At 44.4% G+C, this 144,179-nt stretch overlaps 2 protein-coding genes across 3 annotated transcripts; one reads left to right on the top strand and one right to left on the bottom strand.

The window, feature by feature from the left end:
* Nucleotides 1–3,292: 3,292 nt before the first annotated feature.
* PRRT1B (proline rich transmembrane protein 1B) lies at nt 3,293–75,471 on the bottom strand. The gene is made up of 4 exons (XM_082264566.1): nt 75,221–75,471; nt 35,745–36,073; nt 15,192–15,326; nt 3,293–3,684 (listed from the first exon to the last, which is right to left on the bottom strand). Exons 1-4 carry the CDS (start codon nt 75,228–75,230, stop codon nt 3,538–3,540), a joined length of 621 nt encoding a protein of 206 aa, XP_082120692.1. The 5' UTR covers nt 75,231–75,471; the 3' UTR covers nt 3,293–3,537.
* Nucleotides 75,472–96,758: 21,287 nt separating this feature from the next.
* UCK1 (uridine-cytidine kinase 1) lies at nt 96,759–134,161 on the top strand. 2 transcript variants are annotated; one of them, XM_082264654.1, is made up of 7 exons: nt 96,759–96,959; nt 112,836–112,995; nt 115,572–115,668; nt 125,071–125,213; nt 128,333–128,427; nt 130,838–130,886; nt 133,805–134,161. In XM_082264654.1, the coding sequence occupies exons 1-7, from the start codon at nt 96,870–96,872 to the stop codon at nt 133,984–133,986; spliced, it is 816 nt and encodes a 271-aa protein (XP_082120780.1). In that variant the 5' UTR covers nt 96,759–96,869; the 3' UTR covers nt 133,987–134,161. The 2 variants fall into 2 exon arrangements, with proteins under 2 accessions (XP_082120780.1, XP_082120781.1); XM_082264655.1 differs by having other exon boundaries at nt 96,759–96,932.
* Nucleotides 134,162–144,179: the final 10,018 nt, after the last annotated feature.

Genomic DNA, 144,179 nt, shown 5'->3' on the forward strand with positions numbered 1-144,179 from the left:
ATTTCCAATGTGTAGTATGGATAAAGGAATCTGTGCAATTTTTTCCCCCGTTCAGCCTGGTTATAGGTGTATGACCAGCTTTGGTATCACATCAGGCAGGCTCTTGTACTACATAATTGATGGTAGATCTGAAGGGATAGTGTACACCTAGCTTATGGGGTCAGCCCTAAATATGACTAGAGCAGGTGTCCCCATTGGAAGCTTACTTCTCACCTCTTGTTCCAGTGACAACTGTGAAATGGTGTATTTCCAATCACGTTTTTCCTGCTTACAGTGGTCACTAAGACAAAAAAACTAAATCTCCCTAGTAGGGATGCAGGCAGCAATTTAAAACGGAGTTCCACCCCCCCTCCAAAAATTAAAAGTCAGCAGCTACACATACTGTAGCTGCTGACTTTTAATATTAGAACACTAAGGGCTCTTTCACACGGTCCGTGCGGATCCGTGCTGCTCAGCCGGCGGATGACAGCTCCGTCTCCGCTTGCAGTGCGGAGAGGGAGGTGTCACAGCCCCCGCTGCTCTCTATGGGGGATCGGATGAGAGCGGACCGCCTGTCCGCTCTCATCCGATCCGATACCTGAACGGATGGAAAAATAGGGTTTCCATCCCTCCAGATTTCACGGAAAGGGTCGGATACGGGTGTCAGCGGAGGTGTCTCCGCTGACATCTGCTGCCCCATAGAGCTGCATGGAGGATCTGATCAGATCCGCCTAAAAAACTGACAGGCGGATCTGATCGCCCGTGTGAAAGAGGCCTTACTTGTCCTGGAGTCCAGTGATGTCAGCACCACAGCTGATATTTCCATTCGGATTGGCTCGGCGGCGGAGGGTAGGAGAAGGGGTCCTCACTTCGCCGCGGCGCCGTTCCCGGAAGTGAGGAAGGGTACCTATCAAAAACAGGTACCCTTTCCCCCCTCCCCCCTGAAAGGTGCCAAATATGGCACCGGAGGGGGTGAGGAAGCAAATGAGTGGAAGTTCCACATTTGTGTGGAACTCCGCTTTAAGCCATGAATGGCGTTCTAACGATTTCCCTATCCAAAACTAAAAGAAAATAATTTTTGATTAGGGAAATCCTTTAGTATGGGTCTCAATCATATGATAAAAAAAAACACATTGCTGCCATCTAGTGTTACATTTATGGAATGCACAATATTTTATTTTGCCGATAAATGTAATCTCGGGCATAAGATTATATCAGAACACCGCTCAGAACTTTCTGGAATGGAAAAGTATATTTTTATAACCAAAAACTTTAAAAAAAATTAGACATATTGACCTCTAAATAGTGTTTACAGAAATACTACTGACTCCAACCTGATCTGGTGCATAGAACAAGCTGTACACTGAGCGCTGGTGGGCCACATGTGAACATCCATTAAAAATGAATAACCCTATATCATATTTCGAAATGTCCTAAATTGATGAGAAGAGTTAATGATTCTGTAATTCCTTTATCTAGTCCACAGATAATTACAGGTTATGTTTAAAGGAGCTGCCTCATATCTCTGCAAAGCAAGTGTGCAGTGAAAAGACAATACTGCAATAGTATGTGGGCTGAATATGCTGAAGGACTTGAAAGTTCATGAACATAATTGGGGATTTTAAAGTCGTAGTTCTGTAATTTGTTTGATCTATACCTACAGATAAGCCTATATTAAGTTTCTCCTTAATGTGCACTGTATAGGAGATATTTACTTTAGTAGCAGACAGTGACGTCACCAGGGCATGCGCACCGCACTCTGAATGGATGGTGCCGTGACTCCCGTGCGCATACGTGAGAATGACATCATCGGGCTATTTTGTTAAACTGCCGAAGCCCGCAAAACTGGAAGGAAGACTAGGTTGAAATGGAATCCTCTACAATGGTGACAGTTTCTTTTTAAGGGAAGTCTGTTATAATGTGCTAGTATGCTCCACACACATACTAGCACATTATAACAGACTTAATTTAAAAAGAAGCTGTCACTGTTGTCGGGGATTCCATCTCAACCTGGTCTTCCTTCCAGGTTTGCCGGCTTCGGCAGTTTAAAAAAATGGCCAGCTGCGATGACGTCATTTTCACGTATGCGCACGGGAGTCATGGCACCATCCATTCAGAGTGCGGTGCGCATGCCCTGGTGACATCACTGTCTGCTACTAAAGTAAATATCTTCTATACAGTGCATGTTTAGGAGATATTTATTGTACCTACAGGTAGGCCTTATTATGGATCAAACAAATTACTTTACTCCTACTTTAAAATCCCTGATTCTTAAGAATGTGCATGAGCTTTCAATTCCTTCAGCATATTCAGTCTCCATACTGACATCCTGCAGAAGCCTAATTTTTTTTATTTTTTTGCAGTTTACAACTACTTTAAATGAGAATTCTCAGTCATGTTTGGAACCATAGGAGACCCTTTCTGGACACATTTTGCCAATTCTATCTGCCTACGGTTGCCAACTTTCCTGGGGAAAATATACAGACCTTTCCTATTAATAACATTGCTACCAAGACCTATTTTGTTACCGGCAAGGAGATCAAAGGGCCATCTGCGTAGACCATTATTCTCCATGAGAGATGTCTGTGTAGGAGAGCGAGGATAAAGTGTAGTCACAGTCATGGCTTTCAGCTGGCTGCGGCTGTCAACTGTTCACCATTATGTCTGCATCTTAACAAATACTTTGCGGAACTAAAGGCAGGAATCCTTAATCTCTTTGCTCCAACAGTCTGACACCTGCATGGTCCCGTGCTGGTGCCAATATATTCTCCCAGTTCTGGTCTTCGGCCGCCTTGATTGGCCGGAACAGGATGGTGTCACTGGTGCACATGCATAGAAGTCATTTGGCACCGTGCCCAAATTGTAGACCTAGCTCAGTGTACATTCTGCAGAACATTGTGAACAGACAGGTAAGTACCGGTATTTTTTTGCAGAAGAAATATTGCGAGTCTACCTCTGCAAGAAACTACTGTATGCTGGCAGGAGACCACGCTAAACTTACCTGAATATAAAAGATAAAATCTGTTAGTTATGGACAGCAGACAACTTCCAGACTAAAGGGCCATACACACTATAAGATTTTCTGAAGACTTTTTCCTTCAGATTTACCTTTTCTATGTAGTGCAAGGGCCTGCCGGATTGCATACAAATTGAAAGTGTTTAGGTTTGACCTCATATTATATGGTTTTGGTAAATCTAAAGGAAAAAGTCTTCAGAAAATCTTATAGTGTGTATGGCCCATTACTTTTCATGGGACTGACAACTGGTTGGTGTATCATAAAATACATCAAATGGGGAAAAAAAGAGAAAGAAATAAAAAAGAAAATGTATATTTTTATTTAAATGTTTTCTGTACATATACACATTTCTGTATTGCCCACTCAGCATAATCAAGTCCAGGCAATGTCTTATATAGTGCTGAGAGATCCCATACATATGATGGGGTTTAGATGGGTATTAGTTCATCTGGTAAGTCCAGTATTAAAAAGTTTGTGATGGGAATAAGGTAGAAACCACAGTTATGTGCTTCATGGACTTACACGCGACTCCATTCCCCTTTCATAGGAATATAGCGACCACAACATATATAATCCAGCTGACTGAAACAAAGACTCCAAAGAGAAGACTGAAGAGGACAAGGGATCTGGCCTTCCGGGAGGCTTCCTGGGCCTGCAGGACGTCTCCTCTGCTCAGAGCAGTTCGGGTCTGATAGAAAACAAAAGAAGAAATAAGAACCTCCAAGCTTCTAAGATTCATTGTGCTTCCTAGAAAGGGAAAGTGTTTACAGTGACCATTTAAATTCCAGCTTTTGCGTGTTTTGCACCCAGGATTAGCAGCACAAATGCCTTTTGTAACAAAAAAAAAAAAAAACTGATTATATTTTTATAATTTAAGAAAATATTAGTTTGAGGGGTTTAACTTTGATGATCAGAGGGAGCACAGATTGTTGCTAAGATTTTATTGCTTGTTGAAAGCTCATATGCGCCTCACACAAACTGTTTATTGTTATATAATAAATATTCTGCCTTCCTTTGTAGATTAAGGGTCCTTTCACACGGGCGGTCCGTATGTCTGTTTATCATCCCATCCGATTGCGGATGAAAAACTGACATAATGTATGTCCATGGGATTGCAGATGTCAGCGAAGGACCATCTGTAGACATCCGATTTGTGTCCTTTCCGATCGCTTCCGTTTTTTGGAACGGGAGAGAATCCTATTTTTCTTCCGTTTAAAAAAACGGAACGGACGCAAAAACGGATGTCAGCGGTGTCATCCGCTGACATCCGCAATCCCATTGACATACATTATGTCAGTTTATCATCCGCAAACGGATGGGATGATAAACGGACATACGGACCGGATGACACAAGTGTCATCCGTGTCTGTAAAAAAAAAAAAGTGAAGGAGTGGATCAAAAAACGGTCCACCCCGTGTGAAACGACCCTAAAGCTCCATTTATTGTTCAGGAAGGTATTCAACATACACTTAAGTTTTAACTTATTTGTAACAGGGGTTACAAAGAACTGTCATTTTTCTTCTTTGCTGAGGGTATAAAAGCATAAAAAAAAAAAGTCACACCAATAGTTTTAAATCCAGAAGTACCTACAGTGCCTTGAAAAAGTATTCGTACCTCTTGAAATTTTCCACATTTTGTAATTTTACAACCAAAAACGTAAATGTATTTTTTTGGTATTTTATGTGATAGACCAACACAAAGTGGCACATAATTGTGAACTAGAAGGAAAATGATAAATAGTTTTCCAAATTTTTTACAAATAAATGTAAAAAGTGTGGCTACATTTGTGTTCAGCCCTCCTGAGTCAATACTTTGTAGAACCACCTTTTGCAGCAATTACTCTTTGGGTATGTCTCTACCAGCTTTGCACATCTAGAGAGCATAGGCGTGTGCACGGGGTGTACCGGGTGTGCCTGGGCACACCCTAATCACCCTGTGTCTGTTAGTGTAGGGCCAGATCTCCATCTTTGGCACTGAGGGTAGTGAAATACTTGGTGGAGAGGCGGCTGTGCTGTTGGCTCCAGCAGACAGTGAGGCTTGCCAGAGCCGCTCAGTGTGTGTGTGACACTGTTAGGTAATGTTTCTGCTTGCAGGAGGAAAGACGAGCTGTCAAAACTCAGGGGTGATGTCGGGGGTGGGAGGGACCGAACAGCTATCAAACACCAGCCAATGGGATGGGGTCTGGGCGGCCGCTTTGTTAATGTGGCTCCGCCCCTTTCTTAAGCAGCCCAATTATTGGCTGGTGTTTGACAGCTGCTCATCCCGCCCACCCCTAACATCACCTGCTGAGTTTTGACAGCTGGTCTTTCTCCCTGAAAGCAGCACATACATGAAAGTGTCACACACACAGTGGGGTACCAATGGGGGGGGGGGGGGCAAGCCCTGGGTGGTGTCAGCCGGCGTGCTCTGAGATCCCGCATCGCAGCGTGAAGGCAGCTGCAGTGGCAGCTCCTTCAGTCCGTGCTGCTAGCGGGGGGCGGAGCCGCGATGGGAAGAAGGGGGCGGAGCCTCAGCGGGAAGAAGGGGCGGAGCCTCGGCGGGAAGAAGGTGAGTGCGTGCCCATTGCCCAAGTGTGTGTGCTGGATAGGAGGGGGATGGGGAAGCTGCATATAGAGGAATTCATCTTTCCCTATTCTTTCTGCAGGCAGACTGAGCACTTCTTGCAAGTCTCACTGTCTGCTGAATGTGAAACTCCCTCTCTCCCCTGTTAGTGTCCATAAGTGGTGCCCAGTAGTGCCACCTATCAGTGCCCAGTAGTGCCACCTCATCAGTGCCCACCAGTGCCACCTATCAGTGCCGCCTCATCAGTGCCCATCAGTGTCACCTAATAGTGCCTATCAGTGCCCAGCATTGCCGCCTCATCAGTGCCCAGCAGTGCCACCTATCAGTGCCGCCTCATCAGTGCCCATCAGTGTCACCTAATAGTGCCTATCAGTGCCCAGCAGTGCCGCCTCATCAGTGCCCACCAGTGCCACCTATCAGTGCCCACCAGTGCTGCCTCATCAGTGCCCATCAGTGTCACCTAATACTGCCTATCAGTGCCCAGCAGTGCTGCCTCATCAGTGCCACCTATCAGTGCCCAGCAGTGCCGCCTCATCAGTGCCACCTATCAGTGCCCACCAGTGCCGCCTCATCAGTGCCCATCAGTGTCACCTAATAGTGCCTATCAGTGCCCAGCAGTGCCGCCTCATCAGTGCCACCTATCAGTGCCCACCAGTGCCACCTCATCAGTGCCCATCAGTGTCACCTAATACTGCCTATCAGTGCCCAGCAGTGCTGCCTCATCAGTGCCACCTATCAGTGCCCAGCAGTGCCGCCTCATCAGTGCCCATCAGTGTCACCTAATAGTGCCTATCAGTGCCCAGCAGTGCCGCCTCATCAGTGCCACCTATCAGTGCCGCCTCATCAGTGCCCACCAGTGCCACCTATCAGTGCCCACCAGTGCCGCCTCATCAGTGCCCATCAGTGTCACCTAATACTGCCTATCAGTGCCCAGCAGTGCTGCCTCATCAGTGCCTATCAGTGCCCAGCAGTGCCGCCTCATCAGTGCCCATCAGTGACATCTAACAGTGCCTATCAGTGCTTCCTATCAGTGCCACCAATCAGTGCCCACCAAAGCCGCCTATCAGTAGCCATCAGTGATGCCTATTAGTGCCCAGAAGTGCTGCCTATCAGTGCCACCTATCAGTACTCATCAGTGCTGACAATCAGTGCAGCCTCGTCAGTGCTGAGAACAAGTGCCTATTAGTGCTGCCTATCAGTCCATATCAGTGCCTCACATGTAATTTCACCTGTAATACACATCAAAAGGAAAATAAGGCATGCATCTTTTTCAAAACTTAGCAGGGATGGTGGAACCCCTCTACAGATATTTGCCATACAATTTAACTTAAGTGTAAAAACTTTTTAGTTGGAAGGTTCACACCAGTAGAAAACTTTGGAATTTTTATTTTTTAGATTGTTACACTTCATTTTATATGTTTTAGTTACTATTATAATGTAAATGATTGCACTTGAAGTTAATTTTCCACCACCCATGCTAAGTCCATGTCTTTATGGACCTTGCTTTGTGCACTGGTGCGCAGTCACGCTAGAACAGGGAGGGGCCATCCCCAAACTGTTCCCACAAATTTGGGAGCATGAAATTGGCTGACTCCCTAAGAGTCTAAGGGGCCAAGCCCAACCCCTGAAAAACACCCCACACTATAATCCCCCGCAACCAAATGATGTGGACCAGTGCACAAAGCAAGGTCCATAAAGACATGGATGAGCGAGTTTGAGGTGGAGGAACTTGACTGGCCTGCACAGAGTCCTGACCTCCACCCGATAGAAAACCTTTGGGATGAATTAGAGCAAAGACTGCGAGCCAGACCTTCTCGTCCAACATCTGTGCCTGACGTCACTAATTTGCTTCTGGAAGAATGGTCAAAAGTTCCCATAAACACACTCCTAAACCTTGTGGACAGCCTTCCCAGAAGAATTGATGCTGGCATAATTGCAAAGGGTGGGTCAACTCAATATTGAACCCTACGGACTAAGACTGGGATGCCATTAAAGTTCATGTGTGTGTAAAGGCAGGTGTCCCAATACTTTTGACAAGTGTGTGTATATATATATATATATATATATATATATATACATATATATATATATATATATATATATATATATATATATATACACGCATGCGTGTTTGAGCTTTGGGGTGCACACCCTAATGCAATAGGCTGCGCATGCCTATGCTAGAGAGTGAAATTTTTTCCCATTCTTTGCAAAATAGCTCAAGCTCGGTCAGATTGGATGGAGAGCGTCTGTAAACAGCAATTTTCAAGTCTAGCCACAGACTCGCTATTGGATTTAGGTCTGGACTTTGACTTGGCCATTTTAGCATATGACTATACTTTGATCTAAATGATGGTCTAAAATGATCTAAATCATTGTAGCTCTGGCTGTAATTAGGGTTGTTGTCCTGCTGGAAGGTGAACCTCCACCCCAGTCTCAAGTCTTTTGCAGACTCTAACAGGTTTTCTTATAAGATTGCCCTGTATTTGGCTCCATCTATATTCCCATCAACTCTGACCACCTTCTCTATCCCTGCTGAAGAAAAGCATCCCCACAACATTAAGCTGCTACCACCATGTGCCACAGTGAGGATGGTGTGCAGTTCCTCCAAAGTTACCATGGGCCTCTTGGCTGCCTAGAGATTAATGCTCTCCTTGCCCAGCCTGTCAGTTTAGGTGGACGGCCATGTCTTGGTAGATTTGAAGTTGTGTCTTTCCATTTTTGGATGATGGATTGAACAGTACTCCGTGAGATGTTCAAAGCTTGGGATATGTTTTTTTTTTTTAATACCCTAACCCTGCTTTAAAATTCTCCACAACTTTATCCCTGACCTGTCTGGATTTTTTCCTTGGCCTTCATGTTGCTGTTTGTTCACTCGGGTTCTCTAATAAACCTCTAAGGGCTTCACAGAACCCCTGTATTTATACTGAGATTAAATTACACACAGATGGACTCTATTTACTAATTTGGTGACTTCTGAAGGCAATTAGCTCCACTAGATTTTAGTTAGGGGTATCGGAGTTAAGAGGGCTGAATACAAATGCACGTCGCACTTTTCAGATATTGCTTTGTAAAAAAAAATTGAAAACCATTTATCATTTTCCTTCCACTTCACAATTATGTGCCTCTTTGTGTTGGTCTATCACATAAAAACACATTTACGTTTTTGTTTGTAACATGACAAAATGTGGAAAATTTCAAGATTTATGAATACTTTTCAAGGCACTGTATTTTATCATAGAAGTCAGATTAGGCAAACTCCGGTATTTCATGGGCTCTAGAGTGCCTTCTTTGTGAGCATTGTAATATTTTTTACCTTTCTAGTCGTTTCTTAGGAGCGGGTTTATACATGGAACTTTTTTTAGGCAGTGTCTATTGTTTAGAATAGTTTTCAATGTGCATTTAGGAGACAGTTGCGACATTGCGGCGGACAGATCGGACCCTTGACTGACATTTTTGACACTTTTGGTGGTACCAGTGACATTACTGCAGTAATCAGTGCTATAAATATGCACTGTTACTGTAAAAATGACACTGGCAGGGAAGGGGTTAATTTTATTGGAGAGGGAGGGGTTAATGTATGCCTGGTGCTTACTAACGTGTGTGGGGGGGAGGTGACTGAGTGAGCCACTCCGATCTGTCACTCCCTGTCACTTAGGAGATCCGCCCGCTCTGTTTACACAGGCGGGCGGATCTCCAAACTGGATTCCCCGACGATCGGGGCAGAGCAGTGGCGATCGCCGCCGCTCCTCCCCTGGCCCTGTGAATGAAAACAGCGTGAGCGCCGCCTACAGGGGGAGGAGTCTAGCGACGTAGGTCTACGTCGCTAGACGATAACGAGCCACTGTGCCGCAGTAGCAGCACAGTGGCTAGTGTTAAAGTGGTTAAACCCCTTAATATTACATAGAAGGGGAAAACTAGGTATGATTTTTTTTTTAAGCTAGTAAGCATCAATTTTTTTTTTTTTTTATATTTTTATGTTATGCTATGTGAATGTAAAAATATAGAAGTCATTGTCCTTATTTGGCTGCAAAACTGGAAATACACTTAAGGAGAAATGAAATATTGGATTGCTGTAATAACCAGTTGCTGAAATGTGCTTTACATCAAATACAATTTACTCCTATTTCCATTCAATCTTTATTCCCTTATCTCAAACAGCACTTTAACCATTTGCCGACCAGCCGCTGAAGATACCGCAAAACACTGTACCCATACGTTGCTTCGCGGTAGTGATCGTGGAAGAGCATAAGCAAAGTATTCATAGACCCTGTGTCCTAAGGTGATGGACATTTCTCCTTCACAAAGAGATAACTCTTAGCGTAACTACCTTATTTTTATTTTTATATATTTTTTTTATCTTCAAATTCTTCAACTTCTCACTACCTCCTAATGTTACAAGTAGAATCAGTTCATCTGGATTGGTGCAACCTCAATAAATCTTGGGAGCTGTACCTGGACCCCACACTGGGAGGCCTGTAATGTTGCTTTCGGGACTTGATTTCTACATGGGTGCTCACCTCGGCACCCCACTCTTTTGTTACAAGGATTTACTACAGAACGGTCTACACCTGGATCACTGCATTCTCCTTCTGGATGTGCTTACCCTATATTCTGCACCCTGCTCTGTGAGTTTCCCACAGGGGAATGCCCTCGCATGTAGCTTTGGCAGAGACCAGGCAAAAGGGAGCCATTGCAAAGCCACAGGCGAACATCCACTCTGCTGAAAGTTGGCATAATTTTCAATCTGTAGTGAAGATGCACCCCTTGTACCAGAACAGGAGCCAGCTCTAACCCTGGCTGCTGCATCTGATTCTAGAGCTATGTCAGGCATGCAACAAGTGGCCTATTTGACAAAAGCTTAATTTTCTGCATCTATGTCATAATTCCTCAGACGACCTAAATACAGCCATCTTTGCCCAGGGCTCAAAATGCCATTTCTCTGCCAGAGTCTAATCCTAATATGCCTGCCCCAGACGAGGCAGACACCGATAGGGAGGAAGAGGACAAGGAGGCAGTGTTCATCTAAGCTGTGGAAGATATTTTTTTCCCAAGTTGCCACTATATTGATACGGATCTTTATGCATGCTTGCTAACAATGAAAAACTCACTGCTGCTGTTCACAAAAGCCTTGCATTGTACATACAGCTTGATTCTTTGTTTTGCCATGCCCCTTTGGATACAAAGAGACCTGCAAAAGCTTTCAAAACATTAACTGTACATGAACAGATAGATTGTGGAAGACGATTAGGTCACTCCAGAAAGTATATTTACTCCTAATATCTTTGCCAAACTATCCAGTGGGAAAAAAAAAAATCACAAACAAGTGTTTTTTCTCTGTGGTTGATCCTGCCATCTCAGTCTTAAATCTCACTGTACCGATTGAAGATGTTCCTTCTTCCAATGATTCTGAAGATAAAAAGTCTGAGATGCTTTTAAAGGTTCTCTTCTCTCTTGCCTCAACCCTGCAATCGGCTTTCGCTGCAATTTCAGTATGTCAAACTGCAGCTAAATTGACTAAGGCAGTGAACAACCAACATGACCAGGTTTTCCAGGATCATGCTTTAACAGAGCAAGTACAGCAAATACATTCAGCTCTTCTCCTTTGCATGGATGCCCTAGAACTTGTCATGACTTGATTTTCAAGAATTGCTTTTATCTCCATTCATATGCACAGAATCTGATGGCTAAAAGCTTGGACAGCTTAAGTTCCCTGTGAAAAGTGCCTCACTCATATGCAGATCAAGTGTGGTATCTGTTCTTATCAGTGTTCAGTAGGGGTGCGCTGCCATAATTCTGGCCTTATGGCTGGGCTGGCTGTATAGTGCCCCTGCTGGTATGATATGGGAAAATAACCCAATGTGCTCACTGTGCCAGGCGGGGCAACAGAGAAATTCCCTAGTGGAGTGTCAGCCCAGTACCCCCGGTTTGACTGTGCTACCTTGTCTGGTCAGGGGCTCCCCCAGGGAGTGGAGTCCCGGGGGTGCTCCGAGTATTACTTGGGTGTGGGGCCCCATGGTGAGAGAAGCACTTGGCCACAACACCACAGCTTTTTTTTTTCTGTGCAACGCCGCTTTGCCTAGACCTTTGGGCCTAGACGGGAGAAACTTTCTTAGCAGACCGCAAGGCCTAGCAGTTGTCCTGCACATTGACACTTTTTATTTATTTCTCTCCACAAGTCTGTCACCTTAACTTTTTTGTATGTCACCTTTTTATTTAGGGTGTGGGTCTTCAGGCCTACCCTGAAGTCTAGGGGAGGATGAGTAACCATCAGGTTTCTTCCTCCCCTGCCTTGGGGGGGTGCCTCTACTCAGGAGAGGCTGCCACCCACTACTAATTAGTTGGCTTCGGCTGACCATGAGGAGCGGGGTCTGTCAAACTTTCTGGCTAGATGAACCTGAGTGTGCCCTACCCCCCATCAGGAGTCTTGCGACCCTTCCTCTTCAGGAGTGAACCACCTAACACACCCTAGTGCACTTTAGTGTGTGTTCGCATGCAATTTTGGTTCTTGGTAGGGATGCACCGAAATGAAATTCTTGGCCGAAGCCGAAGCCGAATAATAATGAAATGTTTGGCCGAAGGCCGAATACCGAACGCGGTGTTTTGCATTTTTTCCATTTATTTTGCCAATTTTTTGTCCTCTCTCTTGTCCTCTCGTATCTCTCTCTCTCTCTCTCTCTCTCTCTTGTCCCCTCACTCTCTCTCTCTTGTCCTCTCGTGTCTCTTTCTCTCTCTCTCTCTCTCTCTCTCTCTTATGTCTCTCTTTCTCCCTAAATGTTACTGTAGGGAATGGGATTCAGTGCACACTGCAGCCTTGTACCATAGGGTTAATGTTAGTGACACTGTAGGGATTGGGAAGGATGCTGGGAATGGAAATCAGGAAGCATGCAGGCAGCCTTGTAAATTTTAATTGCAGATACAGGGCACTGGGCAGGTCAGGGTTAATGTGGTAACATCAATTACTCAGTGACAGTCAGTCAGTGTCAGTGTGGACTCGATCAGATTATACAGTGACAGACAGTCTCTCATAGTGGTGGTAGTAGGAGGCTGGAGGTGGACTAGTAGGAGCCTGGAAAGGAGCACAGCCGCATACATACATTACTCACTCGTGCACTGCAGCCGCCCCACACATTCAGTGAGTCTTACTCTCCTCCCTAGTTTTTTCAATGGCACATTCAGGAAGCCAATCACGCCGTGAGTAGCGGCACAGCGGAACCAATCAGGTGTGCAGGCAGTGCACGAGTGAGTAATGTATGTATGCTCACCGCAGAAGTGTCCCGGCTTCACGGAAGTCTGTGAGTCCTCCTCCGAGTCCCTTCCCCCTGCCTATGTAAATATCGTGACCTCGGCGATATGAATATCGCCTACGGCCACAGAACGATAGTCGATATCATATCGACTATCGTTCAGCCCTATTGTTCGGCACAAAATTATTCGGCCTTTTGACTTATTCGGCCGAACACCGAAAGTGCTATTTTTTCTATTTTCGGCCGAATAATGTTCGGCCGCCGATTATTCGGTGCATCCCTAGTTCTTGGTGTTTGTTTTTTGAGCACTGAACTGCAGGGTCAGAAAAAAAAGCAGTCTTCTACCTCAATGATGACATAGTCCTAAACATTCTAAGGAAATCTTTCATTGCCTGGATGTAGTCAGAGCCATTGGAATCTCCCTCAAAGCTATAGCTTTGATCAGACCGACGGATTTCCTATTTGTCCTACTCTCAAGACCTCACAAGGGACATCCTGCTTCCAAGTCCACCATCACGAGGTTGATTTGAGAAATGATGATCAAAAAGCGCTTACACTCTTAAAGCGGAGTTCTGCCCCCCCCCCCCCTCCAAAAATTAAAAGTCAGCAGCTACACACACTGTAGCTGCTGAATTTTAATATTAGGACACTTACCTGTGCTGGAGTCCAGCGATGTCGGCACTGCAGTCGATGTCTACATCGGCTTTTGGGTGGAACTCGCTTTAAAGACAAATCCCCTCCTGCACTTTTACACCTCCATTCCACCAAATCGGTGGAGTTTCCAGGGCATTTCGGCACCATGCCTCAGTAGCCCAGCTGTGTAAGACTACCACCTGGGCCTCTGTTCATATCTTAGTTTTACCAGGTGAATGTCCAATTTTCTGCAAAATAAGCTTTCTTATTATTAAATAAAACAAGGTTCTTTCAGCGGCACTCTGAAGTTTGGTCTTTTATGACCCTTGTCATTGGGCCTGTTAGCACAGTTCTGTATGCCTACGTTTTGCTCACTCTTCTCATTCATTGCTTGGGAGCAGCCCAGGATCTATGAATACTTTGCCTGTGTCCTGTACTGTACAAGTAGGATAAGAGTAATTTGACTTACCAGTAAAAATGTCATATCTTGGAGTACAGTACAGGACCCAGGCTACCCTCTCCTCCATTTCTTGGTACTCTACATTGCTTACTATAAAGCTGAGGACTCATAGTATGGTGTAATGTTAGAGGGGAGGCGTCCAGGGGATGTGTCCTTGAAAACTTTACCAGTGTCCAATCACCTGAAGGTTTGAACCTATAATCCAGGGTTTATGGAAACTCTGCCAGTGTCTCCATGATATGGAACTTACAGGTAAGTCAAGATTGTAACTTGGATAGAGTGGAGAAGAATTAGAATACCTATCAGGTTTTCATTGCTGTCTGTGCCCCCATTAGGGGCACGTTCGTTCTCTATTTCCCCTGTTTACCATTATCACTGAGACAGTGCTTGGAGGGATTTCCTCTTACATCCTGTTTTGACTGTGGGACAGGAAACCAAGGAACTGGAATTGAATTTACAACACAGGTTGACCTGTTTACTTGGAATTTTACGATGAAATAAAAGTAAAAAATGTTTACCCCCTTCTGCTGCCAAGTGCTCAGAGGGGAAAAAACATTTTATGGTTTTATTCAGCACCGGATAAACTTTCTCCTCTCTGTCCTAAATTAGAATAAAAATTTGAAAAACTGTATCTACTTCATTCACCCCCCCCCCCCCCCAAAACATTCTTCTTAAACTGAGTCATATGTTTTGCATTCCCAATATACTGTTGCCATAATATGATGCATTTTGGAGATTAAAGTGCACCAACCACATCATGACCCTTGTATCATTTACTAATGTCACAACCTGGGAAGTTGATCGTCCATATTGCTAGCAACCCCTGAGGTACCCCACAGGATATAAACATCCCAGGATGAGAACCCCTCAGTTCCAGCCCTTCTTTATTCAGAGCAAAAGCAAAATGTTATGGCTGGAGTTCTACTCCACTGGCTGAAGTCCTACACCCAGACAGCCCAGGTTCAACGTGTACAGCCTGTCATTGACATAGATGGTTGCGTGCTGCTGTGGTCATGTATTTTGTGCGGTGCTATAGTAAAAATGAGTACAGCGAGCGTTTGGGCGTATGCATGAAATAGAACATTTTCTGTACAGCAGCACGCAGCCGTTCATATCAAGGGCAGTTTGTACACTGCTCCTGGGCTGCCACCTTGGAGGAAATATGACGGGCATTAAATTGAATGGGTCCAGTTGTGTGCAAGAGCTCTAAATGACACAGAGCCAGCCAGCATGCTGATTTTTAATGAGCTCTTTCTAACTGTTGCCTTCACTTGCCCCCGTCCTATGTCTCACCTCATGAGAGTAGACCACGGCAATGATGCCTGTTAGGAAGCAGCAGAAGAACATGACCAGCACAGACTCCACCATGTAATCTTTGGTCCTCACTTCTGGCTGGGGAGGCTGCGGCATGCCCATCGATCCATCGTTCTGCAAAAGATCAGAGTATCAGTCAACGGGGTATAATTACACAATGACCCTGGCATAGAGTACAGCCTTGTGGAATTATAGAACTATAATAATGGTCCATACTACATTGTATTCTGATGACTATATGGTGTTAATATTTGAAACTAATTTATTTTGTACACACTTACAAGCAGACTAGCAACAAACAATGTAAGAGGAATTGGGGGGGGGGGGGGGTTAAAACAAGTCACCTTTTGTACACATATTTTTCACACTCTTTTGTAATTTTGTATACTGTAAGAAACAGATAAAACTCCCTGCCATGTTTTTTAATTGTTGCCTGTGTCCCCGCTTGGGAGATTCACTCTCTCTGCCTGTCTTGGTGGTCACCATCACAGAGTGTAATTGCAAATGCAAAATGTTAAGAAGGATTTTTCTTCACTTTGAACAGATTTCCTCTTCCTGTTGTATTTCTAGGACAGGAAGTGAAGAGAGATCTCCACAATAGGACACAGACAGCAAAAAAGAAAAAAGAAACGTGCTTCAGCTCTTTCCTACTCATTCAAAACTTTACATATACTTTAATTCCATACAATTAATAGAATTGAACATTCTTTGTGACTTCTTAAACATAGTTTTTTTAAAACAAAGTTTTAATATACTATGCGTGTGTGATTGTTATGTTTATTTAAATTTGAGTTTTTTTTGTCTTTTTTTAACCACTTAAGCCCCGGAAGATTTTACCCCCTTCCTGACCAGGGCCTATTTTGCGATTCGCCACTGTGTGATTTTAACGGACAATTGCGCGGTCGTGCGATGCTGTACCCAAATGAAATTGACGTCCTTTTTTCCCACAAACAGAGCTTTCTTTTTGTGGTATTTGATCACCTGTGCGATTTTTTTTGATCATGAGCTATAAACAAAAATAGAGCGACAATTTGCAAAAATAAAAATATTTTTCACATGAAATTCCCAATAAAAATGTAAAAATCTATTTTTTTAACATTTTAGGCCAATTTGTTTTCTGCTACATATGTTTGGTAAAAAAAAATCGCAATAAGCATATTTTTTTGATTGGTTTGCGCAAAAGTTATTGCGTTTACTAACAAAGGGAAAGATTTTTGTCATTTTTATTTTTTTTTTTTTTTTAGTAATGGAGGCGATCTGCGATTTTTTTTTTTGCGGGACTGCGACATTGCAGCGGACAGATCAGACCCTTGACTGACATTTTTGACACTTTTGGGGTTACCAGTGACATTACTACAGTAATCAGTGCTATACATATGCACTGTTACTGTAAAAATGACACTGGCAGGGAAGGGGTTAACTTTATTGGAGTTAAGTGTGTCCCTAGGGGCGTGCTTGTAATTGTAAAGGGGCGTGGCTTTTCATGTAACAGCAGAGATCTACGGTCCTACATAGCAGGACCGTATGATCTTTGCTGTTACACAAGGGAGAATGACAGGCGGCTTTGTTTGCATTAGCCGCCTGCCTTTCTCCCTCTGTAACTGACGATCGCGAGTGACTGGCGGACATCGGGTCTGCCAGTCACACGCGCGGGGATCCCAGTGAGCGAGCGGGGGCGGGAGCGCGCCTCCGGCGGCGCGCGCTTGCCCCCTATTGGCTCGCAGGCGAGTGACGTACCGGTACATCACTTTGCCTGCACGGAGCTGACCGCCGCAGTATATGTACTTGCGGCGGTCGGCAAGCGGTTAATTCAACTGAAAAGTTGAACTCCCCCCTCCGATTCTTTTATATATTGGTGAGGGAATCAGCAATATCTCCGCAGTCCCCACCATAGTTAATACAGACACCATGGATAATGCAGCAGACACTGCTGAGCTCAGCATGGTTCACCAGCCTGCAGCCTCTCAGAGACCCTCCAATACTGCTTCATTTAGACATGAATAATTCACTGACTTTCTGGAAGAAAGTGCTGCAACAACAGTCTTCCAAATATCTAATTTCCTTGTCATTCCTCACAGGACAAGTAGAGGACAAACTTCATCATGACACATCATGATGAAGAAATTATGAGCAAAGAACTTGGATGGCTATCTGAAATTAGTTGATTTTAGATTCTAATAGTAAGTGTCACATCACAAAGCTGTAGTTAAAAAAAGTAATTTTTTTCAAACATGAATATTTATATTTTATCGTGATAATTTTCGTGTCAAAATGTCCAATTTATAAATCTAGATCAACCAGTGGCACCACAAAGATAATCATTCCCTTGTTATCGCATGACTGTTGCAATTCGCTGGCCTACCTCTACACAGGCTTTCATGAAGACTGCTACCAGACTTATCCACCTTACCAACCACTCAGGTTTCAATGCCCCTCTCTGCCAATCCCTCCACTGGTTACTTCTCAGCAGCCGATAGCAATAATCCCATGTAAAATTCGGCAGGCTAATTGTAAACAAGTTGATCCTTTGGCAGGTAAAACAGATACTGTATGTGCCATCGTTTATCTGTGTATGCAGCGGTTTCCTTGAAATCCATCTTTTGGGTCCATGCACACTGGGCTTAAAAAATGCCAGTGCTTTTGGTGTTTTTTACAGGGGTTACGAGTGTTTAGCCTTTTTTTTTTCCTGCCAGAAAACTGCTCTCAACCATGCAAACCAAATGTAAACACAGCTAAAAATATGCTTCTAACATCCTAATGGACACATAGGATAACATTAAGTGGCTTTTACAGGCAAAACGTAAAACTCCTGTAGAAGTAGCGTTTTTTTAAGCCCAGCGTGCATGGGCCCTTAACAATTGTAAGCTTCTCTCATTATTACGTATTCCATCTAATGAGTCATTAGATTTATCCTGTTCTCTGTAATAAAAACGTCATAGAAACTCTTTAGCCAGAAGGCAGTAACATTTTTATGGGTAAAACCCACGTGACCATTTTTGTGAATTGGCTTTTATATGCAAAATGCCAAAGTCCATAATATAACACGTATACAGTAACTTCAGCAGATCCGGGCAATCAAATATTAAATGGATACAATAAGATTAAGGGCTCTTTCACACGGGCGATCCGATCAGATCCGCCTGTCAGTTTTTTAGGCGGATCTGATCGGATCCTCCATGCAGCTCTATGGGGCAGCGGATGTCAGCGGAGACCCCTCCGCTGACACCCGCTGCCATCCGTATCCGATCCTGTCCGTGAAATCCGGACGGATGGAAACCCTATTTTTCCATCCGTCCAGGGATCAGATCGGATGAGAGCGGACAGGCGGTCCGCTCTCATCCGATCCCCCGTAGAGAGCAGATCGGATCGATCCCTGCTGAGCAGCACGGATCCGCCTACAGAGGCGGACCGTGTGAAAGAGCCCTAAGGCCCCTTTCACACATACGGTCCATTCAGTTCATCACTTCAGTCACGTCAAAATGGATCAGTTTTTCATCCGTTTTTCGTCAGTTGTCATCTGTTTTTCATCCGTTGTCATCCGTTTTTCTGGTGGATCCGTTTTTTGACGGATGAAAAATAGGGCATTCATCCGTTCAAAAAAACGGACATTGACGGAAGCGGATGAAAACGGATGTTAACTGAAAATCATCCGTTGTCATCCCTTTTTACATAGAGATACATTGATGTCCGTTTTTCATCCGTCAACGGCTGGATAAAAAACGGACAAGCTGACAACATGTGTGAAAGGGGCCTAAAGATAAATGAGCAACAACACACAGACACGGAAAAAGCCCATGCATTAGGCCCCTTTCACACATACGGTCCGTTCAGTTCATCAGTTCAATCACGTCAAATGTATCAGTTTTTCCTCCGTTTTTCCTCCGTTTTTCATCCATTTTTCATCAGTTTTTCATCCGTTTTTTACATACCAATGCAAAAACGGATGAAAAACTGACCGTTTGTCCGTTTACATCTGTTTTTCGTCCAAACCATTTTTTTGGCGGATGAAAAATAGGGCATTCATCCGTTCCTTAAAAACGGACATTGGCGGCATTCATCCGTTCCTTAAAAACGGACATTGGCGGAAGTGGATGAAAACGGATGTTAACGGATGATCATGCGTTGTCATCCGTTTTTACATAGAGATGCACTGATGTCCGTTTTTCATCCATCAACGGATGGATGAAAAATGGACCGTATGTGTGAAAGGGGCCTTAGGCTTTTGGGACAATGTAGGAGAACTCATGGACAGGGTTGGGGGGGGGGGGCAGTCGAGCAGGTGGCTCAGCAGGTAGTCAACTACAGAAGTTTATATTACAAAGTACTGTACAGTACCTATCATGTTGTTGGTAAGTGGCGGTCACTTGGGCAGCACACTATTGTCATCCATTCTCTCTCCAGCATCCCCCCATTTAAAATGATGAGAGCAGTCAGTAGAGCTTAGTAAGTGTTCTTACTAAGCTTCAGGAAAATGCTATAAGCATTTAGTAAGTGTTTGTGCAAACCATCTGGTTGTGCTTAGTTTATTGTGGGCCATACATGTATTGATTCCAATCCAGATTCTATCATCTTTCATCACTTTTTCCATTCCGTTAAACAATTTTTTCTACCAGATAAAGACATAAATAACTAGATGGGCTGGAAACGATTTCCCAAGAGATTGCGTAACATTATATCAAGTCGAAATGCTGTTCAAACATCTTCAATGAACGACTACAGCCATCTTCCCTGGTTGTAAAGAATAGGAGGGTTTATTTGCTTTTTTAAGGATCAGTATCTTCCAACACATACTACTTCCTGCCTAGAAATCCTATTAAACATACTGATAAGGTGACGCTTTATGTCTCTTATCTCATATCCTCAAACAAGGATGTCTGCAACACTGCCATTATCTTGCTCAAATTAATTGGTTCAAAGTGTTTTAAACCCAACTTTAAAAAAAAAAGCTTCAATCATTGACACTACTGTATGCACATTGTTTTTGCTGGCAGTGTTGTCTGTACGTCCCCCAATTCTGTCTGAATTGACTTCAGCCTTTGCAGTGACTTCACAAATGTATAGATGCCTTGAAAAAGTTTTCATACCCCTTGAAATTTTCCACATTTTGTCACGTTACAACAAAAATGTAAATGTACTTTTTTGGGATTTTATGTGATAGACCAACACAAAGTGGCCCATAATTTTGAAGTAGAAGGAAAATGATAAATGGTTTTTAAAATGTTATACAAAAAAATATGTGAAAAGTATTGCGTGCATATGTATTCAACCCCCCGAGTCAATACTTTCTAGAACCACATATCAGTGCAATTACAGCTGCAAGTCTTTTTAGATATGTCTCTATCAGCTTTGCACATCGGGAGAGTGAACATTTTTTGCCCATTCTTCTGTGCAAAATGGCTTAAACTCTGTCAGATTGGATGATGAGCATCTGTGAACAGCAATTTTCAAGTCTTACCACGGATTCACAATTGGATTTTGGTCTGGACTTTGACTGGGCCATCCTAACACATTAATATGCTGTGATCTAAACCATTTCAGTGTAGATATGGCTGTATGTTTAGGACCCTTACCTCCGCTCCAGTCTCAAGTCTTTTGAAGACTCTAACAGGTTTTCTTCTAAGATTGCCCTGTATTTGGCTCCATCCATCTTCCCATCAACTCTGATCAGCTTCCCTGTCCTTGCTGAAGAAAAGCATCCCCACAACATGATGCTGCCTCCAGCATGTTTCACGGTGGGGATGGTGTGTTCAGGTTGATGTGCAGAGTTCGTTTTCCGCCACACATAGCGTTTTGCTTTTAGGCCAAAAAGTTCAATTTTGGTCTTCTCTGACCAGAGCACCTTCTTCCACATGTTTGTTGTGTCCCCCACATGGCTTCTTGCAAACTGCAAATGGGACTTCTTGTGTCTTTCTTTCATCAATGGCTTTCTTCTTGCCACTCTTCCATAAAGGCCAGATTTGTAGAGTGCGTGGCTAATCCTGTTGACAGATTCTCCCACCTGAGCTGTGGATCTCTGCAGCTCCCCCGGAGTTATCATGGACCTCTTGGCTGCTCCTCTCATTAATGCTCCCCTTGCCCGGCCTGTCAGTTTGGATGGACCACCATGTCTTGGTAGGTTTGCAGTTGTACCATACTCTCTCCATGTTCAGATGATGGATTGAACAGTGCTCTATGAGATGTTCAAAGCTTGAGTTATTTTTTGATAACCTAACCCTGCTTTAAACTTCTCCACAACTTTATCCCTGACCTTTCTAGTGTGTTCCTTGGCCTTTGTGATACTGTTTGTTCACTAAGGTTCTCTAACAAACCTCTGAGGTCTTCACAGAACAGTTGCATTTATAGTGAGATTAAATTACACACAGGTGGATCCTATTTACTAATTAGGTGACTTCTGAAGGCAATTGGTTCCATTAGATTTTAGTTAGGGGTTTTAGATTAAAGGGGGCTGAATACAAATGCACGCCACACTTTTCGGATATTTATTTGTAAAAAAACATTGTGAAAACCATTTATCATTTTCCTTCCACTTCAAAATCGTGTGCAACTTTGTGTTGGTCTATCACATAAAATCCCAATAAATACATTTACGTTTTTGGTTGTAACATAACAAAATGTGGAAAATATCAAGGGGTATGAATAGTTTTTCAAGGCACTGTAGCAGAGTCACAATGGAGCCCCACTGTAGCTACTGCAATGCTCCTCCTGGGACTACAGATCAGTGTGAAGCATTAACAAGGCGCATGCGAGGCAGCATCACACATGCCCATTAACAAAAGCATCATGGGACATGTAGTCCAGGCAGCGAATGGCGAGGATGGAGGCTGTGTGCTCTAACTCAGTAGAAGCTTGAGGGAGCACTTCATCTGGTAGAAGGAACCCATAAAATAAACAAAGGTTTAAAATACCTTTACAAAAATATGAATTGCAATTGATAAAATCATAGATGCATTCGTATTCATTCAAATAGTAAGCATACTTTTACTAAGAGGCTTTAAGAACACCTTCATAAACAAAAACCATTCAGGGAACACCAGTTGTCTTGAATGGTTCCCTCCACTCCAAGAAGTACAGAATGGGAATCGGGAAACTTTGACAAGAGGAGTACAGGGATCATTGTATGTCTGTATGACAGTAGCATGATAGGGGCCTTAAAGTGATTGTAAACGTTTGTTTTTTTAAATAACAAACCTGTTATACTTACCTGCTCTGTGCAATGGTTTTGCACAGAGCAGCCCTTATCCTCCTCTTCTGGGGTACCCTGCTGAGTGCTCTCATAGCAAGCCACCTGCTATGAGGGCACTTGTGCATGTTCCCTTTGAGCCAGGTCTGTGTATATACACATAAGACACACAGAGCTTGGCTCTGCTCCACCCTCTGCTCCCTCCTCACTACCTGTGATTGACAGCCAATGGCTCCCACTGCTGTGTCTGGACCAATGAGAAGAGAGAGCTGAGAGAGTCACTGCTCTCGTGTACATTGCTGGATTGAGTTAGGACTCAGGAAAGTATTTAGGGGGGCTGGAGGGGAGAAGCTGTATACTTAAGGATTTTTTTTTTTTATCCTCCTTAAAGCCTAACTCAAGGCCAAAGTTTTTCTTCTATGCAGTGGGGCTGCGCCCGCACTGCGTGCGTTAAATGGTCTATTTGTCTATATCCTTCAATCCTCTGGAAAACAGTGCTTCCTCACGTCCAGAGCCGGTCTGTGGGTGTAATGACATCAGGAACATTCCACCACCTAAGACCACTACACCACAGTGGGGCAGGTGCTGGGAGGATCAGAGGATTAGGTGAATTTATCTTCACTCTTCTAACCCCTAGACAAAAACAAGCAGTTAACCCATGCAGTGCGGGCACAGCCCCAAGGCATGGAAAAAAAAAACTTTTCCTGGAGTTGAGCTTCAATGCAAAGAATGCAATAAGGTAAAAAACCTTCAGGCTCGGTTCACACTAGTGCGGGGGCCGTACATCCCGCAATTGCTCGGGCATTGCAGCCCATTCATTTGAATGAGCTGCTGTGCCGCAGGAACCGCATAAAAAAATTGCAAGCAGAAAAATCGGTGCTACTACACATATAACATGCTGATGATAGAGCTCCCAGGTGTTCGATCCACAGTCGTTTGGCTGAATAGATCACGTAGAAAGATGATCTGCACACTGGTTGTTGCTCTTAGGAAATCTTTATTTTTTTCAGAAACCACAGTGTACAAACGTAAATAAAATCACTTGACGGGTTTCAACCTTATGACTAAGGGCTGATAGGCTAAAACGCATCAACTGTCAGGCCTTAGGCTTAAGGCTATGGCTAAGGCTTGATAGGCTGAAACGCATCAACTGATTTTATCTGCGTTTGCACACTGTGGTTTCTGAATAAAATGAAGATTTCTTAAGAGCAACAACATCCTTCTGCATAAAAAAGGTGCATGCACCTTTTTCAAAACGCAGCCACAAGGAAATTGCATGGTCTTTTTAACTACTTCAGCACCGGAAGGTTTTACCCCCTTAACCACTTAAGCCCCGGAAGATTTTACCCCCTTCCTGACCAGGGCCTATTTTGCGATTCGGCACTGCGTGACTTTAACGGACAATTGCGCAGTCGTGCGACGCTGTACCCAAATGAATTTGATGTCCTTTTTTTTCCCCACAAACAGAGCTTTCTTTTGGTGATATTTGATCACCTGTGCAATTTTTACTTTTTGCGCTATAAACAAAAAAAGAGCGTAAATTTAGAAAAAATAACAATATTTTTCACATTTTTTTTATATGAAATTCCAAAAAAAAATGTAAAAATCATAATTTTTTAACATTTTTGGCCAATTTGTTTTCTGCTACATCTGTTTGGTAAAAAAAATTGCAATAAGCGTATTTTGATTGGTTTGCGCAAAAGTTATTGCGTTTACTAACTAAGGGAAAGATTTCTGTCATTTTTGGTGTTTTTTTTTTTTTTAACGAGTAATGGCGGCGATCTGCGATTTTTTTTTTTTGCGGGACTGCGACATTGCGGCGGACAGATTGGACCCCTGACTGACATTTTTGACACTTTTGGGGGTACCAGTGACATTACTGCAGTAATCAGTGCTATACGTATGCACTGTTACTTTAAAAATTACACTGGCAGGGAAGGGGTTAACTTTATTGGTCATGCAGTGGTTAAGTGTGTCCCTAGGGGCGTGCTTCTAACTGTAAAGGGGTGTGGCTAGTGATGTAGAGGCTCACAGGCTAGCGATGTAGTCCTACGTCACTTTGCCTGTACGGGGCTGACCGCCGCAGTAAATAGTCGTGCGGCGGTCGGCAAGCGGTTAATGACCAGGCCATTTGTTGTGATTCGGCACTGCGTCATTTTAACTAAGAATTGCGCGGTCGTGCGACGCTGTACCCGAATACAATTGATGTCCATTTTTTCCCAAAAATTTAGCTTTCTTTTGGTGGTATTTGATCACCTCTGCAGTTTTTAGATTTTGCGCTATAAACAAAAAAAAAAGCGTCATTTTTGAAAAAAAAATTATTTTTTTACTTTCTGCTATAAAACATTCCCAATAAAAAAAATGTAAAAAAATAATTTTTTTTTATCAGTTTAGGCCAGTTTTTATTCTGCTACGTATTTTTGGTAAAAAAAAATCTCATAAAGCGTATATTAATTGGTTTGCGCAAAAGTTATAGCGTTTACAAACTACGGGATAGATTTTTGGACTTTTTATCTGTTATTTTTTATTAGTAATGGCGGCGATCAGCGATTTTTAACGGGACTGCGACATTGCGGCGGACAGATCAGACTCCTGACGTTTTTGACACTTTTTGGAGACCAGTGACATTAATACAGTAATCAGTGCTAAATAATATGCACTGTTACTGTATAAATGACAATGGCAGGGAAGGCGTTAACTACAGGGGGTGATCAAGGGGTTAAATGTAAGCCTAAAGTGCTTGCTAACTATGGGGGGGGGGGGGGGGGGCTCTGTGTAAAGCACACAGAGTTCGATGTTTCAGTTTAGCTGAAACACACGATCTCTGTGTGCCTGTCTGACAGAAGAGCCGGCTGCTTTGTTTACATAGGCAGGCGGCTCTTCTGTCAGTCTCCCCCAAGATTGTGGGAGGCCGACGGCGATTGTGCCCGTTCTTCCCGCGGTCTGGCTCCCACTGTGTCTAATCACAGCGAGAGCGCGGCTCCGGCGGCACGCACTAGCCGTTGAGACCTCATGTAGATCTACATGATTATGCGTAGCCGAGCCGCCCTGCCGCAGTAAATCTGCATGGGGCGGTCGGCAAGTGCTTAAAGATGCGGTTCCTGCCCCTGCGATTGCACCGCGGGCTGAGATGCGTGGGGATGCCATTCAGAATGAATGGCAGCCCCGAGTGTCTCGCAAGAACAGTGCGATTCGGCGGCGGCTGTGTGAATTGATGCAATTCTAGAGTGAACCAAGCCTTACAACCACTTTAGGCTGTAAGAAAGCTATACTATACAGATAGAGTTCCCATACACTATAGTGTAATTACTAGTTCTACCACTAGATGGCAGTGTGAAGAGGTGGTTCTCTCTTGTGTAGTTCATATTTATGAGGTCATTTCCTGTCTCAGTGTTCTGTTTCCTATAAAAGCAGGAAGGATTCCCAGCAACATGTTCAGCGGCTTCTGACTGGTAAGAAGGCATAATAAGCAGCAGATATACAACCTTTCTGTGCTCTTAACCCCTTAAGCCTCGGAAGATTTTACCCCCTTCCTGACCAGGGTTTTTTTTGCGATTTTTTACTGTGTGACTTTAATGGACAATTGCGCGGTCGTGCGACACTGCACCTAAACGAATTTCACGTCCTTTTTTTCCCACAAACAGAGCTTTCTTTTGGTGGTATTTGATCACCTGTGCGACTTTTTGATCATGCGCTATAAACAAAAAAAGAGTGTAAATTTTGCAAAAATAACAATATTTTTCAAATTTTTTTATATGAAATTCCCCAAAAAAATGTAAAAATCAAACTTTTTTTAACATTTTCGGCCAATTTGTTTTATGCTACATATGTTTGGTAAAAAAAAAAAGCAAAAAGCGTATTTTGATTGGTTTGTGCAAAAGTTATCGCGTTTACTAACAAAGGGAAAGATTTTTGTCATTTTTGGTGTTTTTGTTTTTTTTTTAAACGAGTAATGGCGGCGATCTGCGATTTTTTTTTTTGCGGGACTGCGACATTGCGGCGAACAGATCGGACCCTTGACTGACATTTTTGACACTTTTGGGGTTACCAGTGACATTACTGCAGTAATCAGTGCTATACATATGCACTGTTACTGTAAAAATGACACTGGCAGGGAAGGGGTTAACTGTATTGGAGAGGGAGGGGTTAAGTGTGTCCTAGGGGCGTGCTTCTAACTGTGATGGGACATGTCTACTATTGTAAAAACAGAGATCAACAGTTCTACATAGTAGAACCATCTGATCTCCATTTTTACACAGGGGAGAATGACAGGCGGCTTGTTTACATAAGCCGCCCGCCTTTCTCCCGCTCTAACGACTATCGTAGTGTGACCGCCGGTCACACGTGCGGACTCTTCAGTGAACGAGCCGGGGAGGGCGCGCGCTTGCCCGCTATTGGCTCACAAACCGGTCACAGGCTAGTGACGTATATATATATATATATATACGTCACTTTGCCTGGCCGGGGCTGACCGCCGCAGTATATCTACTTGCGGTCGGCAAGCGGTTAAAGTGTAACTTTGGGAAAAATGTAAAATCAAACAATTTATTAGTTATTTCTTGCCTGCTCCTATTAATCTGAATAATCTGTAGGTTTGTAAACTTACTTTATGAAGATCCCTACACATTTACTTTCTTGAATTCTGTGAGATGTATTCACCATGTCCTATGGGGAGGCACTGCTGTGTCACATATTTCACAAAGATTGCCTTTTCAACTACAGAGGTGCTGAGAGGGGGAGTTTCAGGAGGCGGAGTTGGTGCAGGAATCAGAGCTTGTAGGCAGGGAGCAAGGTACCATGGGATATGTAGTCCTTTGAAATGGAATGTAAACAGCAGAGGAGAAGCTGCTCAGCATGCATGAATCCAGGAAGTTGTGGAAAGAGATAACAGCAGACAGGCAGATCCTACAACCAAAAGGAGATTTCTCTTTCGTTCATTCATGGAAACAGCTCCTGGTATTCATAACTATTGGGTTATACTGCCCCCTACAGGAGTAGGACACTAGGCAGAAAAAAATTCTGGCTACACCCATGGGCAGTCCCAGGAGGTTTACTCCCTCTCTTTGCTATAACCACTCAGTTTTTTCTGCCTAGTCAGGAGTAAGGACCTAGCTCCTTGCTGGGAATCCTTGGTCCTGGTAATTTTTCCTTTTTGGATAGAAATTTTTTTCTCCTGGATTTTTCCTGTGAGATCTACAATCAACTGCCGAACTGGGTGACTGGCTGGATAATCTAGATCCAGTGGTCACCCATGTTTGGCCAGTGAGCACGCGCAGACCTAAGCTCCGCGCTAGTTTGGCCGCAACATAGCCCCATTGGATGGGGGCTGTCATGCAAATTAAATGCCTCGTGAGGTCGCATACAACCGGGTCTCGGCCCGAGTCGTAGCGTTCCTCCTGGCTGACAGTCCCCCATTTCGATAGAGAGGGGTTCTGTCTGCAGTGGTGCCCGTCTGGTTCCTGGTATGGTGAGTAGCTGACTCCCCTCTCCCCCTGGAGAGTTTTGGGGTGGACGTGGGCCCCTCCTTGGGACGGTTGAACCCTTGGGTTCCCCTTCTTCCCCCAGACACCCCCCTTGTTGAGTCCCTCATCCTACCCCACTTTTGCATATGCTGGGGCTGTTCGGGTGGTCTGGCCACTTTCCTGGGGTGGGGGCAGGGCACTGACTGGTGATGGGGGCCGAGGGGGTGCGCTGCCGACACCTGGGCTATCAATTGTGTGGGAGGGTTGTACCTGTTGGGGGCTCCTTTCAGGGCCCCCCGGCCTGCCTGGATTTGTCCTTGAGACTTGGTCTCCCAATCCTGGGTATGCCTCGTGGTGCTGCCATTTTGTTGTAGCCTGTCTGTTCTATACACAGTGGCCTTGTTTGTGTAGTCTTGTGGCCATTTTGCTGTGGTTTCCCATTTGAAAATAGTGACGGCCATGACAGTGGAGCCCTGTGGGTGGCGATTTTGGCGGTGCGAGCCCCTCCTCATCCCCTGATGCTGACTTCTGGACCACGGTGGTTCTTTGCCCCTGTCTGTCATTCCTTCCTAAGATTGTCTCTGACTTTCATTTGAATGAAGACATTGTGTTGCCTTCCCTGTCTCCCAGGTCTAAACACCTGAAGGAAACTGCCTTGCATGCCTTGGATGTGGTCTGGGCAATTATGGTGTACCTGGCAGCTGCAGGAAGTCACAGTCTCTATTTGTGCTCACCGATGGACCTCAAAAAGGGTTGTCTGCTTCCTCTGCGATCATTTCCTGATGGATCAGACCGACGATGGTTCAGGTCTATTCCATCATGGCTCAGGTTCTACTAGGGTGCTTAGTCCCTCCTGGGCCTTCCGTCATCAGACGTCAGTGAAGCAGGTTTGCAAGGCAAGGACCTGATCCTCTTTGAGGGTGTATTGTTTTTTTCAGGTGGGCTCCGGTTGTTTGGTTGAGCCCCTGTTGCCTGGTTGTCTAATGTTTAGCTTTGGAAATTTTTTGGTTGTTCCCACACCTCATGTTTAACACTGCTTTGGGATGTCCCAATGTTTATGAATACCAGGAGCTGTGTCCGTCAATGAACAAAAGAGAAAATGGGATTTTTGATTTACCGTAAAATCAATTTCTCTTATGTTCATTGACGGACACAGCACCCACCCCTCTGTGGAGTTATTATTGTCCTGGCAATGCTTGTATCAAAACTGAGTACATATAGCAGAGAAAGGGAGTATACCCGCAGGGACTGCCCATGGCCGTAGCCAGACTTTTTTTCTCCCTAGTGTCCTACTCCTGTAGGGGGCAGTATAACCCAATGGTTAAGAAGATCAGGAGCCGTGTCCGTCAAAGAACAAAAGAGAAATTTAATTTTTTACATTTTTAGATTGGGTACGTTTTATAGCAGAAAGTAAATACTATTGTTTTTTTTTTTTTTCCAAAATTGTCGGTCTTTCTCTGTTTATAGCGCAAAAAAACAAACAAACCATGCACAGGTGATCAAATACCACTAAAAGAAAGCTCTATTTGTGGGAAAAAAAGGACACCAATTTTATTTGGTTACAGTGTCGCACGACTGCATAATTGTCAGTTAAAATAACGCATAGTGCCGTATCGCAGAAAATGGCCTGGTCATGAAGGGAGGTAAACCTTTCGGGGCTTAAGATAAGTTTATTGATAAGAAATTGCAAGCTTGCTTCAACCCCCCTCACGATCCTAATTCAGCATTTCCACAATTCATGTAACAAGTGCAGAGCCGTTCCCTGCTCACAGCTGTCAAAAAAGAAAGCAGCCAGGAGAGTTTATCAGCAACATGCCATGAAAGAGAGATAAAAAGAAACATTGTATCTTCTGTTCTTTTAGAGATCAGTTTAACCACTTAAAGCGGAACTTCCACTTTAAATACTGCTGACCCCCTGACATGCCACATATAGCATGTCATTTTTTTTTGGGGGGGGGGGGGGGGGTGCGGGTACCTAGATTTGACAGGTAACCTCTCCCAATTCTTCTCTGGCCGCCTAGGTGGCTCGAGTGGAAGTTCTCCTCTCCCTCTTCCCTCCCTGCAATCTTCTGGGACACGTCACAGGTCCCAGAAGATTGCCCGGCCATTCACAACGCGCAGTGCGACTCGCACCCAGCTGTGAAGCCGCAAGCTGTCACAGCCGGGTGCCCACACTAGAAATGCCGGCCCTGCTGAGAGGAGTGAGAGGTCGCTGCTTGTGCAGTGCAGATTCTCCTGGTGGCTGCGGTGCCTGGTTCCTGAGTGGTGGTGAGTCTGGTGGGGTCCTCTCCCTCTCTGCTGAGGTTCGATTGGTGCTCTGTGACTGGCACAGCTGCCAGAGCGAAGGGGCTAGTTCCTTTAGCAGTGTTTTACACTTTTTTGTGGGGTCCCCCTGGTGACTCATGGAGTCTCCCCACCTGATCCCCTCTCTGGGGCTGCGGGCCCTCCGGGTCCCATCCATCCATGCATGGGTGGAGTTGGCTTTTGGGCAACGGGCTGGCATAAAGCGCCCCCCACCTTCCCCTGACTCATCTGTCTCCTCAGATCCTGAACCTGATTCGGCCGCCGCTGACGCGGGTCACCCTGCTGGTAGGGATGCACCAATCTGACTTTTTTGGACCCGATACCAATACCGATATCTGGCGTTGTGAAATCACCGATACCGGAACCGATCCGGAGCTACACACAAAGCAAGCGGCTGCAGTACAGAGCAAAGCCGCTGCTTCATGTGTACGGCTCCTCCATTCACAGGCGGAGTGCATCTGATATCACTCCGCCTGTGAGCCGAACCTATACAGGAAGTAGCGGCTCCCATCCCATACTACTACTGAACCTAGCCGTTACCAAGCAAAAACCGGATCGGCCAATGGATCGGTCAATGTTACAGATCCCCCGATCCATCTAAAATGGCCATATCGGCACCGATATCCGATCCGAATATCGGATCGGTGCATCCCTACCTGCTGCATCTGCGACCATGCCCCCTGAATCTTCAGATAGTGAGGATCATTCCTCTGCTTCTGCAACCGCGCACGCAAAGGCGCTGGTGGATGCACTGAATGTATCTGTGCTTGAGACTAAGTTGGAGGTTGCAGCTGTGACGAAGGAACAGGTTCCTTTTGGCACTCACAAGCCATCCAGAGTGGCAAAGATTTTCCCTTTCCCCTCCTATTTTGACAGAATTGTCACTAAGAGTGGGGACGACCAAAGCGTCCTCTTGGGGGTCCCTAAGAGAGTTCCTAGGCTATACCCCTATGAGGAGTCCCTTCTTAAGAAGTGGACTGTTCCACCGGCGGTAGACCCTCCGGTTTCCAGATTAAATAAGGAAGCCATGATTCCGGTTGAAGAGTCCCTGGCCTTTAACGACCCAGTTGGCAGGAAGGCAGAGGCTGTGACCTGCAATATGTACACCTTTGCTGGTTCGGCACTGAGGCCGATATTCACCATTGCCCTGGTGTCGCAGACTCTGACCGAATGGGCTAAGCTTTTGCGCCGTGACCTGGAGAGGAAAGTAGCTCCCCCCTGCCTTTGCTGAGCTGGCAGACCAGCTGGTCCAGGGGCTGCAGTTTATCTGTGATGCCTCTTTGGAAGCGGCTCGGCTCTCTGTATCAGCAGTGGTCCTTCAGCGTGTCTTATGACTCAAATGCTGATCTGCTGACCAGATTTCTAAAGAGGTCTGACTGATCTTCCCTTTCAAGGAGATTGCCTGTTTAGTGGTACCCTGGATGACATCATTAAGGGTCTCACAGGGAGGAAGAGTACCTTTCTTCCACAGGCTACTAAGGGCAACAACCCTCGTTGTAGACCTGGGCCCTCCGCCTCGGCTCATAAAAAGTTTTTTTATCCCTCAGGGTCGACTGACAAGGGCTCGAAGCCCTTTGGGGCCTCCTTTGGAGGATCCAAGCGAACTTGGTCTGGCAAGTCAAGAGCGGGCTTCTATAGACCTGCGGACAAGGCCCCTTCAGCATGAAGGTGCGCCCTCAACCGTATCTGGGGTGGGGACCTCCCTGGTATAAGACAAGTGGGTTCACGAGGTCATGTGGTCCAACTACAAGATCGGGTTTCATTCTTATCCTTCTGTTAGGTTCTTCCTTCCAACTGTCCCGGTCCAATTACAGGCTCTTTTTGGGGCAGTGCAAGACCTTTTACTTCAATGGTGATTGTCCCGGTTCCCACATCGGAACGTTTTCAGGGGTTTTTACTCAAACCTTTTTACAGTCCCCAGGAAGGAAGGCAAGGTGCGTACAATTCTGGACCTCAAGGCACTGAACGGCTTTGTGCAGGTGCAGAAGTTCAGAATGGAGTCCATTTGCATGGTGGTGTCTTCCCTGCATCAGGGGGATTTTCTCGCCTCCATCGACATCGAGGACGCTTACCCTCACATTCCATTATGTGTCGGTCACCAGCGCTTCCTCCTCTTTGCCATGGGAGAGGAGCATGATCATTTGTGGCGTTACCCTTTGGTCTCACCTCTGCTCCTTGGATCTTCACGAAAGTGTTGGCCCTGGTGCTAGCATTATGCCAATGGGGGATCGCGGTCCTAGGATACTTGGATGACCTCCTTTTGCGAGCGGAGTCTCTACGACCTTTGAGGGAGTTTGGCTGGATTCTGAATCGTCAGAAGTCTGCTCTCGGTCCGTCCACAAAGCTGGAATATCTGTGTCTGACTCTAGACTCAGGCTTAGCAAGAGTGTTCCTTCTTCTGGACAAATTCCTGAAACTGCAGGCTGCAATTTATCTTCTGCTGTCCAGCAGATGGTCATCACTCCAGACTTGCATGCGGGTGCTGGGCGTGACGGTGTCCACCTTCGAGGCGGTGCCATTTGCACAGTTCCATACGAGGTTCCTGCAAGGGAGATTCAGGCTAAATGCCGACAAATATCCGCAGTCTCTGGACAATTAGATCCGGCTAAACCGGGGAACGACAGAGTCCCTGATATGGTGGCTTCATTCTCTGGTGCTTCGGCTGGGCAAAATCTTTCCTCCTCTTGTATTGGACAGTGGTCACCACTGATGCCAGCCTGTCTGGCTGGGGAGGCGTCTTCGGCAAGAATTCTGCTTGGGATCTGGACAGTGGAAGAGTCCAGACTACCAATCAATGTCCTGGAAGTCCGAGCGATCAGACTGTGCATGGAACATTGGACAGATCATCTTTAAGGATGTCCTGTGCGCATTCAATCAGACAATGCCATGGCTTATGTCAATCACCAGGGGGGCACAAGAAGTTTCTTGGCGGCTCTGGAGGTAGCCGGCATTCTAAGGTGGGCAGAACAGTTCTTTCCAGACCTCTCCGCCGTACACATTCCCGGGGTGAAAAACTGAGGTAATCTGCCTGCCAGTCGGCATGCGTTGGACCAAGGGGAGTGGTCCCTTCATCCAGAGGTGTTTCATCAGTTGTGTCTCTGGTGGGGCATCCCCGAGGTGGATCTGTTGGCGTCACAGCTCAACAGAAAGGTGCAGAGGTTTGTAGCCCGGTCACGGATCCTCTGGCGGATGCCACAGATGGGCTGGTGGCCCCGTGGGGTCAGTATCGTCTGATTTACACCTTCCCTCCTCTCAAGCTTCTGCCAAGGCTTCTACGCAGGATCAAGGCAGAAGGGATTCTTGTCATCGTAGTGTCCCTGTACTGGCCTCGCCGGGCTTGGTACGCCAATCTGGTGCGGCTGGTCGCCGATGTTCCTTAGAAGCTTCCTCTCAGGGAGGATCTGCTGTCCCAAGGGCCAATCTTCCATCCTGCTTTACAGTCTCTGGCTTTGACGGCTTGGCTGTTGAATGCCAGGTGCTGATGGATAGAGGGTTTGTCGGAGTCAGTGATTCCAGCCCTGTTGAAAACTAGGAAATCTACTTCTAGGGAGAGCTACCATCGTACGTGGAAGACGTACATTGCATGGTGTGAGTCTCTTGGGGTTCATCCTCGCTCTTGTTCGGTGGCTTGGATCTTGGCCTTACTTGTTTAACCCTGCTTTGGGACATCCCAATGGTTAAGAAGCTGTGTCCGTCAATGAACAAAAGAGAAAATGGAATTTTTGATTTAATGTAAAATCCATTTCTCTGATGTTCATTGATTGACACTGCACCGACCCCTCTGTGGAGTTGTAATTCTTCTGGCACTGCTTGTAAGAAAACTGAGTGACTATAGAAGAGAGAGGGAGTACACCCCTTGGAACTGCCCATAGGCGTAGCCAGACTTTTTTTCTGCCTAGTGTCCTACTCATGTAGGGGGCGGTATAACCCAATGATTAAGAAGATCAGAAGCTGTGTCCGTCAATAAACATCAGAGAAATGGATTTTACAGTAAGTCAAAAATCCCATTGTGTTCATCAATCTTGGCCAATATGTGTTCTGCTACATGTTGTTGGTAAAAATAAAAGCGTACATTGATTGGTTTGCGAAAAATATAGATCGTCTACAAACTATGCAATATTTTTATTTATTTATTTATGTATTACTAGTAATGGCGGTGATCAGTGATTTTTATCGGGACTGTGACATTGCAGCACACAAATTGGACACTAACTGACACTTTTTGAGGACAAGTGACACTAAACTAATACAGTGATCAGTGATAAAAAAAATGCACTGTCACTTTACTAATGACACTGGTGGGGAAGGGGTTAACATACGTGGCAATCAAAGATTAAATGTGCTCCTAGGGAGTGCTTTCTAACTGTGGGGGAAGGCAGAGATCCATGTTCCTGTTTAGCAGAAACAAAAGATCTCCATCTTCCCCTCTCACAGAACAGCGGTCTGCCTTGTTTACATAGGCAGACCGCGGTTCTACCTCTCCTGAGAATAATCGCAGGCTGCCTACGAACATCGGGTCCACTGGACCCGCTTAGTCCAATCACAGCAGAAGTGGGTCGACGGCAGCACGTGTGCGCCCCAAAGTACACAAAATCACGTACAGGAGGGCCACCCTGCTGCAGTATTTGTGCGTGGGGCGCACATTATCATCGAGAGTGAAAGAAAATCCCAAATTTTGTGTTGCCACCAAAACAGAAATAGAGGGGAAATCTAAGTGACACTAGTTCTGATGAAGCTGGTGACAACCAGGGATTTGCTTAAAGCGGAGTTCCGCCCCCTATGAAAAAATTTAACAGTCAGCAGCTACAAATACTGAAGCTTCTGACTTTTTTTTTTTTTTGCTTCTGACTTTTAAATATTAGAGCTTACCTGTCCAGGGAGCCCGCAATGTCAGCACACGAAGCCGATTTTCCTATCGGCTCTCGTCTTGCTGACGCTGCCATCTAGGGTAAGGGAACCCGGCAATGAAGCCTTTTCGGCTTCACTGCTGGTTCCCTACTGAGTATGCACAAAGCGCGCTGCGCTTTGTAATTGGCCTGGCAGCGGAGGAAAAAGGAGGGGGCCGAACTTCCGAGAGACAGCGCCTGCCGTGCTGTCTCCTGAAAGTCCCCCCCCCCCCCTGAAAGGTGCCAAATGTGGGGGGGGGGGAGGGAGCATATAAGCGAAGTTCCACTTTTGAGATTTACTATCACTTCCTATTGTGGCTATGGGACAGGAAGTGAGGGGAAATCCCTCTAATAACACCCAGATGGCAAATTAAAAGCCTATTAGTGGGTTATAACCCTCCCTTACTTTATCCAAAATGAAAGGAAAGAGTAATTGCACTAAACTGCATGTGACCATTTGCATTAGTCTGCAGGTTCTGTGAAGCAAAATGAACATGTTTCGTGAAACTTAGAGGACTATATATAATGCGCTGAATTATTGTGTTATATAATTCTATTATGCTAAGTTCATACAGATATATACAGTGCTTGTGATATCTGCTCAGGAATAGTGTTAATGTGATGCTATTGGTATTTAACAGGTCCACTTTAAACACAGCTTTATCATCAAGTAGTTTGGCATGTAGAGAGCTTTTCTTACTATGATATAGGGATATGATCCTGGCGGTAGGTTCTGATGTGTGTAGACATTCTGCAACGTCGGGCCAGACTGGTACATGACAGCCATCGAGCCAGAGAAGTTATTTTGATAATTGGGGTACAACAGATGTGCAATCTTAGGGTCCGGGGGAGAATATGGCGGGGGGTCCCCAACAAATGCAGTGTTCTCTATGCCTTTAGGCTCCTCTGAGGTAGGTTTGGGCTGCTGTGGTGGTTGGACGAGGTCTGTACTTGGAGTGTTAGCTCTTTGACCCATTTCCACAGCTGCATCGTTCCTTTCTTCTTCTTGCTGGATCCCAACTTCCATTTCTGTCAAAAGAACATAAAATGTGTTAGCCTAATGTGTACACCACTCCCTGATTTATCGAAGCATAAGCTCTGATGTATGTGTGTGGCAACCAGATTTAATTCATTCTCCAGCTGTCCTTTTTCAGTTCAGGTTTGAATCCTGCTTGCTCTGAGACAGACAGTTATTATTCCCAAAAACTTGATGAGTGACACCTACAGGCTTATTTTTTAGAAAATGGAAAGGTCACACTGATATGCAAGTGTAAAAATACAACCAACGGCATTTCAGGTTTTCTATTAGTTTTCTATGCCTTGCTGCACATCCTGCTAGCAGGCCTTCTCAGGTACCCCTAATTGCCCCAAATCCATCCAAGAGTTTAAATAGAATCCCAGGGTCTTGGAGTCCAGGACATGTTCTGCAAAAGTGTCAAGCCAGTCAAGCTGTTTGTGTGCGGGGAATGTTGTCTTGCAGTTTCCCTACTTGTAGTCCCACAGACCACTAATGGTTGGGTTTCCTCCTCCCACTCACCACCAACATTGGTGCAAATTTTTCTCTCATCAATAGGGGCATTCTTTCCCCCGATGACCACTGTCGATGGATCATTCTTGGCCCCAGTTTAAAGTAGCTACATATCTTCTCTCTGTTTAAGTGACTCTATTTCTAGACTATGCAAAATAGGGTATTTATGTATTCTGAACAAGCAGTAAAAGTACTTTAAAACAAGCCTCAATTCACCTCTGTAGCTTTAAGCATTGTGAACAAATTCATCTTTAAACCCACCACAGAGGTACAGTTTTTTTTCCTTACCTGCTGTGAAAGCAGAATATTGCCAGTCTAGCAGTCTTCTAATAAAAAGAAACCACAGCCTGTGCTGTAGGCTGCCAAAAAAACCTACAAAAATCTGACTTTAAAGTAACTTTTTTTTAAACCTTTGGGAATGAATTACTTTACAGTACACCCAGCTTGAAAAGGTAATATAGGCTTGATTTAAATCACTTTTACTGCTTGTTATGAATATGGTAAAATTGAAAAGTTTCTGGTCTGGGCACAGGTGTACTTTTAAAAGTCCTCTTTCTAAAGTGAGGGGAATGTTATACTGCACGTGTCCAACACAAGGCCCGCCAGCTCATTTCATGTGGTCCTTACACCTCTCCTGCAGATGTGGCACCCCCCTCATCTCTGCCCCCTCTTGTCTCAGCAGGTAGCAGCAGAGAGAATGACAGAATTCCTCCACCAGATCCTTTGCTTCCCCATACAGCCATGGAGAGGCTTGTCTTTGCTTCCCACCTCTTCCTTTCTCAGCAGTAGCAGCAAGGGGGACAGAACTCCTCCTATAGGTCCTGCACCTCTCTGTGCAGCCACAGCACCCTCTTGTCTCCACCTCCCCTGGTCTCAACATTCAGCAGACTCTGGCACCTGACTCCAGTCCTCCTCCAGACCTTGCACTTTCTCTTTCCAAGCTCTGGGGTGGGGGTGCACTGTGATGTAAAGGAGGGTCGGGGACTTCCGACACATGATGTAAGAGGGGGTGGGGTGCTCTGGACATCCAGTCTTACAGATACAACCGTCCCTTTGAGGGCAACCGTTTATTGGCATTCTTTTCCTCACGCTTACAGTGAAAGGGACATCTACACTAATCAGGGCACTAATTATCAGTGTTCTTGTTATCAATGCAGTCCCAACAGTGCCCACCAGTGCTCATCAGTAGCAAAAAAACAATTCTGTGAAAGCACAGAAAGAAAAGAAGGCTATAATATTGGCAACAAAAGTGGCAGATAGATATAATATATAAAAATTGTCTTTAATGTTGCAAAAATTCATAGTGAATTACGTACAAGTATCAAATAAATGCATCAAAGATGAATGGCGATCCTTGCACCTTGCATTTATGTGAGTTTGGATTACAGTACAGTAATCCCCCGCTACATCGCGGTTCAGTTTTTGCGGTCCCGGTAATTCGCGTTTTTTTTTGTAATGTTATTTTACTATATAAATCATTAAAAATGAAAGATTTTTGTGTTTTTTATAGCTCTTGCTCTGTCTCTTAGTATCTTTTATGTGTTTAAATGAGTTTCTATTGTTTTAAAAGTGTGTTTAAAGACCTTAAAATGCTTCTACACGTACAGTGACAGTAAAAATAGGGTTTTTCTATTTCGCGGAATTTCACTTTTCGCGGCTGGGTCCGGAATGTAACCCCCGCAATGGAGGGGGGTTTACTGTACTCTATTTGGGTTTATCTTTGATGCATTTATTTGATACTTGTATGTAATTCACTATGAATTTTTGCAACATTAAAGACAGTATTTATCTATTATACCTATCTGCCACTTTTTTGCCAACATTACTGCCTTCTTTTTTTTCCGTGCTTTCACAGAATACATTTTTGCTACATGTACCTCAGTTGACAGAAACCACACTGGTGGAGGCAGGATTAGGAATATTGAAAATATTTTGCCTTATTCACGTTTATTAGACTTCAGTGCTGCCAATCAGTGCCTCCTCATCAGTGTCACCTACCAGTGCTGCTTATCAGTGCCCCTCAGTGCAGCCTTATCAGTGCCCAAAGTGCCCAGTAGGCAAGTGGTTAAGTTGGATCAGAATTTGGCTGGTTCAGCAGGGACCAACTGAATTTGAATCTATGTATAGGCAGGCTGGTTGTACAGAAGTCGACCTACCGGATTATTCCCGATAGATCAATGCCGCCAGCACTGATCAATGTATTCTGATGGTGGCGAAGTCTCTCTGGGGTCAGAATACATAAACTCAAAGAGAATGTATCCCCCTCATCTGCATCAAGTGTGTGGATGGAGGAAGTGGGTCCGTTTTTTTTTTTTTGTTTTTTTTCAACCCACTGGTTGCCTTAGGGTTTTATGATGTTTTGTAGTGCCACACTGTTGTGTTTTACTTTATAAGATCTCTGGTATCAGGATATCCTGTTGGCTGCTTTTACTTTGGGACCCAAGCACAGGTTGTTCTTAGATTTAGAGTTTCATATAGACAGACATTTTTCTGGATGCTGGAAGTGGAGTTCATGTTGAATTCTAGAGCTGGTGTAAGTACTTTGATACACAACAGACACAATCCCCAGAGGGTTCAGTGATTTGTGATTGCAATGCGCAGTCAGCACTGCAGGAAGTGAAAACAACCACACAGCACACGGGCGGGCGCCTTTCTGAGCTGAAGTGCGCTGCTTTGAGAAATGTGCAGTCATTGGATGATGTATAATCTATAGCATTCTTTTTCAGCCAGGGTGCCTTGGCAAAATGCCTAAAAATTCCCCGAAAATAGTATAAAAGCCAGGGGTTGAGGAAGCCTGCCATTTAGTTACAAAAAGCCACATGCTTTTATTGGGTACCATTACAACCTTCTAGTTGCCACAGTCCTAACTACCAATGATGTCATTGGTTGATAAGGAGGATGTCGAGCACCTGCACAGCATCCTTGTGCCCTCCTCTGACCCTCTCCATCAGCACTGAGGTCACATTAGCTGAGTGGTGGTGAGAAACATTAGAATACTAGTCAGCACCAGTGTGCAAAGGTTTGTTTGCTTTGGAAGAATTAATCCCCTCTAATATTGGGTGTCCTACGTTGCGTTATATAAAACTATTCATTTTTACATTTTAGAATGAGGTGCCTCGAGAATTTTAAAGGTTGTCACAACTGAAAAAAAGTTTAGGAAACTCTGACCTATAGATTTAGGCTGTACCATCTTCAGCCAGTTCCTGGGGAACCAAACTAAATTTACCCAGTGGGGGGCCCTGTTGGACACATCCCACCTCAACCGCAGGGTGGATTTGATTTAAATCACTATAAAAAAGGCTTAATTTAAATCAACTCAATATAAATCATAATTTTTAAAGAGCAACCGTCATCTTTGTCCCGCAGTGGCTCCTCCTCTGACCTGCTGTTGACTTACCGACAGTCCCATTCACTTTATTGGGACAGCTGGTGATGCGGCAGTGACAAAACAAGGTTAGGGACTTGGCGGGAGCAGGTAAGTGGATGCCCGCTAACAGGATCTGCGCATGATGAATCTGAAATGACAGGTGCTCTTTAAATGTAAGGACTCATTCTTGCTGGTAGTTAGTGTGAAATTGTGTGAATGCACCAATGCACTGCATGTTATCTCAGCTTGCATTCACTGAATGAGTTTACCAAAAATGTAAATGTTGCAGAATATATATATATATATGCTATATAACTAAGCTCCATTTCCTGCTGAATAAATGAAATTATTCATGAATCTTAAATAGAAAACTATCTTTAGATAGATTTTTACACCAAACGCATTTTATTAAACTGAATTTGATAAAAATAAAAAAAAAATCAGATTTTAAATTAAAAATAAAATCATTGATTTTGCAGGTGACTGAAATATCGAAGAAGAGGGCAGGAAAATTGTCGGCTGAAAATCAGCTGCATCCAATCAGAGGTAGGCACTGTTCAGGTAACTTTAACACGATACGTGCTATATAGTGTTGATGGAGGAATCTGTTAGTTTGGATGGAGGAATCTATTGGTGTATGGTCAGCTTTAGGCTGAGCTGGACAATGTTTTATGTGAGAATCACTGAATAGGGATGAGGTGTATTGGGATCCCTGTCTGAACTCACCTGAGCGATCCCGCCAGGTTGCTGTTGCTGTACTGGGCCAGTCGTAAGTGGCTGAGGCATTTATTGCCTGCAGCTGCACGTATGCAAGGGTGAGGAATGCCTCAGTCATTTATGGTTTGTCCAAGTACAGCAACAGCTTCTTCACTTCGATGGGTTTGGACTAAGATCTGAACACACCTGAACTCACCCCTATTACTGAACATGCACCATAAAAGTTAGTATAAACATGCTAGAAAAGTATTCATTAATTGGGTGGGAAAACCAGATTCACTCTCTGTAATATGTGCCGATGACGGAAAGCACATGGTTAATCACATGGTTTTTTTTTAATGTTAGTGTCATTCAGTAACTCCAGCACATCCTATCATACCACTAAAGGAACAATAGCTGTACTATTAATGCTTAGTGAATTAGTAGACTGTAAAAAAATTAGAAAGATCCGAGAGGTGGGATACTTCCCCTGGCACCCCCCCCCCCCCCATCCCTTGTATGCCAGCAGATTTTAAATAGACTTTCTCACAAAAGGGGGCATTTTGACCACCACTGTGAGGACATTCTTCCCACTGGCCATCCACCAATTACCTGGTTTTAGCAGAGGTTCTCCTAGACCTGAACATTATTTGAAGGGTTCCTCTAGAGATGAAAGTTTAAGATTGGCTGGTCTAGATACAGAACATGACGAACACCCCTTCAATTTATTAATGTAAAAGGAAGTAGAAAAGAAATTGCACTTTGCAATTTAGCCAGGAGGGGACAATGTTACGTACATGATGGATGTGTCCCTAAGACACAGAGGCAATGGGTTAGAGCAGTGGTCCTCAACTCCGGTCCTCAGGGCCCACTAACAGGCCAGATTTTAAGTATTAACTTGGGGAGATGCAGACTAGAGTACTGCAATCACTGAGCAGCAAATTCTATCACCTGGGATGTATTTCAGTTATCTTGCAAACCTGGCCTGTTAGTGGGCCCTGAGGACCAGGGTTGAGGACCACTGGGTTAGAGTATACTTCCTAACACATACATTTTCCAATTGTAAATTATGCAAGTATCCAGTTGAGGCTTTGTAATTCAGGTCACGTGCCATAAAATGGTGAATTTAATTGGCTTAATTTTTAATGCCACCACTATTGCTCACTCTTGGAGGTCCCCTTTGTTGAATTTCAATCAAGTTAAAGGATAAGTTTACTTTTGGAATATGTTACATGTTCCGCCTGTATTTAGGCTTAAACAGGTAACATGTTCCAGCTCCTACCTCCTCTCTGACAGCTGGCGGGGGTTCTTCTTCTTCCCGCACCTGCTGTCAGGATCTGAAAACAGCATGGCCGTGCGGGGCTCCGCCCACACAGGCGTGTTAGCTTGTAGTTCTCAATGAACTGCGAGGGCACTGGAGAGCGCTCTTAAAGTCCATTGATTCCTCCTGCCATTCAGTAACTGTCTGCCCGTATCGGTGGTACAGACAGACAGTGTACTGAGAGTCTGCAGGATCCAGACATTGCACCTGTGATCTGCTGGGGTGCAATGCCTTACAGGCTGCAGAGTAGAAAAAAAAAATAATAAATGCACATTTTTTACTTGCAAAAGATGTGCATTTATTTATTTTTATCAAAGGTAAGCTTATCCTTTGACTTCCAATATCTTGACTTGACCATTGAGAGGCTGCTTAGTTTACATTTATTAATATATACATTTTGGTTCTAATATTTGGGCCATCAATTTCTCTGGTTGTATCTTTCAAGGCATGGCCCTTGACTGTAAATAGAATCTCCCGCACCTAGGTAAACAAACACCAAGGCCCCTTTCACAGTTGTGCGACTTGTCCTGCGACTTGGGACTGCAAAGTTGCATGACAAGATGTACCCCATTAATTTCCAATGAGTACCATTTATATCTGTGCAACTTCTAAGTAGTCCCTGCACTACTTTGGTCCGACTTTGATGCGACTTGAGGTCCATAGACTTCAAGATTACAGATGCACAAGTGGCTGACTTTCAGGTCGTACAAGTGTGAAAGGGGCCTAAAAGTAATAATAATGTGTGCAGCTACTGCTGTCGGTTAATCAATAATACATTTCAGGCAGCACTTGCTATAACATGTAATCCAATAATAATTATATCCAAAATTGGTATATGACATACTGTGAATGCCACTGATGTGATTTGTGACAGACAATGGTACAATTGTAAACATAATTGACATATAAAAATTAAAGTGACATAGTGCAAAGAAATGCAAAAAACTGTGTTCTACTTTGTACGTGTAAGATGTGCACGGTTAAATTTCCTATTTTGTATTGTAAACGTCAATAAAAAAAATACATTGAACAAAAAATTGCCTTGCTTAAGGCTCTTTTCACAGTTGTGCGACCTAAAAGTCGCACGATTTTTACTGGACTTGAAGCAATGTCTATGTCTATGGACCTCAAAACGCATCAAAGTCAGACCAGAGAAGTGCAGGGACTTCTTTGACTTGCAACTTGAAGTTACACAGATATGAACGGTACTACCTTTATATACTCGAGTATAAGCTGACCCGAATATAAGCCGAGGCCCCTAATTTTACCACAAAAAAGTGGGAAAACGTATTGACTGGAGTATAAGCCTAGGGTGGGAAATGCAGCAGCTACCGGACCCAACTGGGCCACCACGAGACACAAAACAGGGGTTGCGGGCATGGTACAGGAGATGGTTCAGGCATGGTACAGGAGATGGCACAGGTCATGGTACAGGCATGGCACAGGTGATGGTACAGGCATGGCACAGGTGATGGTACAGGCATGGCACAGGTGATGGTACAGGCATGGCACAGGTCATGGTACAGGCATGGCACAGGTCATGGTACAGGAGATGGTACAGGCATGGCCCAGGTGATGGTATAGGCATGGCACAGGTCATGGTACAGGCATACACAGGTCATGGTACAGAAGATGGTACAGGCATGGTACAGGAGATGGTACAGGCATGGTACAGGAGATGCCTGCAGCACTGCATGAGGAAATGCAGGGGCTGCGGAGGAGATTCACTTACCTGTCAGGGAGGCGCCTTCGATTTAAAAATCGCGCTTCTAACCTCAGATTGTTCAATTAAGCTTTGGCAATAAAACCTGGAAGCTAATTGGTTTCTATGCAGAATTGTGACTAATTTTACACACTCTAGCTGTAGTAAAAAAAACCCTAACTGACATTTTTGGCAAGCTCCGTTTTGCTCAGCGGGGGATCGGTCCACAAAACCCTACTGAGCAGGCAGATGACAGGTCTGTCTCTGCTCACTGTGCAGAGACCGACCTGTTAGAGCCCTGCTTTCCTCTATGGGAAGATCCGATTAATACAGACCGCCTGTCCATTTTCATCTGATCTGATCCCACAGACGGATGGAAAATAGGGTCACCATCCATCTGGATTTCACGCACAGGATCGGATCGGATAGCAGCGGGTGTCAGCGGACATGTCACTGCTGACATCCGCTGCTCCATAGGGGTGAATGGAGCGTACGATCAGATCTGCCTGAAAAACTGACAGGTGGACCAGATCGGAAAGCCTGTCTAAAAGGAGCCTATGTGTCCGATTTGTCTGCCGCAATATCGCAGTCCTGCTATAAGTCGCTGCCAATACTAGTTAAATAAATAAATAAAAATTCAATAAAAATATCCCATAGCTTGTGCACAAACCAATCAATGTACGCTTATTGGGATTTTTTTACCAAAAATATAAATACTAAACATTTTACAAAAAATATACAAAATTTACATTTTTTATTGGATATGTTTTATAGCAGAAACTGAAAAATATTGTGTTTTTTTTTTTTTTTTTTTTTTTTCCAAAATTGTCAGTCTTTTTTCGTTTATAGCGCAAGAAATAAAAACAACAGAAGTGATCAAATACCACCAAAAGAAAGCTCTATTTGTGGGAAAAAAAGACATAAATTTCTTTGGGTACCGCATCGCACAACCGCGCAATTATCAGTTAAAGTAACGCAGTGTCGTATCGTAAAAAAATGTCCTGGTCATGAAGGGGGTAAATCTTCCACAGCTGAAGTTGTTAATTGGTATAGATTATTTTATGAGAATAAGGGTATGGTTTAGTGTCATTTTAGAGCAGATGGAAGTTGATTGGCCTCCTACAATCTTATCTAAATGTTAGTCTCTATAAAAGATCCCCACGATATACAAGAGATGTACGGACACATCCCATCCAATAGACCCCCTTCATTCACCCTTCAGATTGGGATATTGTGTTATTCTTATCTGCTGAAAGGGAAAAACTTTACCCTTTTATTTGTTCTTCTCTGCAGGCAGTTCAATCTGAAAATAAGCTAGCTTGTTAGAAGAGAAGTTAATTTATGTTTTACAATAATGAGTTAGGATATAATCCAAAGGCAGCAAACTGCTGAGCTCTGTAGGCTGAGAGGTAGCTGCTGAATTATCTATAAACATTTAATGGGCTATTATCCCTATGCAGACACTAGTGATGCAGTTGACCAGCCTAAAGATCAACCGTATACCCGTACAAAGGCTTTACCCACATGGGGGTGCACTGGTGCTATGTGCATCCCTGTGCAGGCAGTCCCATTCATGTCTATTGGGACACAGCGGCTGCATGGACACAGTCCTTGGTCCCCATTTGCCTAGTGCCTGTTCCAGAACACAGTGCAAAAAAAAAATACCTACTTGCTGACCCAGCTTTTTCTTAAATGTATTTCTTACAAGTTTGAATTTTTTGCTAGAAAACTTAGAACCCCCAAACATTAGATATTTATTTTAGAAGAGACCCTAGAGAATAAAATGGTGATCATTGCAATATTTTATGTCACACAGTATTTACGCAGCGGTCTTTCAAATGCAATTGTTTTGGAAAAAAAACAATTTAATGAATTAAAAAAAAAAACTACAATAGTTACCCCAATTTTTTTGTATAATATGAAAGATAATGTTATGCCGTGTAAACAGATACCTTACACGTCATGCTTTAAAATTGCACATGCTTGTGGAATGGCGCCAAACTACGGTACTTAAAAATCTCCATAGGCGTCGCTTTAAAAAAAAAAAAAATGATTTATTGTATTATATTTTTAAAATTTGACAAAAAGGTTCTTGATCACTTTTATTGCTATTGCAAGGAATGTAAACATCCTTTGCGATAACAGTACAGCATGACAGGTCCTTTTTATGGAGAGATCTGGGGTCTAATAGACCCCAAATCTCCCCTTTACTTTTAAAAGCAAAAGTTAAAAGGAAAAAAATAATTTTTTTTGCTTTAAGGAAAAAAAAAATCATGTTGATACGGCCCGAGAACTGACATCGCTCCGGTCCTCCAGGGGGAATAGAATCTAGCCATCGCTTAGAAAATACCTGCCGACGTCGGATGGTTCCTGGGCTCACAGATCGGTAACATTAGCCCAGGAACCACGGGAAGGCGGGGGGGGGGGCACCTCCCCCACCACTTCTAAAAGGCTTCTCTCATCGCAAATCTGTCATTGGGCTCACTATTTTTAGAAACTTGGCCGCCTAATGTAAAGAAAAAATACCCCAGTATTTAATCATCAAAATGATAACATATATTTACAGTTAGGCTGTCAGCAAGTAATGTTTACAATTTTTTATTTTATTTTAACTCTGATACTCTGATAAAAAGGGTCCCTCCCTCGAAATGCGTCAGTATGTACCTCTAAGATATAGTATGATATAACCCCGTGCTATAGGTAATTAATTACCACGTATAGCTACCTGCAGGAATAGTTATCCCCAATAAAGGTAGCCAAAAAAAAAAACGGTCAGATTTGTCCCCAAACTTTTAAAGTGTTGCCATAAACTTTATTATCAATACCCAATCATAAAGTGCTGCGTGACTGCAAAATTCAAAGATATCAAAAATGCTCTATGCCTTTAAATGGCTATTGCTACAAATAATAAACATGCAAACCCATGAAAAAAGAAAGTCAACAGCAAAAAAGTGCTTTATGCCTTACATATATAAAAAAGAGTTCATATGTGTAAAAATTAGTCGAAAATAATAAAAGTGCTCAGTGCTTTTAATCCTGCTTCCTTGTGAATGACACTCAATGCTCCCCTTTGTTTCCACACTCACCAGAAGCCTAAAGCATCTCATGTGTAAATGCCACTGATGGTTCTTAGTCTGCCCACGCGGTCCTCTTTGGGTTAAAGCGGACCCTCTTGCTGTTACTCCATCATGCAAGCATGTACGGGGGATACAAATCACGTGCTCCATAGCGTAACTGTTTATTTAAAATATTATAATTTTTAATATTAATATTATATTATTATATATATTTATTACTATATATTAAAATTATAATATATAGACTCGCATTAGACTAGCACATATTGCATTCAATGGTGTCCCTGGCTTATACTCCTCATGTGCGTTACAGAGGCCGGAAAAATGTACGCCAGCCGCCCAACATGTTTTGTCAACCTCTTTTATTTAGGTCGTGTGGAGCATTTTGTTTGTTTTTTATGTGTATAGTTTATGTAAGAGTTAAAGTTTCCCTTTTTTTTAGTCTTTATTGCTTTTTTTTGTAATGCTTTTTAATGTATGATTCCCCTTTTTCACATTTTTAACTTAGAGCCAAAAAGGGTTTATGCATATATGAAGTGGAGCACAATATGTGGCATGCTCTTTAGGGAAATAGAGTTCTCCTTCAGGGACAGTTGAGCATTACCCGAGCACAGGATGTTCATTAAATAAGCCGCCGCAGCACTTTCTGATTACACACTCTAGTTTGATAACATCTAAAGAGTTAATACAAACCCATGTGTTAATTTTGGCAGCAAATTTCGATTTAGTTTTAGTCATAGTCTTTTGACCACCTCTAATTATGTAATTGTAAAGAAACGTGTTGGGCGGAGCTTGCTGACATCCTTCCTGCTTATGTTTTTATAGCCTCTGGAACACAGATGAGGAGTTGGGGACACCATTGAATGCGATATGTGCTTTTTTAATGTGAGACTATTTATTAGTCAAGTGATGTTTTATGTACATTTTAAACGGGGGTGCTTTAAATTCTTTTAATTTTTATTTTTTCACTGTCCCTTTAAAAAAAAAAAATCTGATCACTTTTATTGCTGTCACAAGGAATGTAAACACTTAAAAGTATTCAAAACGCCAAAATAATTTTTGAATACTGTAATTTTTTTAAAATCTGCGCCATTGGCAGCCGAGTAAACCGGAAGTCACATCACTTCCGAGTTACTACATCGGAGACCAAATCAAAGCCGAATCTGGCTTCGTTTGTGACTAAAACCAGCAGGCGGACGGGCGGAGCGGGGGAGAAGACGCTCCTTGTAACACGAGCTGCATCATTTGGTATAACCAGAAAGCCGACCGCCTGGCTTTAAAAAACAGTTCCAGGGTGATGCCTCGAGCTGCAGGCATCACCTGGGTACAACCACTTTTTCAAACCAATGTACAGGTACGTCGGTTTGTGTTAAGTGGTTACGTAATGGCTAGACCATATGGGTACTACTTAAAAATATGAAAAGGGTATTTACCAGCACCATGGATTCCCCACTAAATTTGAAAGAGTTTGGGGAGGTTGGCTTGATGCACCAGGCTTGGCTCCAGTAGACCCGATTATAGATAGGATATTGGCATAGAATGCTGTTGGTTACTGAATGCTGGTTATTACTATATGACTTTGGATATGGAATATTGATGCTCTATTGGTGCTTTCTTTTCTGTTTTCTGCCACTAGGTGGGGCCATATGTTCTCTTTAGTGAGCTCTATGCAGTTGGACCCTGTAATTGCCTATTTTTCTACAGTTTTTTTCATTAAAACTTTGCATTCTTTTGTGAGTGTTTATGGAACATGTATGCTTGAATGTGTTCAAATAACACTTTCTTACGATTTAAAAAAACAAAAAACATTTGGGCACATAACCACTTGCCGACCGCTCACATTGAGTGTACTGTGGCAAAGTAGCTCGTTATCGTCCAGCGACGTAGATCTACGTCGCTGGACTCCTCCCCTTGTGGGCGGTGCGCGCGCGCCGCCAGAGACTCGCTCCCGCTGTATTCAGACACAGCTGGAGTCGGGCCAGGGGAGGAGAGGCGGTGATCAGGAGAGGCTCTTCCCCGATTGTTCTCTGTGACAGGCAGGGACAGATTACAGGATTCAGCATTGCTGAACCTGCGATCTGTGTCTGTGTCACTCAATCCCCCCCCCCCACACGTCAGTAAGCACCAGGCACACATTTAACCCCTTGATCACCAATAAAGTTAACCCCTTCCCTGCCAGTGCCATTTTTACAGTAACAGTGCATATTTATAGCACTGATTACTATAGTAATGTCACTGGTACCCCCAAAAGTGTCAAAAATGTCAGTTAGGGGTCCGATCTGTCCGCCGCAATGTCGCAGTCCCTCAAAAAAAATCACAGATCGCCGCCAAATCGCCGCCATTACTAGTTAAAAAAAAACAATAAAAATTACATAAATTTCCCGTAGTTAGTAGCTGCGATAACTTTTGCGCAAACCAATCAAAATACTCTTATTGCGATTTTTTTTTTTTTACCAAAAATATGTAGCAGAAAACAAATTGGCCTAAAATGTTAAATTTTGATTTTTAAATTTTTTGGGGGGGAATTTCATATAAAAAAATGTGAAAAATAGTTATTTTCTCAAAATTGTCGCTCTTTTTTTGTTTATAGCCCAAAAAGTAAAAATCGCACAGGTGATCAAATACCACCAAAAGAAAGCTCTATTTGTGGGGAAAAAAATTTGGGTCCAGCATTGCACGATCGCGCAATTGTCCTTTAAAGTAATGCAGTGCCGAATCGCAAAATATGGCCTGGTCAGGAATGGGGTAAAATCTTCCGGTCTTAAAGCGGTTAAAAATACGCTCATTGAGAATTTTTTTGTCAAAGACATGTAGCTAAATACATTTTGGCCTAAATATATGACAAAAATTGAATATATTGGATATTTTTTAACTGTCAAAGTAGAAAAATATTGTTATTTTTTCAAAATTGTGGCTCTTTTTTTAATTAAAAATTGACATTAATTTTAATGACATTGACATTTAATTAAAAAAAAGTAAAAGGGCGCAGAGGTGATCAAATACCACCAAAAGAAAGCTCTGTTTGTGGGAAAAAAGGACGTAAATTTCGTTTGGGTACGGCGTTGCATGACCGCGCAATTGTCAGTTAAAGTCGCGCAGTGCCAAGTTGCAAACAGTGGCCTGGACGTAAAGCAGGAAAATCCTCCGGTGGTAAAGTGGTTAAACAGTAGCGCCGCACAAATCTGACCATGTACCTCTAAGAGATGTCTAGATCTCGATGATACCCATCTGCTTTTGACCTTTCCGTCTCCTGAGTTTTGCTTCCAGCGCTCTTTGCCTGTGGCTGTCTGTGAGTATGCATTTGGCATTGACTTGATTTCGATAAACCTTTTTTTTATTAGATAATGCACAGGGCCTTTTCAATGTCTTGAGTTTTTATTGCTGAATATAGATCTAATATATAGTGTGTAGATATATATATTTATATAATACCACAGTAATGCCAGAAAGGGAAGAACTAAAGAGTCTCCTAATGAAGGTAAAAGAGAAGAGCGCAAAAGCTGGCCTGCATTTGAACATTAGGAAAACTAAGATCATGGCAACTGTTGCCATCTCTCCTTGGCAAAAAGAAGGAGGAGACAGATTTTATCTTCCTAGGCTCCAAGATCACTGCAGACGGTGATTGTAGCCATGAAATTAAGAGATGCGTGCTTCTTCAGAGGAAACCGTTGGCAATCCTAGTGCCGTATAGTCAAAGCTATGGTATTCCCAGTAATAACCTATGGCTGTGAAAGTTGGACCATAAGGAAGGCTGAACGTTGAAGAATTGATGCTTTTGAGAAGATGTTGATGTTGGAGAAGCCTCTTGGAAGTCTCTTGGATGGCAAGAAGATCAAACCAGTCAATCCTGAAGGAAATCTACCCTGAGTATTCACTGGAAGAACAGATCCTGAAGCTGAAACTCGAATACTTAGAACTCATTGGAAAAGACCCTAATGCTGGGAAACATGGAAGGAAAAGAGATAAGAGGATGACAGAAAACAAGATGGATAGATAGCATCATCGAAACAATTAGCATGGAGTTAAGCAAGCTCCGGGAGACAGTGGAGGACAGAAAAGCCTGGCGCGCTATGGTCCATGAGGTCACGAAGAGTCGCACACGGCTAAATGACTAAACAACAACAGCAACAACAATAGATCTAACTTTATCTGAAGCATGCTTGAATCCACTTACTCTTGACTGGCTTACTTCTGCTGGAGGTCTAATCTAAGTTTCAACTACTTTTCCAGTAAAATAAGATAAAATTTGGACTTTCTACCTCTTAGCTTCATATTGCAGAATGCAGATGCTGCCTTTCTGAACTGTATTCACACACTTATGAAATTTTACATTTCAACCATGTCTTCCCTTTCGCTTCCTTCCTCAAACAGGTAACTGACAACAGCGTAATTGATAATAGCCAGCCTAGGCAGAGAGCATAGGATGTTGTAAGTAGACAAGATTTCAACAGGTTTTTTTGCACTTATTAGGCAGATATAACAAAACACTTTTAAAAGTATGTTTAACCACTTTAAGACCGGAAGATTTGGCTGCTTAATGACCAGGCCCTATTTTGCGATTCGGCACTGCGTTACTTTAACGGACAATTGCACGGTCGTGCGACGCTGTACCCAAACGAAATGGACGTCCTTTTTTTCCCACAAATAGAGCTTTCTTTTGGTGGTATTTGATCACCTGTGCGATTTTTACTTTTTGCGCTATAAACAAAAAAAGAGCAACAATTTTGAAAAAAAAAAAAACAATATTTTTCACATTCTGCTATATAACATTCCCAAAAAAAAATATTTAAAAATCAAAATTTATTAACATTTTAGGCCAATTTGTTTTCTGCTACATATTTTTGGTAAAAAAAAATTGCAATAAGCGTATTTTGATTGGTTTGCGCAAAAGTTATTGCGTTTACTAACTACGGGAAAGATTTATGTAATTTTTATTGATTTTTTTTTCTTTTTACTAGTAATGGCGGCGATCTGCGTTTTTTTGCGGGAATGCAACATTTCGGCGGACAGATCGGACCCCTAACTGCCATTTTTTACACTTTTGGGGGTACCAGTGACATTACTACAGTAATCAGTGCTAAAAATATGCACTGTTACTGTAATAATGCCATTGGCAGGGAAGAGGTTAATACTATGGGTGATCAAGGGGTTAAATGTAAGCCTAGGGGAGTGATTCTAACTGTGGGGGGGTTGGGCTTGTGAGATGACCAAAGAGACATGCGATCCTATATAGCAGGATCGCATGGTCTCTGTGATCATCTCAGGGAGGACAGACAGCTGTGTTTACATCAGCCGTCCGTCCTTCTCTGTCAGTGGGGAGAGATAACCGGTGTCAGGCGGCCATCGCTGATGAGCGGGGGTGGGAGCCCGCCGCCGGCAGTGCGCGCTCGCCTCCTAGCTTCTCCCAGGCGAGCGCCGTACATGTACGGGACTTTGCCTGGGAGAGCCGGCCTGCCACCGTACATCTGTGGCGGCTGGTCGGCAAGTGGTTAACAGACCAAAAGGAAGCTAATTGGAGAAGGTTATCATAAGAGTTTACCACTTGACCTCCGGAAAGTTTTACCCCCTTCATGACCAGGGCATTTTTTGCTACTTTACCTGGCAATTGCTCAGTCACGCAACACTGTACCCAAATGACATTTATATATTCTATATTATATTTTTTTCACGCAAATGGAGTTTTCTTTTGGTGGTATTTGATCACAACTGTTTTTTTTATATAAATGAAAAAATACTGAACATTTTTGAACAAAAATCGTAGATATTTTCTGCTTTCTCCTATAAGACATATCCAATAAAATCAAATGTCTTCATAAATTTAGACCAAAATGTATTCTGCTACATGTCTTTGGTAAAAAACAATTTTTTTTTTAGGGAAACTGTACTATTGAGGACACTAGTATAGTTCTGATCAAGATACTGATCCTTATGGACACTATACTAGTCATGGCGGTGATCAGCGAATTATAGTGTGACTGTGATAGTGTGGCTGGCAATCTATCGCTAAATGACACTGGCTGGGAGGAGCACTAACTGACACTGATGTTGCTAGTGACACTAATGCAGTGATCAGTCATAATACTGTGCTAATGGCACTGGCTGGGACGGGGTTAACATCAAGGGGTTAACTGTGTGCCTAACAAATGTAAAGTGTGTTGCATTTACTTACAGATCTGTCTGCTTTTTCTTTCTGAACTTAGAGTCAATTTCAGGGAGAAGAAACAGACAGATCACTGTTTGTACAGAGTTCTGTGTGTTTGCCAACACAGAACTCTGTGCTGTCATTGGTCACAGCCGATCAGCAGGTCACAGGCAAAATCAATGGCTGAAATCTGCTGACAAACTTGTGCTGTGTCTAATGACAGCAAGGGTCAGGGGGGGGGGGTGCGCATGCGCACCTCCAAACCAGGAAGTACACTGCGACATACGGGTATGTCGTGGTGCAGGGCTGTGCCACCCGCTCGCAGTATATCTACTGTGAGTTGGTTTACAAGAGTTTAAAGTGTATCTAAACCCAAAAACTATATGAGTTAGAAAAATGTGGCGCTACATTCCAATATTATAAAGTGCCATGATAAAAAAAAAAAAAATGGACAATTAATCAGAATAATGACTATATACATCTAATGGGACTCTTTGCGTCACCTAATCAGATTTTACACCGGGATCTGGTTCACCGCCCAGTAAGGGGAATTTGGACATTCCTTAAAAAAGAAAAAATATTATAATTTGTTTCAATATTTAATGAGATTATTTTAAGGTTATTTGAGTACTATTGATGATACCTTGTGTGTATATATATATATATATATATATATATATATATATATATATATATATATATAGTCTGATTTATTGTATATTTGATTATTATCATGGCACTTTATAACATTGGAATGTAGCGCCACACTTTTCTATTTTATAGTGCATTGTGTATGTGGAGACACTACAGGTGTTGGCAGCAAAATTTGCTTTAACATTATTTTATTATGTATGGTGGGTGGCACAGCAATGTAGAGAGTATAGCTACAGTATTACACAAAAGTGAGTACACCCCTCACATTTTTGTAAATATTTTATTATATCTTTTTATGTGACAACACTGAAGAAATTACACTTTGCTACAATGTAAAGTAGTGAGTGTACAGCTTGTATAATAGTGTAAATTTGATGTCCCCTCAAAATAACTAAACACACAGCCATTAATGTCTAAACTGCTGGCAACAAAAATGAGTAATTGTAAGTGAAAGTGAAAATGTCCCAATTGGCCCAATTAGCCATTTTCCCTCCCCAAGGTCACGTGACTCATTTTTGTTACAAGGTCTCAGGTGTGAATGGGAGCAGGTTTGTTAAATTTGGTGTTATCGCTCTCACTCTCTCATACTAGTCACTGGAAGTTCAACATGGCACCTCATGGCAAAGAACTCTCTGAGGATCTGAAAAAAAGAATTGTTGCTCTACATAAAAATGGCCTAGGCTATAAGAAGTTTGTCAAAACCCTGAAACTGATCTGCAGCACAGTGGCCAAGAGCATACAGGGATTTAACAGGACAGGTTCCACTCAGAACAGGCCTCGCCATGGTCGACCAAAGACGTTGAGTGCACGTGCCCAGCGTCATACCCAGAGGTTGTCTTTGGGAAAATAGAAGTATGAGTGCTGCCAGCATTGCTGCAGATGTTGAAGGGGTGGGGGGTCAGCCTGTCAGTGTTCAGACCATACACCGCACACTGCATCAAATTGGTCTGCATGGCTGTCGTCCCAGAAGGAAGCCTCTTCTAAAGATGATGCACAAGAAAGCCCTCAAACAGTTTGCTGAAGACAAGCAGACTAAGGACATGGATTACTGGAACCATGTCCTGTGGTCTGATGAGACCAAGATAAATTTAATTGGTTCAGATGGTGTCAAGCGTGTGTGGCGGTAACCAGGTAAGGAGTACAAAGACAAGTGTGTCTTGCCTACAGTCCAGCATGGTGGTGGGAGTGTCATGGTCTGGGGCTGCATGAGTGCTGCCGGCACTGGGGAGCTACAGTTCATTAAGGGAACCATGAATGCCAACATGTACTGTGACATACTGAAGCAGAGCATGATCCCCTCCCTTCAGAGACTGAGCCGCAGGGCAATATTCCAACATGATAACGACCCCAAACACACCTCCAAGACGACCACTGCCTTGCTAAAGAAGCTGAGGGTAAACGTAATAGATTGGCCAAGGATGTCTCCAGACCTAAACCCTATTGAGCATCTGTGGGGCATTCTCAAACGGAAGGTGGAGGAGCGCAAGATGTCTAACATCCACCAGCTCTGTGATGTTGTCATGGAGGAGTGGAAGAGGAGTCCAGTGGTAAGCTGTGAAGCTCTGGTGAACTCCATGCCCAAGAGGGTTAAGGCAGTGCTGGAAAATAATGGTGGCCACACAAAATATTGACACTCTGGGCCCAATTTGGACATTTTAACTTAGGGGTGCACTCACTTTTGTTGCCACTGTTTAGACATGAATTGCTGTGTGTTGAGTTATTTTGAGGGGACAGCAAATTTACACTGTTATACAAGCTGTACACTCACTACTTTACATTGTAGAAAAGGGTAATTTCTTCAGTGTTGTGACATGAAAAGATATAATAAAATATTTACAAAAATGTGAAGGGTGTACTCACTTTTGTGAGATACTGTAGATGGACTTATAGATTTAGATAAGCTTTATGTAAGTGATTTTATTTTTAAGCAGTTATAGAAACATTTTTCTTTTTGAGTAAAGGTTTTACATTCTTGAATGAAAGCTGACCAATGTAAGCACTCATGTCACTATTAAATAATTTGTCTCAATCAACCCTCTTAACTGCTATTTCTGCCAGACAGCTTGGTCTGCCAAAAGAAGTCGGAAAATCCCAGACTTACTGGCCAGATCACTAGGTGAAAATAAAGGAGAAAAAGGCTAAACAATGACAACAAATGCAGCCACCACATTTTTGGATTGTTCAGCTGCAGTATATTAGCTTTTGATTATAGGTTTAGAAACACATTAACATGAAATCACATTGGTAAGATTTACATCAAGCTAATCTGTTTTACAAGTATAATTAAACAATTAAAAGACTATACATTTCCTTGAGATAAAACATCGTTTTTCTTAAAAACTCCCAATTTTTAGTTGAACCAAAACTCTTCTGTAAAGTGCTGGATTTCTGTAAACTCAATCTTTATTGTATATCATAGAGAGATCAGGATGTCCTAGAGATTATTCTCTCCCTGACACCTTAAAGAGAAGAAATCGTCATGTTTTGTTTATTTAAACGTTATCTTCAGATTCGACTGAACTTTGCTCAACAGCAATCTGGTTCCTCATAAAAGGCAACCCAGCAAATACGGAAAATATTTTATCATACTTGTCCTACTGAAATGAGAAGGGAGTGTATGTGATATTATTGAATATATAAGGATATACTGTTCCCAGAGCTGGATCATCTATAGGGCAACCTAGGCAGGTGCCTAAAGCCTGGTAAATGTCCAGGGAGCCCAGCTTCAGACTTACTTTTTTTTTAAAAAAAAACAGTGGTACAGTGCTCAGCATAAATTAGTACAACCATTTTGAAAAGTAAGTTTTAATTAATATTTCAATAAACACTAGAACAATTTCCAGAATTTTGATAAAACTGAGTTATATAAAAAAAACATTTGTGTAGCTCATTACATGAAAGTAAGGTTAATAATATAACTTTGTTTACAAAATCTTCGGTTTTACTCAAATTAGTTGATGCAAAAATGAATACACCCCACAACAAAAACGACTACATCTAGTATTTTGTATGACCTCCATGATTCGTAAGGACAGCACTAAGTCTTCTAGGCATGGAATGAACCAGTGGCGGCCGGTGCATAGGGGGCGCCAGGGCGCCGCCCCCCCTGAAAAAAGGAAGAAAAAAAAAAAAGATAAAAAAAAAAAAAAAGATTGCAAAACGAGCAATAAAGTTTGAAAAAAAAAAAAAATTGCGTTCGCCGCCGCCGCCGCCAGCCGATGTGGAGGGGGTGGGGGGGTGGGGTTACCACCCAGAAGAGGCGCCGATTGGCTGCCTTCTGGGGGGCGTGGGGGGCGTAACCTGGGCGCAAGGCAGATTCCTTGGAAACCCCCACTTCGTGGATTCCTGGCTGTGATTGGTCCAGCCTCCAGCCTGGACCAATCACAGCATCCAGGACATCCAACGCTGACCCCGCTGACGTCACTCGCAGCAGTGGACCGGACCGCGGGCGATGGAGTCGGGTGGACACCGGACGGGAGTGACGGCGGCACCGGAGAGGAGACCAGACCACCGGAGGTCATCTGCTGGAAGAAGACATCACCACCGGTGAGTCCTCGTGGTCCTCCTGTCCTGTCAGTCCTCCATGACCATCCATCCAGCTTTTCCACCGCCATCCCCCTATGCTCTGCCTCATCCCATGAGTCATGGGATGAGGCAGAGCAGAGGGGGATGGCGGTGGAAAGGCTGGATGGATGGTCATCATGGGCCATGACCATCCATCCATCCATCCATCCAGCCTTTCCACCGCCATCCCCCTCTGCTCTGCCTCATCCCATGACCATCCCTCCCACCGCCATCCCTTTGCCTGATCCCATCTCTCCCACTGCCATACCTCTGCAGGGGGCATGTATACTGGTCACTACATTGAATGGGGGCCTGTACGCTGGTCACTACATTGAAAGGGGGCATGTACGCTGGTCACTGTATTGAAAGGGGGCATGTACGCTGGTCACTACATTGAATGGGGGCATGTACGCTGGTCACTACATTGAAAGGGGGCATGTACGCTGGTCACTACATTGAATGGGGGCATGTACGCTGGTCACTACATTGAAAGGGGGCATGTATGCTGGTCACTACATTGAAAGGGGGCCTGTATACTGGTCACTACATTGAATGGGGGCATGTACGCTGGTCACTACATTGAAAGGGGGCATGTACGCTGGTCACTACATTGAAAGGGGGCATGTACGCTGGTCACTACATTGAAAGGGGGCATGTACGCTGGTCACTGCATTGAAAGGGGGCATGTACGCTGGTCACTGTATTGAAAGGGGGCATGTACGCTGGTCACTGCATTGAAAGGGGGCATGTACGCTGGTCACTGCATTGAAAGGGGGCATGTACGCTGGTCACTGTATTGAAAGGGGGCATGTACGCTGGTCACTACATTGAAAGGGGGCATGTACGCTGGTCACTGCATTGAAAGGGGGCATGTACGCTGGTCACTGCATTGAAAGGGGGCATGTACGCTGGTCACTACATTGAAAGGGGGCATGTACGCTGGTCACTGCATTGAAAGGGGGCATGTATACTGGTCACTACATTGAAAGGGGGCCTGTATACTGGTCACTACATTGAAAGGGGGCATGTACGCTGGTCACTGCATTGAAAGGGGGCATGTACGCTGGTCACTGCATTGAAAGGGGGCATGTACGCTGGTCACTACATTGAAAGGGGGCATGTACGCTGGTCACTGCATTGAAAGGGGGCATGTACGCTGGTCACTGCATTGAAAGGGGGCATGTACGCTGGTCACTGCATTGAAAGGGGGCATGTACGCTGGTCACTACATTGAAAGGGGCATGTACGCTGGTCACTACATTGAAAGGGGGCATGTACGCTGGTCACTGCATTGAAAGGGGGCATGTACTGTGTGGTCTGTGCTAGGGGGTCTGTACTGTGGGGTTTGTACAAGGGGCCTGTACTGTGGGGTTTGTGCCACTCTGTCAGTGTATCCCATAATAGGGCCCCTGCTCCCTATTATGGGATATACTAGTACTGATGGAGCCCTTAATATGTGATATATTGGGAGAATTGGTTCACGCAAGCAAAATACAGGGGACAAAATGGGTGGGGTCTATAAGGGGTGTGGCTTCTGAGAAATGGGAGGGGCCAAAATAGAAGGGCGGGGTCTTGCGCCCCCCCATCTTAAAACTTCACCAGCCGCCACTGGAATGAACATGTTGGCGACATATTGCAACATCTATCTTTTTCCATTATTCAAGAGCGACCTCTTTTAGAGCCTGGATGCTGGATGGAGAGCGATGCTCAACTTGTCTCTTCAGAATTGCCCATAGGTGTTTGATTGGGTTCAGATCAGGAGACATACTTGGCCACTGAATCACTTTCACCCTTTTCTTCTTTGGAAATGCAACAGATGTGTGTTTTGGATCATTGTCATGTTGGAAAAGTGCATGACGACCAATGGCATGGAGTAAGACCCCTTTCACACATGCGGACCGTTCAGATCCGCCTGTCAGTTTTTCAGATGGATCTGAACGGATGCCCCATGCATCCCTATGGGGCAGCGGATCAGCAGATCGACCCCCCCCCTGAGCAGAACGGCTCCATCGATGGAACAGAGCCGTGTGAAAGGGGCCTAATGGTAGCTTCTTCTCTTTCAATATAGAGCAGTACATCTGTGAATTCATGATACCATCAATGAAATGCAGCAACACCAGCAGCACTCATGCAGCCCCACAGAAGGACACTGCCGTCACCATGTTTCACTGTAGGCACCACCATGCATTTTTCTTTGTACTTCTCACCTTTGCAACGCCATACAGTTTTGAAGCCATCAGTTCCAAAAATCATCACTCCAGAGTCCCAGTAGTCTTCTTCTTTTTCAGCATGGGCCCTGGCAAATTCTAGGTGGGCTTTTATGTGCATGGGGTTTAGGAGAGGCTTCCTTGTGGATGACACCCATGCATGCCATCCCTCTGCAGTGTACACCATAATGTGTCACGGTAAACCATCACCCCATTTTGGCGTTCTACCTTTTTAGCTAACTGCAGTGAATTTGCATGGCAATTTTCTTCAACCCTTCTCATCAGAAGACGCTCCTGTCGAGGTGTTGACCTCCGTGGATGGCCTGGATGTATCTGTGAGATGGTTGCAGTTCCATCTTTGTTAAATTTTTGGATCACTTTTGTTACAGTATTCTGACTGGTAAGTAAAGGTTTGCTGATCTTCTTGTAGCCTTCACCTTTCTTGTGTAAAGAAATGATTTTCTTTCTAAGGCCTTGTGACATTTCTATTCCATGTGGTGCCATTGCTGACAGCATGCAATGGGAAGGAGTATTCTTTGTTAACCACTTAAGCCCCAGAAGATTTTACCCCCTTCCTGACCAGGGGGTATTTTGCGATTCGGCACTGCGTGACTTTAACGGACAATTGCGCGGTCGTGCGACGCTGTATCTAAACTAATTTAGCGTCCTTTTTTTCCCACAAACAGAGCTTTCTTTTGGTGGTATTTGATCACCTGTGCGATTTTTTGATCACGCGCTATAAACAAAAAAAGAGCGTAAATTTTGCAAAAATAGCAATATTTTTCACATTTTTTTATATGAAATTCCCCCCCCCCCCCCCAAAAAAAAATGTAAAAATCACATTTTTTTAACATTTTCGGCCAATTTGTTTTATGCTACCTATGTTTGGTAAAAAAAATCGCAAAAAGCGTATTTTGATTGGTTTGCGCAAAAGTTATCGCGTTTACTAACAAAGGGAAAGATTTTTGTCATTTTTGTTGTTTTTTTTTTTTTTTTAACGCGTAATGGCGGCGATCTGCGATTTTTTTTTTTGCGGTACTGCGACATTGCGGCGGACAGATCGGACCCTTGACTGACATTTTTGCCACTTTTGGGGTTTCCAGTGACATTTCTACAGTAATCAGTGCTATATATATGCACTGTTACTGTAAAAATACACTGGCAGTGAAGGGGTTAACTTTTTTTTGAAAGGGAGGGGCTATGTGTGTCCCTAGGGGCGTGCTTTCTACTGTGATTGGCTGTGGCTTCAGATGTATGAAGAGTGATCAACGGTTCTACATAGTAGAACCGTATGATGATCCTTCATACACAGGGGAGAATGACAGACAGTTTGTTTACACAAGCCGCCTGACTTTCTCCCTCTCCCCCGCCGATCGCAGAGTGACCGGCGGACATCGGGTCTGCCGGTCACACGCGCGGGGGGGTCCGTGACCACGCGGGAGCGCGCCTCAGGCGGCGCGCGCTCGCTCCTGTAAGATTCTGGTACCTTTGGTACCCTTATTTACCATTTTCCTTTCAACATTGCGTCCCACCTTTCTAGTTAGGTGGAACGCATACACCTTTAAGACGGATGACGTCATCGCTGAGCGCCGCTGAGCGGCTATTTCAATCGCCGGCGTTCTCTCTCACGTTGTTCGTTCAATGTGTGCCTACATGCTTACAAGCCTTGTCTTCCTGTCGGAACCTTCAGCTATTTGCCTTTACCTGGAACAGACCGGAACCTCGCTACTGATCCCGTATCTCGCTACCGGATCACTCCCTCACTACTGGACCCCTCTACTTACTGAACCTTACTAGTGATAAGTACCCCACAGGGGAATCCTCCATAACTAACTTACACTATCATCTTCTGCACATTAAGGACTGTTACTATCTATGCATACTAATTCTACCATCTGCACTGTTACATAGATTGCTAGCTCTTGAGTCTACTACCATCTATCCTTGCACTGGGTTAGTCTATCCTGTATATGTCATCTGCTGTGCTTACCACCTGTTACCATACATGATTACTAACCTATCTGCATTCTACCTATTACCATCTACTACTCTCCTGAACATTACTATCAAGTGCTTACCATTACTGTCACTGCTCACACCTGTCCCTTCAGCACATCACCTCCATACTATCATATACATCCTATCACTCCAGGAACATCTTATTGAGTGTGTGTATATCTGTATGCTGAAGCAGAGAGGCCCACAGTGATGAGTCTGGAGAGTTGGATCTGGTATTCCAACACATCTCTACATGACTACTGAGTGGAGATTCTGCAGCTGCAAATCCAGCTTACAATAAAAACGCAGGAGCGTTACAGCTCCCTAGACCCTCACAAGCTAGTGACGTAGCCCTACGTCACTTTGCCTGTGAGGGGCTGACCGCCGACGTAGATAGTCATGCGGCGGTCGGCAAGTGGTTAAGTAACAACCTTTTATATTAACCTGTCACTGTGGGAGTATTTTGTAGTATAGTGTCCCATAAAAAATGTTGATTCTGAAAGGAAAGTAAAGGTTTTCTGACAAATCTGTTGGGGTATAAATATTTATGCTGAGCATTGTATAGCTGAAAACATAGAACTCTGTAGGGCTTGGCCAGATCCCAACCTGAATTTTATAAATGGGATGAGCCACCGTGAGCAAAGTGCAGTGCAACAAAGAACTGTTTGTAATGTCAGATATAAAAGGGCCCCCATGAATACTTTTTGTAACCCTTTTACTAACCTTACCTGTAACCCCAACTTTAAAACGTTCTGTAACTATAACCTTCTCTGTAACAATCGCACTAACTGTAACACTAATCCTCCTCTATAACCCCAACACTAACCACTCCCTAACCCCCCAGTACCATCTACACTAACTCTCCCTGTATCACTAACACTAAAGTTACTTGTATCCCTAACACTAATCCTCCCTGTAACTCTCACACCAACCTTCCCTGTAGCCATCATACTAACCCCCTCTGTATCCCAAACACTAATCCTTCCAGTAAATCTGAGGACCCATTTACACCTTGGCTTCCTGGTGCACTGTGTTAATACCTGTTGCATTATGGCAGGCTGGCAACCCATTCAAAATAATACACATTAAGGAAGCCCATTTCAATCTTGCACTTGCAAAGGGCAGTTAAAAAAAAAAAAAAAAACTAAGGCCAGTTATACTTTTGGTGGATCGTGAGTCTAAACAATGAGTTTGACAGAACTCCCCATGCCTTTTGACTTTATTATGTTTGGTTATTCTCAATCCAACAGGATTTATCTTTTCCTTTTTTTTTTTTTTTTCATACTAATTTTTATTTGGCACAACTCCTTTTACTATGGGGGAAGGAACCTTTTTTAACCCACTTCAGGTCTGGGAGAGTTAACCCCCTTCATGACCAGACCATTTTTTTTCTATTTAGCACTGCACTACTGATAATTGTGTGATCATGCAACCCTGTACCCAAATAAAATTTGTAACGTTTTGTTTGGTAGGGGGTTCCTGTTCCTGTAGGAGCCTCCTGTCCGCAGTACAATGCGGGCAGGCGGTCCTAAAAAGGTTAAACATTTTGAAAAAAAAAATCTCTTTATTTGATTGCACACAAATTTGTGCTAGCAACAGACTTCAGAAAAAGGGCACCAGAATTATGAGTATACAGCAAAGGTTTTAGGGAGGTGTGAAGAAATTCTGTAAAGTAAGAATGCTTATACATGTATAGATTATTTTTATCAATTTACAAAATGCAAAGTGAGCAACAATAAAAATCTAAATCAAAACAATATTTGGTGTGACTACCCTTTGCCTTCAAACCAGCATCAATTTTTACACGTGCACACTTTGTACACTTGCAGGATTTGTAGGATTAGCGTCAGGTTTATGGTTAACCAATTATAGCAAGCAGGTGCAAATGATCATCAATTTCATATGAAGGTTGAAAAACAGTTATTACCTGAAACAGTTATTACCTGAAACAGATTTAGCTGTGTAGGAGGCTTAAAACTGGGTGATGAACAGCCAAACTCTGCTAAGGTGAAGTGGAAGTGTGGAAGACAGTTTCCTGTCACAGGTCATATACTATGGCAAGACTGGGCACAGCAACAAGATACAAGTAGTTATACTGCATCAGCAAGGTTTATCCCAGGCAAAGATTTCAATTCAGACTGGGGTTTCAAGATGTGCTGTTCAAGCTCTTTTGAAAAAGCACAGAGAAACGAGCAATGTTGAGGGCCATACTTCACTTCAACATCGGAAAATGTCCAGCAGTGCCTCCAACACAGAGCTGACAGAAACGGGTGGGACCCAGGTACACCCATCTACTGCCTGCAGAAGTCTGGCCAGAAGTGGTCTTCATGGAAGAATCTGGAACCAAGGCTAAACAAATCAACTATGCCTAAAAACATAGGAACTGGGGTGCAGAAAAATGGCAGCAGGTGCTTTGGACTGATGAGTCAAAATTTTGTAGGAGGCAGTTTGTTAGTTGTAGGGCTAGAGACCAGTACAATGAGTGTCTGCAGGCAACAGTGAAGCATGGTGGAGGTTCCTTGCAAGTTTGGGGCTGCATTTCTGCAAAAAATAAATTTGACATTTGGTCACGATTAATCGTGTTCTCAATGCTGAGAAATATAGGCAGATACTTATGCATCATGCCATACTATCAGGGAGGCGTGTGATTGGCCTCAAATGTATTCTGCAACAGGTCAACGACCCCAAACATACAGACAATGTCATTAATGAACTATCCTCAACGTAAAGAACAACAAGGAGTCCTGAAAGTGATGGCTCCACAGGGCCCTGATCTCAACATCATAGAGTCTGTCTGGGATTACATGAAACATAAGGATTTGAGGCAGCCTACATCTACAGGAGACAGAAATAAAATGCTAGCGCTCAAGATATAAAGATATAAAAAAATTATAATGTCAGAGGTACATAAAGTCCAATACAATGTCCATTTAAAATCAAAGACAGGCTGAGGATGGTCAATATATACAAGGGCACAGCTCTCCTCTGGAGTGAAGCTGACTCTGGATATAGCATAAAAAGGAAGACAGAAAAGCGCCTCGAAGTGTAATATTTTAATGTACATAAATTGAGCAATCATCCAAATAAAAACTCACGTGGGGTAGAGAAATAAAGACTCATCTAAGGGTGACAATCCAGCAGTGGGGAGATCAATGCGTCCAGTCCAGAAGGTTTAAAACCGCGGTGTAGTGTGTACACGCCAGCGAGGATGGAGTATTTCCTGGGACCCTCCCAATCAGAGTGGAAAAAGACATGGAGAAAGCAGCAGCTATTGCTTCATAACTGATCAAGGTACCAGTCAGAAGTATATACATAATATTTTATAATTATAGATTATATATCTCTACTTGCCCCAAGACTTCTTTCTAAAGAAGCGCGCATGCTCCGTACAAGCCTTACGCATGCTCTGAAACGCGCTGTTTCCTCTCCCGTCAGTGAAGTCACACACCAGCCGGCGCTGCGTTCCATTCTGCTGCCCACCCAGCTCTCACCAGGAATTACTCCATCCTCGATGGCGAGTACACGCTACACCGCGGCTCTAAACCTTATGGACTGGTAGCATGGATCTCCCGCTGCTGGATTATCACCCTTAGATGAGCCTTTATTTCTCTACCCCATGTGAGTTTTTATTTGGCTGATTGCTCCATTTATGTACATTAAATTTATGTACATTAAAATATTACACTTGATAATATTACACAAAAACTGTGTGTACCCAGAAGAATTGAAGCTGTTTTGAAGGAAAGGGTGGTCACACCAAATAGTTATTTGATTTGGATTTTTCTGTTCATTTACTTTGCATTTCTTGTATTGATAAAAAATACACTATTATCACTTCTATTTCTGAAAGCATTCTTAATTTACAGCATTTTTTCTGCCTAAAACATGTTCACAGTTGTTTATTATTATTCACTACATTATTATCCAGATTTTTTTTGATGTAGGCTTTTATAGAAATATCAGCTATGGACTTTGCAAACAATTTGATAATAATGTCTCTGTAAGACTAAAGCAACTTGCCGTATACACGGACCGAATATCGGGCGGTGTCGGCTGGTTCAATAGAAAGCAGCCGACGCTTGGCCCATGTGTACGGCAGCCGGTCTGACAGAAGCGGGCTGAGCACCCGACTTCTGTCAAAGGTGCATGACCAAAAAAGGTCTGCTGATCTGCCTTTGATCAGCACCCTCAGCCAATGGCCGCTGGGTTGAATGAAAAAAAAAACTGCTAGTGTGTACCAGGCTTAACATTTTCGTTAGATGGGGGTTCCTCTAGGGCAGTGGTCTCCAAACATCAGCCTGGAGGCTGAATGTGGCCCTTTGCTTGCTTTTATCCAGCCCTAGAGGCAAAGTTTCATCCTCTGACACCAACAATAGGGCATAATTCCCCTCACTGACACCAACAATAGGGCATAATTCCGCTCAGTGACACTAACAATAGGGCATAATTCCCCTCACTGACACCAACAATAGGGCATAATTCCCCTCACTGACACCAACAATAGGGCATAATTCCCCTCACTGACACCAACAATAGGGCATAATTCCCCTCACTGACACCAACAATAGGGCATAATTCCCCTCACTGACACCAACAATAGGGCATGATTCCCCTCACTGACACCAACAATAGGGCATGATTCCCCTCACTGACACCAACAATAGGGCATAATTCCCCTCACTGACACCAACAAATGGGCACAATTCCTTCCAATGACACAAACTATGGGGCACAGTTCCTTATAATGACACCTACGATGGAGCATGATTCTTCCCACCCAATTACACCAACGATGGGGTACAATTCTTCTCACTGACACCAAAGACAAGGCATTTTTTTTTATTTCTACTGATGCCGGGACATTTTCTACTTCCTACTTCCAATGGCCACAGTCTGGCCCACTAAAGTCTGAAGGACAGTAAACTGACCCTTTGTTTACAAAGTTTGGAGACCCCTGCTCTAGGGAATGTGTAGAGATGGGAGAATATGTGCTAAATTCCATTGTTGGTGGAGGCAATTCCCTTTCACCCTCAATAGATTATCTCTTTTACTGCAAATCACTATCACTAATTAGCTGATATGGTTATCTCTGGAATCCTGTCTGGTTTATGAGGCCTGTGTCTTGCCTGCGAGGCACTCACTTGCCCCCAGCTGCCATGGCAGATTCCAGCATATCTCCAGGTGCAAGTGTGCTACCTAAAGTGTATGCTCAGGTATTACTCAAATTTACCCAAACCTCACTCTCCCCAAAAAGAGTTCAGCATTATTTTGTTCTTTTACATTTTTCTGTAATGTAGTGAGAAACAGCATTTATCATTCTCTGGGGCATTGTCACCAGGCTTGTAAAATTATTGCAGGGTCAACTAATGGGAGATAAATTGCTAGTGACATAGGCAAGCCCTCAAAACTACATCTCCCAAGAGCCCATCCCCCCTAGCGTGTAGGCAGGCTCTTTGAAGTCAAGGCAGCAACCGTAATATATAGGTTGGATAAAATATTTAATGTAGTATGACCCCCCTGTTCATTGGTCATCCCTTCCCCTACTGGAGCACCTAAATAACACAATGTTGTTCCCTGCAGCATTTTTCCTGTGAGCCCAGGGCAGGGGCTGGGCTTCTGACACCCTTGGTTCAAAGGAGGTGAAAGGACTGGTGCAGTACTTGACCTTAAACCCCCCCTGGGCTCCAATCATGGTTTCCAAAGGAGAAATCCTTCTATCGCCTCAATTCAAGTTAGCCCCTGTAAGGGGAACAGGCTCTACTGGTACTGGCAACTGTAAACCGTGCATGAAGCTTTAATTGGGTCTGGTGAGAGCTAGAGATGAACTTGGATGTCCTCTGAAATCACCTCTATCTGAACTTCAAATTTGCGCTTTTTTCAGAGAATCACATGCTTCCCCATACAGAAAAGAGATAGGTAATTTCCTTTTTTTTTCAGGTGAGGGAAGAAGTACAAGGTGAGTATAAGCAGCATTGGGGGCAGGTAAGTGAACCTGCTGCATTGCCCTGCATGGGCAAAACACAGGTCCACTTTACAGGTCTCTACCAGCCTATCTCAATCTTTTTTTTCATGGAGGAAGCCTTGAAAAAAATGATTATACCTGCAGGTCACAGTACATTAGCCACAACACATTGGTGGTCAATGAGAGAAGGACCCCCCTTCCGCTAATGGCCAATGGAAAACATGCCTTGTTACACTGGTGGTCAGTGAGAAGGGTGCCTATTACAGTGATGGTCAGCGCAGCGTCCCCATACTTTGGTGGACAATGGGAAAAAGTTCCACTTACAGACAGCTGACATTATCATTGTTATCAGTGGTTACTTAACTGAGATTCAAGAGGAAAAGCTCCACTGATCCCATGCTGTTGGTTCTGCAGGGTGACATTGGTGCTGGAAATGCAGATATAATCAGGCAGAAGGTCAGTCGCCACTGCCCCTTGTTCAAGGATTCACTAGTGACATCTAGGTGAACGCAAAGGTTCCATAGAACCTTGATTGGGAAAGGCTGGTCTATCCAGTTAAGTCATGGGTGCTCAACCTGTGGCCCTCCAGCTGTTGCGGAACTACAACTCGCATCATGCCTCTGCCTTTGGGAGTAATGCTTGTAACTGTCAGCAGCTTGCAATACCTCATGCGACTTGTAGTTCCGCAACAGCTGAAGGGCCACAGGTTGAGCACCCATGAATTAAGAAAACCTGCCACACATCTTGTGTGATAGTGTGGGAAACAAACTACTGATGGCATATCTTCCAACTGTCCCTCATTTGGAAGCAAATCCCCCTGACCATTGTTCCTGTTTAATTGGCTCTTTATTGGTCTTTTATACAGACCTCTTTAGAAAAATGTACTATTTAACTACCAAATATGCTATACTGTATTAAAACTTTTCATCCAACCTCTATATTAGCATTGTTATTTTTAAAAGTGAATGCAGGTAGTGAAAAAAAAAAGAACTTGTGGTTGTAAAGCCACTTTGTCATGAGCATACATTCTCATCTGTTAGAAAACAATATGTGCCCCACTGTATGTGCTGTATGAAAAATATAATTTCCTACCAGGCGGCCCACCTGAACCGCCTGGTGGACTGGTGCAGGCATTCCCACCTGAAACTCTGGACAACTCTTGAGGCGTCCCAGTGCTCGATACACCTCCCGGGCGCCCCGTGGCATATTGCGTCGGTGCCACATGACGTCCGACGTCATCCTGTGATCGGCCCGACTCTCAGGGTCTGTGCCGCAGCCCTGGCGGTGGGCGACTCCCGGAGGATAACTTCACCCATGTTCCCGGTTCTGGGTAATCGGGCCTTTCCATCGGGATGTGACAGCGGCCGTTTCAGGACCCTGTTGGAGCTGGGGTATTTCCGGGTGTCTCACTTTGGTTCTGGTGACACCTGGCCCTCCCTCACCCAGCTGACGACTCCGGGGGGCCGTTATGAGCTCACCAGGTGGCAAGCTCTCCAGCTGCTGCATTTCCTTCGGGACCTGGGGCCGCGATCTACCTTCGAGAAGCCTTTGACGGCTCTGGAGGCTCTCTTTACGTGCGACACTCCCCTTCCGCATGCCTTGTCCCTGATCTATGCCCTGCTTTCGGAACCTCGGGATGATTTCGTCCTTCCTGGCATCGTGAAATGGGAACAGGAGCTGCAGAGGACTTTTACGCTGACTCAACGTCGGAACATTGTTCGCTTCTCTCTGAGGTCTTCTATCTGCACACGCCTCCAGGAGGTTAACTATAAGATCCTGATGCACTGGTACTATACTCCGACGAGGTTGGCAGGTTTCTTCCCGGAGGCGTCGGACAGCTGTTGGCGGTGTCGCGCGGACCGAGGGACGATGCTCCATATCTTCTGGAGCTGTCCGGTGCTGAGTGACTTTTGGAGACAGGTCAGAGAGATATCCCAGCGAATGACCGACTTCGCACTCGGCGATGACCCAGCGCTTTTCCTCCTCCACTGTTCCTCCATCAAGCCTGATCACTATAAAAAGTCCATCCTCCGCCACCTCTTCAACGCAGCAAAGGCCTGCATTGGGGCCTGCTGGAATTCCACCGCCCCGCCGTCTTTACGGCTTTGGCTGTCCAAAATCAAGCAGATTGGTGACTTTGAAGACCTGGTGCTGACCTCGCAGGGCAGGAGGGAACTCTACTCAGCTACTTGGGGGTGTTGGAATATGTTTGTCCTGTCAGACGAGGGTAAAGCGCTCCTGGAAACCCACTGATCGCACAACTGGCCTCAGTGGCCATCGCCTCGCATGGGGTCCACTGGCCGTAGTTCTTAGCCCATTCTTTTTCCCCTTTCTCTCCTACCTGTGCTATTGCCTGTGTTGCCCTGGGGGCTCAGTGGCGGGCGCTGGACAGGCTTCACGTACTAGTGACCACTGTCCCCCCCTGCTTCCGCCCTGATCCCCTCTGCCAATATTCCCCCCTTTCTGTCCCGCTCCTTCCTTCCTTGCCCCCTTTGTTTCCCAGTATTCTTTCCCAACGTGTTGTAAGCTCCCCCCCTACTCCTCTGTATTTTTGTTTGGTTCTCATGGTGAGAAATGTTTACTCTGGGTAGATCTCCAACCCACGGTTCCGGTTGCCGACATTACTCTGAGGCACGATGTTATCCACTGTTCACAGGCCCGTTAGGGCTACACTGAATGTTTGATGTTCTTAGTTGCTTTCTACACGTTCTCATATGCTACGAGTAGACCTGCTGTATATCTACCCTGCTTTATGTGACGCTGTTTTATTGATGCTTTGCATTCGCCTTTCTCACTCCATTGATGCGATTTGACTCTGTATGCTGCAACACGACTATGTCTGTAAACTTGTATACTACCTGTACTTGTATTTTTTTTCTATTACGCTTTAATAAAGAAGAATTTGAAAAAAAAGAAAAATATAATTTCTACCTTATTTCAGAGCGCCTCACGGCGCTCATGTGACTGCTCACCTCTCTCCTCTCCTGGGCTGACAGATACAGCGAAGGGACCGAGAACCCCTGCTGATGTCACATAGGAGGAGAGCAGCAGGCAGTCACGTAAGCGCTGAATGGCGCTGTGAAATAAGGTAGAAATCTGCATATTATTTATACAGCACATACAGTGGGGCACATAACGTTATCTAACAGAGGGGGTTGTATAAATATAACCATGTTATTATAGCAGCGGGGAGGGGGAGCAGACTGGCCCAGGTCACTAGCTGACAGGGAGGAGGGGCAGAGGAGGACAGAGGAGAGCTGCGGATGACGAAGAAAAGTAAACTGACCACAGTGTCTGGGCTCAGCAGCCATGATAAACCGTGGTCAGGTTACAGGGGGAGGGCAGAACCAGGCAGGATCAGCCAGGTGTTTTAGGTTATACAAGGGGCCAAATTACACAGCACAAGCACTGTTTTAGGGTTGCAAACACTTAACTAATCTCTTTTATTTTACATTGATTCTTGTGGTTTACATAACTGAGGGCATCAGGGGTATGCCCTTTACCTACATACTATGTGCTACAAAGTTGTGTAGATAGTACTATGTGCTACATAATATGTGAATGAAGCCTCCAGAAGATGTTTTAATGTTGGAAGTTATTATTACTTTCCCTACATCAGTAGAAGCCGGAAAACATGGACAAATTTTTTTTTTTTTACAAATGTGTTGCTACCAATGATGACCCTGATTGGATTACTTTCAATGCACATTGCACCCACATTTCAAACTTCGCCCCCCCCCCCCCCCCATTCATGATCGCATTACAATTGCACATTGGACACTTTTTTCAGTAATCTATGTACCTTTTTTGCAAAGGGGAATGCCCGCTTCCGCTGTACTTCGCCGTGGTGAGGTACATCATATCCAGTGGTGCATTGGCTCCTGGGATATGAGTATCAATCCCAGGAGTCAATGGGCATCCTCCACTTGTAGCATTGCAATGATGCAATGCAATGCAAGGCAGAGATAAGTGCCATTTTTAAAAAGGGCAACCAGTCTGTTGCCATTGTTACCAGCGTCTGTGGAGAGGGGATCGGTAGCGGCGGCAAGAGCAGCATGTCCCAATTATAGCATGATTGTGGCACCTGCAACACAACTCATGCAGCGCGATTTTTACAGTATAGGCATACGCGAGATCAGGAGGTGCATGCTGGGTAGCCAGAAACTAGTGGGCTACAGATGTTCACACTGAGTACGTTTTTTAAAAAGAAAACAAATGTTAACACACATATTAAGTAATCATACCGCTGTGTATTTGATTCAGTGCGAATATCACATGGGTGTTAAAAAAAAAACAGCTAAACTGAAAATGCAACTATTACATAATTTAGAGCATCAAAAAACACCAGTAAGTGCTTGGTGGCAGTTACACATTTTACTTTGTACCCAATAAATCATATGCACTGCGACTTAATAGTATATTTGACATACAATTGGATGGACGATTGACAAAATGTCAGGATGTCATGTGTGACAATTAACAAACTGCGAAATTTAGCTTATCTGGACCCAGAAGTTGATGAACCTACATGGTTCATTGTTTTGTTAAAGGAACATTCCACCCAAAGTTGTTATGCCCAGTAACTGGTAGAATGAGTCACTGGTTTCCTATCTCTTGGGAACTTCAACTACATGATCTCCCTACAAACATTGTTCGCTCTGCCCCTTGTTGCAATGGTGTCTCATATTGGTTGGTATAGCAGTTGAAGTCTACTGCTCTGTTGTCTGTAACACAAAATGCAAACAACTCTAATAGGGGTTACGCAAGACTCCCATGTAAAGGCTACAGGGCTTAGAATTCATGTACTGCCACTGGCAACTCCAAGAGATGTAAGAAAATGGAGGGTAATGCCTCATACACACGCATCGATAGTTGGCCGTGAATTTTCGGCCAACGTCCAATCGGCCGATTTTCGGCTTGTTAGTATGATGCTTTCAACAACCGACTCCGACTTTTCGGCCGAACAAAATCTGGTGTGCAGGCTATAAAATTTTTGTTGGCCGTCAACAGAACGGCCGATTTTCCGTCAGTCAGTACAGATTTCGGCAGACAAAAATCTGATGAGCAAGACTGGGCATGCTCAGAGAAGAAAAAACACACGGAAAGTAAACCAGCACATGACATCACTTCAGAAGTAGATTTTTGTTGGCCGAGAAAATTTGTGTGCAGTCTAGGCACATTCCAACCAACACAACAACACTGGACAGAAGATGGCCGATCGGTCGGCCGATAATCGTTGCGTGTGTACGAGGCTTAAGTCAGTCTGAATGTAAGTGATTAAAGCATGTGTAAACCCAGTCAATAGAATCACATATAAATTTTAGTTTATTAAGTCAAGGTGGATACAAATCAATGATTTTTTTTTTAATTAAATGAATTTGAATAAAATGCTTTTGGAGTAAAAATCTAAAGATAGTTTTCTATTTAGGATACATTAATAATTTAGTTTATTCAGCATGACATGGAACTTAGTTATGCAGCATGAGTCTATATATTCTGCAATATTTACATTTTTGGGTAAACTCACTCAATAAATCCAAGCTCTGCAAGCTGAGATAACATGCACTGCATTGATGCATTCACACAATTTCACACTACCAGCAAGAATGAGTCCTTACATTTAAAGAGCACCTGTCATTTCAGATCCATCATGGCAGATCCTGTTAGCGGGCATCCACTCACCTGCTGCTGTCACGTCCCTCACCTTGTTGTGTCACTGCCGCATCACCAGCTGTCCCAATAAAGTGAATGGGACTGTCGGTGAGTCAGAGGAGCTGCTGTAGGACAGAGATGACAGTTGCTCTCTAAAAAGTATGATTTAAATTGAGTTGATTTAAATCAAGCCTTTTTACTAGTGATTTAAATCATGATTTAACTCATGATCTAATTTGTGTGAAAAAAATAGACTTGATTTAAATCAAATCAGCCCCAGGGATTTCAAAAATAATTTTCATTATTTTAAAATCTGCAGCATTCATCAAAAATATCTAGTGGTCTCTGCTATGAAAGCCCTTTTTCAGGCACTCTTTGTTATTGGGGGTGACAACTGTCTGTCTCCCACTTCTCCTATGTGGTCACCCTGTCACACAGGCTTCAGATGGAGTCTACAACATAGATACAGTTACATTACATTAGCTTACTTGCAGCTTATTCGTATCTGTTTGTCTTAATACCTCTTGAGTTAGAAAACTTAATTTTTTTTTTAAAGCATAACAGAAAATAACATTTAGAGATATCAACCTTGGAAATGTCCCTTTTATTAATCTCCTAACCTATTCTAATCTTTTACATCTTTTTCAACTCCTAACTTATTTAGAATCTTGTTCTATAACAAAACTAAATGCGGTCAACATAAAATAACAAGCAAAGCTTTTATTATTTTCTCTTGCTTTTCTATTCCATTGTGTAATGAGAGAAAGTTGTATTTTTAAAGGGTACCCAAAATAAATATTTTAGTTTTTGGTAGATAATGGGGAGTTAAAATAGAACTCCAGCCATGGTACTTCCACCCGCCAACCCGAAGTTCCCCTACCCCATTCTTCTTGCTGATCAGATGATGTTTCTAGGACTTCTTTCTCTGGCAGTGGCGGGGACTGGGACTGAGTGTCACCGATGTAATGATGTGTGATCACTGGACAGTCCTGGAGTACGGTGAGCTGAACCTGCATGATGATGTGCCCACTTGGGAGGGGAGGGGGAAGGAAATAACAGGCTGGGCTCACAGAAAATGGTCAGAATGGCAGTGTCCCTCTGTCCTGAAGAAGAACTCCAGTGCTGGACCAAAAAGGAAATTGGGGACAGCGTAAAGAGGTCAAAGGCCTATTCACAACATGCATAAAGCACAGAAAACTCATGCTCATTGATGTGTGTTGACACGCACTTTTGCGTATTGCAATGCACCTCTACGGTGAGAACAGAGCACATAGAAAACAGTTGCCTTCCATGACTCCTTGCGTTGAGCCTGTGTTGATCAATGCAGAATAAAGCAGCTGAATAGACTTTGAGTGAACGAGTCCTCTTGTTGTGGGGGACCCCAGAACTCCTTGGACACCTAGGTTGGGAATATGGGCAGGGGGGGCCTTACTGTTTAAATATCCAAAGCATATAAGGAGTCAGGCTTCATAGGGATCCTGGACAATTCAACCTCCATCTTATACAGTATCTCCATCTTTCTAGGTAGGCAGTAATTTCTAACAAAGATGCCTGAACTGTGTATTCATTTTATTTAAAGTTTTATGTAAATAATTTTCTTGCTGTATCTAGATACATCAATCTGTATTTAAATAGTACACTTTCTGCTTCAGAGACATAATAGAAAGGAGAACATAGGGATCTGACATCCACACATTTGGCACTGCACAGTGTTTGGCTCAGCTCTGAAAACTGGAAAAGGTTAACATCTATGTTATTGTGGCGCACAGAGTTTAGTGACTTTTGCTTTAGATGACCCTTCAAGTCCTGTGTCTTCAATATGTGATGATGATGTACACTAGATAAGGTGGGCAGGGGGTGGATATACTAAATGCAAATGAGGATCAATGCGCTACCGAGAGGAGTTTGGTAGGAGCAAGCCAATAAACATAAATATAGATATTAAAATAAGAGAAAAGATATTAAAATATTAAAAATATTAATATTTGGATATACTGTTTGTGCAGAATGAACAGCTGCACAAGGGCTCTCTGGAATGTAGGGATCCTTTTATACTAGATGTAAGTTTGGCAGTTGTTGGGACCCTCTTCCGATGTCCATGCCTTAACCACATTCCATTTTCATATTCATAATATTCAAGTAGTGTCAAGCAGCCATCCTTTCCTGTCTTATCTATTAATACACAGTGAACAAGTGTTTGCATTTGATGGGGGGGGGGGGGGCACAAATTATTTAGGCACGGAGGCTTTCTGGTGATTTTATCTGCCAATGAAAGTTTTCAAGCCTTAGTCTCTAGGCATGCTTACCTGTAGCCATGACGGCCGTATGTCGTCAGTCCAGGTTCTCAGTCTTGGAACCCCCACAGGGCAAGACAGGTCTTCTTGTCCCTTTACCCTTTGCTGGTCATCAATCAATGTCTACAGTCCAGTAGAAACATCACTTGTCGCCCTCCATCATCTCCTCTAAACTTGTACTGTCTTCACCTTGGTAGTACTCTCCTTGTGTCTTCTCCTCCTAACACCTTACTTATCCTGACTCCTACCTCCCTCCCCTCTCTCTCTCTCTCTCCCTCCCTCTGGTCTCAGTTTCCTGGCTCTCAGCTACCTAATTAATAATTGACAAAACTGTTTGCGGAAGGCTGTGCAAATAGGAGCTGAGCTCCCGGTGCTGATTTCACAGGGAAGGCTGGCAGTACCATTTTGCTCAATGCCATGATGGTACAAAGGGTGCAGATAAGTGAGATAGCAGTGAACTATGGGGTGAAGTCACCCTCTCCCCATATTTGTGCAGAGGCTGGATTAATCACTAACCAATGCCAAGTCTTTGGCTTGCAGTGCCAATAAATGTATGGCTTCCTTAAAAACAAAACATATTTTTTTAATAGACAAATAGACAGAGGCAAGATTAACAGTGTCCACTAACCCACAACAAGCATTTACAATCAATTTTTAATACTACGCTGTAAAAGTTTCATTTCATTTGGCTCTTGCGTGGAAATGAAAAGTACTAAGTTTCAGAATGTTTTTAAAGGGGTATTCCACCTGTAAATAAATAGCTGCTCCATGGAAAACCTTTTTTTAATCATGCCTGCAGTTCTAACAGTTGGGAGGAGGGAAGTAGAACTGCTATTTTATCTACAAAACAATAGTGTAGAGCCTTAAATAAAATACATAGGTTGAAATACAATATGGGGGTGGAGATTCTGGTGCTGACGTCATGCCGCTGCTCAATCCCAGGTTAGCAGTGGCTTCCAATGTGAGTTTAGGAGATTCACTGTCCTTGTTTTTACTTTGGCTGATATAGGTTTGTCATTAAACTTACTACATTACTTACTTAAGCTCTTGGTGAGCTTCATTTAGACCGCATTCACACTGAAGCGGCACGACTTCGGGGGCGACTTCACAAGTCGCGTGCACCGCGACTTCGGCGCGACTTGCATGGACTTCATATAATGAATGTCTATGCAAGTCGCTCCGAGGTCGCCCCGAAGTAGTACAGGACCATTTTTCTAAGTGTCGCTCCTATTAGAACGGGTCCTGTAGCAGTCAATGGACCGCGACTTGTCGGGCTGACAAGTTGCCTGACAAGTCACCTTAGTGTGAATGGAGCCTTACCCTCAGCTGGAAGTATAAGAGGCGATGCCCTTGAAATATACATGCCGCAGTGGTTCCCGTGAGATCCCTATGTTTGTTTGGGCGCACACGCTGCTGTATTGGTAGCCATTCGCTCTGGTGAGTTTTGAATTCACTTAATGTTGGAGGTTGGTCACTGAAGCACCTTTGGAGGAACATCCACCTGAACACTGCTGCTGTTATACACAGTATCTGTTTTCACCGATTATACACTCTGTAGACCTATATTTTGTGATTATTGGACTTTATATTTTTGGCACTAGATATTCACATGCTATGTAATACCGTATATTGTATTTCAACTTATGTATGTAGTGTAATAGGCGCTACACTATTGTTTTGCACATTTACATTTGAAGGTCACCGTTATACTGCCTTTTGTGTTAGCAGCCTCACTTGAATATATATATATGTATATGTCACATTGCAGATAGCACTATTTACATTGCTGCTATTTTATAGCAAAATCCTCATAGAATTCTGAGGTTACAATAGGCTTTTTTCTTTGTACCCAGCCATTAAAAACTTTAGCAGCTTTACCCCAAACTGCCTATTACCATGGTGGGATCACCCTTTCTGATCATAACTGTGGCCTCAATTAAAGTGGTTGTAAACCCACTTTAAAGACTTTTACCTATAGGCTTACCTATAGGTGCTATAAATATCTCCTAAACATGTACCGTTTAGGAGATATTTACAGTGCATGCAGCTGATGACGTCATCGGCGCATGCGCTCTGAAGGAACGGTCACCCGTGCCATTCCTTCAGAGCCCTGTGCCGTGAACGGCGGCTCCCACACGCATGTGCGGGAGTGATGTAATCGCGCCTCCGGCCAATCAGATGTCCGGAGGGCGTGAACCAGGAAGGAGGGTGGCCGAACACGTCAGCCGTCCTGTCCCTGAGCGGGCGGCACTGTGGGGGCTTCTTTTTAAGGTAAGTACTTCATAATGAGCTAGTATGCAATGCATACTAGCTCATTATGCCTTTGTCTTTACAGGTTTTTTCTTTCTCCTTTTTTTTCAGAGGGTTTACTTCCTCTTTAAGTTTAGGGTGAACCTGTAATAAGCAAAATACACAGGACCTGGAGAAATTTTTTTAAATTAAAATACAGGTACCAGGGTCCCTTGATTCTAGATACATTCCCTTACAAGTTACTAACTTGGAATAATCTGGAACAAATAGGCAGCTAGGTAAAAGCAGAATATACACTGTATATGTACAGTATCTCACAAAAGTGAGTATACCCCTCACATGTTTGTAAATATTTTATTATATCTTTTCATGTGACAACACTGAAGAAATGACACTTTGCTACAATGTAAAGTGGTATAACAGTGTAAATTTGCTGTCCCCTCAAAATAACTCAACACACAGCCAATTAATGTCTAAATGTGAGTACAGTGAATATGTCCAAATTGGGCCCAATTAGCCATTTTCCCTCCCCGGTGTCATGTGACTCGTTAGTGTTACAAGTTCTCAGGCGTCAATGGGGAGTATGTATGTTACATTTTGTGTTATCGCTCTCACTCTCTCATACTGGTCACTGGAAGTTCAACATGGCACCTTGTGACAAAGAACTCTCTGAGGATCTGAAAAAAAGAATTGTTGCTGTATGTAAAGATGGCCTAGGCTATAAGAAGATTGCCAAGACCCTGAAACTGAGCTGCAGCACAGTAGCCAAGACCATACAGCGGTTTAACAGGACAGGTTTCATTCTGAACAGGCCTCGCCATGGTCGACCAAAGTAGCTGAGTGCACGTGCTCAGCGTCATATCCAGAGATTGACTTTGGGAAATAGACATATGAGTGCTGCCAGCATTGCTGCAGAGTTTGAAAAAGTGGGGGGTCAGACTGTCAGTGCTCAGACCATACATCAAATTGGTCTGCATGACTGTTGTCCCAGAAGGAAGCCTCTTCTAAAGATGATGCACAAGAAAGCCCGCAAACAGTTTTCTGAAGACAAGCAGACTAAGGAAATGGATTACTGGAACCATGTCCTGTGGTCTGATGAGACCAAGATAAACGTATTTGGTTCAGATGGTGTCAAGTGTGTGTGGCGGCAATCGGGTGAGGAGTACAAAGACAAGTGTGTGTTGCCTACAGTCATGCATAATGGTAGGAGTGTCATGGTCTGGGGTTGCATGAGTGCTGCCGACACTGGGGAGCTACAGTTCATTCAGGGAACCATGAATGCCAACATATACTGTGACATACTGAAGCAGAGCATGACCCTCTCCCTTCGGAGACTGGGCTGCAGGGCAGTATTCCAACATAACGACCCCAAACACACCTCCAAGATGACCACTGCCTTGCTAAAAAAGCTGAGGGTAAAGGTGATGGACTGGCCAAGCATGTCTCCAGACCTAAACCCTATTGAGCATCTGTGGGGCATCTTCAAATGGAAGGTGGAGGAGCGCAAGGTCTCTAACATCCAAGGTCTCTAACAGCTCCTGTGCTCAGCCCGATAGATTACCATTGGGATGAATTTGATTGCGAGCCAGGCCTTCTCTCCAGCATCAGTGCCTGACCTCACAAATGCGCTTCTGGAAGAATAGTCAAACATTCCCATTGACACACTTCTAAACTCTGAGGACAGCCTTCCCAGAAGAGTTGAAGCTGTTACAGCTGCAAAGGGGTGGCCAACTCAATATTGAACCCTACGGACTAAGACTGGGATGCCATTAAAGTTCATATACAGTGCCTTGCGAAAGTATTCGCCCCCCTTGAACTTTGCAACCTTTTGCCACATTTCAGGCTTCAAACATAAAGATATAAAACTGTAATTTTTTGTGAAGAATCAACTATAAGTGGGACACAATCATGAAGTGGAACGAAATTTATTGGATATTTCAAACTTTGTTAACAAATAAAAAACTGAAAAAATAGGCATGCAAAATTATTCAGCCCCTTTTCTTTCAGTGCAGCAAACTTTCTCCAGAAGTTCAGTGAGGATCTCTGAATGATCCAATGTTGACCTAAATGACTAATGATGATAAATAGAATCCACCTGTGTGTAATCAAGTCTCCGTATAAATGCACCTGCACTGTGATAGTCTCAGAGGTCAGTTTAAAGCGCAGAAAGCATCATGAAGAACAAGGAACACACCAGGCAGGTCCGAGATACAGTTGTGGAGATTTTTAAAGCCGGATTTGGATACAAAAAGATTTCCCAAGCTTTAAACATCCCAAGGAGCACTGTGCAAGCGATAATATTGAAATGGAAGGAGTATCAGACCACTACAAATCTACGAAGACCTAGCCGTCCCTCTAAACTTTCAGCTCATACCAGGAGAAGACTGATCAGAGATGCAGCCAAGAGGCCCATGATCACTCTGGATGAACTGCAGAGATCTACAGCTGAGGTGGGAGACTCTGTCCATAGGACAACAATCAGTCGTATACTGCACAAATCTGGCCTTTATGGAAGAGTGGCAAGAAGAAAGCCATTTCTTAAAGATATCCATAAAAAGTGTCGTTTAAAGTTTGCCACAAGCTACCTGGGAGAGACACCAAACATGTGGAAGAAGGTGCTCTGGTCAGATGAAACCAAAATCAAACTTTTTGGCAACAATGCAAAACGTTATGTTTGGCGTAAAAGCAACACAGCTCATCCCCCTGAACACCCCATCCCCACTGTCAAACATGGTGGTGGCAGCATCATGGTTTGGGCCTGCTTTTCTTCAGCAGGGACAGGGAAGATGGTTAAAATTGATGGGAAGATGGATGGAGCCAAATACAGGACCATTCTGGAAGAAAACCTGATGGAGTCTGCAAAAGACCTGAGACTGGGACGGAGATTTGTCTTCCAACAAGACAATAATCCAAAACATAAAGCAAAATCTACAATGGAATGGTTCACAAATAAACATATCCAGGTGTTAGAATGGCCAAGTCAAAGTCCAGACCTGAATCCAATCGAGAATTTGTGGAAAGAACTGAAAACTGCTGTTCACAAACGCTCTCCATCCAACCTCACTGAGCTCGAGCTGTTTTGCAAGAAGGAATGGGCACAAATTTCAGTCTCTCGATGTGCAAAACTGATAGAGACATACCCCAAGCGACTTACAGCTGTAATCACAGCAAAAGGTGGCGCTACAAAGTATTAACTAAAGGGGGCTGAATAATTTTGCAAGCCCAATTTTTCAGTTTTTATTTGTTAAAAAAGTTTGAAATATGCAATAAATTTCATTCCACTTCATGATTGTGTCCCACTTGTTGTTGATTCTTCACAAAAAATTACAGTTTTATATCTTTATGTTTGAAGCCTGAAATGTGGCAAAAGGTCGAAAAGTTCAAGAATACTTTCGCAAGGCACTGTATTGTATATACACTGTGTGTGTGTCTAGTTTGTTTTATAGTTTCTACCATATATTGGTGTCAGCAGCAGTATAGGAGAATAGGTATTTTTTGTGTTTTTGAATTATATTTGTTTTTCTTTAAAAAAATTTTATTCCTCACTATTTTTTAAGTTTGAGGAGGAATAATTTGGCTGTGTAAGAGGAGTACAATTTCTGTTTTAATCCAGGACCGCAGTTGACAACACAGCACCAGATACAACGACATTTAAAAAGAGGCACAATTAAATGTAAAAAAAAAAAGAGGCAAAATTAAATGTAAAAAAAAAAAGGCACAATTAAATGTAAAAAAAAAAAAAAAGACAATTAAATGTAAAAAAAAAAAAAAGAGGCACAATTAAATTAAACATTTGAACTCAAAATAGCCAGATGTATCATAGTCTAACCAGTGATACACATGATGATAGGGGTGCACGACTGCCCTGCTAAATATGGTGAAAGTAAGGTGGGGGGAGGGGGGGGTGTTCTGTTAAGGATGAGTGAAAATTCGAGATACATCTAGTGTGGAGGTGGTGATACAGTAAAAGGTTTCCTCATGGGTGGAGCTTATGAGGAGCTAAAAGAATTATTTATTTTCATTCCTTTGCCTCTAAAGAAAACAAGCAGTTAAAGTGTAACCATGGTCAAGTTGTAAAATCATACAATTATTTCCAGCCTACTCCTATTAATCTGAATGATGTTTGTAAACATACTTTTGAAGATCCCCAATCATTAAAGCGGTTGTAAAGGCAGATTTATTTATTTATTTTTTGTTACCTAAATGCATTCCCTGCACTGCATACAGCCCCCCAGCCCCCTTATACTTCCTTTAGCCTGATCTCGATCCAGCAATGTGCACGAGAGCAGAGGCTCCCCCGGCTCTCTCCCTCCTAACTGGATTAGATCCAGCAGCGGGAGCCTCATGCTGTCAATCACAGCCAGTGAGGAGGGAGCAGAGGGCGGGGCAAAACCGTGTTTAATGTGTCTTATGGACACACAGAACTGGCTTGGGAGTGAGCATGCACAAGTGCCCTCATAGCAAGCGGCTTGCTTTGGGAGCACTCGGCGGAGGGGAGGAGCCAAGAGTGACGGCAGGGGACCAGAGAGGAGGAGGATCAGGGCAGCTCTATGCAAAATCATTGTACAGAGCAGGTAAGTATACCATGTCTGTTTTTTTTTAGATAAAAAAAAATCTAGCATTTACAAACACTTTTACGTCCTTGAATTCCAAGACACATGCCCTGTAAGTAGGCACTGCCGGTGTTCTATCAGATCTCCATACCCCATCAGAAATCCATACCTCCGTCATTTCCGGTGGCGGATCAGCTGTGGTTTCGTCATGCATCAGCTGTAGCTGCGTCACATGTCCTACTGGGCATGCGTACTAGGACGTGTGCCCGACCCGTTGCGATGTTATCAAAATTCCCTACCTAATCCGCGCATGCGCAGTAGCACGTGTGACGCAGCTACAGCTGATGCATGACAAAGCCACAGTTGATCCGCAACCGGAAATGATGAATGTATGGATTTCTGATGGGGTATGGAGATCTGTTAGAACACCGTGTCACATTTCACAGAGTCTGCCTTCCAAACTACAGAGATGCGTAGAGGAGGGGTTTCAGAAGGTAGAGTCAGTGCAGGAATCACAGCTTGCAGGCAGGATGGTACCATGGGATATGTAGTCCTGAGACATTGAGGAGAAGCTGCAAAGCATGCAGGGAATCCAGGAAGCAGTGGAAAGAGATGACCAGAAGACAGGCAGCACTCAACATGAAAGGAGATTTTTCAAGTAAGCTTTTTTTTTTTGGATAGTAAAAAGTAAGTATTGTTTATATTATCACAATGCTAATGTTATAAAATGAAAGCGTGATCTTAGATCTCCTGTAACTTTTCAATATGGAGTGAGGGGGTGGCAGCAATATAATTATTTTGACTGCTGAGCGAAAATGATCTTTTGTTGACTTACACTTATACTATATCAATACCTTTTATCATCCGGGTTTCTCATGTTCTCATTATGTTTGTTTAACAAAGGGGCATTCTTTTGTTAGTAAAAAAGAAAGCTATGTTAAAAAAAAAAAAAAAGCAATGTGATCTTATTAAAGTAAAGTAAAGGTACAAGGCTTTTATCTCAATGCATTTTATGCATTAAGTTTAAAAACCTTCAGGCTGGGTTCACACTGGTGCGATGTTAGACATGGCATGTGATTCGCACCGCACTGCACTGGTATGCAGCTCACATGCGATGTCTATGCGATGAAAATTTAGCCATACAAATTGTATGGCTGAATTTGCATCGCATTCGCACCAAAATGGTGCAGGATCCTTTTTTGATCTGCACTGGAATCGAATCACATTGGGTGTTCACACCCATGCAATCTGATTCCTGCACCATTTGACAGTTCACACTGCGATCTGCGAACTGATCTGGGGGTGTCATTAACTTTATATTGACACCCACAGGGGTTCACATAGGGCAGTGTGAACTGCCTGCCAGAGGCATGTGATGTGGGAAGCCATACTGGAATCGCGCTTGTTCCCGCATTGCAATAATGTGAACCCTGTCTCAGTGTGCAGCTCCCTCCTCAGCCCCCCTAATACATACCCCCAACCAGAGATGTGCACGAGACCCGGGTCTCTCCCTCCTGATTGGCTGAGATGCAGCAGTAGTAGCCTGCTGTCAATCACAGCCAGTGAGACGGAAGCGGGGGGGGCGGGGCTAAGCCATGCACTCTGTGTCTTACTGTGTATCACAGCAAGCGGCTTGCTATGCAGGCACTTAGCAAGGGGGAGGGGCCAAGAGCATCGGCGGAGGACCTGAGAAGAGGATGATCGGACTGCTCTGTGCAAAACCATTCCACAGAGCAGGTAAGTAACATGTTAGTTGTTTTTTTATTTTTAAAGAAACATTTTCTCTTTACAGTCACTTTAACCACTTGCTGACCGCCAGCAGTACATATGCAGGTCGGCTCTGTCCCGCGAAATGACGTAACTATACGTCACTATACGTGAGTAGGGATGCACGCCCATTGGCCACAGGGGGGGAGCCAATCAGCGGGTTCGGCACCCACGGTCGCTCCCCATGGAGGCAGAACGGCGGTCTGCCATTGTAAACATGGCAGAACGCTTTTCTATCAGTAACAAAGACAGGGATCACCTGTTCCTCTTATTTAGGAACACAGGTCTCTGTGTTCATTCAGTAAATACATCCCCCACACAGTTAGAAAGCACCCCCTAGGGACACTTAATCCTTTGATTGCCCCTGGGTTAAGGCCCTGCCAGTGTAATTTTTACAGTAACAGTGCATATTTTTAGCACCGATTACTGTAGTAATGATACTGGTCCCTCCAAAAGTGTCAAAAATGTCAGTTAAGTGTCCGATTTGTCTGGTGCAATGTCGCAGTCAAGCTAAAAATCACTAATCGCCGTCATTACTAGTAAAAAATTAAATAAATAAAAATGACATAAATCTTTCCCCTAGTTTGTAGACGAGATAACATTTGTGCATATTTTTTTTCAATATCGTGCAGCCCTAATCAACATCCACACCTTCCAAATCCAATACACTTTTGCACACTGGTTCTGACTAGTATTCCATTGTTTCTCTTCTCCCTCAGTTTTCTCCATCATTCAGCTAAAGTGATCCCTGCACTGGCAGAGAGGGGCAGGGGAGGGTCATTGGTTATTCGGACCCAGGCGACTAGAATGTCGTAATGGTGCACAATGAAAACCTGTGGCTTTGTGTAACTAAAAGGCGGCCTTCATCCACCTGCTGACTTGTATACAATTTTGGGTCAATTTTTTAGGCATTTTTCCAAGGCACCCCTGATGAAACTTCAAGGCACCCCTGATGAAACCTCAAGGCACCCTGGTTAAAAGAGGCTGGCCTGCACATTCAGTTTTTGTCATACGAAATTTCGTAATCAGCTGTCGAAAGTAGTGAAGGACCGATATCGTTTTTTTATTGCCAATACCGATACCGATATTTTGGTCATCGCATATAGGTATCGGCCGATATTTTCATATATTAAAACATTTTTTTTTTCTTTTTGACAGGCACTCTTGTGGAGGGATCTGGGGGTCTAAAATACCCCAAACCCCTCCTCTACACTTAAAAGCATTCAAAACGCCAAGTTTGACTGTTTTGAATGCTATAATGTTTTGAATTTGGCGCCGCCAGTACCCGGAAGTGATGTCATGACATCACTTCCGGGTTTTTACATGGAGACCTGATCAGAGCCGAATGTGGCTTTGATCGGGCCTTCTCTTCGGTGGCCGTGCAGGCTGGTTGCCCCGGGTCTCCCGGTGGGATGGGAGAACCGGTCAAGCCGCGGAAGGCGGCAGGAGTGGGGGGGGGGAAACGTCCCCTCCCGCTCCTTGTAATGACAGCCGAGCGGCTTCTCAGCCACATCGGTTGTCATTACAAGACAGCCGACCGTCCGCTGTGGACACCGGTACCGGTTGATGCCTCTAGCTGCAGGCATCACTTCGGTACAGCACTTTTCCGAAATATTGGTAATATCGGTAACCTCAGGGGCCGATTCTGATATATTGGGGAAAGTGCATATCAGTCGATCCCTACTTGAAAGCACCATACTAACAATCCAAAAATCTTATTTTTGATTTTCTTATCATGTTTACGGGCCTTAAGTCTGAACTCTGCTGTTACTTACTTGTTGTAGGCCCTATTCATTCCTATGCAGAGAGCCATACTCTGCAGACCCTTGAAGGCCTCCATGAACATAGGAATAAATGGCCACATAGGAATAAATGGCCACATAAGAATAAATGGCCACATAAGAATAAATGGCCACATAAGAATAAATGGCCACATAAGAATAAATGGCCACATAAGAATAAATGGCCACATAGGAATAAATGGTCACATAGGAATAAATGGCCACATAGGAATAAATGGCCACATAGGAATAAATGGCCACATAGGAATAAATGGTCACATAAGAATAAATGGTCACATAAGAATAAATGGCCACATAAGAATAAATGGCCACATAAGAATAAATGGCCACATAAGAATAAATGGCCACATAAGAATAAATGGCCACATAAGAATAAATGGCCACATAAGAATAAATGGCCACATAAGAATAAATGGCCACATAAGAATAAATGGCCACATAGGAATAAATGGCCACATAGGAATAAATGGCCACATAGGAATAAATGGCCACATAAGAATAAATGGCCACATAGGAATAAATGGCCACATAGGAATAAATGGTGGGTAGGAATCAATCCCTCTGCTTACTATTTCACCATTGTGGAGATTTCCCCCACTTCCTGTCCAAGTGACGGAGGAGAAGAGGGAGCGGAAATTATGTAAAATCTATTGCAAAAGTGGCAGACAGCAATAAACGGATTTTCTAGTACACTGGTCAAACATTATAATCCTTGTCTGTGCCTTTCTGTCTCTGTGGATCCCCAGTTTCCCCCCTGGTGTCACAGGGGAAACAAAGTGAGGACAAACTTCCCCAATGTCACCACAAACCGCAATACATGTCAGAAGTCCTAACTCCACGGTCTATTCAAAACTAAAAAAGGACGCTTTGTTTGGAAGATAGCTTTAGTTAAACAGTGAAGGTTTGTAGATATGATGCTTTGTAGAACCCTTGAGGATTACTGTACACTCTTAGGACTCTGTTGACACTTTACCTTTGTTTGCAGTGCAAATATCAGGGCTTATTTAATAGCTTTGGATGTGACCTAGGATGGATGTTTCCTGTAACCCTCCGCTGTCATTCAGCTTGATTATATCTATACCATGAGCTATCTATCACTGCAGGGACATTTTAATACAGTTAAAGGGGCACAATAAAAGAGGTGGAAGCCAAGTGAACCCTTTTTTTTTTTTTAAATAGCAGCTTGTGTCATTTGCTCAGAAAAAAATACATTTTAGAGTTGTCACCAAAGCAAGAGGTAAGGGGAAATTTTCCAATGGGGACACCAGTTCTGGGGGCAACTGTATAAGAGGGGAATCCCCATTTCTTTGGGAGATTTCATGTCGTTTCCTGTTGTGGTTAACAAAACATGTTGCTGCAGCGTAGCACTGCGCACACGGCTTCATAAACTGTGCCTCGTCCTCAATAACAATGTGTTCAATGGTATAGAAGGAAAGGTTGGACTTTAACCACTTCTGGATCAGGAAGGTTTTACCCCCCTTAATGGCCAGGCCATTTTTTTGCGATTGGGCACTGCGTTATTTTAACTGACAATTGCGCAGTCTTGCGGCGCTGTACCCAAATAAAATTGAGGTCCTTTTTTCCCCACAAATAGAGATTTCTTTTGTAAGGAATTTTATCACATCTGTGATTTTTTTTTTTTTTTTTTGCGCTATAAACAAAAAAGTGACAATTTAAAAAAAAATGTATATATTTTTCACTTTCTGCTATATAACATTACCAATAATAAAATCAAAAAATCTCATTTATTTCATAATTTTAGGCCAATTTGTATTCTGCTACATATTTTTGGTAAAAAAAAATCCCAATAGGCGTATTTTGATTGGTTTGCGCAAAAGTTATCGCCTTTACAAACTAGGGGAAAGATTTGTCATTTTTATTTCTTTATTCTTTATTAGTAATGGTGGTGATCAGCGATTTTTAGCGGGACTGCAACATTGCGAAGGGTCTAAAAGACCCTAGACCCCTCCACTACACTTCCATGTATGCAAAACGCAGAAAACAGCATTTTTGAATACAGACTTTTTTTAAATCTGCCACCTTTTGCAGCAGAGTAACCCGGTCGTGACGTCGCGGACGCTGCCTCCTGGTTACGTCATCAGAGACCCGATCGAAGACGCGCCAGCTGGTTGCTCAGGTCTCCCGGTGGGACGGGAGACTCGGGCAGAGCAGCGGGAGGCGGCAAGAGGGGGGGGGGGGGGTACCCGGGTAACGATCGAGCGGTTCACGAGCCACATCAGTCGTTACTGACGGAAAGCCAACCGCTGGCTCTAAACCACAGTACCGGGATGGTGCCTCTAGCTAGAGGCATCACCCCGGTATAACACCGCAAAGTCAGCCGACAAACCCCTACGTCACTTTGCGGTAAGTGGTTAAAGTGTTACTAAACCCAGGACACTGCATTCACTATATCTGGTCTCCCACAGTACACAGAACATGGAAATACAATTATCTTAGCAAATATAAATGGATAAATACCCTTTCTCTTCAGCAGTATATAGCAGCCTTGTGACTTGTATCAGTTCCTAGTAAAGCTTGTAGGAGGAGTTTTCATCCTCCCCAGGCCCTCTACTTTCAGGACAGTGCTGATTGGCCCTGTGCTGATCACATGCACTCTCCAAAGAAAAGAAAATAAAAAATCTCTAGCAATACACACCAAACTGAGCATGTGCAGCTCTTCCCCTGGCTCTGTAAATATCAGGGTTTTTTTGGAGACAGTGAAAGAAGAGGAGGATCACAGAGACAGGATCAAACAGCATTTATACCCAATGTAAAAGATTAACCCCTTAGGTTCCACAGTGAGTATACCAAGCATGCTTTGCTGCATATACACACTGATTTTACTGTTGTGGGTTTCGTAACACTTTAATTGTTATATAGCTCTGGCTGGCAGCCCCTTTAAGCCACTCAGCAGAACATTCTTACCCGCCGCAGCGCATTTCTCTTTTTCTGCTGGAGAGCAGAAAGAGTCCCCAGCATAGGTGGAGCAGTGAGCATTTAGGTGGAGAACAAGTGCTGAAGGAGGGAGTCTGCCCATTGCAAGGGGCAGAAGGATTGTGAATAACCCTGCCCTGGGAAGAGTTTGGAGTGCCCAGGGAGAGAGCCTAAAAGTTATGGGGAGTGTAGCTGCCGATAGCCTTGGACAGGGTTGTAGTGTGTCCAGTGCTGATAAGAAGAACAGGAGGCTCACACAGGAGAGAGAGAGCCCTGCACAAGTAACTGTGTGCTGTGTTTGGTCTGGGTGTGCTGTGAGCTCAAAGCCATGTGCTGAACTGTGGTTGGGTTTTGGATCAAGGTGCTGTGCTGTGTGCTAGGGTTAGGGAATATAATCGAAAGATCGATGCATCGCGATTCGACCCTTCGCGATTCTGCATCGATGCGGGCTGCCGGCATAATCGATTATACGAAATGACGTCATCAGCCGCGGCCACGCCCTATCGCGCAAGGGAAAAAAAAAATCACAAGATCGCAGGATCGGCAGCTGATTGGTGGGTTAGTGGCGGGAGCTTAATAAAAAGGCTCCGCCCCTCCCCTTCCGCCTCTTTGACCCGGGCCGAGGCGCAGCAAGACATCCCCCGCGTGTATCGGCGTCCCACCTGCGGCCTAGAAGCCAGCCAGCCATCCAAGCCAGAAGCCACCAGTCCAGTGAGTCCACACACAGGAGCGAGGAGCCCCAAGTGCGTCCCCATCGCAGCCAGCCAGCGCCGCCAGCCTCACCTCACCGTAGCCGACAGGCCCTGGAGGCCCAGCCGCCATGCCACTGCCAGTGACGCCAGCCGCCCGCCACAGAGCCCAGAGAGCAGCACAGCACCTGTCCTCCTCTGCATTGCAGTGCACAACAACCCACACAGTCACACAGCAGGTATGTCCGAACAAATAATTGTGTAATCATTCATGGGGGTCTCTCGTCTGTATCTCTGGGGGATGTCTGTGATGGGGGGGGCCTGGGACAGGGGACGGTCGGTCGGGGCCCGGGGGTACTGTTCTGCTGTGGCAGTCTGGCAGCCAGGAGAGTCAGTCAATGTCAGTGGGGGCCTGGGGGTCTTTGTCAGTGTCAGTCAGCTATGGGGGTCTGGGCAAGGGGGGGACTCACTCAGTGTTTGTCAGTGCTGTGGGGGATTGGGGAAGGTGTGGGGGACATCCAGGTCTCTGTCAGTGTGGGGGTCTGGGCAAGGGGGGGGGGACTCACTCTCACTCAAGTGTTTGTCAGTGCTGTGGGGGATTGGTGAAGGTGTGGGACTTCCAGGTCTCTGTCAGTGTGGGGGTCTGGGCAAGGGGGGGGGACTCACTCACTCTCAGTGTTTGTCAGTGCTGTGGGGGATTGGGGAAGGTGTGGGACATCCACCCAGGTCTCTGTCAGTGTGTAAACTGCACTACTACAGTTTTTTACTAATTTTACTGTTACTTCTAGTAAAATACTAGTGTTGTTGTCCGTCTCTGCTATGCTGTTTGCATTTTCAGACCTTCCTATATGTTTGCAGTGCAAGTGCACTAAAGTATGCAGGGCTTGCAGGCCATGACAGGGTCCAGGAAAGTGTCCTTTGAAGCAAATGAAAATAAAAAGGATTCTTTTATTTGTGACTGCTTGATTGTTTGTTTTTTTTTATAAAGTTTTGAAAACCATTGGGCAGTGGGCTGGGCATGGGCATTGGGCAGTAATCGTGATGCATCGTGATGCATCGCGGTATCGAATCGCGACCCTAATAATCGTAATCGCATCGAATCGTGAGGTAAGTGAAGATGCACAGCCCTACTGTGTGCCATCTAGAGACTGCAAAAATTAATAGTAACAAGCAATATGGGGCAGAGCCAAAAAAAGAGGATCTCCAAGGAGGTGCAGGCTAGGCCCCAAAACCCGAATGGCTACCTTTTAGACTGACCTCACTCAGAATAAGGCCTGTCTTTGGCCTACCACCATTGGACCTACCACCAGAATGTGGGGTGACTAACCAGGAATGGACTGCACCTGGGGGAGGAGAATATTGGGGTCTAAGGACCTCTGCTGTGTGCTGGCAGGTTGGCTTTGCTACCGTGTGCTTGTGATAGTGGGGTTCTGAGCACTCTACCTAAAGCAAAAATGGCCCCAACATCGGCAGGACTGTAACAGAGACTGAGACTCAGGTTCTTCTTAACTAGAACGTTTTGGCTATTGTGTGACATTGTCTGTGTCAGGAAGGCCATAGGTGGACTGAATTTTGGCCGGTTTAAGAGCAGTTGATCTAATGACCAACTGCTTTCGAATGGACTTGTTGGGAAATTTTACTTCGATTAACGCTGCAGCACTAATCAGTGTATTCTGATGGCAGAGAATCACAGCGGTGAGAATTTCCCTGTCCACCTTGATTATGTGGATAGGAGAATCTGTTCAGTTTGTATCAGCCTGCTGGCTCATCAAAAAAAAAAAAAGATACGTGTATTGCCAGCCTCAGTATTTGAGACCAGGGCTCGACAAATCCCAGGCACCAGGTCGCCATGACGACTAGAAATTGTGTCCTGGGGGCCTGGGCTTTTGTCAGCCTATTCACTGTTGGCACCAGGCATTTCTGGGTAGGGAGTGCATGCTTCCCCACCTGACTGCAGTCTCACTGGCTCCCTTACATGCCGATAGCCGGGACCCACCGATCGTCGAAGCGAGTGACAGGAGAGAGATCTGTGTTGTAAACAACACAGATCTCTCTGACAGCAGGAATGTGCCGGATTTTGACTCCCTGCAACACATCCCTCAGTGCCAGGTCACATTGGTGCGATTGCGGGAACCCTGCAAATCCACTGTGGGTTCCTGCATCGCAACCGACTTGCAGGCAGTTCACACTGCCATAGGCAAACTGCTGGGAGTGTCACCACCGCGCTCTTGACCAGCGGCCCGCTAACCCCCCCCCCCTCCGCTTAATGCGGAGTTCCGGCCACAAAATCGACATAATCGATTTTGTGGCCATCCCCTTGCTTTTCGTCACCTGAAAAGGAAATAGATAGTTACGATTTTTTATTTTTTTTACTTACCTTGTTATTGTAGAAAAATATACTCACCTTTCTTCCACTTCCTCCCTCGGCGGCCGCGGACCGCGCCGTCACTTCCGGTTTGCAATGATTCCTGGGAGCTGAACGTCATCGCTCCCAGGAATCAATGCGACGGCACCGGCCCTGCTCGTCACTTCCGGTGCGGCGCCGCATTCCTCCACAACTTCTGGGCATGCCCAGAAGCTGTTTAGCAGGGAATGCGGCACCGCACCGGAAGTGACGAGCGGGGCCGGTGCAGGCGCATTCTGGGAGAAGAGGACACGGAAGTGGATGCAGAAGAGGACGCGCTGGCTTCAGCTGCCCACAACCCGAGATGGCAACGCTGGAGAAGAAATTTTAAAGGTAAGTATTTCTTCTTGCAGGTAAGTGCGACCCGGGACAGTACAGAGGCTATCCATTGTGGAATGTACTAGCCCTGGGTATTTTTATTGAAAAAATTTTTTCATGGCCGGAACTCCGCTTAAGGCAATCCCTGCCCAAGCCAAATTCCCAGCAAGCCCGATTACTAATCAGCTGGCTCCAGAACACGCTCAGTTCCGGAGCCAGCTGATTAGTAATCTTCATACTTCATACTCAGTTACTTTATACTAAACATGCACCACTGTGACTAGACCTTTGGTCATACAAGAGTTGTTCGGAGGTGCCTGCCTTGTGTTGGTTTGTGTAGGTGACAGGTCTACTTTAGCCCTACAATTACTATTGTGTTTGTGTGGTCAACATACAGGGCTCTCTTATCTATGTTGTATCACACACCATTTCCTTGTTTTGCTTTGACATACAATTTCCTCATACTCTCCATGTCACACTTGACTGCCAATACCTGCATTGTCCACAAACAAGACAATATGCATTGTAGAAAGAGTGGCTCTGACCTTCCATACCGGCTATGAACAGTTTCCCAGGGACCTCAAACAGAGGGCTCCAATTGCCTTCCCGAGGTCACAGCTCTGGCCATTACACAACACTCTGATAAGAGTAAGAATGACTTAAAGGGGAACCATCAGAAGCCTTTTCTGACTGCTCTCTTTATGCTTTATTCAAGGGAACCCATGCTGAGTGACGTCTTTAAGCTGTTATGGTTCACATGGCCTTAAAAATGCTAGTTGGCTGACTGTCATGTTAATCCAGGGTCTTCCATACTTTGCACCAAGCATTCAGAGGAGGACCTAATTTGCTGAATATTAGTCAGTGAACCATGAAGCATTGAAGCCAGAGGATCATTGTGACAGCTAAGCAGCTAGGAGATCAGCAGTGATAGCTTCCCATATGTTTCTTAGCATAACTTTCCAATAACCCTTTCACTGCCAGCTTCATACAGCGTACAGACCTACAGAACCGTTTCCAGCTGGCCAGATCAGTACCTAGCATTCCTCCTCTTGCTAAAATCTCATCAGTGACCAGGAACTTAGAGAACAAACCAGTAGGTGTGATTGGTGGCTGACAAGCCGCTGATCGGAGCTATTCATCTAAAATGTGACTGCCCCCCCCTGCCCGCCGCTGCCGCAGTTTCTCTGCTCTGTGTCTCCTTTGCTTTCCGCTGCTCTGGCTGACACCTGAAATGCCCCCCCCCCCCCCCCCCCACTCTCCCGCCTTTAGAATTAGAATTAAAAAAAAATCCACAAGGGAGAAATTGGGGAAGAGGGAGGGACTTTGTGATACCCCAAAAGACACAAGTGCCATTACAAATCTAATATTTTTTGAAGTAAACATTAAAATAACCCCAAGACAAACACTCTGGGGGACGATTGAAAATAAAATTATAATAGCATAGAAATACCACATATCATTGTACAGTAGATAGTGATAAACTGCAAAGTGAGAAATGGTGATCCTGAGGCTCTGAGGAAGAGACACAGCCTCGAAATGCGTTAGTCATCCGTCTTCACGAGACATTGGACTTTCAAAAAGATGTTGCTCTATGGAATTGATATGCTGGATTATTACGCATGTTTGTGAGTAGCTGATTTTAAACTTATGCTATTAAAGCCCGCTGAGGATAATGCGCTAGGCTGGTGCGCCCTTTTCTTTGTTTTTATTTGCAGTGATCCTGATTGCATGAGTTCAGAGCTCTGACGTGTTTCGACATAAGTCTTCCTCAGGGGGGATAGTATTTGTTAGCATATCAGAAGAATCTCTAAAATACATACAGAGGTAAGTATACAAATAAAGTACAGTAGTCAATCTAACATACCGCACACTGATAGAAAGTTATTCTACTTACATGATCATAATAATACAAACATCTCACATTATGCTGGAGGTCCACAAAGAGGACAAGGATGCCATGTACCAGAGATACTGTGTCCAAGACCAGCCTGCTAACCAACCAATGTATCCCGTCTAACAGTATGCATTAAAAACGGGTTTAGTTTGCACACATTTGCGAATACATGCATTAGCTACAGAGCCCTGTCAGGGCACCCCAATATTTCCTGAAGTCCTAACTCTAAATTTTGAGAGCCTCAATAGTAGAAGCACATGCATTATAATGGATAGGCAGAGGGCAGGTGAGCCTGGAGGGAGCCCATCCCTCCTTGAGGGCACAAGGGCGCATTGGGGTGCCTTGACGGGGCTCTGTAGCTTACGCATGTATTTGCAAATGTGTGCAAACTAAACCCCTGTTTTTAATGCATACTGCTAGATAGGACAGTTTGGTTGGTTAGCAGGCTGGTTGGTAAGTTGAGCTGGGAATTTCTTTGGTTTTGTTTTGCATGCATTGCCCTTCCATGTACTCCTTGCTGCAAAGGCTAGATATAGGTGGGGGCAGGGGCCATTTGTTTGTACTGTTGAAATATTGGTGAGGGGACGCACTGGACACCTTTGCTGCCAAAAGTGCTATATGCTGGGTGTCCAGTGCGCCCCCTGTACCTTTAAGGAGGGGGTGGGCTCCCTCCAGGCTCCCCTGCCCTCTGCCTATCTATTATAATTCATGTGCTTCTACTATAGAGACTCAAAATTTAGAGTTAGGGCTACAGATAATACTGGGGTGCCTTGATGGGGCTCTGTAGCTTATGCATTTATTTGCAAATGTGTACAAACTAAACCCCTGTTTTTAATGCACACTGTTAGACAGGACAATTTGATTGGTTAGCAGGCTGATCGGGGCAATACAAATTGCCCCTAAAAGAATGAAAACATTTGATTTTTAAATTTTTTTGGTTAGAATGTTAGATAGCAGAATGTGAAATATATTGTTTGTTTTTTTTTTTGTCAGAATTGTCGCTCTTTTCTTTGTTTATACTGCAAAAAATAAAAATCGCACAGGTGATCAAATACCACCAAAAGAAAGCGATATGTGTGGGGAAAAAGGACATCAATTTTATTTGAGTATAGGGTCACACGACCGCACAATTGTCAGTTAAAGTAACACGGTGCCGAATGGCAAAAAAATGGCTTGGTCATTAAGGGGGCAAATCCTACCGGTCCAGAAGTGATTAGACCTGAAATATTGAGGACATCTTGCAGCAGAAAAGAAGTACTGCTGGGACAGCACCAATGTAACGGTAAGTATTGCAGCAAGGACCACCCTTATTTGTTTAAAACCAGCGGGGGAGACCATTAAAAGAAAATTGAGACTGAAGTTGGGCTTAGCATTTTCAGGAGGTGAGCAATGGCAGCTTTCAGGCCTCTCTTAGATGTGTACATCACTTCTTTATGGTGATGGGGAAACCTGCTTCTACACACATAGGATTATTACCTGCTTATGTCACCACCCCCACCCCCCCCCTCCCCTCCCCCATGAAGCTAATGCCTCCTAGGACAATGCTCATATCTCAAGGTTTCCAGTGAGCTGAGATTGGAGTTTATGGTTTTATTGCTGAGAGGAGATAAATTATGACAGGAGCTGGATGAGGGAATGCAGGTAGATTATTACCCAGCTCATGTAGGTTAACCCTTCAGCACTCAGTACACTGATCCCTCAGTACTCAGGGCATGGGCCCTCAGTAGCCAGTCACCTCAGTCCCCTAGACTCAGAGGCCAGACACCAGCACATGTATTAACCCTTAGTAGGCAGTCCCTGGCACATGTGTAATTACCCTTCTGTGCCCAGTGTATGTGAAGGGCTTTGTCATGGAGACAAATGACGAAACGCGTTGGGTGGGGGGGGGGGGGCATAGCCGGTTGGAGCCCAGGCTGAGGCTATTACACTCTCTCATACAGGGCTTGTAGCGATGTGAGGCTTAGCAGACATTTTCTTACCCATACACAGGATGATGCCACACTACAAGCCATTAGCCGTAAAACAACGTACACTTTTTGTACCCGCATGTGTGGCAAGAGGTGCCACATTTTCTTCTCGATCCCTCTGTAGCATCCTCAGGGCCGGCCCTACCATGGGTCCAGCTGGATCCATTAGACCCAGGCAGCACTTGGAGAGGGGCAGCAAATTGACTCCCAAGATTTTTTTCCCAGCAGTTTTGTTTCATCAGTTGAGACAGTGGGCGCGTGTGTGGGTAGGGAATAGGATTGTCCCATTGTCGGCTCGGCGCAATGTATGCCATGGAGATCGGATGGATGTTTGTTATAAGAGATGCCGCTACCCGACCCGTTGCTGCGCATGCGCCCACTCATGCGCAGTAGGACTTTTGCCTCACCCCCTTGTGATGTTATCAAAGTTCCCTACCTATTCCGCGCATGCGCAGTAGGACGTGTGACGCGGCTACAGCTGGTGCATGATGAATTTGCACCGGAAATGACGTAGGTAGGGAAATCTGAAGGGGTAGGGAACTCTGATGTGGTAGGGAACTCTGATGTGGTAGGGAACTCTGATGGGGTAGGGAACTCTGATGGGGTAGGGAACTCTGATGGGGTAGGGTTTTCTGATAGAACACCGGCTGTCACTCTGTATTGTGGGTCCTATAGCTGATGCCTCTAATTAGACAGCCTTGTCCCATGCTGAGCCCCGCCTTTTAAATGAAGCCCCTCCCCCCATATTTATTAGTAGCTGGACTGCTCCTGAACTGCCGCGATATTAGTATCAGTGTTTACTGACAATGGCGGGGACGCGCACGCAGGCAAGGGCTGGCCGCGCGCCGTCTATTATCACACACACAGGCAGGCGGTGTAGAGGACTGTCGGGCACCGCCCCCTCCTCCTGCGCTCTGTCCTGTGCAGGTCACATGCCCTATCGCACTGCGCATGCTCCCCGAGGATTCCGAAATGACTACACCTCCCAGGACTCTTCATGCAATACACTGTACATAGTAGGGTACGGTGCCGCGGAGAGGTTTCTGGGAAATGTAGTCCGGTCTGCTGCAGGTTGTCTTAGCCATGGCTTCTGCGGGAAATATAGATACTCCGGAGCGCGGACACCCACGGCCCTTCCTGATCGGGGTGAGCGGGGGCACGGCCAGCGGGAAGGTGAGAGCTCGGCGGGTGAGGGGGCCCCAGTGTGGGCGGAATCTGGGTCGGTCACTCTTGCCAAGGTAACTAGATAGCCTATTGGGGGCAGCCAGGTGCAGTGTCATTGTCACTGAATGGAGGAGAAGGGGCAGCCAGGTGCGGTGTCATTGTCACTGAATGGAGGAGAAGGGGCGGCCAGGTGCGGTGTCATTGTCACTGAATGGAGGAGAAGGGGCAGCCAGGTGCGGTGTCATTGTCACTGAATGGAGGAGAAGGGGCGGCCAGGTGCAGTGTTATTGTCACTGAATGGAGGAGAAGGGGCGGCCAGGTGCGGTGTCATTGTCACTGAATGGAGGAGAAGGGGCGGCCAGGTGCGGTGTCATTGTCACTGAATGGAGGAGAAGGGGCGGCCAGGTGCAGTGTCATTGTCACTGAATGGAGGAGAAGGGGTGGCCAGGTGCGGTGTCATTGTCACTGAATGGAGGAGAAGGGGCGGCCAGGTGCAGTGTTATTGTCACTGAATGGAGGAGAAGGGGCGGCCAGGTGCGGTGTCATTGTCACTGAATGGAGGAGAAGGGGCAGCCAGGTGCAGTGTCATTGTCACTGAATGGAGGAGAAGGGGCGGCCAGGTGCGGTGTCATTGTCACTGAATGGAGGAGAAGGGGTGGCCAGGTGCGGTGTTATTGTCACTGAATGGAGGAGAAGGGGTGGCCAGGTGCAGTGTCATTGTCTCTGAATGGAGGAGAAGGGGTGGCCAGGTGCAGTGTCATTGTCACTGAATGGAGGAGAAGGGGTGGCCAGGTGCAGTGTCATTGTCTCTGAATGGAGGAGAAGGGGTGGCCAGGTGCAGTGTCATTGTCACTGAATGGAGGAGAAGGGGTGGCCAGGTGCGGTGTCATTGTCACTGAATGGAGGAGAAGGGCGGCCAGGTGCAGTGTCATTGTCACTGAATGGGGGAGAAGGGGTGGCCAGGTGCAGTGTCATTGTCACTGAATGGTGAAGGGGTGGCCAGGTGCGGTGTCATTGTCACTGAATGGAGGAGAAGGGGTGGCCAGGTGCAGTGTCATTGTCACTGAATGGTGAAGGGGTGGCCAGGTGCGGTGTCATTGTCACTGAATGGAGGAGAAGGGGTGGCCAGGTGCAGTGTCATTGTCACTGAATGGAGGAGAAGGGGTGGCCAGGTGCAGTGTCATTGTCACTGAATGGAGGAGAAGGGGTGGCCAGGTGCAGTGTCATTGTCACTGAATGGAGGAGAAGGGGTGGCCAGGTGCGGTGTCATTGTCTCTGAATGGAGGAGAAGGGGCGGCCAGGTGCGGTGTCATTGTCACTGAATGGAGGAGAAGGGGTGGCCAGGTGCGGTGTCATTGTCTCTGAATGGAGGAGAAGGGGCGGCCAGGTGCAGTGTCATTGTCACTGAATGGTGGAGAAGGGGCGGCCAGGTGCAGTGTCATTGTCACTGAATGGAGGAGAAGGGGCGGCCAGGTGCAGTGTTGTTGTCACTGAATGGAGGAGAAGGGGCGGCCAGGTGCGGTGTCATTGTCACTAAATGGAGGAGAAGGGGCGGCCAGGTTCAGTGTTATTGTCACTGAATGGAGGAGAAGGGGTGGCCAGGTGCAGTGTCATTGTCACTGAATGGTGAAGGGGTGGCCAGGTGCAGTGTCATTGTCACTGAATGGTGAAGGGGTGGCCAGGTGCAGTGTCATTGTCACTGAATGGAGGAGAAGGGGTGGCCAGGTGCGGTGTCATTGTCTCTGAATGGAGGAGAAGGGGCGGCCAGGTGCGGTGTCATTGTCACTGAATGGAGAAGGGGCGGCCAGGTGTGGTGTCACTGTCACTGAATGGAGGAGAAGGGGTGGCCAGGTGCGGTGTCATTGTCACTGAATGGAGGAGAAGGGGCGGCCAGGTGCAGTGTCAATGTCTCTGAATGGAGGAGAAGGGGTTGCCAGGTGCAGTGTCATTGTCTCTGAATGGAGGAGAAGGGGCGGCCAGGTGCAGTGTCATTGTCACTGAATGGAGGAGAAGGGGCGGCCAGGTGCAGTGTCATTGTCTCTGAATGGAGGAGAAGGGGCGGCCAGGTGCAGTGTCATTGTCACTGAATGGAGGAGAAGGGGTGGCCAGGTGCAGTGTCATTGTCTCTGAATGGAGGAGAAGGGGCGGCCAGGTGCGGTGTCATTGTCACTGAATGGAGGAGAAGGGGCGGCCAGGTGTGGTGTCATTGTCACTGAATGGAGGAGAAGGGGTGGCCAGGTGCGGTGTCATTGTCACTGAATGGAGGAGAAGGGGCGGCCAGGTGCAGTGTCATTGTCTCTGAATGGAGGAGAAGGGGTGGCCAGGTGCGGTGTCATTGTCTCTGAATGGAGGAGAAGGGGCGGCCAGGTGCAGTGTCATTGTCACTGAATGGAGGAGAAGGGGCGGCCAGGTGCAGTGTCATTGTCTCTGAATGGAGGAGAAGGGGCGGCCAGGTGCAGTGTCATTGTCTCTGAATGGAGGAGAAGGGGCGGCCAGGTGCAGTGTCATTGTCACTGAATGGAGGAGAAGGGGCGGCCAGGTGCAGTGTCATTGTCACTGAATGGTGGAGAAGGGGCGGCCAGGTGCAGTGTTATTGTCACTGAATGGAGGAGAAGGGGCGGCCAGGTGCGGTGTCATTGTCACTGAATGGAGGAGAAGGGGCGGCCAGGTTCGGTGTTATTGTCACTGAATGGAGGAGAAGGGGCGTCCAGGTTCAGTGTTATTGTCACTGAATGGTGAAGGGGTGGCCAGGTGCAGTGTCATTGTCACTGAATGGTGAAGGGGTGGCCAGGTGTCATTGTCCCAGAGTCCATACAAGAGACTGATGGAGCGTTCCACCTGGCAGGCCAGGAGCGGGGGATGAGCGTGTCGTCCTCAGAAGGGGCCCTTGTCTGTATGTAGATGAGAAGAAGGGCCTCTTCCCCACAACCCTGGCTGGTGACCCCTTGTTAGGGGGATGTGGGAATCTAGAATAATAAAGGGCCCACAGATACCACCCCAGCAGGCATGAGGTGAATAGTGCCTCCAACCAAAAAAAAGTAAATAAACACTCTGACATTTTCTGATAAGTCCTTTAATAAAGAATATAAAAGTCCACCCCCCCCCATGTAAATCTGTGGTCAGTCATGTTATCAATCACAATAAATGACACCTGGCATTAGAAAACAAAACTTCCCCAGTGCTTACTGCTCCAAATAACCTCCACTGGGGCCCGGGGCCCCCAGCTAACAGCACAGTGCTGGGCCTGCCAGGTGACTTCATTGAACCAAAGGGGATCCTCTCCTGGCAGGGACCCATTCCCCCATGTTGTACACATGTGGCCTGGTATAGTTAAGGGGGGCATATTCTTTTTTTTTTTTTTTTTGTGCATTGGCCAGGAATCGAACCCGGGGCGCCCCCAGAGGTAGCCGAGTTAGCTACCACAGCACCAGCGTACCAATGCTGGGGGGGCATATTCTCATCTCCCCTCCCCTTACATGGACAACCAAGTTGCATGCTCATGTATGGGGCTGGTATGGATATTTAGAATGGGGAGGGCGAACTTTTCTTCTTCTGTTTTTGCATGAGGTTTCTCCTTCCAGTCATCTTTGTAATGTTTGCTTCTTCTTGACATCCATAGCAAACCTTCTAAGGGGTAGAGGTCTGATATGTGTTTCTAGGGGACAAAAAACAAACCCGGGAACAGTCAGCGCACCCCTAATCACTGAATTAGTGGGTGGGTGCAGTGTCACTGGAATGGTGGGTAGGTGCAGTGCCTGTGTCACTGGAATGTTGGGTAGGTGCAGTGTCAGTGGAATGGTGGGCAGGTGCAGTGCCAGTGTCACTGGAATGGTTGGAGGTGCAGTGTCAGTGGAATGGTGGGCAGGTGCAGTGCCAGTGTCACTGGAATGGTTGGAGGTGCAGTGTCAGTGGAATGGTGGGCAGGTGCAGTGCCAGTGTCACTGGAATGGTGGGTAGGTGCAGTGTCAGTGGAATGGTGGGCAGGTGCAGTGCCAGTGTCACTGGAATGGTTGGAGGTGCAGTGTCAGTGGAATGGTGGGCAGGTGCAGTGCCAGTGTCACTGGAATGGTTGGAGGTGCAGTGTCACTGGAATGGTGGGTAGATGGCAGACAGATGCAATGTCAGTGTCACAGAAATGTAGGGTAGGATGGCACAAATCGCTTCAGCTAAACTAATGTAATGCTGTTGTTCATGCATGTTGTAGTGATCACATGCACATAATTGGAGATTGATGACTACTACATATAGCAGGGTAAAGCTCTATAGTGTACTTATACTTTATTAGAGAGGAGAGCGGGGTAAAGCTCTATAGCGTATTTATACTTTATTATATGAGAGGAGAGCTGGGTAAAGCTCTATAGTGTACTTATACTTTATTATATGAGAGGAGAGAGGGGTAAAGCTCTATAGCAGGGGTCCTCAAATTATGGCCTTCCAGCTGTTGCGGAACTACACATCCCATGAGGCATTGTAAAACTCTGACAATCACAGACATGACTAGGCATGATGGGAATTGTAGTTCCTGAACAAGGCCCATAGTTTGAAGGCCCCTGCTCTATAGAGTACTTATACTTTATTATATGAGAGGAGAGCGGGGTGAAGCTCCATAGTGTATTTGTGCCTACGGTGGGGCACCCCGGATGTGGATCTGTTGGCATCACGATTCAACAGGAAAGTTCAGAGATTCGTGGCTCGCTCCCGCGATCCTCTAGCAGAAACCGCAGACGCACTGATCGCCCCGTGGGGCAATACCAGCTAATATATGCCTTCCCTCCTCTCGCGTTACTGCCAAGACTTCTTCGCAGGATAGAGGAGGAAGGAATCCCAGTAATCCTGGTAGCTCCGGACTGGCCTCGTCGAGCTTGGTACGCCGACATGGTCAGACTGGTGGCGGACGTCCCGTGGAGACTTCCTCTCAGGGAGGATCTACTGTCTCAGGGACCGATCTTCCATCTTGCTTTACGATCGCTGGCTTTAACGGCCTGGCTATTGAGACCCAGGTGCTGAAGGACAAAGGTTTGTCAGCTTCAGTTATTCCTACTCTAGTTGAAGCAAGGAAAGCGACTTCCAGAAAGATTTATCATCGCACATGGAAGTCCTACATTGCATGGTGTGAACCTTTGGGGTTCCGTCCTCGGTCTTATTCGATTAGTCGAATATTGGCTTTTCTGCAACAAGGGGTTGAGCAGAAACTGGCCTTGAGTACTATCAAGGGTCAGGTCTCAGCATTAGCCATCTTCTTTCAGAGGCCTTTGGCTACTCATTCCTTGGTGCGGAACTTCATCCAGGGGGTGCGACATCTGGCTCCGCCAGTGCACGCGCCGTTACCCCCCTGAGATCTTAATTTAGTGTTGTCGGTTCTTCAGAGACCTCCCTTTGAAGATATTAGGGAGATTCCTCTACCCACGTTGTCCCAGAAGGTGGCCTTCTTGGTGGCTATTACTTCTGCACGCAGGGTGTCAGAACTGGCCGCATTATCTTGTCGTTCACCATATCTGGTGGTTCATAGAGATAAGGTGGTTCTTCGTCCGAATCCATCCTTTCTACCAAAAGTGGTTTCAGAATTTCATCTGAATGAAGAAATTGTATTACCTTCCCTGTGTCCTAAGCCCAGTCATCCTCGGGAGTTTGCTTTACACTCCTTGGATGTGGTCCGGGCGATCAGGGTATACTTGAAAACGACAGACTCGTTTCGCAAGACGGATTCACTTTTTGTGATCCCAGATGGACCCAAAAAGGGGTCGCCTGCATCTGCCGTGACCATTTCCAGATGGATCAGACAGACGGTAGTACAGGCTTATTCTATTAAGGGTCGGGAGCCCCCGTTCCCTGTTAAGGCGCACTCCACTCGGGCACTTAGTGCGTCATGGGCCTTTCGCCATCAGGCGTCAGTGGTCCAGGTGTGCAAGGCGGCTACCTGGTCGTCGGTGCATACCTTTACTAAACATTATAAAGTTGATGTAATGGCATCGTCTGATGCCTCGTTTGGCCGCAAGGTTTTGCAGGCCGCAATTTGAGGAGACCAGTGGTCTACCTCGAGGGTTTTTTCCGTTGGAAAATTTTTCTTTAGTCTCATTCTTTGTTTATAATGAGCCTTTAAAACTTCTAGTTTGGCACCGGTTGGGCCTCCTAGATTGGATTTGATTTTGTCAATCCCACCCCTCATTTGTGGCACTGCTTCTGGATGTCCCAGCTCTTGAGAATCAAGAAGACTACGTCTGTCAATGAGCGACAGAGAAAAATGGATTTTTGTAAGATCTTACCGTAAAATCCTTTTCTCTTAAGCTCATTGACAGACGTAGTACCCGCCCCTCTATCATTGAGTTGGGTTGGGTTAAATTCTCTGTACTGCTTTAAAACAGAACTGATTCCCTGTAGCAGAGAGAGGGAAGATATACCCTCAGGGACTGCCCCTAAGGTGGAGCCAGAACGTTTTGTCTTTCTGCCTAGTCCTACTCCTGCGGAGACAACATAACCCAGCTCTTGAGAATCAAGAAGACTACGTCTGTCAATGAGCTTAAGAGAAAAGGATTTTACGGTAAGATCTTACAAAAATCCATTTTTTTTTTTTTTCCTCATCACCGTGCCACAGCCGAAGGCCCCTTTCACACGGGCTGTCTGAACAGGTCCGCCTGTCAGTTTTTCAGGCAGACCTGATCGGACCCTTCATTCTCCTCTATGGAGCAGTAATCTGCCGCCATCTGATCCTGTCCGCCAAAAACAGACGGATGGTGGTTCTATTTTCTATCCATCCCGTGGATCGGATCAGATGGCATCGGATGGAAAGAGACAGACAGTCTGTTTCCATCCAATTGAGCTATAGAGGAGGGTGGGGTTCTGTCCGTTTTTATTAAATAAAGCTTGGTTGTTAGTTAAAAAAAAAAACTGGCTCCTAACTTTTTTAGCTGGCTCCTAGATTTCAAGCAAATTTGTCAAGCCCTGCTTTATTATATGAGAGGAGAACGGGGTAAAGCTCAATAGTGTACTTATACTTTATTATTTGAGAGGAGAGCGGGTAAAGCTCCATAGTGTACTTATACTTTATTATATGAGAGGAGAGCGGGGTAAAGCGCTATAGTGTACATATACTTTATTATATGAGAGGGGAGCGGGGTAAAGCTCCATAGTGTATGTATACTTTTTTTATATGAGAGGGGAGCGGGGTAAAGCTCCATAGTGTACTTAAACTTTATTATATGAGAGGAGAGCGGGTAAAGCTCTATAGCGTACATATACTTTATTATATTAGAGGAGAGCGGGAGAAAGCTCTGTAGTGCACTTATACTTTATTATATGAGAGGAGAGCGGGGTAAAGCTCTATAGAGTACTTATACTTTATTATATGAGAGGAGAGCGGGGTAAAGTTCTATAGTGTACTTATACTTTATTACATGAGAGAAGAGCGGGGTAAAGCTCCATAGCTTATACTTTATAATATGAGAGGAGAGAGGGGTAAAGCTCTATAGTGTACCTATACTTTATTATATGAGAGGAGAGAGGGGTAAAGCTCCATAGTGTACATATACTTTATTATATGAGACGAGAGCGGGGTAAAGCTTTATAGCGTACTATTCTTTATTATATGAGAGGAGAGCGGGGTAAAGCTCCATAGTGTATGAATACTTTTTTTATATGAGAGGGGAGCGGGGTAAAGCTCCATAGTATACTTATACTTTATTATATGAGAGGAGAGCTGTAAAGCTCTATAGCGTACATATACTTTATTATATGAGAGGAGAGCAGGGTAAAGCTCCTTAGTGTAATTATACTTTAATATATGAGAGGAGAGCGGGGTAAAGCTCCATAGTGTACATATACTTTATTATATGAGAGGAGAGCGGGGTAAAGCTCTATAACGTACATATACTTTATTATATACGAGGAGAGTGGGGTAAAGCTCTATAGCGTACTTATACTTTATAATATGAGAGGAGAGCGGGTAAAGCTCTATAACGTACATATACTTTATTATATAAGAGGAGAGTGGGGTAAAGCTCTATAGCATACTTATACTTTATTATATGAGAGGAGAGCGGGTAAAGCTCTATAACGTACATCTACTTTATTATATAAGAGGAGAGTGGGGTAAAGCTCTATAGCGTACTTATACTTTATTATATGAGAGGAGAGCTGGGTAAAGCTCTATAGCGTACTTATACTTTATAATATGAGAGGAGAGCGGGTAAAGCTCTATAACGTACATATACTTTATAATATGAGAGGAGAGCTGGGTAAAGCTCTATAGTGTACTTATACTTTATTATATGAGAGGAGAGCGGGTAAAGCTCTATAACGTACATCTACTTTATTATATTAGAGGAGAGTGGGGTAAAGCTCTATAGCGTACTTATACTTTATTATATGAGAGGAGAGCTGGGTAAAGCTCTATAGTGTACTTATACTTTATTATATGAGAGGAGAGCAGGGTAAAGTTCCATAGTGTACTTATACTTTATTATATGAGAGGAGAGCAGGGTAAGGTTCCATAGTGTACTTACTTACACTTCAATATATAAGAGGAGAGCGGGGTAAAGCTCTATAGAGTACTTATACTTTACTATATGAGAGGAGAGCGGGGTAAAGCTCCATAGTGTACATATACTTTATTATATGAGAGGAGAGCGGGGTAAAGCTCCATAGTGTACTTATTCTTTATTATATGAGAGGAGAGCTGGGCAAAGCTCCATATTGTATGTATACTTTTTTTTATATGAGAGGGGAGCGGGGTAAAGCTCCATAGTGTACTTATACTTTATTATATGAGAGGAGAGAGGGGTAAAGCTCCATAGTGTACTCATGCTTTATTATATGAGAGGAGAGCGGGGTAAAGCTCTATAGTGTACATATGCTTTATTATATGAGAGGAGAGCGGGGGAAAGCTTTACAGTGTACTTATAATTTATTATATGAGAGGAGAGCAGGTAAAGCTCTATAGCGTACATATACTTTATTATATGAGAGGAGAGTGGGGTAAAGCTCTATAGCATACTTATACTTTATTATATGAGAGAAGAGCAGGGTAAAGCTCTATAGAGAACTTATACTTTATTATATGAGAGGAGAGCGGGGTAAAGCTCTATAGTGTACTTATACTTTATTATATGAGAGGAGAGCGGGGTAGTGTACTTATACTTTATTATATGAGAGGAGAGTGAGGTAAAGCTCTATAGAGTACTTATACTTTATTATATGAGAGGAGAGCGGGGTAAAGCTCTATAGTGTACTTATACTTTATTATATGAGAGGAGAGCGGGGTAAAGCTCCATAGTGTACTTATATTTTATTATATGAGAGGAGAGAGGGGTAAAGCTCTATAGTGTACATATACTTTATTATATGAGAGGAGAGCGGGTAAAGCTCTATAGCGTATTTATACTTTATTATATGAGAGGAGAGAGGGGTAAAGCTCTATAGCGTATTTATACTTTATTATATGAGAGGAGAGCGGGTAAAGCTCTATAGCGTACATATACTTTATTATATGAGAGGAGAGCGGGGTAAAGCTCCATAGTGTACTTATACTTAATTATATGAGAGGAGAGCGGGGTAAAGCTCTATAGCGTACTTATACTTTATTATATGAGAGAAGAGCGGGGTAAAGCTCTATAGAGTACTTATACTTTATTATTTGAGAGGAGAGCGGGGTAGTGTACTTATACTTTATTATATGAGAGGAGAGCAGGGTAAAGCTCCATAGTGTACTTATACTTTATTATATGAGAGAGGGGTAAAGCTCTATAGCGTATTTATACTTTATTATTTGAGATGAGAGCGGGGTAAAGCTCCATAGTGTACATATACTTTATTATATGAGTGGAGAGCGGGGTAAAGCTCCATAGTGTACTTATTCTTTATTATATGAGAGGAGAGCTGGGTAAAGCTCCATATTGTATGTATACTTTTTTTTATATGAGAGGGGAGCGGGGTAAAGCTCCATAGTGTACTTATACTATATTATATGAGAGGAAAGCGGGGTAAAGCTCCTTAGTGTACTTATATTTTATTATATGAGAGGAGAGAGGGGTAAAGCTCCATAGTGTACTCATACTTTATTATATGAGAGGAGAGCAGGGTAAAGCTCTATAGTGTACATATACTTTATTATATGAGAGGAGAGCGGGGTAAAGCTTTATAGTGTACTTATAATTTTATTATATGAGAGGAGAGCGGGGGAAAAGCTCCATAGAGTACTTATACTTTATTATATGAGAGGAGAGCGGGGTAGTGTACTTATACTTTATTATATGAGAGGAGAGAGGGGTAAAGCTCTATAGTGTACTTATACTTTATTATATGAGAGGAGAGAGGGGTAAAGCTCCATAGTGTACATATACTTTATTATATGAGAGGAGAGCGGGGTAAAGCTTTATAGTGTATTTATAATTTATTATATGAGAGGAGAGCGGGGTAAAGCTCCATAGTGTACTTATACTTAATTATATGAGAGGAGAGCGGGGTAGTGTACTTATACTTTATTATATGAGAGGAGAGAGGGGTAAAGCTCTATAGTGTACTTATACTTTATTATATGAGAGGAGAGAGGGGTAAAGCTCCATAGTGTACATATACTTTATTATATGAGAGGAGAGCGGGGTAAAGCTTTATAGTGTATTTATACTTTATTATATGAGAGGAGAGTGGGGTAAAGCTCTATAGAGTACTTATACTTTATTATATGAGAGGAGAGTGGGGTAAAGCTCTATAGTGTACATATACTTTATTATATGAGAGGAGAGCGGGGTAAAGCTCTATAGAGTACTTATACTTTATTATAGGAGAGGAGAGTGGGGTAAAGCTCCATAGTGTACTTATACTTTATTATATGAGAGGAGAGCGGGGTAGTGTACTTATACTTTATTATATGAGAGGAGAGTGAGGTAAAGCTCTATAGAGTACTTATACTTTATTATATGAGAGGAGAGTGGGGTAAAGTTCTATAGTGTACTTATACTTTATTATATGAGAGGAGAGTGGGGTAAAGTTCTTTAGTGTACTTATACTTTATTATATGAGAGGAGAGTGGGGTAAAGTTCTATAGTGTACTTATACTTTATTATATGAGAGGAGAGCGGGGTAAAGCTCTATAGAGTACTTATACTTTATTATAGGAGAGGAGAGTGGGGTAAAGCTCCATAGTGTACTTATACTTTATTATATGAGAGGAGAGTGAGGTAAAGCTCTATAGAGTACTTATACTTTATTATATGAGAGGAGAGTGGGGTAAAGTTCTATAGTGTACTTATACTTTATTATATGAGAGGAGAGCGGGGTAGTGTACTTATACTTTATTATATGAGAGGAGAGTGAGGTAAAGCTCTATAGAGTACTTATACTTTATTATATGAGAGGAGAGTGGGGTAAAGTTCTATAGTGTACTTATACTTTATTATATGAGAGGAGAGCGGGTTAAATCTCTATAGAGTACTTATACTTTATTATATGAGAGGAGAGCGGGGTAAAGCTCTATAGAGTACTTATACTTTATTATATGAGAGGAGAGTGGGGTAAAGTTCTATAGTGTACTTATACTTTATTATATGAGAGGAGAGTGGGGTAAAGTTCTATAGTGTACTTATACTTTATTATATGAGAGGAGAGCGGGGTAAAGCTCTATAGAGTACTTATACTTTATTATATGAGAGGAGAGTGGGGTAAAGCTCCATAGTGTACTTGTACTTTATTATATGAGAGGAGAGCGGGATAAAGCTCTATAGAGTACTTATACTTTATTATATGAGAGGAGAGCGGGATAAAGCTCTATAGAGTACTTATACTTTATTATATGAGAGGAGAGCGGGATAAAGCTCTATAGAGTACTTATACTTTATTATATGAGAGGAGAGTGGGGTAAAGCTCTATAGTGTTCCACATCACTTTTCATGTGCGTTTCCGTGAGCATTAAAGCGCGTTGACGTCAGTTTTTATGTGCGTCAGTTATGTGCCCTATTCACACCGATGTTATCATGTCTTTTTTTTCTGTGCAAAAAAAAAAACTGCACGTGTTACCAGTGTTGTGAGTAGGGCACATAGAGAACAAGTGTTTTCCTTTGTGCCCTTCCAGAACACGTGCAGAAAAACTGACGTCTCTGCACCATGGTGTGAACAAGGCCTAAATGATGAGGATAGTGGGGGTAAATCTCCATAGTGTGGTTATATTTTATTATGAGAGCAGAGCTAGTATATGTTTTATTTGAAGAGAGCAGAGTGGGGTAAAGCTCTGTAGTCTCCTTAGACCTTCCTTCTCTACTACTCAGACCCCCGCCAGACGTCCTCTCTCTCTCCTCCTCAGAGCATCCCCAGACGTCCTCTCTCTCCTCCTCAGAGCATCCCCAGACGTCCTCTCTCTCCTCCTCAGAGCATCCCCAGACGTCCTCTCTCTCCTCCTCAGAGCATCCCCAGACGTCCTCTCTCTCCTCCTCAGAGCATCCCCAGACGTCCTCTCTCTCCTCCTAAGAGCATCCCCAGACGTCCTCTCTCTCCTCCTAAGAGCATCCCCAGACGTCCTCTCTCTCCTCCTAAGAGCATCCCCAGACGTCCTCTCTCTCCTCCTCAGAGCATCCCCAGACGTCCTCTCTCTCCTCCTCAGAGCATCCCCAGACGTCCTCTCTCTCCTCCTCAGAGCATCCCCAGACGTCCTCTCTCTCCTCCTCAGAGCATCCCCAGACGTCCTCTCTCTCCTCCTCAGAGCCCCCCCAGACGTCCCCTCTCTCCTCCTCAGAGCCCCCAGGCCTTTCTTTCCTGCCCAGGCCCCCTTTTCCTCCTTAGACACCCCCCCCAGACCCCCCTCTCCTCCTCAGACCCCCCTCTTCTTGTCAGAACTCCCCTCTCTCCTCCTCAGACCCTCCTCTTCTCTTCAGACCCTTTATTTCCTCTCTACTCCTTAGACCTCGATCTCCTCCTCAGACCCCCTCGCCCCCCAAACTCCTTAAAGCGGAGCTCCTTCCAAAAGGGGAAGTTCCGCTTTAATCATTCACCTCCCCTAAATATGCCACACTTGGCTTGTCAGTTTTTCTTGGGGAGGGGGGAACAGGTACCCAGTTTTGACAGGCACCTGCTCCTCTTCCTCCTTGCAATCTTCTGGGGCAGGTGCGAGGTCCCAGAAGATTGCCGGACCAATGCGGAGGTGCTGCACAGCAGTCCGCAACCAGCTAGGAAGCCGCAAGCTGTCACAGCCGGGTGCCCAGACTTGCAATGTTGGTGCTGCAGAGAGCAGAGGAAGAGAAGCGAGGCTTCGGGCGGCCAAATTGCAGGACTGTGGGACAGGGGACTGTGTGTTTATTCAGTCAGCAGCTACACTTTTTGTAGCTGCTGATTTTTAATAAAGACAAAAATGAGTGGACCTCCGCTTTAAGGCCCCTTTCACACTGCTTTCTGCAGTTTCCTCACAACGGAGAAGGTAATGGAGGAGGGAAATCTGTACTTGTTAGCTTCAAGGAAGGGCATGTGAGATATCAGGGGTCTAAAAGGCTCAGCAAAGAGAACTTGTTATAACAAAAAATAGTTAAATGCTATTACTTTGAAACCCCCCCAAAAATATTTTAAGCTGTCTTGCCTCATCTCCCACCGTACTTGAATGTAAAAAATTAAACACACCTGTTGGGGACACCTACTTATATGAAAGTCTCTTTTACTTGATATTTTACATGCTGCACACTCAGGAATAAGCGCAATAATTCTAGGCCCATTATTCCCAATTCACTCTAAACTGATCAGCTATAGGGCCACACCCAATATTTAGCGCAATTTAAACTACGCCTACTTTTCACCACATTGTCTTTTTTTATGTGTGGGGCCCACTTTATGATTCTGCACACAGGCCCACTGATTTCATAAAACACCCCTGGGCTGACTGCATGCAGCTCAGTGCTATTACACAAAGTAAAGACGTCTCTTCATGGTGCACGGGGCTAAACAACTCCTGGGTGAATGAGCCCTAAATATTATTCAGGAAAAAACTGATGCTGTTCTGGCTTAGCATCACGCTGCTGTACACAAGCCAAGCGTTGCTCAATTTTCTGTTGCCCTTGGTGTGATTTGCGGTTTGCGCTGTCATTATCTACGCGATGCTGGGACCAAGTGAAAGGAGACTTTGCTCTGTTGTAAATATTGACCCGTGTTAATATGTCACTGCCTATCAAGCTACAACAGCCCACACATCATCCTATGTATGGTGACAGCCTCAGACGACTTTTGGCCAAAGGTGTGTAGATTTTACTAAGAGAATATCTGCAAGCTAATTCTGACCATGCGTCTGCGCACACACGCGCGCTCACGCTACAGATTCTATACACTTGCAGTTGATATTGAAAATGCAGACCGGAACTGTTGCGGGAAAACCAACTGCTGGAGCCCTGAAGAGAAATGTATTTAACCATTTTTTCTTGCCAGATAATTTGCCATTTACATCTAGGCGTTTTTGGGCGATTTTCTGCTCTAAGAACGCCCAAGAAGACCAGTCCCATTCATTTCAATGGCCCCTGTTCACATCTGAGCGTTCTGTCGCCTTAAGCAAAACGCCCGTCGCTCAGAAAAGTACACAAGCTTCTTTTTTCCCAATTACAGCCTCTTTAACTGCTTTGCCTTTGTCACTTGTCAACTCAAAACGCCTGTAAAATAGCAACGCCTAGATGTGAACGGAGCCTTACACAGCCTGCTTGTGAATTGCACACATTTGCTACATTGCATAGCCAGGAAGATGACCCCACTATTTTGTGGTAGAGCTTTCTGTGCAAATTCCAGCTCTTTCGGATATTCTGAATGATTGTGCGCAGGATGAAGGTGTGTTGTAGAACAAGGAACACGTGTCTGTATCACAAGGCTGGCTGCAATGAAATTACCAATTTTGTGACAGAATTTAAAAAAAAATCATATGCCAAGCTGTTTGCCTGGAGTTGTCCAGATATTTGCAAGATTTACCCCCCAAACCCCTCCACCTCTTCTAGAGTATGTCCCAATGTAGAAATTAGTAGCTGTTATTTTATCGCCAGGCTTGTAAAATTCTTGCAGGGGCAGCTGCTATAGGCTCCGTCCCTATTCATGAAAGCACACTTCCAGAACTACATCTCCCAAAAGCCCTTTCCCTACACACCTCCTATTAGGCATGTCCCAATGTAGGATTATTATCCTTTGTAACTTCATTGCGTGGTTTGTAAAATTCTTGCAGGGGAAGCTGCTGTGGGCTCCGCTACTATTCATGAGAGCAAAGCACACTCTCAGAACCACATCTCCCAAAAGCCCTTTCCCTACACACCTCCTCTACAGCATGTCCCAATGTAGAATTAATATCTCTTGTAACATCATCATGTGGCTTGTAAATTCTTACAAGGGCAGCTGCTGGGAGCTTTGTTCCTATAGAGGAAGGCATACTCCCAGAACCACATCTCCCAGAAGCCATTTCCCTAAGCACAGTGTATGGAGTGGTTCATGAAAGTCAAGGCAGCAGCATTGTTTTGCTAGGGAAGAAATCGATGCGTACATGTGGAGTAGTACAATGAGTGGCAGGGATAGTCTGAGTTTTGTAGTCCAGCAGGCACAGCTGACAGCGCTTGTTGGGGTTTCGGTGTGTCTTAGGCTGTCAGCTCAGACAGGAAGTTAGGAGCACACTAGATTTCTGGTGGATTAACAGCTGTTTTTCTGTCCTATGTAAAATCCAGGGGAAATATGAATGTAATGCAGTGATGTATTGAATGTGTTTTTTTATTTTTTATTTGCTCGGACATTCACTTTAGGAAATGAGCAGTAATGGTCACCCCACTTCTTGTAATCAAAGTCTTATGTCTATTATATATTACTTACATGAGTTTAGTTTTAATACCAAGTTTTAGCCAGAAAGTTCCAAAGCCTTTTCTTTGTTAATCAACCCGTGTATTGATGATTGTCTTACAGTCAACCGTATGTGAGAAGATCATGGAGCTCCTGGGCCAGAACGAGGTGGACCACAGACAGGGGAAGGTTGTTATTTTAAGCCAGGACAGATTCTACAAGGTACTGACCCCTGAGCAGAAAGCCCGGGCCCTCAAGGGCCAGTACAACTTTGATCACCCTGGTGAGTAGTCATTCCTCATAACTGATCTTTACTTATCTTGAGCATCCTTGTTAATTTACACATTTCTTGTAGATGTGACTGGCAGGTTTTGGATTTCCTTTAGGGCTCATTCACACTAGAGAGGGGGGGGGGTTGAGTTGAGCCCCACTTTTAGCGTCCCCCAACCTCTACCCTCTTTATCTGCAGAGGCTGGGGCTGCAGCCTCTAAAGAACAATTTAAAGCAGTTGTAAAGGCAGTAGAAGGTTTTTTTTTTTATCTTAATGCATTCTATGCATTAAGATAAAAAAACCTTCTGTGTGCAGCAGCTTCCCCAGCTCCCCTAATACTTACCTGAGCCCCATCTCTGTCCAGCGATGTCAATGAGTCCCTTGGCTGTCTAGGACTCTCCCTCCTAATTGGCTAAAACACAGCTGTGGCTGTCAATCAAAGAGAGAGGGTGGGGCCGAACCACAGCTCCGTGTCTGAATGGACACAGGGAGCTGTGACTCGGCTCGGGTACCCCCACAGCAAGCAGCAACTCGACAGGAGGGAGGGGACAGGAGCTCCAAAGAGGGACCCGAGAAGAGGAGGATCCTGGCTACCATGTGCAAAACCAACTACACAGAGGAGGTATGTATAACAGGTTTATTTAAAAAATAAACAAAACAAGACTTTACAATCACAATACTGTGGGTCGCTCTTCATAGATTTGGATCGCCTTTAGCCACAGTTCCTTTCCTTTCTTGCCTTCTTAGTATAGTAGTCTTATTAAAGTGCCACTAAAACTCAAACATGTTTTATTGCTTTTGATGTCCCTGTAGGGAAGATTTCCAGCTCTTTATTTGTTCTGGTGGCTGTTGTCATGGGACAGAAGTAATGGGGACTCTAAAATGTTACTCTTGTCCCTGGAACAGCAATAGAGGGGATATCTTCAAACGGTGAGAGTTGTCTTGGAGAAATTTTCTCCTCACCTCTCTTCTTTGAAGAGGTTTCCTCTCCCTTCCTGTCAGAACAGGAAATGAAGGAAAATCTCCCTAACAGGGACCAGATGGCAACAAAAACCCTCCTGACAGGTTTTTAACCATTCCTTACTCCAGCTAAATTAAAGTGGTTGAAAAGTCAGAAGATTTTTTTTATCTTAATGCATTAAGATAAAAAAAACCTTCTGTGTGTAGCAGTCTTCCTAATACTTACCTGAGACCCACCTCTATCCAGCGATGTGTGTGACCGCCTCGGCCGTCCGTGCCTCCTCCCTCCTGAGACACAGCAGCGGTACGAATGGCTGCCGCTGCTGTCAAATAAAGTCAGTTCAGAAGAGAGAGGGCGCAGGGCCAGGACACTGCTCTGTGTCTGAATGGCACACGGAGCTGCAGCTCGGCTCGGGTGCCCCCATAGCAAGCTGCTTTCTGTAGGGGCACTCGTCAGGAGGGAGGCGGTAGAAGCAGCGAGACCCGAGAAGAGGAGGATCAGGGCTGCTCTGCAAATCCACTGCACAGAGGAGGTAAGTATAACTTGTTTGTTAAAAAAGCTGAGACTTTACAATCACTTTAAATTAAGTGATATTTGAAACGTACCCAGACCCCACAGAAAGAAGTCACATTGTATTGCTATTACAATGTTTACCTGAAATAATTTTTTTACTTGACTTTTGAATATTTTCTTGCTTGTTGATCCTGTAATGTGATGTCTGTAAGGACTCTTCATGCATACATCTGTTGATTTTTTTTATAGCCATTTGTATATTAGACAAATGCAGTCAACATTCTTCTTAAAGACTGCTGAGATAAAGCAATATAACTTTAAATAGTGGTTACGTTCCTTGAAATGGGACCTCAGCTGGCCTGACTTGCACTGGTATATACAGAGCAGAACACATGGGGTGTAACTACAAAATTTGCATAGCATTTCTCCCAATGCACCTACATGCATTCTGTGCAAATGAGGCAAAATATGAATGTTGTTAGGCTATCCCCTGTGCTAGTCCAATATTTTTCATTGATTTTAAAGATGAACTTAAGATGTGGATTGTATTACACAGTTACATTTGTCCAGCTAGGGACAGTGAAAATATGCATATGCTATACCTATGGGGCTGCTGTGGAAGCAGGAAATGACTCTAGTATTCCAAAATACTACAGTGATTGTCACCCTATTCCAGGTCCCATGCTGAGCCTTTGCCATGCTGTGTAGCACCCACAGGGTGTCGCTCGCTTGGCATAGTCACCATCCACAGAATGCCTTGCATTTTTCTCAGTGTGTTCTTTGGACAAAGTGGAGATTGTAACTTCACCTCGTACAATTCTAGAATACTTTTCATCCTTTGGTGTTCTGAATGGTGCCTTTACTGAGCGAGCAACCCCTTGTGCTGACAATGTAGCAGGGCAGCCACTCAGCTTAGGACCTGGAGGAAAGTACTGACTAGGACTGCAGCAGTGGGGGGGAAATCACTATTGGGGGGGCCGTTTGGCCCAGCACTGACTGCAGCACTACATCACAGGCCTCCAGTCCAGTCAGTGGTGTATCTCTTTTGTACTCTGATTCTTTTGTACTTCTGCTGTTTAGTATACTGTAGATAAACATGTCATGACTGTTACAGATGCGTTTGATAATGATTTGATGCACAAAACTCTCACAAGCATTCTAGAGGGACAAATAGTGAGCGTGCCGACATATGACTTTGTTACTCATTCAAGGTAGGTCTTCCCCTTTACAATTATATCATTTCAATTTTCAATGATATCAAAAGCTGACGAATTGGAACTTGAGTGAATGTGGTAACTTTTTATTCATTATTAAAAAAATTGAAATACTAAAGTATTCTCATTTCCAATTCTTAGAATTATATATATATATATTTTTTTTTTATTAAACTGTTCCATGTTTTTAAAGGCTTTTTTTATAGATAAAAACCATTCCGTGTTTTTCACGGATTGTGTATGTTGCGGTGATCTAATTGATTCTCAAATCTATCTTTTAGTTTGGATGTTGCTGAAGGACAAGGCCACCAAAAACTGATATATTGTTGGGTTGATTAATCCACTGGCTTTTCTTATTAAATTTCCTAGCTCCTTCCATGCACCCATAGCAGGGTCCTTATCCACTGATGTATTCTGAAAGTAAACCTGTACACTGTTTTTAAACTGTAAATGTGAAAATCCTGTCTTAGACACCACTAGATGTCAGTTATTACCTTTATTAAAATGTATCTAAACTAAAAGAACACCAATGTAATGTAGTCCAACCTAGGGATGCACCGATCCGATATTAGGATCGGATATAGGCGCTGATACTGCCACAATAGTTGCATTGGGGGATCGGTAAAATTAACCAATCCACGGGCCGATCCGGTTTGGCTGAGTCCCGGCTCAGCCGTCCTTTACTTGGTGCAATAGAAGTATGGGATGGGAGCCGCTACTTCCTGTATAGGTCCGGTGATATCAGATGCACTCCGCCTGTGAATGGAGGAGCCGTACACATGAAGCAGTGGCTTTGCTCTGTACTGCAGCCGCATGCATATTGTGTATGTGTGTAGTTCCGGATCGGTATCGGCAGATACACAATGCCAGATATCGGTATTGGGACAAGAAAAGTCAGATCGGTGCACCCCTAATCCAACCTACCAGTCCTTGGAAAGTGGTGGATTAGTTCCCCCCCAGACCATTTTCCTTTATTTCACCTGGTGATCCTACCAGTAGCACGCTTCCACTCACTCACTGTACTGTATGCTTCATCACCCTAAGACAAGAAGTTTGTTAGGACTACAAACCCCTCCCTCTCTCTCATATAACATAAAAAGGGGAAGGCTCTTAAATGTAAACTCTAGAATGTTTATATTTGTGATCACTGTGATTGGCCATCACAGTGATCACAAAGTACAGCGCTGTACTGGTCAGCTATGTACATTGTGCCTGTGATCTGAGCTGTTGAACGACTGCTTGGATCACAGCCATTCAGGTACGAACTTTCAGAATTGCTGTTTATAAACAGCATGCCAAATATATTCATCTACCATGTTGTCATTTCAAAGGAGGTAGTTTAGTGGGTAAACCAGAAAAAGGCCTCTTTTTTTTTGCCCCTTTCTGATTGAGTTAGACTTTGTTATTGAGGTCTGGTATATGGCTAAGCCCTGCTAACTGTCATTCCACTGGCAGTACATAGCATTTAGTATCACTTGGCCATAAAATCACATTTGGCCTACTAACAAAATAAGCTAAATCAGAGTGAAACAAGAGCCTTTCTGGCTACTAAAACTAATATTGGATATCTAAAGGTGTCTGCCCTTGATGTAAGTTCTGTGTTGGGACAGTGTCAGAGCTTACACATGATAATTGACCTCCCGCTCCTCCCCATGTGACACTATTCATCACTGGTGACTGGTCATTAAGGCTATCACAGGAGTAAAACTATCCCATATCTGTAAGCAGCAGATACAGTCAGGTCCATAAATATTGGGACATTGACACAATTCTAATCTTTTTGGCTCTATACACCACCACAATGGATTTGAAATGAAACAAACAAGATGTGCTTTAACGGCAGACTTTCAGTTTTAATTTGAGGGTATTTACATCCAAATCAGGTGAACGGTGTAGGAATTACAACAGTTTGTATATGTGCCTCCCACTTTTTAAGGGACAAAAAGTAATGGGACAGATTAACCACTTGCCGACTGCATAACGCCGATCTACGTCGGCAGTCAGCCCCTCACAGGCTCGTAGGGCTACGTCGCTTGCTTGTGAGGGTCTAGGGAGCGAGCGAGCGCGCGCCCCCGGAGGCGCACTCCCGCTCCCGCGTGGTCACGGACCCCCCCCCCCCCCGCGCGTGTGACCCGGCGGACCCGATGTCCGCCGGCCACTCTGCGATCGGCGGGGGAGAGGGAGAAAGTCAGGTGGCTTGTGTAAACAAGCTGCCTGTCATTCTCCCCTGTGTATGGAGGATGATCATACGGTTCTACTATGTAGAACCGTTGATCACTCTCCATACATCTGAAGCCACAGCCAATCACAGTAGAAAGCACGCCCCTAGGGACACACACAGCCCCTCCCTTTCAAAAAAAAGTTAACCCCTTCACTGCCAGTGTATTTTTACAGTAACAGTGCATATGTATAGCACTGATTACTGTAGAAATGTCACTGGTAACCCCAAAAGTGTCAAATATGTCAGTCAAGGGTCCGATCTATCCGCCGCAATGTCGCAGTACCGCAAAAAAAATCGCAGATCGCCGCCATTACGCGTTAAAAAAAAAAAACAAAAATGACAAAAATCTTTCCCTTTGTTAGTAAACGCGATAACTTTTGCGCAAACCAATCAAAATACGCTTTTTGCGATTTTTTTTTTTTTTTTTACCAAACATAGGTAGCATAAAACAAATTGGCCGAAAATGTTAAAAAAATTAGATTTCTCTAGCGCTCATTGACAGACGTAGTCCTCGGTGATACAGCACCTTTGGGTTATGTTGCCTCCACAGGAGCAGGACTAGACAGGAAATTAAAAAGCTCTGGCCACACCCTAGGGCAGTGATGGCGAACCTTGGCACCCCAGATGTTTTGGAACTACATTTCCCATAATGCTCAACTACACTGCAGAGTGCATGAGCATCATGGGAAATGTAGTTCCAAAACATCTGGGGTGCCAAGGTTTGCCATCACTGCCCTAGGGGCAGTCCCAGAGGGTATATCCTCTCTCTCTCTGCCTCAGCAAATCAGTTATTTTCTGTCTAGTTAGGAGTAAGGACCTAGATACCTTGCTGGGATCTTAGGTCCTAGCAAGATTTTTTTCTTAAAAGATTTTTTTAGACAGCTTTTTTTCTCCAGTGTTCCTGTGAGATCTTCAAGCAAGAAAGCTGAACTGGGCGACGGGCTGGATGTTGAGATCCGGTGGTCACCCCAGTTCAGCCTACGAGCGCGTGCAGGCCATAGCTCCGCGCTGGGTCGGCCGCGACAAAGTCCCATTAAAGGACTGACCCCGCGAGTTAAACGTCTCGCTGAAACGCCAAAGACCATGAGTCACGGCGTCCATATCGGTCGACAGCCCTCCCGCCCCGGTGGAGAGGGGTACTGTCAGGAGTTGGTGCCCGCCTGGTTCCGGTATGGTGAGTAGTATGTTCCCCCTTTTCCCCTGACGGGTCTTGTGGTGAACGCGGGCCCCTCTCTGTATGGTAAGATAGAGTCCCTCTCTATCCTATAAATGACACAGATCCTCCTACTTTGAGTGTGATTTTATGTGCAAAAAGCCAGGAGGCTTGGTTTGGGAGCTAACAATCTAATTGTATACATGTTAAAAAGATTGTAATCAGTGGCATTCTGGGAATCTTACGGTGATAAGAATAAGCTACCTACCAGTCAGAAGCCACGGACATGTAGACTGCCTTCCTAAATCAGATCTCCAGCTATTAGCAGGCCTCCCGAATGGCCATGCGGTCCGCCAGGGCCGGTACCGCCAACCACGCCAAATCCCCATGCAGAGAGAGTGTTGTGTGCCCTGCAGCACACCGCTATTCAGTACAGGCCGCCGCCATTTTTTTTTGCTGGATCGCACGAACCGCCATTTTGGCGTAGCCTCGTGTCTCCAGCATGGGGGCGGCCATGTTTGAGGTGATCCAAACACCTCGTGGAGCTAGGGGAGGCGCCGGAAGGCGTGCAGAGGGGCGGAGCCGCCTCCTTTCTTCCTGGGCAGCCAGCCAAAAGACTTCCTGTTTGTCAAGACAGCGCTGTAACCTGTTGCAGTTAGACTCTGAGCATCAAGTGGTGAGCCTGGGGGTCTATCTCTCTCTCTCTCGATCGATAGGGATCCCTAGCAGGTAACACTAAGGGGTTTTTTGTGGTGCTGGGGGTCTGAAAAAAAAAAAAAAAAAAGTTTTTTATTTTTGAATTATATTATCCAGGAAGTGACTGGAATTATCATGGACCCTGCCACACATATTCCCCCACCTGTTTCCCTCGAGGGGGCCACGGGACCCGCCGGTGCACAGAGTGTAGAGTCATTTACAGCAATCTTGGAGTCTATGGTGGCTCGGGTGGAGGCGGCCTGTCAGGGACGGGGGTCAAGGAAGCGACCCCCGCCTACCCCTATACTATCTGACACCTCTGGCTCAGATTCAGAGATGGTCACTGCAGTTGCAGGTTCCTCTGCAAGGGCTGTTGTCTCAGGTAAAGCCCCCTCAGACAGTGAGGAGGACGTTTCTTCTCCCGCTATAATTCAGGAAGAAGCATTGGTGGACGCACTAGTTGTGGCAGTGCAGGAAACCTTAAAACTTGAGGCTTTACCGGCAGAGGCAACTGAAACAGAGATTCCTTTTGGTACTAATAAGCCCATCAAAACGGTGAAGGTTTTTCCTGTACCCAAGTGTTTCGGTAATCAGATTAAAGGAGAATGGGAGCATTCTAAACGTACCTTTACTATTTCCAAGCGTATTGCTAGACGCTATCCGTTTGAGGAATCCATCATTAAGAAATGGACGGTACCACAAGTGGTGGATCCACCTATTTCCAGGCTGAATAAGGCCACGGTTATCCCAGTAAAGGACACTTCGTCCTTTAAGGATCCGGTGGATCGAAAGATGGAAGCAGAGTCCCGCACCATCTTCTCTCTGATAGGGTCAGCATTTAGACCAGTAATTGTTATTGGTCTAGTTTCCCAGACACTTACGGAATGGGCGAGAATGGTACGCCAAGACCTTAGGGGAAAAGATATTCCCCAGGAGACATCTGATTTGATGGAACAGATTATACAAGGGCTACAGTTTATCTGTGACGCAGCCTTGGACACTACTCCCTTATTAGGGCATGCATCTATGTCATCGGTCATCCTCAGACGTGTGCTGTGGTTAAAATGCTGGTCAGCTGACCTAGGTTCCAAAAAGACCTTGACAAATCTCCCTTTTCAGGGGAATCGTCTATTTGGGGCCAACCTAGATGAAATCATTAAGGATGCCACTGGGGGCAAGAGCACTTTTTTGCCACAGGCTGCTAAAGCTAAGGGACCTCGCAACAAGCGAGGACCTTTCTTTACCGCCCATAAAGGGCGCCCGGCTGGTACAAGCGGGAAAGGCAAGACTCCTCCAGGAGGGTTCAAGAAGGGCTGGTCGGACAAGCAGAGGACCAACCCAGCCAAACCCGAAGCAAAGGAGTACACAGCCTGAAGGTGCGCCCCCAACCAGTTTCAGGGTGGGGGGACGTTTTCACCGGTATTCAGGACATTAGATCGAGCATCAACCACTACTACCGGTGCGATTCTTCCCTTCCAACATTTAAGTACTACAGGAAGCGGTAGTTACCGTTCCCTGAATAGATCTTTTTCTTTACCTTTTCCTAAGATTAGTCCCTATACCTCACAGGAATCGGATCTGGTTGACCAGATAGGCCAAGTAGCCTCTAGTCGGGTGACTTCGGTCCCTGAGGTTCAACCAGAAAAGATCACCCTTCCTGATAACAATCAGGTATCTGATAAATGTGTGGGAACAGAAAACGACCAGACTTTCTCGGATGGTCGGGGCCAGATACCTCTAGGGACGCCTGGTTCAGATTCTATCAGCGCCAGTGGTCCTAGAAATTCTAGGCTGGCCTCCTCAAGCCGGCCTGGCCGACTTGGACATGCTAGTCGCAGACGTTCCGTGGGAACTTCGTCTCAGGGAGTGTCTGTGGTCTCAAGGACCAATTTACCATCATGCTTTACAGTCGCTGGTTTTAATGGCCTGGCCATTGAGACCCAAGTACTGAAGGACAGAGGTTTGTCAGCTTCAGTCATTCCTACCCTTATTAAAGCAAGGAAAGCGACTTCCAGCAAGGTCTATTATCACACATGGAAGACTTATATTGTGTGGTGCGAATCTTTAGGATTTCCTCCACGTACCTATTCGGTGACTCGAATATTGGCCTTTTTGCAACAAGGGGTTGAGCAGAAGCTAGCCTTGAGCACCATCAAGGGTCAAGTTTCAGCATTAGCAATCTTCTTTCAGAAGCCTTTAGCTACCAAGTCCTTGGTGCGGAATTTCATCCAGGGGGTGCGGCACCTGGCTCCACCAGTCCGCGCGCCCTTACCGCCCTGGGATCTTAATTTGGTTTTGTCGGTTCTACAGAAACCTCCCTTTGAAAACATCAGGGAGATTCCCTTGCTTACTTTATCCCAGAAGGTGGCCTTCTTGGTGGCTATTACTTCTGCTCACAGGGTGTCAGAACTGGCTGCATTATCATGCCAGTCCCCATACCTAGTGATTCATAGGGATAAGGTAGTACTTCATCCTAAGCCATCTTTTCTTCCTAAGGTGGTTTCAGATTTTCATCTGAATGAAGATATTGTACTACCTTCCTTGTGTCCTCAGCCCAAGCATCATCGGGAACATGCGTTGCATTCCTTAGATGTGGTTCGGGCAATCAGGGTATACCTGAAAGCTACGGAATCATTCCGTAAGACGGATTCTCTTTTTGTGATCACGGATGGCCCCAGAAAGGGTTTGCCTGCATCTGCCGCGACCATTGCTAAATGGATTAGACAAACGGTGGTACAGGCTTATTCTATTAAGGGTCAGAGTCCTCCGTTCCCTGTTAGGGCGCACTCCACTCGAGCGCTCAGTACTTCCTGGGCCTTTCGCCATCAGGCGTCAGTGGTCCAGGTATGTAAGGCGGCCACCTGGTCGTCGGTACATACCTTTACAAAGTTCTATAAAATTGATGTGACGGCATCGGCGGATGCCTCATTTGGCCGCAAGGTTTTGCAGGCCGCAATTTGAGGAGACCGGTGGTCTACCTCGAGGGTTTTTTTCTGTTTGAAAAAAAAATTTTTTTCTCTTTTTTGTTGAGTCTCATCTTTAAGGATGAGCATTGTAAACTTCTAGTTGGCACCGGTTGGGCCTTCTAGATTGGGATTTGATTTTCATTTTCCCACCCCTCATTTGTGATACTGCTCTGGGACGTCCCGAAGGTGCTGTATCACCGAGGACTACGTCTGTCAATGAGCGCTAGAGAAAAATGGATTTTTGTAAGATCTTACCGTAAAATCCTTTTCTCTTAGCTCATTGACAGACGTAGTCCCCGCCCCTCTGTTTTTTGAGTTGGGTTGGGTTAAAATCTCTAAAGACTGCTTTTTCACATAACTGATTTGCTGAGGCAGAGAGAGAGAGAGGATATACCCTCTGGGACTGCCCCTAGGGTGTGGCCAGAGCTTTTTAATTTCCTGTCTAGTCCTGCTCCTGTGGAGGCAACATAACCCGAAGGTGCTGTATCACCGAGGACTACGTCTGTCAATGAGCTAAGAGAAAAGGATTTTACGGTAAGATCTTACAAAAATCCATTTTTTTACATTTTTTTTTTTGGGCAATTTCATATAAAAAATGTGAAAAATATTGTTATTTTTGCAAAATTGACGCTCTTTTTTTGTTTATAGCACGTGATCAAAAAATCGCACAGGTGATCAAATACCACCAAAAGAAAGCTCTGTTTGTGGGAAAAAAAGGACGCCAAATTCGTTTAGGTACAGCGGCGCGCGACCGCGCAATTGTCCGTTAAAGTCACGCAGTGCCGAATCGCAAAATACCCCCTGGTCAGGAAGGGGGTAAAATCTTCCGGGGCTTAAGTGGTTAACAATCATAAATCAAACTTTCACTTTTTAATATTTGGTTGCAAATCCTTTGCAGTCAATTACAGCCTGAAGTCTGGAACTCCTAGACATCACCAGACGCTGGGTTTCATCCCTGATGATGCCCTGCCAGGCCTCTACTGCAACTGTCTTCAGTTCCTGCTTGTTCTTGGGGCATTTTCCCTTCAGTTTTGTCTTCAGCAAGTGAAATGCATGCTCAATCGGATTCAGGTTGACTTGGCCATTACATAACATTCCACTTCTTTCCCTTAAAAAACTATTTGGTTGGTTTCGCAGTATGCTTCGGGTCATTGTCCATCTGCACTGTGAAGCGCCATCCAATGAGTTCTGAAGCATTTGGCTGAATACGAGCAGATAATATTGCACGAAACACTTCAGAATTCATCCTGCTGCTTTTGTCAGCAGTCACATCATCAATAAATACAAGAGAACCAGTTCCATTGGCAGCCATACATGCCCATGCCATGACACTACCACCACCATGCTTCACTGATGAGGTGGTATGCTTTGGATCATGAGCAGTTCCTTTCCTTCTCCATACTCTTCTCTTCCCATCACTCTGGTACAAGTTGATCTTAGTCTCATCTGTCCATAGGATGTTGTTCCAGAACTGTGAAGGCTTTTTTAGAGGTTGTTTGGCAAACTCTAATCTGGCCTTCCTGTTTTTGAGGCTCACCAATGGTTTACATCTTGTGGTGAACCCTCTGTATTCATTCTGGTGAAGTCTTCTCTTGATTGTTGACTTTGACACACATACACCTACTTCCTGAAGAGTGTTCTTGATCTGGCCAACTGTTGTGAAGGGTGTTTTCTTCACCAGGGAAATAATTCTTCGGTCATCCACCACAGTTGTTTTCCGTGGTCTTCTGGGTATTTTGGTGTTTCTGAGCTCCCCGGTGCATTCTTTCTTTTTAAGGATGTTCCAAACAGTTGATTTTGCCACACCTAATGTTTTTGCTATCTCTCTGATGGGTTTGTTTTTTAGCCTAATGATGGCTTGCTTCACTGATAGTGACAGCTCTTTTGATCTCCTATTGAGAGTTGACGGCAACAGATTCCAAATGCAAATAGCACACTTGAAATGAACTCTGGACCTTTTATCTGCTCCTTGTAAATGGGATAATGAGGGAATAACACACACCTGGTCATGGAACAGCTGAGCAGCCAATTGTCCCATTACTTTTGGTCCCTTAAAAAGGGGGAGGCACATATACAAACTGTTGTAATTCCTACACCTTTCAGCTGATTTGGATGTAAATACCCTCAAATTAAAGCTGAAAGTCTGCAGTCAAAGCACATCTTGTTTGTTTCATTTCAAATCCATTGTGGTGGTGTATAGAGCCAAAAAGATTAGAATTGTGTCGATGTCCCAATATTTATGGACCTGACTGTATTTCCAAGGTCTTCCACAAAGGAATGAGGCATCAGGGGAACATGGGAAAGGTATCATCTGCTTGGCTTTGGAAGGTGGAAGCTTTGCCTTACTTTGCTCTCTTTCCCAGATTACCAGAGACCACAAGAGTGTACCCTCCTGATGTGTTGCTCTTCGAGGGCATTTTGACTTTCTACAACCAAGAGATCCGAGACATGTTCCACCTTAAGCTGTTTGTAGACACAGACTCCGATGTCCGGCTCTCCCGCAGAGGTGAGATTATCCTATATTGTATGTTTTTTTTATAGCATCAGTTACACCAAAGCATCACTTACACTGCATTGACTGTGGACCAGCATCCAGGGCAGTATGTTTTGGGGTTTTTTTGAGCCTCGACTGGACTGTTTCATCTAGGGGAAGAAAGAGTGAGGCCAGCAATAAGGAGTTCATCTTCTATTTGAATTTATATGTTATTTGTAATGGAATAATGGGAAGAATGCTAAAAGTGCTTATCTAAGGCAAACAGATGCTTAACAGACAGTCCCTTGAGATCAATTGAGGAAGCTTGTGGGCAGTTAGAAGCTTTTATAGCCCATTGATGCATTCAGCTCCAAGATGATCTGGATGCTGTACCAATCATTAAAGAGCTGCAATCAAATTGTTAAATTTGGATAGGCTGGTGAAAGGTTAGGCAGGTAGTGAATAAAAATCTTACCAACCTGTCTTAAACAGCAATAAAAACCTGCCATAGGTTCTAATCTGTCACTTTTTTGGCTGGAATACGACTTTATTAAGTACAACAATCTATGTTCAAGTTCAAGCATAAGTTTAAAGTATATGTAAATGTTAATAGCTGTGTGTATCCTAAACAATTGCCTTTTTTTAAACTAAAATACTTCTTGTCATCCTGTTTTAGTCCTTTTTGCATATGTTTTGCTGATCCTAATGCTGTACCAGTTCCTGTCTACATGCATTCCAGCAATAGCTGCATGCCATTTCTCAAGATAGGTTTCCCGATGGTAACACTTGTGGACCATGCCTGGCTGTGTTGCCCGATGGTAACACTTGTGGACCATGCCTGGCTGTGTTGCCCGATGGTAACACTTGTGGACCATGCCTGGCAGTGTTGAGTATGAGTATGAGTGACAACGCTGAGCATGAAATGGCCACTTGTATTCTCCATCAGAATCCTGTGTGTGGTAAAATGCAGGAGAACAGTTGTGAAAATGGGACAGTGCTGTCATTCTATAACAGGAAGGGCCTGAACAAGGACCTTATGGTAGGATCACCAGGGAATAATTAAAGAATTCACAACATTAAAGGGTTAGTTCTCCTTTACAAAAAAAAAAAATCTGCCTATGCAGGTAAGAGGTGTTTGTAGATAAAAATAAACTGTGCAACTCTGACTAAAGTTGAAGGATACCCTTGCTATAGGTGTACGATACCTCCATACCTCATGAAGTCTGACTGGAATACTCCCAGAAGGTTGCTAAGTGAGGCTTAGTCGTTATTGCTCGCCTCCACCATCAAGGAAGTGAGCTTTTTCTCTGATTCAAACCCCCTCGCATGCTCTTTCTCTACTCTGATGCAGTAGCTTTGAGCTCAGTATTTAAGAGCCCGCTCCTGTGATGGAGGAAGGGAGCAGTAACAACTAGGAGTATTTCAGTCAGGCTTCAGGAGGCCTGCAAATGGCCTACACCTATAGCAGGGGTATTATTCAACTTTAGTCCAAGCTGCCCAGATTGTTTTTATCTACAGACGCCCCTTATCTGCATAGGCTGGTTTTTGGTAAAGGTGAATGTAACGGACCCCCCAATACTTCGAACAAGTATTTCCGTCTTAGGTCTCCCGAATCCCACGTGATGCAGTGACTATTGCCCCCAATCCCCCCCCAAACATCAGCCTAAGCTCGATGAAGGGTAAAAACAAAGACTCTTTGTTTAACAACTCACTTCCAATATATACAGTCTTAGGTGCTTGATTACATCATGCAAATGTATTGTAGACAGAACATAATTTTAACATACCTGGCCATCTGGACAGAAACAATAGGTGAATGACATTGCAGGCTCAGACAAGATTAGCATTATCATAATTGACTCAACAAACAACAAGCCCAAAACCTAGCCGAATAGGCATTCCTAGAAGTGTGAACACACACCACCTCTACACAGATGAAAGCAGAAGACATAGGCTCGTAGACTGCCTGTCTCCATTTTTTACACACCTTATTAGAAGTGTCAATTCACATCCCCCCAGTATACCATAGCGGAGTCTTATGTCATTAACATCTGTTTAGTCTCTCATTGTGTGAAGTCCTTTGTTGTAGGCAACTTAGGCGTAGAGTCTGTGTCGCTTGGGGTGACAGGGACTTGAATTCAAAATAACAGTACTCCAAGGGTCCCCCAGCATACACCCACACACAGAGCCGTGCTCCCCTACAAGCCAGGGCCTGTAGTCTGTGGGAAGGAGGCTGGCCTCCACACTCCTCCAGTAGCCCGTGGGGAAGTCCCAGCAAATGGGCGTTCGTCACAGTGAACCTACTCTTTAACCTTTCAAAATTATGAGATTTTAAAGCGGATCTTCACTGCATGCGAGCACCACAAACCAAAAACGCTATTTAATCCATGTTTAATATTCAAAGCAAACTCCCCCATCCATCCATGTCTCCATGCTTTATTTTGGTGAGAAGTCACTTTGAAAAACACCTCCTAGCATTTTTAGCCTTGGCCATCTTCAGTAAGGGCAAATGATTCATGCAGCATTTACTTCCTGCCCTTAGCTCAAGTATGCATGCAGGAGAGTGTGCTTAACTGAGAAAACCCCTCCTCCCCCCTGAAGACTCCTGGGATGATGACATCATTTGCCTAGGCAGGAAACCAGGAAGTAACAGAAAAAATGTAAAAAAAAAAAAGTTTAAAACAAATAAATTTGATATACTTTCCTATCTATTTACTAATTCTAGCAGCACAAGGATTAAAATTAATATTGATTGGGAGAACGAAGTTCCATTTCAATGACTGGGTTTACACTTGCCCACATATGGAAGAAATAGATTGACATTTTGTTTTCTGTTTTAGAGCCAATTCACATTTTTTGCCTTGCAGTAATGGTTGTGTTAATGATAATACTTATAATAAAAAAGAGACAAATTGGGGGGGGGGTCTGCTTTTCATGTGTGCTGACAGTCCCTTTAAAAAGACAGTGCACAGTGTCAAGGCCTTAAACTGGCTTTGACATGAATGAGAATAACTAAATCTTTGTCCAGTTTTTCCCCAGTTTTGACTAGTTAGAAAATCAAACCATAGCTGTAAAACAAAAGCGTAATATGCGATTTGAATATACTTTTATGGTGTTTACATAAAGAGCATTCATTCTTGCTTTATTGGCAGTTCTGCGTGATATGAAGAGGGGACGAGACCTGGAGCAGATTCTTACCCAGTACACCACCTTTGTGAAGCCGGCTTTTGAAGAGTTTTCTCTACCGGTAATGGTGTCCAGTTACTATTTGATGTGTTGCTTATAGTTTCAAATGTTATACCTTCCTGTGTTTGCCTGTATTCTGCTGCACTTTGACAGCTAACCTGTCACAACTAAGAAAGAAAAAATCCCAACCCAGCTCTGCCCATCCTCTCCTGGACATCCTCTAAAAAAACAATATTTTCCTGTGCCACCAATCATCTGCTGCTTGGATCCTCAATTGAAAATGGCAGCTGTTGATAATACGTGAACGGCAATGTTGCTGCCCTTTGTGAGCAGACAGGGCTGTTTGACTTGCTTGCCCATAACCGAAAAGTTTTAGAGCAGCAGTTATCAGACATGGAAAAATACTCTCCAGTCCCTTCTCCATAGGCCCCTACTCTAAATCTTCTCTCCCTCACCTGGGTGCTTAGTTACCTTTCTGCTGGACTTAGTTCGTGTTTACAACCTTCTTTGGAAATTTTGCCGGGCACTGCCTGAAATCTTGTCTGGTGCTGCCTGTGCAGTACCTCCCCATAAACCTTAGTTGGGGCTTACCTGTGCTGCTGTGTGGTTCTGATTAAGTATACCCCACGCTGTGACAGGTTCACTTTATAGTGACTTTCAACTGCAAGGTGAATTTTTTAAAATTCCTGGGGTTGAACTTTGAATCTGAAAATAAAACCTTTAAACAATTTTGTTTTTCTGAAGCTGAGAAAACTGATGATGTAAAATTGAGCTGTTTTCCTAAAACAAAAATGTGTTTTATCCTTCCTGCTATGAAGTGAATCTGGAAAAAGGAGAAATAGAAGCACTGCCATTGACTTGTTGCTAATAATGAGGCTAGTATTAAATTGATGGCTCTGGAGCCAACACCTTTACTGTGTCTCTGACCCCAGAAAAAGCATGCAACAATTGAAGTCTGCCGTCCTGCAGACTTGTTCCAGGTCAGGGCAGGCCAGGTTTGGGATGGCGTTCTGGAACATGTACCAGAAATGCCCTCTTCCTTCTGTTTATTCTCTTTTACTTTAGCCCCTTAAGGACAAAGGTCCAACCAAATCCTAATGCTGGAAACCAGTTTTGCAACTCTGGTATGTTAGTAAAAATATATTTTCAACTACTTAGTGTATCCAGGTGAATTCTACCTTGTTTTGTTCAGGGCAAACTGGGCATCATTTGGCGGTGGTCTTTATTATGAAAGGAAGCTTGCTCTATATAGTAAAGATATATATATATTAATAAAAAGACATTATTGGAATGGAAGCTGGTGGCACAGGTTGAGCTTTATTAGGGTGAGATAACTCCTAAAAACATTGTTTTCACTGTGCGGATTCCAGTTGTTTTCACTGTGCGGATTCCAGTTGTTTTCCTATTTTGGTATTAAAAGGAAATGTAATGCTTTTAAGTTAGAATAGTAAAAATACAATATATATACTATTATAATAGTATATTGTGGTTGTGAAAATCTCCCTAGTGGGGACACAGACTGCAATAAAATACTTTTGCTTTTTTACTTTTAAAATGTTTGTTTTGCAAATAAACTTAAAGACGGCACTGGTGCCATGAATCCTTATGGGCTATCTAAAGAGAGAGCATAGCAGGAACTGCCAACCTTCAGCCTCTGACACTCCATAAGGCTAGGTTCACACTTGTGCCGGACCGTTCTTTCTCTGGAACGACAGCTCATTCATTTGAATGGTTGAATGGTTCTGTGCCCTGTGAAACGCAGGAAAGAAATCCCTGCACTATTTTGGAAATCAAAGCCCGCACAGGAACTGCAAGTACAGCACGCTTCTCCGTGTGGGTGTGATTTCCAGTACGGACTGAGTGACATTAGGATTAATGACACCTGCCAGCGGGTCCCACATTTTGCTGTGTGAGTAGCTGCAGGAATTTGTGCAGGTCCAGCAGAGGCACCCCCCTACACAGGTGTGAACCTAGCCTAAGGCTGTTCATTGCTCTGAACTCATTCATTTATGTAAATTTGAGCTGTGGAGTTCTGCAGACAGTTTTTTTTTCAACAAAGCAACTAGGAGTAGACTGGATAACTTGCGAAAAGAAGTCCAGAGCTCCACCAGCTCCCTAGAAATGTGAATATAAAATCATAGGGAGTTGTGTACATACGTGAGCATTGTTGTCAAACACTGGCTGTCACATTTGAACACTGTGGCCCTCAAAGCACATGCGTTTAAACGCAAATCACAGCAAAAGACTGGGTTTGACCTGCTTGTCCTCAACCTAAACACATTATAATAAGATATTCTGCATCCATGGAAAGTGCAATGCAAAGTTCAAACTTGGCATACATTATAATGTAAATGAGAATCTGTTGATCGTTTAATGTACACATTAAATGCACAAAACAGAATGGCTTTGTTAAAAAAAAAATATGTACATCCATAAATTCTTTTTAAGCATCTAATGTTGCTTTGCTTTAGACCAAGAAGTATGCAGATGTGATTATCCCACGCGGAGTGGACAACATGGGTAAGTTACTTTGTTAGTCCTGTTTATTCCTCAATCTGCTGATAGGGGCAATAAATTAGATGTAAACCCTAACTGAATGACAATTAACTTACTAAAGCGTAAAGGATTGCCTTTTTTAAACAAATTAATAAAATACAATTTCTTAATTGTACATCCCAGGACACAGATACTACATGACTACTTGGCCTGTGCTGCCAATATGGTGGATACTGGCAAACCCTCTCCCCAAAACAATAAACGTAATCTTCTCCCAGGCATAACCCCACCAAGCTCAGCTAACGTGGAATTCCAGCTTAACCCCAACACCTTTACTAACTAACCTGGGTAAGAAAGATGTATATCCTTCCCTATTTTTAGGCCGCTTCAGTCACGGCTCCCTTGTGTCAGCTAAGTGTGGCTTCAGCACAGAGGAGGGAGCGGCGTCAAGGGATGGGCCATTGAAGGCTTCGGGTCATATCACTGCTCCAAGACATTGAAGCCATTGTTGGAGCACCCACACCTTTCCCCTGTAGGCACCGCTGGCTAACAGAGATCATGTGACCAGACTGGACTGAAGTGAGCTGAAAATAGGTAAGTGTGTCCAGCAAAGCTTTGCCAGTATCCAATCACCTGTACTGTACGGTTAAGATAAGTAGACCCTGTGGTTGCTGGACTCTTTTTTAATCCTTTTACTTCCCCAGCTGTAACTGTTATGGGAGGGTGGTAGAAGGTTGCAATAGCAGCTGTGAGCGCATATATGAATCTGGCACCTGTCTCTATCTGCTAATTTTTGTAGAAGTGACCTTTCCAGACCCCTGATCACTTCTAAAGATGCAGAATGCCTTTTTTTTTTTTTGCTGGTGGTTTAGCAATGCAAGGATTAAAAAAAAAAAAAAAAGAAAAGTGCAACTCTCGGGCCTAAAAAAAAAAAAAGGCCTTAGTGTGCATCATAGACAGCCAGCCTAGTATTCTCTTTTCAGTGAATTTTTTTAAGGGGTTCTTGCAGTACACAGATGACATGGCACAAGTTAAATCCAATAAAAATAATGAAGACCCATGAGAACTGGTATTTTCTAAAGTAGTTCAGCAGTGATAAGCCCATGTATTGCCTCATTACAGGTTTTCTATAAATTATGATCCTTTTATTAATGGAATCTTTACTGAGAGACACGGACGCTGCCATTGTTGGTTTTTGTTCTGCAAAGGCAACTTGCCTGGTTGTCATGCTGATCTCCGTTCTGAGTCTCTACTCAAGAAGTAATGGCTAAGGTTCATTGATTTTACACTGACTTGCTGATCTGCATACTTGTTTTCTGACTCTTAATGCCATAGATCAGCACAGAAGCCCAGGCAACTAGTGTTTGAGAAGGTGCATAAAAAATAGCAGGCTCCATAATACTCAAAGGAAATAAGGTGGACTTGGAAGTTTCTCTGCAGAGAATCATAAGAATCACATTCCTAGATTGCAAATCTGATACAAGGTTTATCTAAACCGGGTGTCACTGAATAGCAACAGCAGTCCAGACACGGACTGAGTGAAAATTCTGTCTTGACCATGGCCGCACCACTTAGCAGCCTAAGTGGACTCCTCTTGCTGTTAAAAGTCATAACACAGCAGAGGGCAGGAGGCACGGCAGGGTGGACTCCTCATCTGTATGGACTCGCCTGTCTGCCGCTGTGAACACACAGACCTTTCCTGGGAGTTAAACTACAGGTGAAGGTCTACAGGTGGAGTGGAAGCTCACCAACCTTTCATAATAACAAGTGGGCAATGGGTTGCTAGGATGCAAGGCTATCCTAGCAAGCAATCACTAGGTTTTTAACAAGAAGAGTTGGGCAGCTCCCATTCCCCCTGTGCTGTGTGTTTAACAGCTGCAGCAGCAGGCAGGCAAGTACATACAGACACGAAGTCCACCATGCCATACCTCCTGCCCTCTGTTGTGCTGTGTTAATGTATTACTGTAAGGGGGATGATTGTGGAGGGTTGAGCAGTGATATTGTGGGGATGTGATATATAGGGTGGCTGTGATGTCAGTGGGGAGAGAGAGAGCTGATATATAATTGGGGGTGGTGTGGCTGTGATTTGAGGGGGGGTGTGGCTGTGATTTGAGGGGGCGGTGGCTATGATGTGAGAGGGTGGAATTGTGATGTAAATGGGGGGGGGGGGGGGCTGTGATGTTAAAGAGGAGACTAAGGACACTGATGTAATGAGGGCTTTGATGTAAAGGGAAGGGCTGTGAAGGACTTGAGTCATAGAACACAAATTAGATTTTAATTCAGTACTCTGATTTATAAAGTCTCTGATTTCTGCACAAGTCCATTGAAAAATGTACAATCCCCACATTGTACTATAGAACTATTGTTACCAAAATTCTAATGGCAGCAAGGCTCACCATAGCTGAGGTGTGGAAATCCAATGTAGTTCCCAACCTCTCTGAGGTTATTTTAGGATTGAATACGCATGCTTACTATGAACTGATGCTGGCTAATAAGAACATTACCACCACAAAGTATGTTAAAGGTATGGAAAGCCTGGCTGGAACACCCAAAAGCTTCTAATTACCTGAAAGACTTTATTAGGAGTTGAATATACTTTATCGACATATTGCGTTAGGAAAGATAGTTTCCCCCTCTCTACCTTGTGCCCCCCCTTTTTTTTTTCCCCTTCCTTCCTTATTAGGAACAACTTCTATTACAGTTTGGTCCCAATGGGATTTATTGTTCCTATGTTTGAGTAAATGTTTCAGCATTAACAATATATCCGTTATGCCTACATATTCTGTTTATATGCGTTTTATATTCTTGAACATATTGGCAATCTAATGAATAACTATGTTATATTTTCAATACTTTAGAAAACATTTTTAAACTTTAAAGTTTTTATTAAACCTTTTGCCAAAAAAAATATATAAATGACTGAATGCATCTTCTTTCCACAGTTGCCATAAACCTGATAGTGCAGCATATTCGGGACATCCTGAATGAAGACATCTGTAAGTGGCAGCGCGGCTCTGCAAATGGACGATCACACAAGAGGACCTTCCCAGGACCGGGGGAGCCAGGAGCTGTGATGATGCCGGGGAAGCGCACTCACCTGGAGTCCAGCAGTCGACCACACTAGGCAGCTCGCCTCACAGCAGGTTTCATCAGTGATTATCTCTCCCCAGTCTGCGCTCTCCTGCATGGAGCTGCAGACTGCTCATCATGTGTCCAGACCTGAATAATATCTGTTTGGCTGTACTTCAGTTATGAGGTATTGCAAAGAGAACTGAGGCTTTTGAGGCCATTTTCATAATGTAGGGTGTTTATAGAGCATTTTAATCTTTTTTTTTTTTTTTGTGGGGGGGGGGGGGGGGAGGTGGAGTTACCAGTTGTTTAAAAAGTTCTTAAAGAGAGCATATTGTTATCATTCATTAATACCAGAGCCATCTTGTAGGATGAGCCTGGCTGGGATCCTCACTAAAGCATGGGAAGAAATTGCTCTCTCCCTGGTGAATTAATACACTGAGTTTTAGGCCTCATGCACACAGGGCATTTTTACAGCGGCTTTTAGGGGCGTCAGACATTTTTTTTTTCTGTTTAAAAACGCCCCTCCATATTATTCTATGGCCTCATGCACACATAGGCTTTTAGGAGCTGTAAGTGGCATAGGCATTTTCAAGCTGTAAAAAAAACTCAGGGCCACTGCGTTCTGGAGCAGCAGTGTTAGGTTGTAAAAACGCCTGACGCTGCTAAAGGCTGCATACAGTGTTAGGCCATGTCAGACGTTTTTAAGCTGTAATAGTTGGATTTGAGGTTGGAAAATAGAAGAGGGCAGAGAAAGCCGGCTAAAACATGCATTAATGCCAATACAAAACGCTTCTAAAAGCACGTTTTTACAGCTGATATTTCATGGCGTCAGACTGGCTTTGCAGCTAATTTTTTTTCAAAACGCTCTGTGTGCATGAGGCCTAGGTCTTTAGCCAGGCCAAAGCAAGGATACTATAAATCATACGTAAAGTTACAGATTTGTGATTTTGTATGGGAACGCACACCACAGGGAAAAGCCGATCTGATATTGGTGATTAATTATGTCACAATATAACTATCTACTATGCAGATGACAGATTATCTTTGAATTGTTACTCGTAATGACAGAGGGGAGGAGCTGACACCATTGAGGAATAGAATGAGTTCGTATAGCCTGTTCAAAGGTAAATGCTAGCTCCTTTAATATCTCTAGGAATATCAGGCAAGTTTGTAAATATAAGCTCATTCTTCCTGCTGCTATTTGTGAGCTTTTCTAGGGCCTTGGGAGTCCTTTCTATATCCTGACAATTCATTGTTTGCAAGAGACTGTCTGCATACAAAGTTATTGCATATTTTTTCTTCTGATTGGCTGAGTTATATTAGTGGTTTCCTGAGCGCCAATTTTCTTACATGACTCTCAAACTGTTGCTTAGAATTTGCAGGGAAGAGTTGAAATGTGCTGCTGATGTATATTAATAGTTACATATTTTAGATACTATATTTAGACTTTATTTTTCTTCATTAACAAAAAATATATATATATATATATATATAGATCTATTTCTTTTGCACTTCAAGCTAGTTTTGTTATAATTTGCCTACATTTCTTATAGGAAGAAAGCTTTCTATAGAAGGTAATGTGAAGCCAAGGGGTTATGCATGTAGCAGTGGTAATCTCAAATATGAATATAGAGGAAGAATGGGCCTCCGTTATTATTAATGTGCCTAATAGAAGGGTAAGGCCCCTCATCCTCTAGGTGTTTAATCTGCTTTAAATTCTGTCTCTTTAAAGTAAGGTCTGCTTTACTTGGCAGAAATGGGAGAGGTCATGTGCAAGTGTGCACAAACTAGAAAAACAGGAAAAAAAAAGCTGTTGCAGAAACTGCTGCAGCAGTGCAGTTGGTTGCTGGCATCAACCATGCAAAGCTGCCTTTTGTTCACATGACCAAGAGCTGAGGCCCCTTCCCACTCTTCTTAGAGCAAACCTGTATTACTAGAAATATAAAAGCTGCTACTGCTGAAAATTTCTCTCAGTAAAGGTTTTCATTTTATTTGCTAGGTAAAGAAGAAATAACAGTGAAGTTGAGGTCTGATTGCATCTCTCACCCCCCATAACCTGAGTGTCTTCCCACCAGTGGGCCAGAGCTGTGTTTCCTGTCTTTTTAGAAGGGATTCTAATTGGGGGGGGGGGGGGGGGGACAGATTTGCTGAAGCAGATGAAATCTCTAGCTGGAGAAGTATCCTGTGAAATTTTACATTTCTCTTTCGTTCATCGATGGATACAGTTCCTGATCTTCATAACCCTTGGGTTATACTGCCCCCTACAGGAGTAGGACACTAGGCCGAAAAAGAATCTGGCTACGCTTATGGGCAGTCCCAGGGGGTATACTCCCTCTTCCCGTTATAGGTACTCAGTTTATTTCTGCCTAGTCAGGATCTAAGGACCTAGTTCCTTGCTGGGATATCTGGTCCTGGCAATTGTTTTCCTTTCAGATAGAAATTTTTTCTCCTGGTCTTTTCTTGTGAGATCTACAATCAACTGGGGGAAGGGCTGCATAATCTAGATCCAGTGGTCACTCCAGTTTGGCCAGCGAGCGCACGCCAACCTCAGCTCCACGCTAGCCCCCCTGGATGGGGGTTGGCCTGCGAGTTAAACGCCACGCAAGGTCGCATATGACCGGCTCTCCGCCCGAGTCGAGTCACAGCGTTACTTCTGACTGACCCACCCCCCAATTTCAGCGGCAAGGGGTTCTGTCTGGAGCAGTGCCCGTCTGGTTTGTAGTATAGTGAGTAGCTGTCCCCCCTCTTCGCCTAGAGGGTTTTGGGGTGGACGTGGGCCCTTCCTTGGGACGGTCGGACCCCCCGGTTCCCTCCTTCCCGTCAGGCAACCTCCTTTCTTTTGTCCCTCATCCTGATCGTCGCACATGAAGTGCAGATTCCTTTTTTCTGCTGGGTGGCAAGTCTGGTGGGGTTCTCTCCCTCTCTGTTGAGGATCGCTTTGTGCTTGGCGACTGGGTGATGCTGCCAGCACAGTGGGGGTTGTCCCTTTGCAGGGTTTTAGACTTTTGGTGGGGTCCCGTAGCGTGGGCTGTTGCCCGCAATATGTACAGTCTGGCTGGTTTGACACTGAGGCCGGTATTCACCATTGCCCTGGTATCGCAAACTCTGACCGAATGGGCTAAGCTTTTACGCCGTGACCTGGAGGGAGAACAGCTCCCCCTTTCCTTTGCTGAGCTGGCAGACCATCTCATCCAGGGGTTGCAGTTTATCTGTGATTCCTCTTTGGATGTGGCTCGGCTCTCTGTTTCGGCAGTGGTGGTCCTTCTGCGTGTCTTTTGGCTTAAATGCTGTTCTGCGGACCAGACTTCTAAAACGGCCTTGACTAATCTCCCCTTTCAAGGGGGATCGCCTGCTTGGGGCTACCCTGGTCTCACAGGGGGAAAGAGTACTTTTCTTCTGCAGGCTACTAAGGGCAAGAAACCTCATCGTAGACGTGGACCCTCCTTCTCGGCTCATAAGAAGTTTTTTTTTTTCGTCCCTCAGGGTCGACTGACAAGGACTCAAAGCCTTTCAGGGTCTCTTCTGGAGGATCCAAATGAACCTGGTCTGGCAAGTCTAAAGCGGGTTTGTCCAGACCTGCGGACAAGGCTCCTTCAACATGAAGGTGCTCCCTTACCCGTATTGGGGGTGGGGGGACATCTTTGTTGGTTTCCGGTCCCATGGACTTCCCTGGTACAAGACAAGTGGATCCACAAAGTCATTCAGCTCAGCTACCAGATCAAGTTTCACTCTTGTCCCCCGGCAAGGTTCTTTCTTTCCAGCTTGCGCCTGTTCCCAGACCAATTACAGGGTCTGTTTGGGGCAGTACAAGACCTGTTGCTTCAAGGGGTGATTATCCCGGTTCACTCAAACCGGTTTACAGTTACTAGGAAGGATGGCAAGGTGCATCCTAGCCTGGACCTCAAGGCGCTGAACTGCTTTGTAGGAGTGCAGAAGTTCAGGATGAAATCTGTTTGCACGGTGGTGGCATCCCTGCATCAGGGGGATTTTTTTTGCCCCTATCGACATCAAGGATGCTTACCTTCACTTCCCAATATGTGCTTGTCACCAGTGCTTCCTTCGCTTTGCCGTGGGAGAGGAACATTATCAGTTTGTGGCGTTACCCTTTTTCTCTCGCCTCTGCTCCTTGGGTCTTCACAAAAGTGTTAGCCCCGGTGCTAGCATTGTTACGCCAACGAAAGATCGCAGTACTGGGCTACTTGGATGACCTTCTGCGAGCAGAGTCTGGTGGAAAACCTGGAAATCATCATACGAACTCTGAGGGAGTTCGGCTGGATTCTGAATTTTCAGAATTCTGCTCTGGTTCCTTCCACAAAGCTGGACTACCTGGGTCTGACTCTGGACTCGGCCTTAACCAGAGTGCTCCTTCCTCTGAACAAACTCCCAGAAATTGCATGCTGCGAGTCGTCTCCTGCTGTCCAGATGCCTTATGGTGTCTACCTTCGAGGCAGTTCTCTTTGTACAGTTCCATACGAGGTCCCTACAAAGGGAGATTCTGGCCAAATGGGACAAGACTCCACAGTCTCTGGACAATCCGATCTGGCTGAGCCTGGGAACGAGGGAGTCCTTGATATGGTGGTTTCGTTCTTGGGCAGTCCAAATTCTTCCTCTCCTTGTATTGGACAGTGGTCACCACGGATGCCAGCCTGTTCGGCTGGGGAGGGGGCCTCGGCAAAAATTCTGCTCAAGGGAGCTGGAAACTAGAAGGGTGCAGACTACCGATCGATGTCTTGGAACTCCAAGCAATCAGACTGTGCCTGGACCATTGGACGGAACATCTTCAGGGATGACAGCTCTGGAGGTAGCCAGCGTTCTAAGATGGGCAGAACTATTCGTTCCAGCCCCCTCTGTCGTATACATATGCGGGGTGCAAAACTGCAGGCGTTGGACCAAAGGGGGTGGTCTCTTCATCTGTTGTGGATTGGTTGGCGTTAATAGAAAGGTGTAGAGGTTTGTGGCTCGGACACGGAATCCTCTCCCGTGGGGTCAGTATCGTCTGATTTGCACCTTCCCTCCTCTCAAGCTTCTGCCAAGACTTCTATGCAGTGTTGAGGCAGGAGGCATTCTGGTCATCTTAGTGGCTCCGGACTGACCTTGCTGGGCTTGGCACGCTGATCTGGTGAGGGAGGAGGGACAGTCAAAATACATCACACCATTGATCACCGCGCAAGGTAATCCATTAGAGGTCCAGGGAGCTAGACTTCCCCCCAGGCCTCCCAGATTTTCACAAATTTTTGTGAACATCTTCTGCTCATAAAAAGATGAGCTTATAAAGAGGTAAAACCAAGTCTGTTTCCATTGAGATAGAAAGTGCTTTCTGGGATAAAAGACTGTGTAGAACACACATAGTCTTGTGTGTTGGGAGCTACAGTGTCGTAGATACCCAGTAAGAGTATCCTCGGGTCCATGGGAACAGATAGTCTCCCCATAGAGTTTCTCATTCACCACTTCCCTCCAAAATTGTTGAATCGGTGGGCAAGACCATACTACGTGTATAAATGTGCCAGTCTCAATCCGACACTTGGGGCATTCAGATTTAGAAGGGTAGATTCTCGAGAGCTTTAGCAGAGTATAATACACCCTATGGAAAAACTTGAGTTGAATGTATCTGTCTCTAGCTGAGATAACCAGTGGAATATATTGCTGAAGTCCCTCATCCCAGTCCTCAGAGGTAAGGGAAGGTATATCTCCCTGCCATATGTTAAATAGACGAATACCCTTGCCCGCATCATGACTCGAGATCCTAAGGTATAGGGACGATAGGATTCTGTTAGAATTGCTGGAAATGACGAAATGCCAGGTCACCATGACCAGAGTTGAGAATTGTGTCTGGACAGCGTGGCGTAGCTTTAGATAGCAAAAGAACATCCACAAGGGAAGACTAACAGTTTTAAGCTATTGAACGGTAGGAGTTGTCCCTCCGGCATGATCTGCCACAACTTCTTAATACCAAGCCTGGCCAACAAATTAGGGTGCGGTATGGAATGGCGATGTGGTAAGAGGGGGTTGCCCCATAGTGGAGTATGAGGAGAAACAGTTCCCCTTTCAGAGATAGCAGTAGACATCTGTCCTCACACTTTGACTGTTGTGCACATCAGAGTTGTGATGTTCGGGTGTGCCTTTGGGCCTCTAAACGCAAACCTTTCTTTAGGGTGTCCAACATTTGGTTCCTCCAGTGCAGTCTTCGTTGCCACCTTTTGGTGCTTTCGGTCGTCCAGGAGCCTCCCTTTGAGAATCTATGGGAGATTCTCTTGCTCATGCTGTCTCAGAAGGTGGCCTTTGCCCCTGTCCACCGTTCCTCCCAAAGGTTGTCTTTGATTTTTCATTTGAATGAAGACATTGTGTTGTGTTGTATTCCTTGTGTCCCAGGCCAAAACATCCAAAAGAAATTGCCCTGCATGCCTTGGATGTGGTCCGGGCAATTAGGGTGTACCTGGCAGCTACGGAGTCTTTTAGGAAGTCAGACTCACTCTTTGTGCTTGCGGATGGGCCTCGAAAAGGGTTGTCTGCTTCCTCTGCGACCATTTCCAGATGGATCAGACAGACAGTAATTCAGGCATATTCCATCAGGGGTCAGGTTCCTCCTTTCCCTGGCAAGGTGCGTAGTGCCTCCCGTGCCTTCCATCGTCAGGCATCAGTGATGCAGGTTTGCAAGGCTGCCACCTGTCATTGGTGCACACTTTCACAAAAAAGTGGATGTGTTGGCATCTGTGGATACTTCTTTTAGCTGCAAGGTTTTGCAGGCTGCTGCTCAGAGGACTTGATCCTCTTTGAGGGTGTATCTTTTTTTTTTTTTTTTTTAGGTTACCTCCTGTTGCCTGGTTGGCTACTGTTTAGCCTGTGTAATTTGTTTGCTGTTCCCACCCCTCATGTTTACACTGCTTTGGGACGTCCCAATGTTTATGAAGATCAAGAGCTGTCCGTCGTTGAATGAAAGAGAAAATTTGATTTTTGGCCTACCCTAAAATCCATTTTTCCTAGCCACTGTAGCACTTTATTTTAGACGTGTCTTAGACATCCCAGCATTGACAGCCAATGCTATAGGATAATAATCCAAGTTCTTTCACATTTGTCCTAATATTCACATTGTAAAAGAGGTCTTTCTGTTTCATTCCTACAGGTAAGTTTCTATTTTATGCTCTGAAATTTGTTATGTGGGAGTTTAGTATCAAATAGCTCTTCTTCATCAAAGAGTACCTGTCAGCCATATTCAATGTTTACTATCTCTTTGTAATTGCAGATAATGGGTGATGACTGTTGTGCCATTATATGAGGGCACTGCTATTGGGCCTATAGTAACAAAGTAAAATCAGTTCAGAGAGGCACAGAAGAGGGTTCTCTGTCTAACAGGAGCATTTTGCAGTGTTTGCTCTGAGTCAGGATGTTTAAACAATTGAAATGACTGACAGGCTTACTTTAAGTTTTAATGGCAGGCACTTCTGTATTCATTTGGCCTCCAATTCCTATTGTGTGGCTGCAGCTCCAGAGAAATACAGTATATAAAGTCAATATATGAAAATGTAAACACAATGGCGCTGCTGGATAACTGAACACAGAAATGCTTGGCCTGTGACTTTTAGAGCCGGTTCACACTAAGGCAACACAACTCCTTACTACTTCGGGGGCGACTTGTGCATTACCATCCACCACGACTTCGGAGCGACTTGCAGAGACTTCACATAATATTAGTCTATGCAAGTTGCCCCCAAGTAGTACAGGACCCTTTTTCTAAGTTGAAGTGACTTGTGTCGCTCCTATTAGAACGGGTCCTGTAGCGGTCAATGGACCGCAACTTGTCAGGCTGACAAGTCGTGCTAGTGTGGACCGGCATATGCATACCCCTGTGGAGGGGGCCATGTTTACACTCACAGGTAGGTGTTCTGTGAAGATAATCCAATTGCTGTCTAGTGGGACACGGCTGCTGCAATGGGACTGCCTTTACTGAACAACTGTGTATATCTACTTGCAGGTAAACATTACCCTCCATAGGGGTATGCTTATGTATGCCCATGCGAATAAGGCCTTAAAGGGAAGTGACCATGACAGCTGTTATCTAGCCCAACCAAAAGCTCCCCTTCAGCTTTTCAGACTGCCATTGGCCAACTCCTGAAAGGGAGCCAGTTCTGTGATTAGGATACATTCATACATCAGTTTAACAGAGGGTAGTTTGCTGTATTCAAAAGGATGCTAGATGATAACTCTGGACCAAGCAATACTCTGTGCTGAGGCCACATACAAACAGGATAATTTAGCTGCAGGTAAAACTCAAACCACCGACCTGTCTGTATCCAGGGTTGGGCAGGGGCTCTATTTGCATGTAGCTGTGCAGGTGAGTGGTTACAGGGGAGCCCACCATTTATTTGTACAGGGCACATATGTGACAGTTACTGCGACTAAACTGCCTTGTGAATGTAGCCTAAATATGTCACAGTACGTAATGTTTGGCCCCAGAAATAGCACCACACATTGGGGATGTTGGGTAATGACAGCCTGAGCTACAACCAATAACCATTATCCTTGCAGTTTCCCCTTACACTAGGGGCAAGGGAGGAGATTTCATTTTTTTCTTTTATAAACAAATCAAGCCCATCATATCTCTTTAACACTAAAGCAGTACAAAACATGGATGAGGCAGAAACCAGTCAGGATTGTGTACTTTGCTGATCTGGCTAACTGCTTTCTCATTACTCCTTGCACTGCCTTAGTGAAATAAAGGGAGAAACAACACTTTTTTTACAAAATCAGCATTTCTTATTTAAATATGGTCATTGTACACTTGGGTGGAAAATAATCTGTATTGGTTCAACAGAAGCAATCACTATGAACACTGTGGTAGCATTGGGGTTGATTTACTAAAGGCAAATCCACTGTGCATGCAGTTGCTGAAAATCTGCTGATATCTTTTATCCAATCATGTGCAAGCAAAAATTCTGTTTTTTAAATTCTCCTTGCACGTCCCCCTCAGATCTACAGCGACTGCACTTGTAGTGCCTTTAGTAAATAAACCCCACTTGGATCATTGTATGGACTGTTATATTCTATATTAGTTGGAGAACGTATTAGCAGTAGAAACAAAATTATTTTCATACATTTACAACCAAAACAGTTTAATATTATTTTCAGTATTCTCTGTGTTTGATGTCTATACATTTGTATGTCTTCTGCACCCAGTCAATCTTTAATAAAATGGAAAAGTTGTATTAGACCTTTTCTTTTGTTGCCGTTTGCTTAGTATTTCATCTTTGGGTTGTTCGACCTGGCCAGCAAACCAGTGTGGGCCTGCACCATTACAAGGAAGGCATAACAATGTTTTCTAAGAACGCCTCCCATGCTATGATTTGATTTACTATTCTCTCCTCATCACAATACAAATCTGAAGGGGCTTCTACTATAGCAGTGATGGGGAACTTTGGCACCCCAGATGTTTTGGAACTACATTTCCCATGATGCTCATGCACTCTGTGGTGTAGTTGAGCATCATGAGAAATGTAGTTCCAAAACATCTGGGGTGCCAAGGTTCGCCATCACTGTTCTATAGTATACCTTTGCCACTTTTGGCTGGTGTTAGGTTTATAGGGATAATGAGGGAAGCGAGTTTCCAGCTCATACAATGGAGATCCCCATCACACATTCAATACATCGCTCTCCTCTCTTTTTCCTGTACTTCTACAGCATTGGGATAGAGGCAAATAAAAAAAAAAACCTTGACTAAGATTAAACCTAGGGCTTCGTGAATGACAATATCTACCAATTTCTGCCCATAGTTTAAATAGCAGAAGATGGATTTCAGTATGCAGCAAGGCCAACCAGCAGGTAAAGCAGCTAAGAGATTTAATCACTTTGGTGGGCCTGGTCTGAAAGCAGTATTATATGCAAAGGCAAAAATTTTAAAAATATTGTAGCCTATCAATTAAATGTGGTGGCTGCATTTGTTTTATTTTTATCTGGTGATCCAACCAATACCATCACTGTCTTAGGGAGCCAATGATTTATACACATCAGGCGATGTGTGCTCCCAAAGTTGGAACGTATGTCACACCGGTGTGAAACGGGGGTCCTAGGATGCTTTTACACTGCCCCACTACAATTTCTCCACAGCATGTATGCAGCACAGTGTACCCACTTCTTTTAGTTCGGCAATTTTTGTGCCTCTGAAAGCAAACCAAAAGTCCTGCATGCTGCATCTTTGGTGCACTTTCAGAAAAACGCACAATTTAATAGAAGTCTACAGGAAAGAGCACAGTA

Source organism: Pelophylax lessonae (genome assembly GCF_965119305.1).
Source record: "Pelophylax lessonae genome assembly, chromosome: 7".
NCBI classification, from domain to species: Eukaryota; Metazoa; Chordata; class Amphibia; order Anura; family Ranidae; genus Pelophylax; species Pelophylax lessonae.

Bases quoted from the DNA above. Each gene is read 5' to 3' on its own strand.
- PRRT1B (XM_082264566.1), bottom strand. The intron at 15,327-35,744 runs GTAAGAAAAGCT...GATCTTTTGCAG, and splicing joins GATCATATCCCTATATCATA to AACGATGGATCGATGGGCAT. The intron at 3,685-15,191 runs GTGAGACATAGG...GTTTTCTATCAG, and splicing joins CCGTGGTCTACTCTCATGAG to ACCCGAACTGCTCTGAGCAG.
- UCK1 (XM_082264654.1), top strand. From the start codon at position 96,870: ATGGCTTCTGCGGGAAATATAGATACTCCGGAGCGCGGACACCCACGG. The intron at 96,960-112,835 runs GTGAGAGCTCGG...ATTGTCTTACAG, and splicing joins GGGGCACGGCCAGCGGGAAG to TCAACCGTATGTGAGAAGAT. The intron at 128,428-130,837 runs GTAATGGTGTCC...GCTTTGCTTTAG, and splicing joins TTGAAGAGTTTTCTCTACCG to ACCAAGAAGTATGCAGATGT.